The 144,179-nt window shown below is 43.0% G+C and overlaps 1 protein-coding gene across 1 annotated transcript; it reads left to right on the top strand.

Annotated features, from left to right (window-relative positions):
- The first annotated feature begins 33,477 nt into the window (after positions 1-33,477).
- Positions 33,478-141,267, top strand: kif20bb (kinesin family member 20Bb). The gene is made up of 35 exons (XM_084322730.1): positions 33,478-33,526; positions 34,088-34,196; positions 34,766-34,855; positions 39,475-39,594; positions 46,829-46,967; positions 47,791-47,975; positions 50,289-50,349; positions 50,844-50,989; positions 52,961-53,033; positions 58,677-58,788; positions 59,184-59,264; positions 61,934-62,080; positions 62,936-63,098; positions 68,226-68,409; positions 75,374-75,486; positions 76,370-76,476; positions 78,261-78,375; positions 79,811-79,831; positions 84,598-84,718; positions 88,923-89,009; positions 89,352-89,539; positions 93,928-94,047; positions 94,585-94,741; positions 96,675-96,863; positions 97,985-98,136; positions 98,792-98,965; positions 99,307-99,467; positions 99,594-99,874; positions 100,083-100,178; positions 108,139-108,425; positions 124,487-124,657; positions 135,295-135,357; positions 138,091-138,199; positions 138,397-138,533; positions 138,800-141,267. The coding sequence occupies exons 2-35, from the start codon at positions 34,089-34,091 to the stop codon at positions 138,875-138,877; spliced, it is 4,536 nt and encodes a 1,511-aa protein (XP_084178856.1). The 5' UTR covers positions 33,478-33,526; position 34,088; the 3' UTR covers positions 138,878-141,267.
- Positions 141,268-144,179: the final 2,912 nt, after the last annotated feature.

The raw sequence follows: 144,179 nt of genomic DNA, 5'->3' as shown, positions 1-144,179 counted from the left end.
TATACTATTAGGTAGCCTATATGGATTACATATAATAGCAGCCATAGCCTACATTATGCAACAGTAGCTTGCGCATACCAGTGTATGCGACGGACCAGTGTATACCTTATATCATATCATATTCATATAATAGTTTACTCTATCAGCATACCAGCATGTAATATGTTCTTTGTTAGAACTCAACTCGTTATTATTTTGCACATAGATTGCAGAAATACGGGAACGTTTTGATTTACATTAAAAGGCTTTGACATTGTAAAACTAAATACGTGGAATTCTGTAAGCATAATACAAGTCATATCACCCACACGATATGCTCTGTGTCCAGAGCATGTATGCTTTTCATTCATTTAAGACACATTATTGCAAGGGTTTTGTAATACACATACACCCTGGTGTCATTGCAATGCGTTTTTTTATTCTTTCTTATACAGTAAAAAGGGGGAAGAACACTATATCGTGGGTGTTCATATGACTTGTATTCTGCTTACAGCTTCGAAATTCCACTTGTTTCGTTTAACGTAAAGCCTTTTAAATATAATCAAAACGTTCCCGTGTTTCTGCGGTCTGTGCGCAAAATAATAACGAGTTGAGCTACGCGGAGCGCAGTCAGTCAGTACACCCCGTATATTCCGATAACGCTATATAAACCATGCTGCATTCATTCTGAGAGAAAGATATATTATTCCAAATGCTATTTATAGGGTTTTGACCATAATTACACTACTGTTGCTATTTTACAATGAACTATAATGAATTACGGTTCATACAGAACATGCCAGTGTTGAAACTAATGCACAGAAGCTCATTTCCTTGTTGTAATAATATATTCTACCACTGGGCGTCAGCTAAGTGTGCTCCGAGCTGTGCGTAGACATAAGCACGGAGTCAAGTTCAAGTTGAAATTGATGAATCCCACTCTTTGCTTAGAAATGGTCGTACGCACAGGTTAAGCACAAATCTGTGCGTAAGACACGTTGATGAATGAGGGCCCAGATGTTCCTTATGTACAAATGGGGATGAGGGTACATTTATGCACATGTATTGGGATTGCCCACCAGTTAAGATATTCTGGAAAGAAGTGGCCCAGCAATTATCAAATTTCTTATTTCTGAACATACCTGTACACCCCTCTGTATTGCTGTTGAATGATGTTTTTCAGTTTGCAGCCCCTATACAGCTAAAGAGATTAGTTTTATCTGGTCTCACAGCGGCTAAAAAGCTGATAGCATCACGATGGTTTCAACCGGCAAAAATGTGTCGGAAGGTATGGGTTCTTACATATCTCGATGTGATCTATCTAGAAATATCTACAGCAAGAATTTTAGGTGTCAGTGAAGCCAAAATTGCAATCTGGTTAGAAGTGGTGGAGAGAATAAAAGCTAGCATATGAATTGTAGTGCCTGGTTAGGAACGAATGATAATGGATGGATTATCCAAGTGGGGGTCCGGGGGGGGTGAGCGAGCGAGAGCATATGTATGTAGGGTATTAGATAGCAAGTATTAGGTGTATATCTCGTATACTACATTTATTTAAATGGTGATTTCATTGGATGTTTACTGTTAATGCTTGTATGTCTAATTTTATGTTATGTTTAAAAAATAATAATACAAAAAAATACAAAAAAAATAAATTCATCTTTCAAAAGAGACCAGGCTCATGCATGTGGTATAAGTATAAAGTATAGTATTTTGGTTTGCAAAATAAGTATGCAGTCCTCAAAAACGAAAACTAAAATGGCCAATTTTCTACCCCAACAAATGTGTGTGTTAGTGTACGTGTACAAGTTATTATGCTATCTGCCTCATTAAGCAGTTTGTTTCAACCTAGTTGTCAATTGAACATTTGTACTGTATCTGACAGGTCTCTTACTATTTTAAACATTTACAACATTTACACACCGGTAGATGGCTTTAAGATGGTGTGTGCATCAGTGATGCCAGTAACCCGTTACTAAGTAACGCGTTATTGTAATCTGATTACTTTTCCCCGAAAATAGTAATCTAACGCGTTAATCTTTAAAAGCCAGTAATCTGATTGCAGTTACTTGTCCAAGTGGCTGTGCATTACTATTTCGTTACTATCTCATCATAAATTCATAATGCAGGCGGAATGCAGTATTTTATTTCGTTTTCGACAGTCAAAAATACATTTTGAGCTGTTTTTCTTTTGGGAGTGACGGGTTAAGTGAAAGGGTTAAATAAAAGAATGTGTCCCGCGGCGTGACTGGTCCCTCTGTCTCTGAGTGACTCTGCTTTGGTCCAATCACATTCCCCATCCACAGTCTGCGAATCAGAGGCAGAGTAGGGCGGGTCTTCACAGCACGTCATGTGACATATGCGCCAATCGTGTGACAGCAGGGCTCCGTCGTCGGAGAATTCCACCCCAAAACGCTTGGCAAAATTAAAAGTGAAACCGCAAGATGACTTTTGCGGTTTCTGTTCAGAATTCCACCCCAAAACGCTCGTCTAAACGTAGCCTCAGTCACTACTTCACGTTTATTCATATGCGGAGGAAACAAAATACTGTCTACCGCTAAAAACAGCACATCCAATTGCATTGAAAGCATCTGGAATCACAACACTAGCCGACGCTTCGACTAGGTACAGGAGGGTTGATGGTGGCAGAGCAAAAGCTCTTATTTGCCAGATTTACAGTTAATTTACATGTTAAAGAGAGACTGATTGTATGTTTATCGAGAGACATTTATAAAAACAATTTAATAGTTACAGTTGATATAATTGAATAGTTCAGCCTGCATTTGTTAGATGTGATACACTGGTTTTGTAAAACCACTGGCTGGCTGCTCTAATGCTGTGAGCATCATAGACTGTTGCTTTACCATACTTGATGGTACAGAAGCTGAAGCACTAGTTTAACAATTTACGTTATGTGCAGAGAAACAAGTTAAAAACAATTTATGCACTTTCAATAAAGCGTTTAAAAAAAACTGTTGGGGGAACGACGACGACTTCGTAACCTAGTTACTTTCAAAGTAATTAAGTTACTCTGATAATCAAGTAATCAGTAAAGTAACTTAGATTACTTTTTAAAGGAGTAATCAGTAATCAGATTACTTTTACAAGTAATCTGTGGCATCACTGGTGTGCATGAATGTGTGCGCGTGTATGTGTGCGCGTGTATGTGTGTGTGTGTACACACGGTGTTGACAGGTGGTTTTCCACAGACTTTACCCTTTATGATAAAGACGAGCACTCAATGAAGGAACCCAATGCTGTTGCCAAAAGAAAGTCTAACATACCTTTTTTTTTTTTTTTTTTTTTTTTTTTAAACACACATATAAACAAACATGACAACACACGATAAGATACACAAGCATTAATATACAGTGTATATCCAACGAAATTACCATTTATACCAATGTCTTATACAGGATATACCCCTAATACCTGTTATCTAAAAACCTACACACATATGCTCCAGCTCGAACCCCCCCTCCCGGACCCCTCTTTGGATAGTACCTCCATTATCCCTCGCTCCTAACCAGACACTACCATTATAAGCTAGCTTTTATTCTCTCCACCACTTCTAACCACATTGACATTTTGGATTCATTGAGACCCAGAATTCTTGCTGTAGATATTTCTTGATAAATCACATCGAGATATGTAAGAAACCAAACTTTCCGGCAAATTTTTTCCGGTTGAAACCAGCGTGATGCGATCAGCTTTTTAGCTACTGTGATACCCGATAAAACCAATCTCTTTAGCTGTGGATTTACTGCAAACTCAAAAACATCATTCAATAGTAATACAGAGGGGTGTACAGGTATATTCCAAGATACGAGTTTTGATAATTGTTGGGTCACATCTTTCCAGAATGTCTTAACTGGTGGGCAGTCCCAATACATGTGCATAAATGTCCCTTCGTCCCCGTTTGTACATTGGGAGCATTTGGAGTCTTGTTTAAGACCCATTCTGTTCAGTCTTATAGGAGTCAAGTATGTCCTGTGAATATAGTTAAGATTGATTTGTTGATGGTCCGGGTTCCTTGATGTAAGTCGGACATTTGCCCAGGCTCCTTGCCAATCAAAGTCACTTTCCAGGTCTGGTATATCCCTCCTCCAGACAGAGTCTAGTTGGAGGGTTTCATACGAGGACGTTAGTAATTGATGATAAAAATCTGAAACAAAACCTCTCGATGTCTCTCTTTCATAGAAGAATTTGTGGTATCTGTGGTGTTCAATTGGTATGTCTAATGGAACACTGTGAGACTTCAAACATAGCCGTAACTGTATGTAAAAAAGCAATGTGGACATGGTGAGATAAAAATGTTTGCATATTTCTCCATAACTACAAAAACCCTGTTTGTTAAAAACATCCCCTAATGAGTGTATGCCTTGCTCTTCCCATATAGGGAATCTTATAGGTCGGTTTTCAATTAAGAGTGCATTGTTATTGAATAAGGGAGTATGATTGTGCCATTTTTGTGGGTTAGGATATTTTTTTTGTGTTTCACGCCATATCCGGATCGCATGGGTAATTATGGGGCCAAATTTCCGTTCACAGTGCTTGATTGGTAGTTTAGTGTATGCTATGTCCTTCAGTCTATGTGGGGCTACTATGTTTTCTTCTAATTTTCTCCAGGATACTAATGCTTGGGGGTCAAACCATGTTGTCAATGGTCTTAATGTGTACGCCTTAAAATAGTGGAAAAAATCTGGAAATGCCATGCCACGTCTGCTTTATTTCTCTGTGCAGTGGATCTTTTTATACGTGGTGGTTTGTTATTCCAAATAAATTTGTATGTGGAGGAGTGTAATCTTTTCCAGTAACCCTCTGGAGGGGGTAACGGTAGCATTGAACTGAAGAAGTTGATTCTAGGTAGTACATCCATCTTAACTATTGATATCCGTGCCTGTACTGAGTTTTTAAGTTTTGCCCACCTATCAAGGTCGTCTTTGATTTTGTTTTGGATTTTTGTGTAATTGTGCTTCACCGTTTGTCTTATGGTGGGGAATATTTCCACTCCCAAGCATCTAAAATGTTTTACCATAGGTATCTCTCCTGGGAGGGTTATATCTTTTTTTGCAGGGGTGTTAAGTGGAAGGAAAGCTGACTTCGGCCAATTTATCTTAAATCCCGATAAATCACCAAAGTTCTCAATCAACTTGAGCAGATGAAGCAATGTGGTGTTGGGGTTTTGCATGAACAATATTACGTCGTCCGCATATAAACTAATTTTATGTTGTGTGCCCTTGATTACGATTGGTTCTATGGATTGGGATTGTCTTATATATTGTGCTAAAGGCTCTAATGATAGATCGAATAGTCCGGGACTAAGAGGGAAACCCTGTCTGGCTGAGCGTGATACCGGAAAGATTTTGGAGATGATTGTACCTGTTGTAATCATGGCCGATGGGTCTTTGTATAATACTTTAATCATATCAATGAATCCTTTTCCTAACCCCATCCTTTCTAATACTGCCCATAGATACGACCATTCCAGCCTGTCAAAGGCTTTCATAGCATCCAGGGACAGCATCGCCTTAGGTATGGTGTCGTCCTTGTCGGCATCTAGTATGTGCAGTATTCGTCTTATGTTATCAGTGATCAGGCGGCCTCTTATGAAGCCAGTTTGGTCCGGATGAACTAAAGACGTCATATGCTTTTTTAATCTGATGGCTAATACCTTAGAGTACAGTTTGATATCGGTTCCGAGGAGGCTTAAGGGTCTGTAACTACCGCACTCGGTGGGGTCTTTGTCTTTTTTGAGAAGGACTGTTATGAGTGCAATATTGTCGTTTTTATGGAAGTTCCCCTCCTTGACTGAGTATAAGATCATATTTAGTAATAAGGGTCCAATTATGTCTCAACAAGAAAGGTACATTTCTGGTGGGATACCGTCTCTTCCAGGAGCCTTACCACTTTGCATTTCGGATATGGCCTTCTTGAGTTCCTCTAGTGTGATCGGTGTTTCTAACTGTTTAGCGTCATCCTCTGAAAGTTTAGGGAGAATAATTTGATTAAGATATGTGTCGATTTTGTTTTGATCGAAGGTCGTTTCTGATTTATATAAGTCGGAGTAGAATTCTTTGAATGTATCGTTTATTTTTTCAGGGTCTGTTTCAAGTACTTGTTGTGCTCTAATGGTAGTTATATCTGCAAATTTTGCATTCATTCTTAATCGCATGGCTAATAGGTGACTAGGTTTAGAACCTTGGGAGTACTGCTGTTGTCTTGTGCTGCGTATTTGTATTTCCGATTGTTGTCTGTATATGGCATTGATCTCTATTTTTTGTATGTTAACTTGATTTTCTAGTCGAGTTGAGTTGTTGTATTTTAGAGAATTAAATAACGTTGAGTAAAGCGTTTCCAGTTCAGACAGTTTTGTGCATTGATTCTTGCGCATTTTGGAGGAAAAGCTATCAGTGAAATCCTTGATCATTCCCTTTACTGACATCCATATTATTCCTGGGTCTTGCACCGAGTTTGCATTCTCCCGTAGGAATACTATAAGAGCTTCTTTGAGTTGTGTAATGAATTCCTTGTTATTAAGCAGCATCGATTTAAATCGGCTCGGGCTCGGGAAGATAGTATGCCAAATGTTCCTTTTAGGAGTAAATAACAGTGATCTGATAGTGCATTGGGTATCATTTCCACTTCATATTTATCAAATAGTCTCGGGGATGCAAAGACATAATCTATTCTGGATAATGTGTTATGTCTCGCAGATCGACAAGAGTACTTTCGGGTCGTGGGATTAAGTGATCGCCATAAGTCATTTACACCTGTAATCTTCGACCAATCCTTTAATGCTTTAGATGAATTCTTTTGTTCGCTGGAAAAGGCGAGGTAAGATTTGTCCATCCTTGGATTCCAAATGGCATTAAAATCTGCACCTATTATAAATGAGTAATCGGGAAGGTCTAACATTGCATTGGTTAGTGTAGAGAAGAAACCCTCTTCGTACAAATTTGGGGCATATACCGCTGCCAACGCTATTTTTCTGTTATTGTGTACAATCATAGCTATAGTTATACGACCATCTGCATCCGACCATACTCCCTTTAATTCAATATTTAACTTACGTCTAACGACTATGGCTACACCTCGAGTTCTCGTACCAAAAGAAGAGTGACTAATATTATGATATGTGTAGTCCGCTAACGTATCTATGTCTTCCTCTAAAATGTGCGTTTCGCTTAGTAGAGCCACGTCCACATGTTCCTTTTTCATCAGTGTGAGCACGCTTTTGCGTTTGTGTTGTTTATTTATCCCACCAGTGTTCCATATCATTATATTCAAACTAGCCATAATCTATACATGTTGTAGTGTAGTTTTTGGTAATGCTTCTGGAGTGCGAAGCTACAATAGATGTACATCCAATTATTGAGGTCCCGTTGAGAGCCGAGCTTAAAAACATATATATATACAAATAAAAATCCCCTTTTTCCCCCTCTCCCAGAGAGTCGTACAGGCCTGTGTTCCTTAGACACATCCTCCGCGTATGACTCCCTCCCTTAGGCCACCGGATTGCCCAAACTGAGCTTTGTAATCCTACTCGTCCTATGCTAATTGCCATAGGATCTAACATTTTCATTCTAATTCAATAGAATGTCGCTTTTGGTCTTGCGCCTTCCCTTAATGTAGTAAAATATTATGAAAAATGAAAAAAAAGAATACCTTCATTGATATATTCATTTGAACCTTCTACTAACTTATGTAGGAAACATCAGAAAAAGGAAAAGATTGTAGACAAACACTAACACCTTAAAATGAAGAAAAATAGAAAAGAACAATGTAAGATCAAAAAAAAAGGGAGTGAGAGCTAAAATAAAACTCAACGTGGAGAAACCACTAGAATAAAATTGAATACATAGATAAAAGAGAAAAACAGAGACTTTTAGAGCTACATTGTGCCAATCTCTAAATCAGTGGAGTGATTATTTAAATTATTAGAATAACCTTGTTGTGCTCATACATTTAGATGTGGCTGATTTTTTTTAAAGCCTTATCAAGGCCTGATTAAACTTCAGTCAATTGATCATATGCTTATACACACCGGATGTTAATGTTAAAGTTGCAGGCCTTCGTTGTAATGGTGCATTATATTCTAGAAGGTTGTAGAATACCCTAGTATATACAAACAGACTGCTGTTATGTTCCAGAATGATCTTCCTACCTAGGGTTCTTGACTACTTGTATTTTCGGGATATTCCTTAGTGTCCCAGAGCAGTCGAGCGATGAGCCCAGAATATTCCAGATTGTTCACAGTGTCAATGATATATTCTTGTCTCCACGGAGACCAGAAGTCTGTAATGCATTACGAACCATATTATAAGCCTTGTGCCTTGGTGTTGCCGGCATGCATATCATCTGCTACTTTTGTCGAGTCGTGGTAAAGTCATTCTAATACTGAAATACAAAGAGAAAGAGAGAGATGAGTAGGCTTATCTGGTGCGAGACAGTGTTGCGTTCTGCCCTGGGGGACCTGCTCCATGTAGATTCAAGTATTCCTCTGCGTCTTTAGGCGTGCGTAATCCTTCCCTCCGGCCGTCTTTTCCCACGATCGATAATAGTGCCGGGTATATTAGCCTTGGTCTGAGGCCACACTTGAACAATTTCTGCATCACCTCCTTGTAGGGGAAACGCTGAGCGATGGCCTCTTTGCATAGATCTTCGTAGATGAATATTGAATTTTCACCATATTTCTGTTTACCCCTTTGGTTGCGTGCAACTCTGATGATGTCATCTCTTATTGCCGTCTTGCGCAGAGTAACAATGATGACTCTTGGACCATTGCCTCTTTGTTCTCGAGTACCGATTCTGTAACATTGGTCCACTATCGGCTCTGTGGTTAGAATGTTGTTACCCAAAATCTCTGCTAACACTGTTGGGAACTTGTCGTCTGTGCAATTGACTGATTCATCAAGTCCCACAATGCGGATATTATTTCGCCTGTAGTAACGTTGGGTCTCGAGCAGCCTCTCCATCGCTTCATCTTTGACTTCTTGTATTTTTATCCGACATGCTTCTTCCACCTTTTTTATCTCCTTCGTTAACTCTGTCAATCCATCGTTGACGTTATTCTCGTTCTCTTTGACTACCCGTGTAATTTCTGTCACCGTATTCTCCACTGTCGTGATTCGCACGGACTGTACAGCGACCGCTTTCATAACTTCTTCGAATTTAGCATCGATGTGTTCGAATTTAGTATCGATGTGTGCGACGTGTAATTTGAAAGCGACCATCTGTTCTTTCATCAGGATAGTCAGAGAGTTGAAGTCGGGTTGAGTAATTGCACTGCCTGTGTCAGTTGATATTGTAGGTGCAGTGATGGGAGCGATGGATTTGTTGGCTATTATCTTCTCAAAATCCTCTGCTTTGTCCCTCACGGTACTTTTTCCTGTCGTTCCCGTTATGTTGTCCTCTATTGTCTCCCTCTCGGAGCCAGTCGTCGATGGTCCCGGTATATTCTCATCGGGGGTTGTCAACAACGGATCTGCCGCCGCGTCGCCTGTTGTTTTTCTTGAACGTGTCTCAATCGTCGCCGTTGGATTTGCTGCTTCGTGTTTCTTTCCAACCTTTTTCTTATCCTTACCATCCATGTTGAGTCTTTATGTCTTTTGATATAGTTAGTAGAAGTTCCTATTAATACATACGATGTGGTTTAATCTCATTGGTATTTGTTAAAATAATGTTTTTGAACGAAATTAACGTTGACGGGAGCGGAGCTGTTACCAAACGCGTGCGCTACATATTGTAGCTAAACCGGAAGTCTCACATACCTATAGATACTTATACTATGGAACTACACACTATGAATGTATTACATGGCCCATAACGGCCCACAAACAGCATTGCCAAGTTCAACGGACCTGTGCCCCTTTGATGTGATCTTAGGTATTGACAATGCCGATGTTACATACGTATTCATTCAACCTTTATTTAAATTGAAGGACACTGAGGTTTCCCTCATTTACAGCAACGTCAAGTATATAAGATGAGATGTTCCTTTATTGATCTCCATGGGTAAATGCAGGTGTTTGTTTATTTGTTTGTTTGTTTATTTATGGATCCCCATTAGTCTACACCCATGGGTGAAAGACTATTCTTCCTTCCTAACACACAACCTACAACATTACAGTACATTACATTACAGTAACAAAAAACAATAAAAACATAAGAAACACCTTAGCCTAAGCACATTCTCAACATCTTCCAAATCTCACAAAAAAACACACAAAGGCTCCAACCACAAATACAATACTAACTAAACTAACTAACTAAACTAACAATACTAACTAAATAAATCAGTAACTCAACTGTATTTCACCATTCATAACAGCATCCTTCAACTTTTTCTTAAAAGTAAATTTGTTGCTGATCATCTTTATCTTCACACTTCACAGGTATACAATTCCAGTATTCAGCAGCTCTATACATTACGGTTCTCTTAAGTGCATTTGTACTTGGTAAAGGTAGAGTAAAATGAAGACCCACGGCATGTCTGGTGTAACCCCATCCTTTCTAATACTGCCCATAGATACGACCATTCCAACCTGTCAAAAGCTTTCATTGCATCCAGGGACAGCATCACCTTAGGTGTGGTGTCTTCCTTGTTAGCATCTAGTACGTGTAGTAATCGTCTTATGTTATCAGTGATCAAGCGGCCTCTTATGAAGCCAGTTTGGTCCGGATGAATTAAAGACGTCATATGCTTTTGTAGTCTGATGGCTAATACCTTAGAGCAGTGGTTCCCAACCTTTTTCCCCCCAGGGACCCCCAAACATCTCTGATGAAATTCGCGGACCCCCTCCTAATAAGATACCATAAAATACTTTTTTTTTTTCATTTTAATAACAAACTGCTTATACACAGGCATATGCATCACAATTAGATCCACTATGCTTCTTTGACTTGTGCCTTCAATCAACAAATCTCATCTTGCACCATATGCATTTCAAAATGTTTGGCCAATATTCAAATGCTGTATTCATCCTCTCAAATCAGGCCCTAATGGTGAACGGTTTGCATTTATGGAACAAATCAATGCAACAAATTAAACTAAATATGAGACAGGAAATTCCAATCAGTAGCAGAGAGAATCTGTCCTAGCTGGGTTTAATACCTTTTTTTTGTCATTTTAATAACAAACTGCTTATACACAGGCATATGCATCACAATTAGACCCACTATGCTTCTTTAACTTGTGCCTTCAATCAACAAATCTCATCTTGCACCATATGCATTTCAAAATGTTTGGCCAATATTCAAATCCTGTATTCATCCTCTCAAATCAGTCCCTAATGGTGAACGGTTTGCATTTATGGAACAAATCAATGCAACAAATTAAACTAAATATGAGACAGGAAATTCCAATCAGTAGCAGAGAGAATCTGTCCTAGCTGGGTTTAATACCTTTTTTTTGTCATTTTAATAACAAACTGCTTATACACAGGCATATGCATCATAATTAGACCCACTATGCTTCTTTGACTTGTGCCTTCAATCAACAAATCTAATCTTGCACCTTATGTATTTCAAAATTTTGGCCAATATTCAAATCCTGTATTCATCCTCTCAAATCAGGCCCTAATGGTGAACGGTTTGCATTTATGTTGAATGAAGTAAGAATCCACTGCAGTAAAAATATCCTCACCTCGAGTGGTGGTAGTAAGGTTGACTGACATGAGAATGTCCTGCTTCAGATCCTCATTTTCAATATATTGCACATAAACGATGAGCACAGCCTCGTCTGCGACAGTTGTAGTTTCATCAAGTTGTATGGCAAATGGACCCTTTCTAAGCTTTTCTGACAGCTGCTGCTCGCAATCACTTGACATCTTATCAATTCGGTATTTCACTACATTGTTCGAGAGTGGTACTGATTTTAGTTTATCCGCCACCTGTGGGCCGCACAGTTTCTAAACCATTTTGATGCAGGCTGGTTTGATGAGCTGCTCGCCAATATTGTGCGGTTTCTTTGCTTTTGCAATTAAAAGCGAACACTCAAAGGAGGCTTCGGTAGCCTTCTGTAAATCACTGCCACCCCTGCTCCACGCTACTCTAACATCAACAGGCTTGTTCGCCTTGAGAGACTGTTCTTTCCTCCAAAAAAAGTCTGGATCCTTCCCAACGGTTTCTGGGTGCTTAGACGCCTGATGTCTCTTCAGCTTGCTGGGCTTCAGGCTCGAGTTTGCCAACTTTTCTCCACAAATCACACACTCAGGTCGTTTGTCTGGTCCCTCAGTGAAGCCCATGGTGATGTAATTTTCGCGATTGCTGTAGGTCCTAACTTTTTTTGCAGATGAGCTGCCGTCATCTCCTTTTCGTTTGTCACACATTTTCGCCTCTGGCGGCTGACTGCAGACAAGCCGAGAAAGTTAACTAGCGTGCTAGGCTAGCTACAGAAAGTGATACAGTCAACTGATTCGCGTTTTAGCGGCTACCCGGTAGCCTACTGTTAACATTCAAAAATCATGTCTAGATGTTTATTTATTTATCTTTATTTTTTTATTGTAGTGGAGAGACTATTCATGCTTCTGATGATAAAAAAAAATTAAAAAGATAAAAATAAATAATAAAAAAAAAAAAAAAATTTTAAAAAAAATTAAAAAAAAAGACCTCAAATCATCTGTGGTCTGGCGGACCCCCTGCGCCCCCTGGCGGACCCCCAGGGGTCCGCGGACCCCAGGTTGGGAATCACTGCCTTAGAGTACAGTTTGATATCGGTTCCGAGGAGGCTTAAAGGTCTATAACTACCGCACTCGGTGGGGTCTTTGTCTTTTTTAAGGAGGACTGTTATGAGTGCAATATTGTCGTGTTTATGGAAGTTCCCCTCATTGACTGAGTATAAAATCATATTTAGTAATAAGGGTCCAATTATGTCCCAACAAGAGAGGTACATTTCTGGTGGGATACCGTCTCTTCCAGGAGCCCTACCACTTTGCATTTCAGATATGGCCTCCCTAAGTTCATCTAGTGTGATCAGTGTTTCTAACTGTTTAGCGTCATCCTCTGAAAGTTTAGGGAGGTTAATTTCCACTTTGGCTGCCAGGAAACGCTTAAAAGCGTCATTCCCGGCCATGCTCAAGTTGCCGGAGGACGCTTTACAGCGTCCTTATATCAATATTTCAAAAATCTGCGATCGGATTCATAGGTCCCCTCCGCTGGCCTGAGATCCACCAGGAGGACCCACTGAGCTCTCTGGCGGTTCAGGAGCGCCATCTGGTGGCCGATCGGCACAATCGCTTAACAGGAAGTGGCATAGAGGTTGTGCTGGACGGCCGTATTACTTCCGGGCACTCGCTATAGGTCCCGGCATTCTAGCTCGTCACAATACACAGCGATCGATTGCCAATAACTCGATAAACAACATGATTTGGACGTATATACCATTATACAAGCTGGAGATGGACCGGGTAAATCTACATCCCATAATGATAAAATTTCTACTCTACGATGATCGCCCAACGGCGCGCGGAGACTGGGGTGAGTTTTAGCGTGTAACGTTACCGTCTTCGATACTAACTGCTATTATCAACATTTGACCCACATTAGATGATTGGTATAACGCTGCCCACGGAATTATAAACGCCCCCTAGCCCATCCGGTCAACATCAGATGACGTGTAGTAACTTCTAGAAGTACGTCTAGTTGGAATTTTTTATATCGCGCTGATTGCCATAAAACTGTATTGCATCATCAATATAATGTATTTGGGGCTATAGATCACTTTCTGGAGAAAGCTGCAGAAAGAGATGAAAACATACTTATACATTAGACCATACTTTACTATGAATATGTGAATGAAAAAGTTTAACGTTGCTACACAATGAACAATACATATAGGACTTTGAATGGGCCCTAATAATGGCAATGTAGCAATAGAATTTAAAAAGTTATAGCCATGCAAAGAAGGGGTACTTCTCCATAGACAAATAGAGCCGGCAACCTATGGTATATCATGAATTTAACCCATGGCAACCGATATGTGTCCATTTTGTTTTGATCGAAGGTCGTTTCTGATTTGTATAAGTTGGAGTAGAATTCTTTGAATGTCGCGTTTATTTCTTTGGGTTCTGTAACAAGTCCTTGTTGTGCTCTAATGGTAGTTATATCTGCAAATTTTGCGTTAACTCTTAATCGCATAGCTAATAGGTGACTTGGTTTGGAACCTTGGGAGTACTGCTGTTGTCTTGTGCTACGTATTTGCATTTCAGATTGTTGTCTGTATATGGCGTTAATCTCTTTTTTTAGTATATTGACTTGATTTTCCAGTCGAACCGAGTTGTTGTATTGTAAAGAATTAAATAACGTTGAATAAAGCGTTTCCAGTTCAGCCAGTTTTGAGCATTGATTCTTGCGTATTTTGGAGGAAGAGCTATCAGTGAAATCCTTGATCATTCCCTTTATCGACATCCATAATATTCTGGGGTCCTGCACCGAATTCGCATTAATCCGTAGGAATACCGTAAGACAGGGAGGGGCAACTGGCGGCCCTCACCGACGTTCCATGCGGCCCCAGGCCAATATAAAAAAAGAAAAAAAAAATTATAATATTTTTTTATTTTTTTTATTTTTTTTATTTTTTTGTATTGTATTCGACTAAGAAGAGTTGGCAGTCGACTATGGCTCCTTTCGATCGATTAGTCGACTATTTGACTAATAGGGGTCAGCCCTAGTGTGGACATATGAAACGCTGTTGAAAGTGCCGTGCAGCAATATGGGGGTTTTGATAAACTGTCGGCTGTTGTTACCGATGGAGCACCGGCAATGAAAGGAAAACACACAGGATTCGCCGGGCTTCTATGGCAGAGTGGCGTTGAGTGTCCAATGCTGCACTGCATTATACATCAGGTAAGTTCGCTAACATAATTTCCATCTATTGTGGGTCACTATAATGACCAATGCGAGTCGAGTGTAGTCAAATTATATGCGAGAGTCGTTAAATCGTTTTTCTTTTTTTTCATCTGATATAGGAGGCTCTCTGTGCCAAGAAGCTTGACTACTACAGCCATGTTATGGATTTGGTTACCAAGGTTACCAATCTAATTTGTGGAGGCAACAGGTCACTAAACCATAGAAAGTTTGTCTCCTTTTTGGAAGAGATGGACACTGATTATGGCGACTTGCAGCTACACACAGAAATCCAATGGCTGAGCCGTCGGAAAGTACAAGAGCGACATTGAAACACTGCAAATGCAATTCAATGATCGGTTTGAAGATTTCAACGGCATGCAGTCACGGATAGCGCTGTTTGCCGGCCCCCTCACCGCTACGGTGTCAGAGCAGCCCCCACCGTTGCAGCTTGAACTGTGCGAGCTACAGTCAGATCCTTTTTTTCAAGCAAAGATAAATGAGAGGGGAATTTCGTTTTGGAAACTGCTACCTGAGCCCCGCTTCCCACTCCTCAGGGACTTTGCCCTCTCTATGGCCAGTATGTTTGGGAGCACATACATATGTGAGAGCAATTTCTCAAACATGAAGCACATCAAGTCAAAGTAGAGAAACAGGCTGTCGGATGAAACATTATTTCATCTGATGCAGATTGCATGCACAAACATTGAAGTTGACATTCCTGCTATTGTGCGCCAAATGGAGAGACCACAAGTGTCTCATTAAAGACAGGGGGGGAGGAGATGATGAAGAGGTGTAGAGGGGGGGAAGGAGATGATGAAGAGGTGTAGAGAGGGGGGAAGAGATGATGAAGAGATGTAGAGAGGGGGGGAGATGATGGAGAGGTGTAGAGAGGGGACCATTATTATTATTATTATTATTATTATTATTATTATTATTATTATTATTATTATTATTATTATTATTATTATTATTATTATTATTATTATTATTATTATTATTATTATAACCATTATTGACCCACTGTGGGGCGAGGGTGAATGTCATGCCAGTTTGATAAAGGGTCAATGGGAGGCATGTAGTATTGCACTTTACTTTACTTGCACTTTACTTGTTTACTTTTGTAGTGTTCAGATAACACTAATAACACAAACACAAAGCAGCATTCCTGCTGCATTTCACTACAACAGTAAATCAAAAGTGCAATAATAAATGATTTTGTTAAATGTATACACTTTTATCCTGCTACTAAACAAAACATTCCTGAGTGCTTCATATCCATAACATGCATTTCAGTGTTATAATGTTTTGTTTAGTAGCAGGATAAAAGTTTATACATTTAACAAAATCATTTATTATTGCACTTTTGATTTACTGTTGTAGTGAAATGCAGCAGGAATGCTGCTTTGTGTTTGTTGAGCAGTGGGCTTTAAGTTCATACATTTATTTTATTAGAAGCCTTAATTATAATTGATATTTTTTGTATATATATGGGGTTACACAGCAATACTTTTAAATTCAGCTGTTTATAAATTCATAAAGTTGAAATTGCATTACTAAATGCATTTGAAATGGAATAAAAACAAAGTTACAACAAATTATAATTGTTTATATACCTTGTGACTATTAGGGCTATTTGAGTGATGGGGTACTACTGGCGGGACTGCCGATAAACAATGCGGCCCCCCAGATTGATTGTGGACATTTTGTGGCCCTCACCATATACAAAGTTGCCCACCCCTGCCGTAAGAGCTTCTTTGATTTGTGTAATGAATTCCTTGTTATTAAGCAGCATCGAGTTAAATCGCCATCTTCGGGCTCGGGATGATAGTATACCAAATGTTCCTTTTAGGAGTAAATAATAGTGATCTGATAATGCATTGGGTATCATTTCCACATCGTAGTTATCAAATAGTCTCGGGGATGCAAAAACATAATCTATTCTGGATAATGTGTTATGTCTCGCAGATCGACAAGAGTACTTCCGGGTCGTGGGGTTGAGTGATCGCCATAAGTCATGATAAGACACATTCTAAACCAAAAAACACTGTGGGGTAATACCTACAAAAGCACTCTATAGCCAATATGCACCATGCAAAAAAATCAATAAGAATAGTCAACAATGTAGGATATTACGAACACACCAATGACTTATTTCTAAAGTTACAAACATTGAAATTGTGAGGTTTGGTCCGCTCCCCGCCACACGCTCCGTTCCTTTAAGGCAGTCGTTCTCAACTGGTCTAGCCTCGGGACCCAACATTTTCCTTAGTCATTAAGTCGCGACCCAACATTTTTAACCACTATGATTTATGTAAAAAAAAATATTTGCAGTAATACGCAATCTTTCAAAACATGAAATAAACACAAAAAAGTGCAACAAAAGTGCAACTATTGCTAAAAACCCAATGAAATAAAAGAATAATAAATAATATATGCTTCTTAGCAGATTTCTTAGCTTAACATAACAGACCTAAATTTGGGGGAACTAATGGGATAACTGAGTTTGCAACAAAAGTGCAACTAGGGCTAAAACCCAATGAAATAAAATAATAATAAATAATATGCTTCTTAGCAGATTTCTTAGCTTAACATAACAGACCTAAGTTTGGGGGAACTAATGGGATAACTGAGTTTGCAACAAAAGTGCAACTAGGGCTAAAACCCAATGAAATAAAATAATAATAAATAATATGCTTCTTAGCAGATTTCTTAGCTTAACATAACAGACCTAAGTTTGGGGGAACTAATGGGATAACTGGGGTTGCAACAAAAGTGCAACTAGGGCTAAAAACCCAATGAAATTAAATAATAATAATAAATAATTATGCTTCTTAGCAGATTTCTTAGCTTAACATAACAGACCTACGTTTGGGGGAACTAATGGGATAACTGGGGTTGCAACAAAAGTGCAACTAAGGGCTAAAAACACAATGAAATAAAATAATAATAATAATAAATAATATATACTTCTTAGCAGACTTCTTAGCTTAACATGCAGGGAACTAATGGGATAACTGGGGATGATGTTTGCTCCTGACAAGAGTCTCAAAGTCTGGGGTGATGGTAGACAAAGCAACTCTGAGGTCATGCTCAATGTCCAATCTGTTCCTCCGCTTTGTCTTCAGCTGGACCAGAGCTGAGAAGCCACTTTCACAAAGATAGGTAGTGGGAAAAAAAAGTTAAAAAAAAAAAAAAAAAAAAAAAAACGTTTTTTTTTTTTTTTTTTTTTTACACACACATCCGCGACCCACTCAAAATGGCCCCGCGACCCACTTTTGGGTCGCGACCCACCAGTTGAGAAACACTGCTTTAAGGTACTATGTTGATTAATGCATTCCCCGCCACGCGCTCCGTTCCTTTAAGGTGCCGTGTTGATTGGTGCTTTCCCCGCCACACGCTTTTGGAGCAAGGATCAATCTCATCCCGCAGCTGTCACAGCTTGTAATTAGCGCCCCTGAAGGCTTTATATACACAGACCTCCTTACTATCGATGTTGGGTCGTTCTGAAATACACCTGCATATACCTGCTTTCCCCGTCGCTGTTCCTGTTTTTTGCTCTCCAGGACCTTTTGTGGAGAACCGCTGTGGAGAACCTGGTTCCCCGTTCGGAGCTGCGCCTCGTTATCTGCCCGCTTTATGCGTTGCGCTCTGGTGAGTTTTTGGAAACAGTCTTTTTTGGATTATCAGTTTTTTGTGTGTTTGGTGAACACCGAAGATATCCCGTTTTGTTTGTACTGGACTCACCTAATTTTTGTGTTAGGATATCACTGAAGAATTCCTTTTTGTTTCGCACTGGACTCAGCTATTTTGTGTGTTAGATTAACACTGAAGATTACCGTGTTGTTTTTCACTGGACTCAGCTAACTTGTGTGTGGTACACCGAAGATCAAGTCACTTGGGATTAATACTGGACTCAGTCACCTCTCTGCCTCTGTGTGTTCGTTGGGCTAACTCTGATTTCTCTCTCTCTCCGTTTCCACCGGGAGTGAAAGCTGGGAGTATCTGCAGAGCCGCTACACATGCCAATTCCTCACCACTATCTACTGGGAGTATCTGCAGAGCCGCTACATCGTCACATGCCAGATCCCCGTTTGTTTTGATTGCTGTACTTCATCCATCTTGTGACTCTGTAAATAAATACGCCCTAGCTTTTGGCTAACTCTGAACTTCCTCTCTGTGCCGTTGCGTTTGAGGTCGGTTACAAACCATAACATTATGACCCAACCGACACAGAGAGGGTCAGAACAGCGTTGGCGGTCCAGGTTGAGTTAACCAACGACCACAGCCTACAGCTAGGTGCGGCTGCGGCTGCGGCTGCTGTACAGGAGCTCCGAGACCAGGTCCAGCCTATTCAGGGGTCCCTTGGCGCTCTGGCTAGCCAGCAGGCTATTATTCTCCACCAATTACAAGCGCTGAGTGAAACCGTTAACACCTTGCTTGTAACCCCACTTACTTCAGGAGCCTCGGCCGGAGCATCACCCGCAGCCCTGGCAGGCCCCGCGCCTCCCGATCCCGCACCTCGGGAGCCCCGTCTCTCCGAACCACGGTTGTTCGATGGTAACTTCGAGGATTGCGCCACATTCATCATGCAATGTGAGTTGGTTTTTCGTCATCAACCCAGCCGATTCACTTCAAGGGGAGCCCAAGTGGCTTACATGACTAACTTACTCTCAGGCCGGGCAGCCCAGTGGGTCACTGCCTCCTGGGCAATGGGGGCTGATTTCTGTTTTTCCTACCCAGACTTTGTGGCTGAGCTCCGCAGGGTTTTCCACCACCCAGCCCGTGGCCAGGACCCTGGAGCCCGGTTGGGCACCTTCCGGCAGGGCAGTGGCGGGGTCACCGACTACGTGCTGGAGTTCAGACTGGCGGCAACGGAGAGCGGTTGGAACGATCAAGCGCTTCGTCTCACCTTCATGAGGGGGCTCAACGACGCTGTCAGGGACCAGCTCGCGACCCGTGAGGAACCTGAGTCCCTCGAGGACCTATTCAGCCTTGCCATTCGCATCGACGGACGCCTCCAGGAGAGAAGACGTGAGAGAACCCGACAGGGACCTCCAGAGGTTCTCCAGACCCCCCGTACTCGTGACGGTACTGCGGTCCGCCCTGCTCCCAACACGACTGGTGGCCCTTTCCCCTCCCGTTCGGTGCCCGGGGAGGAACCCATGCAGCTGGGACGTTCACATCTTAGCCAAGCTGAATGGGAGGCGAGGTTCAGGTCCGGCCTTTGCCTCTACTGGGATGGACACCGTATCGCCAACTGCCCCACCCGGCCAAAAGACCAGGCTCGCCGGGACCCCGGGAGATCCTGGTGAGCCGTTTTTCTTGTTCCCAGAGCCGTGCACCGCCTAGCCGTCTGATGAGCGTCACCCTGGCCTGGGCGGACCAACGGGCCACGGTGGAGGCACTCATTGACTCGGGGGCTGACGAGAGTTTCCTAGACTTCGAGTTTGCTACCAGGGCCAACATTCCACTTGAGGACCTAGTGAGGCCATTGGAGGTATTCGCATTGGACCAACACCGCCTGGCTGACATCACTCAACGCACCTGCCCTGTCCTGCTCACCATTGCTGGTAACCACGTTGAGAGACTCCAGTTTTTTATCACCAGATCCCCTTTTGTCCCAGTAGTCCTGGGCCGGCCCTGGCTCGCACTGCACGAGCCCCACATCGCCTGGTCCTCCGGTACCATCAGGGGGTGGAGCTCCTCCTGTCATGCCCAGTGTCTTCAGGCGGCGTCCTGTCCCTCGCCCCGGAGATCCGTTTGTGAGCCGCCTCCGGACCTCTCGACCATACCCCCCGAGTACCACGACCTCATGGAGGTCTTCAGTAAGTCCAGGGCTCAGGCCCTTCCGCCTCACCGGCCTTACGACTGTGCCATCGACCTCCGCTCAGGGGCTCCCCTTCCCGGCAGCCGCCTCTACAGTCTGACCGTCCCTGAGAAGGCAGCGATGGATCAATACATCTCTGAGTCCTTGGAAGCAGGACTCATTCGGCCTTCCTCCTCTCCTGTGGCGGCCGGCTTCTTCTTTGTTGGGAAGAAGGACGGAGACCTTCGACCCTGGATCGACTATCGCCAGCTCAACGAGATCACCATTAAGAACAAGTACCCTCTTCCTCTCATGAACTCCACCTTCGAGCCGCTCACCCAGGCTACCGTCTTTACCAAGCTGGACCTCCGGAGTGCCTACCATCTAGTCCGTATCCGAGAGGGCGATGAGTGGAAGACCGCCTTCAAGACTCCCAGGGGCCACTAAGAGTACCTGGTTATGCCGTTCGGCCTCACCAACGCTCCGGCGGTATTCCAGGCGCTCATGAACGACGTCCTTCGTGACATGCTGGAGGAGTTTGTGGTAGTATACCTAGACGACATCCTCATCTTCTCCAAGACCCTCGAGGAACACATCCAGCATGTCCGCCGTGTGCTGGAGCGCCTCCTCCACAATCGGCTCTTCGTCAAGGCGGAGAAGTGCCGATTCCACTCCGACTCCGTCGATTACCTGGGCTTCATCGTGGAGAGAGGCTTGACCCGAGCTGATCCTCGCAAGATCCGGGCCGTGGAGGAGTGGCCGGAACCCACCTCTCGGAAGGAGTTACAGAGCTTCCTCGGGTTCGCCAACTTCTACCGAAGATTCATCCGGAACTACAGTCAAGTGGCGGAACCGCTTACTAGGCTGACCTCTCCCGCCCTGCCGTTCGACTGGTCCCCAGCGGCGTGTGCTGCGTTCCGCTCCCTCAAGAAGAGGTTCACTTCCACCCCGATCTTGCTCCATCCAGACCCCAAGAGACAGTTCATCGTAGAGGTGGACGCCTCGGATACTGGACTGGGAGCTATCTTATCCCAGCGGTCGGCAACAGACCAGAAGGTACATCCGTGCGCCTTCTACTCGCGTCGTTTCCTCCCTGCCGGCAATCGGGAGCTGCTGGCGGTTGTGGCTGCCTTGGAGGAGTGGCGTCATTGGCTAGAGGGGGCCGAGGAGCCATTTACCATTTGGACGGACCACAAGAACCTGACGTACATCCGTGCTTCCAAGCGCCTCAATGGCCGGCAGGCAAGATGGGCCAGCTTCCTCAGTCGGTTCGACTTCTCGCTGACGTTTCGCCCTGGTTCCCGCAACACGAAGGCCGACTCCCTGTCCCGGTTACACTCCAAGGGGGCTCCAACCACTGAGGACCCGACTCCCATCCTCCCAGAGGCCAGGGTGGTAGGAGTAGTCACCTTGGGCATCGAGGGGGTGGTAAGGCGTGCCCTACGCTTCCATCGCGCTCCAGGCAATGTACCGGTTCATCGTCTCTTCGTCCCCGACTCGGTCCGGTCCCGGGTCCTCCAGTGGGGCCATACCAGCCGGTTCGCCTGCCACCCGGGCGTTCATTGCACGTTCTCCTTCCTGGCTCGTCGATTCTGGTGGCCCACCATGAGGAACGACGTCAAGGAGTTCGTACTGGCCTGCGCAGTCTGCGCCCGCAGCAAGGCCTCCCACCAGGCTGACCGGCGCCGGGTTCCTGCGCCGACTTACCACCCTGGGCAGAGGGTGTGGCTTTCCGCAAGGGACCTTCCACTTCGGTCCTCGGCCAAGAAGCTTAACCCCCGGTTCGTCGGTCCTTTTGAGGTTCTGAAGGTACTCAGTCCGGCGGCGGTAAGTCTTAAACTTCCTGCGTCCATGCACATTCACCCCGTTTTCCATGTGTCCCGGGTTAAGCCTGTCTCTCTCAGTCCCCTGATGCCTCCTGCTCCGGAACCACCTCCTCCCGAGATGGTGGACGGTCACCCCCAGTGGCAGGTCCGCCGGTTGATGGGCGTTCGACGGCGGGGTCGGGGGTTCCAGTACCTGGTGGACTGGGAGGGGTACGGTCCGGAAGAACAGAGCTGGGTCTCCCGCCAGCTCATCGTGGATCCCGGCCTGATCACCGACTTCCATCGTGCCCATCCGGGCGAGCCGGGTCGGGCTGGTCGCTGGGTGGCTCCCGTGGAGGGGGGGGTACTGTGAGGTTTGGTCCGCTCCCCGCCACACGCTCCGTTCCTTTAAGGTAGTATGTTGATTAATGCATTCCCCGCCACGCGCTCCGTTCCTTTAAGGTGCCGTGTTGATTGGTGCTTTCCCCGCCACACGCTTTTGGAGCAAGGATCAATCTCATCCCGCAGCTGTCACAGCTTGTAATTAGCGCCCCTGAAGGCTTTATATACACAGACCTCCTTACTATCAATGTTGGGTCGTTCTGAAATACACCTGCATATACCTGCTTTCCCCGTCGCTGTTCCTGTTTTTTGCTCTCCAGGACCTTTGTGGAGAACCGCTGTGGAGAACCTGGTTCCCCGTTCGGAGCTGCGCCTCGTTATCTGCCCGCTTTACGCGTTGCGCTCTGGTGAGTTTTTGGAAACAGTCTTTTTTGGATTATCAGTTTTTTGTGTGTTTGGTGAACACCGAAGATATCCCGTTTTGTTTGTACTGGACTCACCTAATTTTTGTGTTAGGATATCACTGAAGAATTCCTTTTTGTTTCGCACTGGACTCAGCTATTTTGTGTGTTAGATTAACACTGAAGATTACCGTGTTGTTTTTCACTGGACTCAGCTAACTTGTGTGTGGTACACCGAAGATCAAGTCACTTGGGATTAATACTGGACTCAGTCACCTCTCTGCCTCTGTGTGTTTGTTGGGCTAACTCTGATTTCTCTCTCTCTCCGTTTCCACCGGGAGTGAAAGCTGGGAGTATTTGCAGAGCCGCTACACATGCCAATTCCTCACCACTATCTACTGGGAGTATCTGCAGAGCCGCTACATCGTCACATGCCAGATCCCTGTTTGTTTTGATTGCTGTACTTCATCCATCTTGTGACTCTGTAAATAAATACGCCCTAGCTTTTGGCTAACTCTGAACTTCCTCTCTGTGCCATTGCGTTTGAGGTTGGTTACAAACCATAACAGAAATGTATGGACTTAGTTGATAATATATATAATTTCTTTTTTATTATGATTGTTCTGTTTGACGGAGCTTGATACTGTGATTTGTTTGGAGGAATGTGGAGAATACATGTATAAATAAACTTTTTCATTCATTCATTCATTCATTCTCCTCCACACTGAACTAGACGACACAATGAAAGAGCTCAATAAGACCATACTGAAAGGGTGGCCTGAGCAAAAGCGTGAATGCCCGAGTCAGATCCAAGATTACTGGGCATGCAGATCAGAGCTCTCAGTTGCTAATGACATTGTTTTCAAAGGAAGCAGGGTTGTCATCCCGGCATCCATGCACAAGGAAATGCTGCAGAAAGTGCATGAGGGACATTTGGGTGTAAACGTAGACCGCGTGAAGTAATGTACTGGCCAAGACTCAACCAAGACATCAGCCACACGCCACACCACAGCTGCATGTGAAATATGTCTCACCTACAGGTCCAAACAACAAGCAGAGCCGCTCATGCCCCACCCTGTACCTGATCGCTTGGATTGGACTGTGGACGTAGATAGATAGGGTAAAGAAAAGAGGACACTTGATGATGAAGGTTAAATAAAAAAGAAAATGTAAAAAATAAAAATGTCGGATTGTAAAGAAGGATTTGATACATATGCTTATTGTTTGAATGCATATGTTCATGTTTGAAATGAATGTTTATTATTGGAATGTACAGGTTTAAGAACAGTCGGAAACTAATGTTTTGTTATAGACGACTACAGGAAAAGAACAAGTTGTTTCTTTTTAAAAGAAGGGAAGATGTGTTGTTATTATAATACATAATATTGGTTCCGCCCTGTTGTTGTGGTACCCGGACCGAGGACCGGAGTAGGGAAAAAGTGCCTTGATGTACGGATGCGCAACGTGTGAATAAAAGCCAGTAAAGAAACCCTAGCCCATAGGCGGCGGGTGCGCCGAACATTAGGGTACACTGTAAAAAATAAATATTCTTTTCACAGGAAATAATTTTACAGATTACTTTTGTTTTTCTACTTTAAGTGTAAATGCCATAAAAATACACTAAATTACCTTTTATCAAAATATTAACCATTAAATAAAGGTTGTAATCTGTAAATGCATTTTGATTTTACTGTAATTTGACAGTAAGTATTTGGCAACCATTGATGCCAGACATTTACATTTTTTTTTCTTACAGTGGCTATAATTGGGAGTCACGCAAGGGATTCCCCCCCCCCCCCCCACACAATGGTGTAACAAAGAGTTATTTTGCATAATTTGATCAATTTATACACACCGCCACCACCAGGATGAAATTGTAACGACTGATCATGAAATATGAACTAACTATGCAATTGCAATAGTATTAGAAAGGATATATCATCATGTCATCATCATATATAATAACAACACAACAAGGTTTGTTTCAAATTCAAGGACATTAGAGAATCATTAGAATGATTAGAGAATCAAGAGCTTTATTTGTCACACATACCAGGGCATACAGTGAAATGCGGGTGGTCATGCCGCATCGATTGTGCAAAATACAATAATAAAATAGACAGGGGGAAAAAAACAGTATTAAAAGAAGACATAATGTGCATGATAAAAATAGACATGCTAAATTCCTGAGAAGGCACTGATTCCTATATACACTATACAATTTTATCTCCGTCATTATGCTATACTTATCTAAACTAAACTATACAAGAAGAACCACATCTGTTCCTTCCTTAACACTTTGAATGCCCAGCAGGGGGCGCACATTTAGTGCTTGAATGCCCACATCCACTTCAATGTTAGCATTAATATCGCCTAATCTATGTTTTAAATTATGTGTTTAATCTGCCCGTCGCATTATCAATGACCTATTTCCAGTCAACATTGTCGAAGCAGATTGTTTTTTTATCGGTTCATTTCCGTTTCATAGCATTTTGAAAAGCCCTCGTTTTCAAGGAAAATATAAATATTCCATGATAAAAGACGTTTACTGGAATATTCTAGAATACACAAAAACGTTCATTTTTCGGCCTATTTATGAATAGTTTTCAAATAAACGCTAGATTATCAATAGTATATGTGTACGTATGCACGCTATATAGGCGATCTGAAAAATCGATTCTCTTATTTCCTGATCGCTCGCACAGCCAAACAGCCACATCACACATAGGGGAAAAGCTTATATCTCCGTGAAAACAGGTCTGATTATCCTAAGACTGGTAAAAATAGATTCCTTACCTGAGATCAGATGTTATCCAAAAATATTATTCCAATTCCTGATCGCCATTCCAAATATCGATCGCTTTTATTGATCCAACGCTACATACTGTACATATCAAATCAAATCAAATTTATTTATAAGGCCCAACAACACACGTTAATGTCCCCATGGACCGTACAGGTCTTCTTTAAACAAGTCAAGAAGAAAACATAACAATAAGTCAAGAACAGAACAAGGACACCATAAGGTCCAACAAATTTAAAATAAATGCAAATAAATGAAAGAATGCAAGCACTCCCAGACATACCCCACGCGAAGGTAAGGAAAAACTCACTAAAACCTAACAATAGGTAAAAATGCTCCACAGGCAGTGTGGAGGAGAGAAACCTTAGAAGGGCCATTCAAGGGGGGATCTCCCTTCTTAGATGTCGGTGATAGTAGTGTTGCAGACGGACAGTTGGTAAGCATGCACTCAAGTGTGTAGTGAACAGGGCCGCCTCAGGGGGTGTGCGAGCAGTGCGGTCGCACAGGGCCTCGCGGGAAGGGGGGCCTCGCAAAAAAAAAAAAAAAAAAAAATTATTTTTTTCGAGGCCCCCCTTCCCGCGAGGCCCTTTTTCATCACAGACCTAAAATCTAGTTTTGCTTATATGCTTATATATTTCACATTAGACACGTTTGTAGAATGTGTCTGACTTGTTCCTGGCTCTGAGGCTCTGCAGGCAGCTCTGAGGCTCTGCAGGCAGCAGAATTGGTTTCAATGAGGGGAGGGGTTACAGGTAAGGTAGCGTCTGTTGAGTTCATTGTGTGTGTCTGTGTGCGTGCCGGGGGGGGGGGGGGGGGGGATGTCGGGGGGGGGATGTCGGCTAGTAGCTAGCTTAGCTAAAGGCTAACTAGCGTTAGCTAACCTAGAGACAGTGCGTGCAGCATTGTTATGCCAAGATGAAGAGGATGGTCGTTCGGCAGATGAACTTCGTCAACTCCACGCGGTTGTCTCCATCCTCTTGGACGTTTGGTGAGTTTTTATTGCACTCTATTCTATTCCCGCCGTGGATATCTCTCTCTCTCTCTCTCTCTCTCTCTCTCTCTCTCTCTCTCTCTCTCGGGAGCCAAACGGGCCGACTAGCTGTTGTAGTACTAGTAGCTAACGGTGTGTGGCCTGGTGCGAGGGAGGTGAGCTTGGTGTTTCATTATGAGAATATCTCCATGCTCAAGTCGGCTATAGTCCGCGAGGGACTTGTTGCCGGCACCGCTATGGTAAACACCACTCTGTAGTGGGACGTGTATTGCCTTCTTTTTCCCTTCTCTCTTCGTATGAGAAGAGGAAAACACAGCGGCTGTCTGAAGTGTTGGCCTGTATTGCTTTTCTCACGTTGTACAGTTTTTCAGTGGTAGCCACATAGCTTGCTTCTGCGTTAGCTAATGGTTAGCGATAGCCGGGTTGAGCTAACTGTTAGCCAGTTAGCTGTTTAGCTACGACGTTAGCTGCTGGCTGCGCTCGGCTGGGAACGTTAGTTTGATGCTATCAGTTAGCCTAGAGTTAGCTGTTAGCTTGTGCTACGACCATTGACATTAGCCGTGAGAATAGCAGGGGGCCCTGGCACTCTGACTACGACATCATCTTTGACAGAAGATGTAGTCGGGCCTGCACCATGACAAGGCCCCGGCCATAGCTTCTTTTTGTCCCGCCAGCGAGAGGCCTTTCGTCAACGTGGAGACCTGTGTTGCGGCCTTTCGCCCTGCGTTCCTTGGTGCAGGTAAGATGTCCATTGGACATTACCCCACTCTTCCTTCCTTCCCCTCCCGAATGTTTTGTTAATAACAATGTTTTTTTCCAGGCAAAACATATGTTACTTCACAACATTTGGAGATACGACATGTGCTGTGTGTGAATTGTCTTGGTCGTTTGTGTAGCTTGGGTAGCGTTGGCCAAAGCTGTGTGTGGCCTGGTGTCAGTACCTGGCTACTCTATTTGCAGTTAGCCTATTTAGCTGATGTCGGCCATTGGCTCCTTGCTACTTTGTTTTCTCTGGTATAGACCCTCTTCTCTTTGGATTTAAGTGTTGATCTTTGTCCTTTTGGATCTATGTATATTCATGTTGCCTTTGTGAAGTTATCTTTTCCTTCTGTTTTGTTCTTCCATTAAAAGTTGAATATCCTTTAGGGGCTCATCTTTGCTTATCTCTCTCTCATACATGCTCTCTCTCTAACACACACACACACGACACACAGACATGCTCTCTCTCTCTAACACACAAACACACATGCTCTCTCTCTCTCTCTCTCTCTCTCTCTCTCTCTCTCTTTCTAACACACACAGTCTGCCTATGGCGGCCTTTCTCGATGGCTAGGCTGTGCTCGCTGAGTCTGTACCTAGTCAAGGATCTTCAGTGACAGTGCTCATGTATTCTGCCACTGTGTACTCTCTGTTTAGGGCCAAATAGCATTTCAATTTCTTTCCAATGTGTCTCTCTCTCTCTCTCTCTCTCTGTACACTGTATATTGACTGTAGAACGGGAGCTCTCTCTCGCTCTCTCTCTTGCTATATGTTGACTGTATCATGCCCAGCCTCGGGCAGCGCTATTATTTAAGAATATGTTGACTGTATGAAAAAAAAAAAAAAAAAATTACCTTTGGGGGGGGGGGGCCTCGCGTTTAAATCTCGCACAGGGCCTCGCATTTCTCCCAGGCGGCCCTGGTAGTGAAACACAGATGAGTGCATGCAATAGCAACTGAAAATTTTGAAAGATTAAAGATAGAGTTGATAGCGATAGCAACTGAACATTTTGAAAGATTGAAGATAGAGCTGATAGCGAATCTATTTGAGGCACAGGGGCGGCGCAGAGAGGGTTGCGTCCTCCCCGTCTTAATCACGGGACATTCAACACTCCGGTCATTGCTCAGGGACAGCCGGAGACAGGGAGATAGGGGGCGGCGCAGAGAGGGTCGCGAACTCCCCGACATCATCGCGGGACGTCCGGCACTCCGGTCACCACTACGAGACCTCCGGAGACAGGGGGGCACGCAGAGGGGGTCGCAACCTCCCGGCCTTCATCATGGGACGTCCGACACTCCGGTCAGCACTCCAGGACGGCAACTCACAGGGGGACAGGGAGACGGGACAGGCGTTAGACAGCTCATGTGATTGTAGTGGGCGGACATAGCAATAGATACAAGTGGTAAGCATATATGTGAATGGAGTAGATATATGAAGTAAGCATATTATGTGAATAGAATAGAAATACTTAACCCAGCAATGAAACCGCGTTGACTGTTAATCTGTTAACAGTCTGTTAATACTGTTAATCAGTTGACAGGACCACGGACAGACAACGGTAGATAACTGATCCAAGGCCTCGGTGGTGCATGTAGAGCAGTCACCGCAATCTTGGCCAAGACCCCGAGGCATCCATCACCTTAGTCAGCGCTAGGAGACGGGCACTCAGAGAGATGGGGGAGGGAAGGGGGGGAGAAGGGGGAGGGAGGGGGGGAAGGAGGGGGGGGAAGGGGGGGGGGGGAGTTAGAGAGTTCCCATGTTTGTGGTGCTGCAAAAGAGCAGACATGTAGTACCCTGTAGTGCCATGTAGTACCATGTAGTACCCTGTAGTGCCATGTAGTACCCTGTAGTACCCTGTAGTGCCATGTAGTACCATGTAGTACCCTGTAGTGCCATGTAGTACCCTGTAGTGCCATGTAGTACCATGTAGTACCCTGTAGTGCCATGTAGTGCCCTGTAGTGCCCTGTAGTACCATGTAGTACCATGTAGTACCCTGTAGTGCCATGTAGTGCCATGTAGTACCCTGTAGTGCCATGTAGTACCATGTAGTACCCTGTAGTGCCATGTAGTACCATGTAGTACCCTGTAGTACCATGTGGTACCCTGTACCCTAACTAAACTAGACAGATTAATCTAAAGGTCACAGGCCATGTGAGCGGATCGGAGCGTGAGCGGCGCGGGGAGCGGAGCGGGCGGTTTTGACGTGAGCGAGGAGTGGGTTTTAAAATGGGTCAGCGCGACGTCCGGAGCGAGAGTTCTCCTCCGCTCCAATCCACTCCGGGACGCACAGTGGTTTAACACTGATGTAATAATATACATGTAGTACAATGCCAAAGCAACAGATGGCGATGTACAAACATGAAGGCCATTTTCAACCAATGAGAATTGAGAAGGGTGAACCTGTGATATCCTGTTCAGGCTTCACTCCTCCTCCTTCACTCACTCCTGTTAGAAAAGTATCGACGCCATTGTTGTTGTCGTTAGCTTACATGCTAACGTTAATGGCAGCGACCATAGCATTGTGGCTTGGCTAACTATCATCGCTTAATAGAGCTAGTGAATGGATAAACAACGTTATTTAACATTGCAGAATGGGTACAATTACAATGCTGCTCAATACAAACAATTGTTAAGGGGCCCAGGGGGTGTAGACTGTTGTAGTTTGAGCTAATTTACACCATGCTCCATTCAAGGTGAGCGGTGAGGGAGCGGAGAGCGACTTGGGGGCGGGGTCAACATGAGCGATTAGCGGAGCGGACCAAGCTTTAAAGAGCGAAGAGCGGATTTCTCGGCCGCGCCGATCCGCTCACGTGGCCTGAAAGGTCAGTCCCCGACCAGGTGAGATCAGGGTAGGTTGAAGGAGAGAGAGAAAAGATGAGTCTTAAGCAGGGATTTAAAACTTCGACAGAGCAGGCGCCCCTGATGACGGCAGGTAATTTGTTCCACAGGTAGGGAGCGCGGTAGACAAAGGCTCTGTGGCCGGCGGATTTCTTTTTAACCCTAGGGATCGATAGAAGCCCCGCATTTTGTGAGCGCAGAGCACGAGCGGGCGAGTATCGGGAGATGAGATCGGATAGATAGAGCGGTGCAAGCCCATTTAAAATTTTGTAGGTGAGGAGCAGCACTTTAAAGTCAGATTGGGCTTGGATAGGAAGCCAGTGTAGGGCGGACAAAACTGGTGTGATGTGATCAAATTTTCTAGTTCTAGTTAGTATCCGTGCAGCCGCATTTTGCACGAGTTGAAGATTTTTGATGCTTGAATTAGGTAGGCCTGAAAAAAGTGCATTACAGTAGTCCAGACGTGATGAGACAAAAGCATGAATCAGGGTTTCAGCATCAGCCAGCGTTAAAATGGGGCGAATTTTTGCGATATTACGAAGATGGAAGAATGCAATTTTGTATGTATTCCACGCTGTTCTGAGGGTCCACAATGAATCCGATCGGCTCGGGTTACATGCCCGAGAAGTAAAATGTGGATTCCGGATTTTTCTTTTCTCATCCATTTTCATTGAGTCCATTCCAAAAGGGTGCATTACCATCTGGGAGACGATAGGGGGTGGTTTTTTCACATCAGAGCTCCTACAGGGGCTGCATACCAACGGGAGACTCGGTTGATGAAATATGAATTCAGATCGCTAATAAAAAAATAAACCGCTAATACATGTCTTGGGCATTCAGGCATTGGGCTGATAAAATGTGTTATGACGTTTTGGGCATTGAAAGAGTTAAACGGCCACCACACCTACCCATTGACACCTTGGTCGGCCGACCCTTGCGTATTGTCACCACCGGGCTGCAGCAGCCCACACACACACAATCCTTAGCCTAGGCTGCCTATAATAATGCGCCGACTGGGGCTGCCCATTTGGGTAGGCATAGCCTCACCTTATATACCCGCCGCCTATGCCCTAGCCCAGTGGTTCTCAAACTGTGGTACGCGTACCACTAGTGGTACTTGGTGGTACTGCTGGTGGTACTTGAAAACATAAAAAATAAAAATAAAAAATATTATTATTATTTTATTTTTATAATTTTTTTGTAGTCAGGCCACTGAACTTAGAAGCAGGCCAAGGCCAGTGTTTCTAGTTGCGGTGGCGCGATAGTTAGATAACCTAAATGGGGAAGAACCAGGAGGTCACTGTGACAAAGTCTAAACAGTCATAAATCTTTAATTCAACTTCAGCCCTGATCATAACCATTTATTTTTTTTAGATTTTTTGTAATGAAATGAAATACTCCCACTTTTCTGAAAAGAGTTGGTGTTAAATCTGACATTACAAAAAATCCATCAAAATCTGTGTTGTTGCTAATCATTCAGAAAAGATATAACGCACATCCTCCGTTTGTTGGTGCTGAGCCAAACTGTAAAAACAGTGGTACATAAGAACAAAGCGGGGCTCGCAACTCACTTGTAGTTCCAGGTGATTTTAATAAACAAAACAGGCAGTAGATGCAACGTTTCGACCTTACCGGTGTCGTGCCAAAATCCTACCCCTTGCCACAATCTTACCCCACCCACTAAAACTGTCGGTCTTCCTCAAGCATGATACATACAACACAAAATGACATATTTTGTATACAGGAAGTGAAAAATCAGGCCCACCTGGTGATCAGGGGCGGTCCCAAAAACTTGCATGGTTGATACATTTACATGAGACATAATTTACAGATAGGCAACAGGCAGTAGCAGTAGTGTATAAGGTACAAATCCTAGCCACTGAAAACAAAAACAAAAATGAAAAAATGAAAAACAAAGTATATTGACTGTCTCCCTCTATAGGTTAAATTTATAAATAAGGTCTAATGTCAAAATCTTCATTGAGTCCTGTTGGTGCCATAATTTTAAGATAATGGATCCACCATACTTCTCTCCTGTAGGAGATTATCTATATCTCCTCCTCGTCTTGGAAGATGCACTCTCTCTATTCCAAGGTATTTTAGTGATGAGACATTGTGGTGTGCCTTTTTAAAATGTAAAGCCACTGGGCTTTTTTCATCCTCATTCCGTATCGTACTCCTGTGTTCGGCAATAGTGTTTTTAAAGCATGTGTTGTCTTACCGACATATGCCTTACCACATGGGCACTTAAGCATATAGATTACATTGGTAGTTGTACATGTTATTTTGCCTCTTATTTTTATCTCTTTCCTAGTTGTTGGGTGATAGAAAACAGTGCATTTTTCTGTAAAGTGACATTGAGCACACAAACCACAACATCTGTTGCCATCTGGCAGGTCATCTAAAAAAGTGTGTGTTTTTTTAGGAGGCAGGTCTGATTTAACCATAATCATTGACACATGCTATATAGCCTGTAATAATCCCCCCCAGAAAAATGTACTTTGCATTTGATATATTGAAAATATTTTACTTTTTGTGTTTTTTTTAACAATAATTAATTTAACAAACCACTGCCCTAGCCTGTTTATTCCTACTGGAAACAACAAACATAACACTGATGTAAACAAGACGAAATTCTTTCTCTGGTCTGCATCCCCTTAACAATTGTGTGTATTGAGCCGTACTGTATTAATTTGTACCCATTCTGCAATCTTCAATCTACATTTTTCAATCAATCACTCAATCACCCTTTTGAGTTGAAAGGTTTTCCCCGGTGGGAACACAACCACTAGGGGCGGAGGTTGTCACTGGATGCAAACCACTGTAGAAGAAGAAGAAAGAAGCTATACACGTTGATTGGTTCGCTGACGCCAGTTTAAAAAATACACCGCGCAGACGAAGTCCTGTTGCGGATGTTTTGTTTATGTTTTTGTGAATAAAACGCCTTCAAAGTAAGTAAATATGAACGTTAAATACAATCGTACTATATCAAAATAATACGCGTCAACGCAATGTTAAGGTTAACGTTACATAAAACTAATTGGATAACTGTTTTGCTGTTAACGTTGAATGCGCCAATAAGCATACCAGCTAATGTTAGCTATGGCATAGCGTCATACTAACACTAGCCTTTATTTACCAATGTTACCTAACGTTAACGCTTCGTTAAAACATGTTTCAAGAAGCCCCAATATATACACACAACACTGGTGGTGTTTAAAGGTGTCTTACAAGCGTTCACGATCTAACTTATGTTTGCAAGTGTTATCGATGGTGTGTTTTTTTGTTTGGAAGTTGATCTCCGTGCACGAAGCGTGTCCATGATGGATACGGCTGGTCCTCTTTCGTTTATCACCAGTCCATTAATGCAACGAGTTTGCTAGTGTTACTTACAGCTCTCAGGCCCACGAAGAAGACTGTCCAAATGATGGCTTCAGTTGAAACATCTTGTTCTTATACAATATGCTGTCAAATATACTCTGTGGGCGTTTGTGTACGTGTGTGTGCGTTAGTATGGAGTCATGCATGGCTGGTGAGCCCAGCAGAGTGGGACCAGTGGAAGTGAACGATATCAGGAGAGACCTGAGCCATGACTTCTCTCCTATCCCCATGGCAACACAGGTATCATTTCCTCCACCCATCTCTCTCTCTCCCTCCCTCTTTTCTGGTTTCCCTCACTGTCTTTCGCTCTCATTGATTGATTGAAAACTTTATTAACAGATTGCAGAATGGGTACAATACAGTTAGGCTCAATACAAACAACTCCTAAGAGGATGCAGACCAGAAAAGAGTCATACTACTTAGTTGTCTGCCTCTCATACTACTTAGTTGTCTGCCTCTCTTGCCGTTACTCTCCCTACCTGTCACTTACTTTTATGGTGGATCAGAGCAATTTATGTGATCATGTATGTAAATGGCGGCATAACCTTGTATATAGACCAAGTTTATAAACAGCTTGGGCCCAAGTTGATTTCCTGTCAACTGTTGATATATTGAAACACTGCAACAGGAGATAAACTTGGGCCCATTTAGAATGTTTATGTTGTCATGTTTTGAGAAATATGGTGGTTAATGTCTGTTAATGTGATGGTTTTTAAAAGGGGTAAACAATCATGTAACGTTATATTCAATATTCTTGTATGTTAATGTTGTGCTTTTTTTTAATAATCTTATATGGCATTGCCACACAGGGTTGTGTTGAACTCGAGAAGGAGAATCTGCGGGTGTACCTGAGGATACGTCCTTTCACATCCAGTGAGAGTGACGATGGAGAGTCACAGGTAACACACACATACGGTTTGTTTGTATCTTTGTTGTTTTACTACATTGAATCATGGAATCCCGGTGCTACTTTGCCAAACAACACCAAGGCGCTCGGATGGTTAGGTAGGTAGAAATACTGAAAAGAGGGTGCTCCAGTAGCACACCATGTTACCGCGCTCGCGCGGGACTCCGTGCTGCGTCACGGATCTGGTTGACTCCGAGTTCGATTCCCGGACTCGCCGTCATTTGCCGAATGTCTCCCCCTGCTCTCTCTCCCGTTTCACCCTGCAACTGTCGGTCATGCTTGACCAGGAAAGCGATAAACGCTAAAAAATAAAGTTTTAAAAAAGAAATACTGAAAAGAAAAGGGATATCAGGGACACGTAGTAGAAAAGATGCATATTTATTGATAAAGTACATGAGGGCACCTCATCGTAACATACAGGTTTTTGATTGTATTTGCACACATACAAATGCATAATACAGGGCTGCACGATTTTGGGGAATAATCTAATTGCGATTTTTCTGACATATTGCGATAAAATTTGCGATTATAATAAAATTAAAGCAGCCGCACAGAGGTTTATTGTAAAATGCGGCTTGCATCTGGCCTACGCGGTGGGTCTTTTCGGGACACAGAGCCTGAAAATGTTTCTTTTTACCTGGGAATCGATACCGGTACCCAACAGTACCTTTTTTCTGTACTTTACTCTCCCTCTCTGAAGTCTAAACTTCACAACACACAATCTAAAACCACTTACCTCCCTCTCCCAAACCGATCTTGTATCTCAATGGGACTTCCTAGTTAAATAAATAAAAAAAAATTGCGATTTTTTTTTTTTTTTTTGCGATTTGATAATTGCATCATTCCAACTCGCGATTTCGATTTAAAATCGATTAATCGTTCAGCCCTAATACAAATACAATACAATATTTAGAAAGTGGATGTACAGGTGCGGTAAGAAACTTGTCAGGGCTTCTTAAAACCTCACCAGAACTTAAACATTTTAATCATAAGAAAGGGGGGGGGGGGTATTAAAAATAAAACAAATAAATAATCTAAGTAAAGTAAAAAACACACTTACAATAATCAAACAAAAATAAACGGGAATACAACACAATATGACGTGGACAAAAAAGCACGGATTTAAATGAACCAATCTGCCAGAAATACAAAAGTAAATAATGTGGGAAAAAATGTGTCTACCCTGTTTCCTATATGGGTGGTTCTTAAAGCCTCTTTTAGTTTTCTAATAAAAACAGAGCATTCATTCCAGATTCATTGTTAAGATATACCTATATTTGCTCCATCGTGTCTGGTGAATTTCTAACTCAAGTTGAAATTTTTTACGTCCCCTAGAGCGAAGCTGCATCTGTTCGCCTCTGCGCGTGTCTTTCCATTGACGTTTTATGCATTTTGCACCGCCTCTAATTTAGTTTTGCGTTGTATTTACTATAAGACTATGTGACCATTGATGCTTCCTAATTATACAGTCTTAACTCACTCACCATTAAACACTATCAGTTAGGGCTGGGCGATATAACTATAACGATAAATATCGCGATATATTTTAATAATCCATATCGGATTTTTTTTCTTTTTCTTTTTCTTTTTTGTGACCTGCAACAGGGCAGTTTTAAAACCAGAGACAGTCGACAGACTTGTCTTTCTTGCCTGCAACTTAAAGTAATGGCTTTGCTTGTCCAAATGACAATACTTACCAATTTTTTTTTTTTCTCTTGTCCATTTATTTTGTTTGCTTTCTAATTTAAAATACAGTTTGAAACCATCTGTACACAGTAGGCTATGTGTGCTAGCAGAGCTAGACTCTAGTCACGGTGCACATGTGCGGTGGTTTGTCCACCAAAAAAGCGCCAAAAGATAGAAAAGAAACTAGCAGAGCCAGAACTGTTCAACTCTCCTGGAGCCACAGCCAGCAGAGAAGCCTGTTTACTTTAGCTTTTAAACCAGCTGCAGCCTGAGAACTGGAGTGTGAGGGGATGTAACACTAAAGATGGCGGCAACGACAAAGAATTGCTGCAAAATAAACATACATCTGTTGTATCCCCGGCCGCGTCCTAAAAGTCTGTTCCGACCAACTGGCCCCGGTATTCACTGACATCTTTAACCTGTCCTTAGAACAGGCTGTCATCCCCACCTGTCTGAAGAAGTCCACCATCATCCCTGTACCCAAAAAATCTACGCGCGCTTGCCTCATCGACTACCGCCCTGTAGCTCTCACCTCCATAGCCATGAAGTGCTTTGAGAAGCTAGTGAAGGGCTACATCTGTTCCTCCCTCCCCATCAACCTGGACCCCCTGCAATTTGCATACCGCCCTAACAGGTCCACGGAGGACGCCATAGCCCATGTGCTTCACACAGCAGCATCACACCTGGACAAGAGGCAGGGGAACTATGTGAGAATGCTGTTCATCGACTACAGCTCAGCATTCAATACCATAGTCCCCTCCAAACTCATAGCCAAGCTCAGGGACCTGGGCTTGAACTATGACCTCTGCCAGTGGGTCTTGGACTTCCTGACGGGCAGACCCCAGGTGGTAAGAGCAGGCAACTGCACCTCCTCATCCATCACGCTCAACATAGGGGCCCCCCAGGGCTGTGTTCTGAGCCCCCTCCTCTACTCCCTGTACACATGACTGCGTGGCACAGCGGAACAACAACACAATCATCAAATTTGCTGATGACACAGTAGTGGTGGGCCTGATCTCTGCCAACGACGAGAGGGCCTACCTGGAAGAGGTAGAGAATCTGTCACAGTGGTGTCAGGAGAACTGCCTCTCCCTGAACGTCAGCAAAACAAAAGCGATGATTGTGGACTTCAGGAGGTCGGGGGTCAAGGACTACAGCCCCCTCAGCATCGACGGGGCACCGGTTGAGAGAGTGAACAGTTTCAAGTACCTCGGAGCCCACATATCCGAGGACTTGACATGGACCACACACATTGACAGTGTTGTGAAGAAGGCACGACAACGCCTCTACTTCCTCAGGCGCCTAAGGAAGTTCCAAGTCAGTCAGAAGATCCATAAGAACTTCTACTCATGTACAATAGAGAGCATCCTGACTGGCAACATCACCTCCTGGTTTGGGAATAGCACTGCACAAGACCGTAGCAGACTACAAAGAGTGACACGTTCAGCCGAACGCACAATTGGAGGGGGGCTTCCCACCCTCCAGAACATTTACAGCAAGCGGTGCAGGGGTAAGGCTAAGAGAATCATCAAGGACTCCAGCCACCCGAACAACTGCCTCTTTGAACTGCTGTGGTCAGGCAAGCGATACCGGAGTCTTAAGGCGAGCACAGAAAGACTCAGAAGAAGCTTCTATCCCCAGGCCATCAGGCTGCTCAACGAACAATAAACACTATGTAACAACCATCAAATGCACACAGCACACACACACGCACACACTCACTTAAACAAACAACACACTGCAGCACCCACTCTCCACACTTTAGATCACCTAAACACACTTTACACTTTATATTTATTGGTAAAGGATTTGCACTACAACTCGTACACCTTACTGTAAATTGTACCTAAATTGTACCTCATCCCATTTCTGCTTTGCACTATATAGTATTGTATATTAGTACATTGCATTGTATATTGTATGGTAACTCAGTTACTTCTATTCTGTATCGAACATTGTACATATGTCTATACTGAACACTGTGACCTATTTTTACTTCTATTTTACATGCTATATTTTATTTCATACTTATCTTGTCTAGCACAGTCTCTGGAGCGTAACAGTAAGAAGCATTTTGTATAAAAGTATTCTGTACTTCTGTATGACAACTATTAAAGAAACTTGAAACTTGAAATCGATAATTATCGATGTCGAATGATATGATAACATTATCATATCGTTATCGCGATATGATTCTTTGCCATATCGCCCAGCCCTACTATCAGTGCATATACATGCACCAAGGAACTTGGTTGATGGGTTCCTCTATTCCAGCGGTTCTCAAACTACGGGTCGTGATAGTGGGGCATTGACAAGTAATTTTCTTTCTGTTGTGTGAATATGTTGCCAGAATGTTCTGGCAACATATTTTGGCTAAATATGCCTAGTTTTCTAAATGTGTATTGATAATACTGCTGTAATAAAATGTTCTAATAAATATGCATGATCAAGTTCAACAACGTGTGTTTTACTGACTGCATGTGTAGTGGTCTCATGAGGCTAAGTTTTGACCAAGCAGGTATATTTCATATACAATTGTAGAGCATGTCTGTTGTCAATTTATCTTCCATTTTTGCGAGAATGAAAAGACATCATTCTAACCATTTTGGTTATGGCTGGTGGAAGACGGAAAGCACAGGAATGTGATTGACTGTTGATGAACGATGACTATCAAATGTCAACTTTTTGATACAATTTATTGTTTAGTTGCACATTAGGGATGTGCATAACCAGATATCCTTGCACATCCCTAATGCACATATTAATCGATAAAATAATCATTGGATGAATCGATTACTTAAATAATTGTTAGTAGCAGCTCTAAACCACGGTAATTTCTGCAGAACTAACTAACTCTTTATCCCTCTTATCTATCTTCTATCTATCTATCACGCTCTCTCTGACATTGTGTTCTCTCCTCACCAGGACTGCGTAACAATAGAGGGGTCTGACACTGCCGTACTGAAGGCTCCCAGATACAGTCTGTCCAGCAGAGTCAGTGAGAGGCCCCAGACACACACCGCACAGAGGTTCACCTTCACACAGGTAAGGCCTCACCCACTGTATCCAAGTCAATACTGTTGGGACTTCAGTAGGGCTGACCCTGAGCCGAATGCTTCAAAGCTTCAATCGCTGCCATGGTAATCAATGTCAAAATTACTATTCGAATGTTTGTTTGCTTTTATTTAAAAAAAATTACCCCTCCAAAAAATATAGATCTTTGCCTACATCAGCATAAGAAACTTCTACAAATAATAATCCAACATTCATTGTAAGAATCAGTTCTCAGACAATAACATCATGTGAATTCTCATAAAGCATGTCTACCCGGGGCGGCTGGGTGGCGCAGCGGTCTAAGCGCTCGTCACCAACGCGAGAGACACCGGTATCGAATCCGGCTGTCAGCGTTGCCTCCGGCTTGGGCCGGCCGTCATACTGACTCAATTGGCAGAGTCAGCGGGAGGGAAGTCGATGGGTGGTAAATAATGTGGTCGTTGTAAACAGCGACTCCTACAGGTCGGTCAGGGCGCCTGCACAGCAAGGACAGGAGATGGCGAGGGTAGTGTGAGCCTCCCACACGTTACACCTCGCCAATGAGAGTCCGCGCTGGCAGGTGAAAAGATGTGGCTGGCTGACTCTGCATGTATCGGAGTGGACATGCGATAGATTCTTCAACCCTCCCTACGACTGACCAGTGGGGGGCACATGCGAGCAACGATCAAGACAGGGGAGGGGGGAATTGGCACGACTAAATTGGGATGGGAGAAAAAACTGAAAAAGGAGAAAAAGTGGATTAAAAAAATAAAGCATGTCTACCCAACAGCTCTAATTTACCCACTGCATTGAAACTCGCAAGATGTGTGCAAGAAGTTCAAGTTTCAAGTTTCTTTATTACATTTAGTCATTTAGCTGACGCTTTTATCCAAAGCGACTTACAAGTTCTGTACGACAGGTCATCAGGAAGGGTACAACTCTATCAGCTGAGTAACAATGTTCATCAAAGTGTTGCGTGTTACAGTGTAGGTTAGTTTATTAGGACATGTGCATGACAGTAAGGTTAGTTGGGGTTAGATATTTATTTATTTATTTAAAAAAAAAGTTATAAATTATTTCAGATAATGGTTGAAGAAGTGCGTCTTTAGTCGACGGCGAAAGATTGGACGGGATTCGGCTGTCCTAACTGGGGTGGGTAGTTCATTCCAAGGACTGAGAATAGGCTGCTTCTTTTTGATGACCCTCCCGGAGCTTGGATAGGAGTAGGTCTGAGGCGGCCAGAAGATGCAGAGCGTAGGGGTCTTGAGGGTGTGTAGTTAGAGACCATTGACCGGAGGTAGGCGGGAGCGGTTCCCTTTGCCGCACGGTATGCTAGGTCGAGGGCCTTCGGTAGGTTTGAGATCAGGAGGGCCGCTGCGTTTTGAATGAGTTGAAGAGGCTTTGTTATTAGTTATTAGTTGTCATACAGAAGTACAGAATACTTTTATATAAAATGCTTCTTTCTGTTTTGCTCCAGAGATTGTGCTAGATAAAAATAGATAAGTATAAAAAGTATAGTAAGTATAAAATAGAAGTCAAGTACGTAGACAAAAAGTATTCAATATACATGTGTACAATGCAGAGTAGAAAAGTAACTGAGTTACAATACAATATACTATATAGTACAATGCAGAAATGGGATGAGGTACAATTTAGGTACAATTTACAGTAAGGTGTAATGACTAATGAGGTATGGGTTGTAGTGCAAATTCTTTGCCAATAAATATGAAGTGTGTTTAGGTGTTCTAAAGTGGGTGCAGCAGTGAGTTGTTTGTTTAAAGTGAGTGTGTGCGTGTGGATGTGTGCTGTGAGTGCATTTGATGGTTGTTACGATTGTTCATTGTTCAACCTTTGTTCATTGAGCAATCATTGTTCATTGTGCATCCTGATGGCCTGGGGATAGAAGCTCCTTCTGAGTCTCTCTGTGCTTGCCATGAGACTCCGGTATCGCTTGCCTGACCGCAGCAGTTGTTTGGGTGGCTGGAGTCTTTGATTATTCTCTTCGCCTTGCCCATGCACCGCTTGTTGTAAATGTCTTGGAGGGTGGGAAGCCCCCCTCCAATTGTGCGTTCGGCTGAACGGGCCACTCTCTGTAGTCTGCTGCGGTCTTGTGCAGTGCTATTCCCAAACCAGGAGGTGATATTGCCAGTCAGGATGCTCTCTATTGTGCATGAGTAGAAGTTCTTGAGGATCTTCTGACTCACGTTGAACTTCCTTAAGCGCCTAAGGAAGTAGAGGTGTTGTCGTGCCTTCTTGATAACACTGTCATTCCTGCACCATGTGTGTGGTCCATGTCAAGTCCTCGGATATGTGGACTCCGAGGTACTTAAAACTGTTCACTCTCTCAAACCGGTGCCCCATCGATGCTGAGGGGGCTGTAGTCCCTGACCCCCAACCTCCTAAAGTCCATAATCATCTCCTTTGTTTTGCTGACGTTCAGGGAGAGGCAGTTCTCTTGACACCATCCCGCTAGAACCTTAACCTCCTCCAGGTAGGCCCTCTCGTCGTTTGCAGAGATCAGGCCCACCACTACTGTGTCGTCAGCAAATTTGATGATTGTGTTGTTCCGCTGTGCCACGCAGTCATGTGTGTACTGTACAGGGAGTAGAGGAGGGGACTCGGGACACAGCCCTGGGGGGCCCCTATGTTGAGAGTGATGGATGAGGAGGTGCAGTTGCCTGCTCTCACCACCTGGGGTCTGCCCGTCAGGAAGTCCAAGACCCACTGGCAGAGGTCATAGTTCAAGCCCAGGTCCCTGAGCTTGGCTATAAGTTTGGAGGGGACTATGATATTGAATGCTGAGCTGTAGTCGATGAATAGCATTCTCACATAGTTCCCCTGCCTCTTGTCCAGGTGTGATGCTGTTGTGTGCAGCACACCTGTTGAGGCGGTATGCAAATTGCAGGGGGTCCAGGTTGATGGGGAGGGAGGAGCAGATGTAGCCCTTCACTAGCTTCTCAAAGCACTTCATGGCTATGGAGGTGAGAGCTACAGGGCGGTAGTCGTTGAGGCAAGCAGGCTTGGATTTCTTGGGTACAGGGATAATGGTGGACTTCTTCAGACAGGTGGGGATGACAGCCTGTTCTAAGGACAGGTTAAATATGTCAGTGAATACCGGGGCCAGTTGGTCGGCACAGACTTTTAGGACGCGGCCGGGGATGCCGTCCGGTCCTGCTGCCTTCCTGATATTCACTTTCTTAAAGGTCCTCACCTGGCGCGACTAGAGCTGCCGCGGTATTGATGTTTTCCTTACCGCACACATTTGCAAAATATTTCCTACCGCCGCGGTATTACCGCACACACACACAAAAAAAAAAGTTTGAATGCATTTCTTTTGTAGTCTACTCTTTATATACCATATAGCCTGCCTCTAGTCTAAATGTCTATCTTTAGAGGATGACTTTGCAGCATGAATATTGTTTGGGATTCGGCATGCACGCATTCGTTATTAAAAGTGAAACACGGATTCGAAGTCTCCCCTTGGTGTCGCGCCCGCCGGTTACCCCCCCGACCCTTTCTTCTTCTTATTATTATAACGTTACTACTTATGATTACAAAGGCATTCGATTTGTGGCATTAACGTTAGTATAGTTACACGTTCGTATTTACCGGACCACATAGCAAGGCAAGCGTTACTCAATTAATATCTAAGTTCCTTTCTTTGCTCAGAGCGTGCCGAGTTGTACCCATTCTGCGGTCTGTTAATAAAGTTTTCAATCAGACAAGTGTATAGAACGAAGGGCTTTTATTATAACATTTCGTTGCAGTAAAATCATTATGCCTCGTTCCCTGAGGAGCGACGGCGTCGGTAATCCACTCCGGTCTCCGGTGGGAGCTAACGTACTATTAGCCGTGTTGTGATCATGGCTGAGATTCAGGAAGTAAACGCACTGCAAGATGCTCCAAGCATGTGACGCGTATCTCTTCTGACCAATCAGTGGTCTGCAGTGTTTCATGTGACTTTTCTGGTACCCAATAGGGTTGCTTGGAATCTCGACAGAGAAGTAGGGTATATCTGCAGAGCCGCAAGCCCAACGAGAGCGTAATAATAATAATAATATAATAAAAAACAGCGGTGATGCCGGTATTCAGCCCAACGCTGCGGTGGGCATGATGTAACAGCGATACCGCGGTAATACCGATACCGCGGCAGCTCTAGGCGCGACGACACTTTGTTGTTGTTGCAGCCGACTATCGCATATGGTGTCTCAGGCTTTCTGTAGTCGACATGTGTCAACAAATGTACATGTCTGTTTGAATTTATGTTGTGCCGTTGTTACTGTAAAAATGTAATGATTGTGATATGATTGTGTTAATGAGACGATGAGCTGTATGTGTGTGTCACTGGAATTTCCCCAAGGGGATCAATAAAGGAATATCTTATCTTACCTCATGTTCTGTTATCCTGAACACTGAATCTCCATCAGCAGCGCCCCCCCCCCCCCCCTCTATTGCAGTGGTATGTAGGCTGGTGCTGTTATTCCCAGCCTCAAACCTCGCATAGTAGGTATTGAGATCATTTGCTAAGGAGATGTCACTGTTCAGTTTGAGGGAGGTGCCTTTGTAATCTGTCATCGTTCTGAGGCCCTGCCACATAGCTCTAGAGTCAGCCTGTTCATATTGAAGTTCAATTTGATCCCTGTAGCACCCTTTTGCTTCTATTACTGCCCTCCTAACGTTGTATCTCGCCACCTTGTGGTCATTCATGTTGCCTGCCACAAGCCCGGCGTTGTAGGCTGAGGTGCGTGCCTTCAGAGCTTCGCGGACGGATTTGTCTACCCAAGGCTTTTGGTTTGGGTAAACTCTAATTGTGGTAGTGGGGATTGTTTATTCCACCAAAGTACAAACAAAGTCCAGCACTGTCTCCGTGTAGTCATTAATGTTATCTGTGTTATCGCCTGGAAGAAGAATGGAACATTGATTATTTGATGATAACTAGTTCAGTGCCTGTTCGGGGCACCTCATTGAACAGAGTCAATGTCCTCACCATGTCATTCACCTCATTGACCAGAGGCGATGTCCTCACTGAATATCAACACCACGTCATTCACCTCATTGACCACAAAGCGATGTCCTCACTGAATATCAACACCACGTCATTCACCTCATTGACCACAAAGCGATGTCCTCACTGAATATCAACACCACGTCATTCACCTCTGTCACATAGGTTGATACTTATCATATAGATATATCACACATGTACAGATTTACATGTACATCTGAAAGGGTTGTTGTGAACCCCAACCCATTCAGGCTGTGTGCTTCAGCACAAGTCCCAGCAGGACGAAAGAGTAACTCAAAACGTTTTCACAAGCAAATCATATTTATTTAAATAAAAGGGGAATGGAACCCATAAACACATAACTTGGCATAATGGAAGGGAGAACAAACAGGAATATGCAATAAGACAAACAACACAAGGCAAAGGGTGAACACTAAAATACAAATACAAGTAACCCAGGTGTCACAGGAGACAATCAAACTTACATGGTAAATTAACCAGCAAGATACAATAAGGCTGAGAATAGAAGTGTCACAAGACACATACATGGTAAATACTAGGGCTGTCTTAAATACTTCGAAGCTTCGTTCGATGGGCATGGGATTCGAATATGAAAAAAAATAGATTTTTTTTTTTATTTATTTTTTGCAAAATCAACTCTGCCTCTCTTTGTTAATTACAACCAGCAATGCTGTTTGTTATTTAAGATGAGGTCGGACTCGGCACTGACAGATTTGTGTTCATTGTGCTGCTTTTATAAAGCCTCAAATGACTGCTTACAATATTTCATGGAAGCAAAGTGTTTAGTTTGTCTAAGATTTAAAAAGGTTTAAACTTTACAGCACTGACAAAGTTGAACAAAGTGCTTTGTAGTATATTTTTTTTAAATAGAAAAACATTTATTTATAATTTTATTTTATTATTTTTTTTAGCTTCGAATTAAAATCGAATCTCTGCCCCGAAGCTTCGAATTCCTAGTAAATACACCAGTAAGAACACAATAAAGCAACCGAACACACAGTCCCACAACAGTGGCATAAAAGCAATGAATGTGTGTGGGATCTCAGGTTTTATCCACCTGCCCCATAATGAGTAATTGCCCTCAGCTGTAGTCATCACCGGGCATTCAGGAGACTCTACAGGAAGGGGCGGGCGGTACCTGAGAAGGGGAAACAGAAAGAAGGATTACCAAAAAGAACACGGCACCATACTATACAGAAATACTTACCTATACTAACTAGGGATGGGTACCGAATTCGGTACTTTTGAGGTACCGAACCGAAACACGTCGGTACTACCGAGTATCGAATCAAGTGAGAAACCGAAAAAAAAATTTAAAAATTTTTTATTTTTTTTTTTTATTTTTTTTTTTTTTTCTCTTTATTTTATTTTTTTTCCTTTTTTCTTTTCATGTCAACGTTCACACGCACAATATATATATAGACAGTTTTCGGCTTGTCATTGCTCCGACTGCTTTGTTGTTGAATCAAGTCAAATCCTAGGTAAGCATATATTGTGCGTGTGAACGTTGACATGAAAAAAAAAAAAAGCAAAAAAAAAAAAAAAAAATCATAATTTTTTTTTTTTTTTTTTTTTTAAGTACCAAAAAAAGGTACCGTTGGGTACCGGTATCGATTCACAGGTACCGGTACCGGTATCGGTTCAAATGTGAAAGGTACCCATCCCTAATACTAACCTGATGTTCAACATGTTGTTATAAATACAATAATAATGATGGCCAACCAACCTACATAACCTCATTGACCAGAGGCGATGTCCTCACCATGTCATTCACTTCATTGACCAGAGGCGATGTCCTCACCATGTCATTCACTTCATTGACCAGAGGCTATGTCCTCCTCACTGAAAATCAACACATCATTGACAAAACTGTGCACTCTTCAATCAACTGCTTAAATATCAGGGATGTCAATTTCAAAATTGTAAATAAATATACTTTCTCAATTTGATGTCAAAACCAGCCAAATTGCTAGTCCTGCTTACTGTCTTTATTTGTACATCGTCAACAAAAAGTGAAATACGTCATCAATATGCACCCAAAATATATAACAAAAATCCCCTTTAAAAAAATTTTGTTTGTCTTATTTCACCTCGGGTGTATGTCCCAGAGACCACCCGAAGACAGACATTTAAGGGGATGGTTAGATGGTTGTTGGACTAGTTAGCAATGACTAATTCCGTAATTTCTTAAATTCTTTATTTGTCTTCTTTCACCTCTAGGTGTATGGTCAAGAGACCAGCCAAAGACAGATGTTTGAGGGGACAGTTCGTCGGCTGGTGAGAGAGGTTCTGGAAGGAGGGAATTCACTAGTCTTCACCTACGGAGTCACCAACGCAGGAAAGACATTCACCTTCCTAGGTTAGAAACATCTGCTCCTCACCCATTCTTACTTTTACCTACCCGGTAGGGGTGTAACGATACATACGTTTTCAGGTTCAATACCAATTTTGATTTTGTGTTCGATATTCGATTCTTTGTGATCAAATGTATTCATACTACAGAGGTTAATTATAGATTATATAGACACAGTATATACTACAAAGCTTGGTGAACAATAGTATCCAACAATGAAAATGAAACATTATGCTAATAGCAGTAGCCATACCTGTTAAACTGGGAACAGACCAGGAGGCAGCCATTTTGTTGCACACGGTCTACCTCCATGACATAACTACTGATATATAATCTACCTATCACATCGCTGATATTCTCATATGAACCAGCTACTGATAGGTAGATTATATATCACATCTCTCATATTCTCTAGGCTTGAATAATTTCCTTCAAGTCCTAACCCTGACCCAATTGAATGGCACTCTAGTTTAACATGTAAAATAAATTGCAATGAGAGGCACCTGTGGATATCCCTGATTCTGACGGTTCTATCCAACCCTGGTGCGTGTTCTGTCTCTGTTCCTCTCTCTGTCCCTCCGTCTCTGTCTCTGTTCCTCTGTCTCTGTTCCTCTGTTCCCCTGTCTGTTCCTCTGTTTCTCTGTTCCTCTGTTCCCCTGTCTGTTCCTCTGTCTCTGTTTCTCTGTTCCTCTGTCTCTGTCTCTGTTCCTCTGTCTCTGTTCCTCTGTTTCTCTGTTCCTCTGTCGCTGTTCCTCTGTCTCTGTTCCTCTCTCTGTCCCTCTGTCTCTGTCCCCCTGTCTCTGTTCCTCTGCCTCCGTCTCTTCACCAGGTCCAGAGAGTGACGGTGGTTTGCTGCCCAGGTCTCTGGCCGTGATATTTAACAGCATCGAGGGGCGGGTTTACAGCCAGAACAACCTGAAACCCAACCGCTGCCAACACTTCACCAAACTCACCAATCAACAGCAAGAAGAGGAGAACACCAGCAAGAGGAACCTGCTCAGGCTCATCAAAGAGGTGAAGGGATGGATGGATTGAGGGAGGGAGGTAGGGGGAGCCGGAGAGGGATGGATGGAGGGATATGTAGAATGGGAATTGCTAGGTAGGGAGATGGGTAAAAGAAAAGGTCTTCAAAGGTCTTGAAGGCTGGTAGCTGATACATCTCACAAGACGGAGATATGAGGAAGCAGCTATTCTTCAAAATTTGAATGGAATGTTAGTCACCATCTCTACATGGGTTTGCGTTCTTTTTGTAATTTTACACTACGTAAATATTACTCAGTCACACCCCACTATGTGTAAAGTGTAGAGTACAATTAAAGGTAAATGCCTTAAAGAATATTGAGGTAAAGACCTTGGGCAATTTGACCCATTGCTCTCATCTAAGTTGACAACATAAACATTAACATACTAAATGAGCCTCAGTCTATTTCCTGTTGCAGTGTTTGCTAATACAATGGCTAGATCCCACGGCCCAAAATGTCTTTTTTACATTTGTTTTTTAATTTGTGGGAGTGTTTAAGGTTAGTGTTAAGATAAGGGATAGGTTTATAAACCATCGTGAAAGTTATGAGGACTAGTGGCTTTGCAGCTTGGCCAAATGCGACAACCCCCGGTAAGACGCCCACGACCCTGTGTGATCTAGCAGTATACCTAATACAATAGCTGACAGGAAATAAACTGGGGCCAAAGTTGTTCCCTTAGCAACGGAATTATTCTGAAAATGTCTATACTGACATACCATGCTTGGCACATGACGAGAGGGCCTACCTGGAGGAGGTCAAGGTTCTAGCGGGATGGTGCCAAGAGAACAGCCTCTCCCTGAACGTCAGCAAAACAAAGGAGATGATTGTGGACTTTAGGAGGTCGGGGGTCAGGGACGCGTCTATGCTTTTACCAAACGGTTCGTGTTTCCGCGTTCCCGTTTTGCGCTCTGATTGGCCACGCACGTTTCTGGTCATGTGACATGTGCGCCCAATCGCATGACGAGCAGTGTCTTAGCCCATTTCCGCGTCGAACGACCTAACGCCTAGTTTATCACTGGTTAAGGTTAGAGTTTGGAATCAGGGCTGGCGTTCTATTGCCATGCTCTAAGACAAACTCTAACCTTAACCAACTTCGAAAGAGCGCCTAAGCTTAACCGTCCAAAGAACTTGCCGTCACACGATTGGGCGCACATGTCACATGACCAGAAACATCAGTGGCCAATCAGATTAGCAAAACGCACAAACCGCTTTGTAAAAGTAATGAGGCGTCAGGGACTACAGCCCCCTCAGCAACGATGGGGCACCGGTTGAGAAAGTGAACAGTTTTAAGTACCTCGGAGCCCACATATCCGAGGACTTGACATGGACCTCACACATTGACAGTGTTGTGAAGAAGGCACGGCAACGCCTCTACTTCCTCAGACGCCTAAGGAAGTTCCAAGTCAGTCAGAAGATCCTTAAGAACTTCTACTCATGCACAATAGAGAGCATACTGACTGGCAATATCACCTCCTGGTTTGGGAATAGCACCGCACAAGACCGTAGCAGACTACAGAGAGTGGCCCGCTCAGCCGAACGCACAATTGGAGGGGGGCTTCCCACTCTCCAGGGCATTTACAACAAGCGGTGCATGGGCAAGGCTAAGAGAATTTTCAAAGACTCCAGCCACCCAAACAACTGCCTCTTTGAACTGCTGCGGTCAGGCAAGCGATACAGGAGTCTCATGGCAAGCACAGAAAGACTCAGAAGAAGCTTCTATCCCCAGGCCATCAGGATGCTCAACGAACAATAACACTATGTAACAACCTTCAAATGCACTCGCAGCACACACATCCACACGCACACACTCACTTTAAACATACAACTCACTGCAGCACCCACTTTAACCACTTTAGTACACCTAAGCACACTTTATATTTATCGGTAAAGAATTTGCACTACAACCCATACCTCATTACACCTTACTGTAAATTATATTTTACCTAAATTGTACCTCATCCCACTTCTGCTTTGCACTGTATAGTATATTGTATGGTAACTCAGTTACTTCTACTCTACATAGAGCATTGTATATATGTATATACTGAAAATTTTTGTCTACGTACTTGACTTCTATTTTATACTTGCTATACTTATTTTATTATTTATTTTTGCCTAGCACAGTCTCTGGAGCTAAACAGAAAGAAGCATTTTGTATAAAAGTATTCTGTACTTCTGTATGACAACTAATAAAGAAACTTGAAACTTGAACATGATTGGAAATGAAATGATTATTTTCCTCCCTTTCTTTATCTCTTTCTAACTATCTTATTTATATTTCTCTCTCTCTCCTTCTCTGCTTCAGAGTGACTGTCAGAGAAGCACCTCCAGTCAAAGTGCCACCGGCAGATCTACCTTTCTGGAAGGTTGGCATTCATCAACTTGCTTTTTTTCTTCCTCTGTATTTGTCTATCAAGTACTCATCCGTGTTTTCAGAGGACATTCTAAATGTAAATTAATTGAATGCATGTTTTATTAATTTGGCTTCTCTAACAATGGTGATATTGCTCCTTACTTTGGTGGCAGCGGCCGTCTACTGCTGAATGAATGTAGAGAAAACATTGCAGAATGTTGCTTTATTTCTACTTCTTACAGTTACAAATAGCATCCCTGTGTGTGTGTTCTTGTATATATAAACAAAGATTGTTTCTGTCCTTGTGTGGACATTGGTCTGCACCCATAAGGACATGGGGCTATAAAAACATGTGTTTTTAAGTTAGGGTAAGGGGGTTGGGGAATGAATGTAGCCTAGAGCTGGAAATTAGCGATTGGATCATCCAAGACACATGTTAATGCCAGGTCTGAACAGGGCTATGGAATGTCCCCACAAGGCATGAAACGTGTGTGTGTGTGTTACCAGGTTCCTCTCTCAGCAGTGACAGCAGTGTTAACAGTGGTTCTGAGGGAGACAGTTTCTCTCTGGACGTCGACTCCGTCACCAAGTTCTCCGTCTGGGTCTCGTTCTGTGAGATCTACAACGAGAACATCCACGACCTGCTGGAACAGGTAACCCTGGTTTGAAATCACTAAGCAGGCACGGCTGGCTATCGAATCGTTCGAATTGAACAGTAGAATCCATAGAACAGTGTATCGAAAGGTGACATAATTGTTAGACTAGAAGTCTTTATTTGTCATGCAGTTTTTTTTAACACACACGCGAGATCGGCGACCCACAGGAACACACACACACATGCACTGAGTCGCAGATGAAATGTCTCTCTGCACTTTTCCCATCCCGTTGTCCTTTCCCCCCCATGGGCAGCCGGGAGCAGATAGGGCGTCAACGTGAGCCGCGCCCCGGGGACCAATCCAAGTGCTCTGTCCGTCTTTGTCAAGGACGCCACAGCGTTAGCGATCTGTTGTGCATGTTTTTCCATTGGGTTTATCTTATCGGGGGGGAAACCCTTGCGAGCATGGTGAGAACATGCAAACTCCACACAGAAAGGCCCGGGAGATACCCCACCTGAGTACCTGCCATCATGGAAACCTGGTCCCCAAGCGGGAATCGAACCCTGGACCTTCTTGCTCAGCGTTTCCGTTAGCCGGTAATTACCGGTATTTGACCGGCAAAATCTGTTGAAGTCCGACGTATTTAATCTCTCCGGTCTTAATGTCCGATGAAAATAATTCCCTGAGTCTAAGCACAATTTGATTATTTTAATTGTATTAAAATAGGCTAAAATTAAATAGCCTATTGCGATGAACGAAACAATCATTACATTTGTTTCATCGTTGCTTCTAATAATGACAACGACGTTGTCAGCGAGAGCTTAGTGCTGGGTGTGCGAACTTTTGTGAAGCTGCAGAGCCGGAGCAGCAGCAGCACAATGCAGTACTCCAGCAGTACTCCAATTCAGCCATTTTCAATTCAATGTTGGGTGGGGGGCGCTGCTGTGCGGTCCCCAGAAAAGAGCCAATAACAGCTGAATCTGCTGCTCTGCATCGACATACTCTCGCAAATAAGTCATTGGGAGGTGGAGAGAGAGAGAGTCGTCACGCAAACCCACGATAATGTTGCCGTCTCTCTGCCAAATTTCTCAGTTCTTCGCTTGATATAATTAATACAAATGTCCAATATAACGGAATTCGTTAGCTCATAAAAATGTGATTATAACAGACTGTTGTTTATTAATGTCAGGCAACTGCCCACAGACACCTATTTGATTTAAAGTCGGCAGCAGCACGAGTCTCGGGACTTATTTTATTTGGAATATAATGACTTTATACGCTAAAGTAGCCTAGTTTTAAGTAAAAAATATTATAAATCTACATGCCTTGATGATGTCATTCTTTTGTTTTGTTGTCATTCTTTTGCCTATCAATTGTTTTTAAGCTCAATAAACTCTGACCTGAATTTCTCTCATTTGACCGGTAGATTGAAATCTACCGGACACTGAGGCCGGCAACAATTTTTTCTAACTGAAACCCTGTGTGAGGCGACAGTGTTAACCACTACACCACCGTGACCTCCTTTCTTCTGCTGACCTGCCAAGTGTTCTCCATGTCCTATTTTTGTTATTCTGGCTATTTTCTTTTGCTATTCTGAAAATGCAAATGTTTATATTGATAAAAACACATGCACATAATTTTGGTATCTGTATTGAATCTTTGAAAACATTATTGACTTGGCTCCCCTGGGCGCATATGCATATTGTACATTGTTTCTATATTCGGCGTGAACAACTGATTCGAGAAGACCACCATCTTCTTTATAAGAATCGGGAAGGTTCTTCATTTGGTTCGTTCTCAGTGTCTAACCCTAACTAACCTTACTGTCATGCACTTGTCCTAATATACTAACCTACACTGTAGCAGTGTAGCACTCAACACTTTGATGAACATTGTTACTCAGCTGATAGAGTTGTGCCCTTCCTGATGACTTGTCATACAGAACTTGTAAGTTGCTTTGGATAAAAGCGTCAGCTAAATGACTAAATGTAAATGTCTGAATGTTCTCCATGTGCTCTGTTGGAACAGCTTCCTGGTGGAACACACAGGAGAACCGTTCTACGACTGTCCCAGGATATCAAGGGAAACTCTTTTGTCAAAGGTAGGATAGGCTGTTTGTGAGGGGACCGGGGTGTCATCTTTGTGTGAGATGGCTTGAATAAAGTTATATTATCGTACTTAGCCATCGCGTCCCGCTCTTAAGCCTATCGAGATATACCTCATCTCATGTACCTACTGTACTCCATCAACGAAAACAAAAATACGCCCATCACCTGCCGGGCCCCGCCCCAATAGAGGCGTACTCTATAAGATACTCGGCATGGTCACCAAACACTCTTCCTCTATTTTCGTTTCCATCATAACGGTCGCAAGACGCCTTATGTAACTAGTGCTATGAAAAGATTAGAGAAATTGCGTAATGTTGAAAGTTTACCGGAGGTTTGCTTACCCCTGGAATCTTCGGGGCATGTTTCAGCGACATGTCGGGCCTATTCTGATGTTTCCTCGTCTGGTGGCAGCAGGACAAGGAGCAGCGTGCAAGGTTTGGCTATCGAGCCGGCTTGTACACAGGTAGGCCCTGTGTCATCAGGCATTGATGTTGGTGTTAGTAATGCTGTGGAGTGTGTTTCGGCGCCAGGGGCGGGGTGGCTTGGTGAACGTTCCACTGCAGTGGACGATTTCCTGGCTATCCTGGAGCATGCTGCTTACACTAATGCTACTAATGCTACTGCTAATGTTGATGCTGAAATGGGTCGTTGTTCTAATATTCCCCGCCGTGGGACGTTGCCGCTTTTCCCTCCTCTTGCCCGGTTCATTGATGGTCAGTCGGTTGCTAATGTGGGGGGTTTCGCTGAGTCTTATTTACCTTTTGTTCGTGGTGTTATATAGATCTTGACTCAGTCGCAAGCTATAACTGCGGGGAGGATTAGGATGCTATCAACGTTGTTATTAGGCATGTCTGGTTGGGGCACTCTCCTCTTGGGGAAGAGGATAGGTTTTCTCTCCTCACGACTCCTTTTTCCACGGAAGGACTTTTTGGTCGTTCTGTGGAGGCGCAGGCGGTTGTTGATCTGGGTCCCACACCGCCTCACGCTGTGCAGCCAGAGGTTGGAGCACGGCCTCGTCAACGACTGGCGAGGCCATCGACAGGCGGCCATGTTTCCCCCGCCAGTGGTACCCTGGGCGGAGAGTCAACAGGGATCCACAAGGCCGACAGCCTTTGCGGCCGAGGGATCGGCCATTTTGGGTGTATTCGGCTTGGATAAAACAAGTCGTCGTCATTCTGCCGCAAGCAGCCCGCTCCCTGTTCAATCCTCTCTCCGTTACCCACGGAAGCGGGGCTCTGATCGTTTTCCTTTGGCTGCGGGCCGCGAACCTTCTTTGAAGCGCATGCGGCCCCACTTTTCACTTCTCATGGGGACAGGGGCTGACACCCAGTTGATGGCTGAGCCTGGGTCTGTCCGTGAGAATGTTGTGCTATCGCGTGGCTTCTGCACCACACGTTGTGTGATGGGTGAGCCTGGTGTTACGGCTGCCACTAGCTACAGTGGTCAGCAGGGGGACTCGAGGCCTCTTCTGTTGAATGCACAGCAAGGGTTACCCCGTACTCTCCTTCGCCAGGCGGGGTGTCACGCTGACGCCTCCCACTCCCGTGGTCTGCAAAGAAGAGGCGAGCGTGATTTGGGTGATAGCAATATCACTGCAGGGCTACGGCGTGTAGGAGCCCATGGGGTCCTCATGCCTTGCGTGTCTAGCTGTAGAACAACTTCTCAGCATGCGCTAGAGGGGTGTTCAGGGGGGGGGGTGTGTGTCAACCAGTTTGATGACAGCTTCTCCCGTATCAAACCGGCCCTTTCTGTCGGGGTCCCCCCTTGGGTGCGTCGCACAGCGGGAGGGACCGGGCCAACTATCTACTGTTCCTTGCGGCCCAGCGTCAGTTGACGGCGGGTGCACTGTGGGATTATTTTCACATATGGCGATAAGAATGCCGTTTGAAGGGGTGGATAGAGAGAACGTTGAGGGAGGGGCTTGTTTTGCAGTTCGCACAACCCCACCCTCCGTTCTCTGGTTTGGTGCCGACCCTATTGTCAGGGTCAGAAGCAGTGACAGCCCTGGCCGACGAGATCCAATCTCTGTTGGCGAAGCAGGCCGTAGTCGTGGTCCCGAGAGAGGACGCGATGTCAGGCGTCTACTCCCGTTATTTTCTGGTGCCCAAGAAAAAGGGGGGTGTCAGACCTATACTGGATCTGTCCGCGTTCAATCGGTTGATTGTAGCGAGACCATTCAGGATGTTGACCGTCAAACTCCTTCTGCTTGCTGTCAGAAGGGGAGACTGGTTCACCTCCATAGACCTGAAGGATGCGTATTTTCACATCCCGATTTTCCCTCCTCACAGGAAGTTCCTGCGGTTCCTGTTTCAGGGCGTAGCGTACGAGTACCAGAGGTTGCCGTTCGGCTATTCTCTGGCTCCCCGCACATTCACCAGGTGCGTAGCGACTGCGCTAGAGCCTCTACGTCGTCGGGGAATACGGGTTCTATTCTATCTCGACGACATTCTACTCCTCAGTCGTTCGGAGGAGGTTGCCAGGTCTCATACCAGGCTGGTGGTGGAATTCCTCACCAGGCTGGGTTTTGCTGTGAACTGGAAGAAGAGTACGCCTCTTCCCAGTCAACAGGTGGAGTACTTGTGCTTGACGCTGAGGTCAAGGCCCATGGTTGTAACCCTCTCGGAGCAGCGGCGGGTGTCTATCCTTCATGTGCTCGGGGGTTTCCGTCTGGGAGGGACGGTCACAGCGCTGCAAGTGATGCGCCTGCTCGGTATGATGGCGTCTGCTCACACGGTGGTTCCTCTTGGCCTCCTCTTCATGAGGAGGATACAGAGGTGGTTTTTCTCTATGGGAATAGATCCGGTGAGGGACAAATAAAAACGGTTGACTGTTCCTTTGTCGATATGGGGAGATCTCGCCCATTGGAGGAGGCTGGGTATCCTCACCATTGGGGTCCCCATGGGCAGCAGGCGCTCACACGTCACGGTCTTCACCGACGCCTCTCTCACGGGTTGGGGAGGGACGTGTCGGACCAACGCAGTGGGGGGCAGCTGGACGAAGGTCCATGCTGGCCCCTCTACCCCGCACATCAATGTGTTGGAATTGAAGGCGGTCCTCCTGGTCCTCAAACGGTTCGACCACCTGGTGGTAGGTGAGCATGTTCTGGTCAGAACGGACAGTATCACTGCAGCGGCGTATATCAACAGGCAGGGTGGGACTCGTTCCATCCGCCTGCACCGGGCGGCGGTCGAACTTTGGCTATGGGCATCTCGCAGGCTGCGCAGTCTGAGGGTGCTCCACATCCCTGGTGCAGAGAATGTGGGCGCGGATATGATGTCTCAGGGCGGTCCTCGTTACGACGAGTGGGAACTCTGCCCCGACATAGTCAGGCAGATCTGGGATCGCTTCGAAGTGCCCCTTGTGGTTCTTGGTCAGTCGAGCAGATCATCCCCCCTTGGGGGTGGATGCCTTCTCGATCTTTCCATGGCCGCCCGGTCTTCTGTACGCCTTTCCTCCTGTACAGCTGTTGGGTCAGCTGTTGGATCGGATACGGAGGGAGCGCAGGACGGTGATCCTGGTCGCGCCGGACCGGGGCACGGCAGTGTGGTTCCCGGTCTTGATCCAGCTACTGGTCGCTCCGCCTTGGGTTATTCCTTGGTCGGCGATGGCCCTCTCGGCAACACGGGTCGCTGTTCCAGTACCCGGTGTTGAGCCAACGCCTGTTGGTGTGGCTGGTGGGAGGGTAAGTGTGGAGAGGATGGACCCTTCTGTGGTTAATACCATCCGGAATGCGCATGCTCCCTCCACTGTCGCGCTTTACGCGGGCAGATGGCGTATATGTTCCAAGAGTGGTGTAAGGCGGGGGGCCGGGACCCAGTCTCCTGCCCCCTGGATGCTGTCCTTGGTTACCTCCAGTCTCTCCTTGGTAGACTGTCTGCTTCGACGGTGAGGGTATATGCAGCAGCTATATCCTCCTATCATGAGGGATTTGAGGGGGATGTCTTGTTCAGCCACCCTCTTGTGAAGCGTTTCCTGCTTGGCGCTCGACGCGCTAAGCCGGTGCAACGCTCTTTGGCTCCGAGTTGGGATCTTCAATTGGTCCTCGTCGGTTGTCCTTGGCCCTGTTTGAGCCGCTTGAGCAAGCGCCGTTGGGACGCTTTCAAGACCGCTAAACGCGTGGGTGAGCTCTGTGCTCTTTTGGTACATCCAGAGTGCCTGTCTTTTCGTTCCGATTGCGGTGCCACTCTGCGGCCTAATCCTGCTTTCGTGCCTAAAAATATCCGGAGTTCCTTCCGCTCCAGGGATATTGTGGTTCAGGCGTTTCATCCGCCTCCTCACGCTAGTGAGTTAGATGCAGGCCTTCACCTGTCATGTCCGGTCCGTGCTTTGGGAATTTACCTCAGCCGTACTCAGGACCTCAGGGTTACCGATCAGCTTTTTGTCTGTCACGGTGGTTCTCGTGCCGGTAAGGCACTATCGAAACAGCGCCTGTCCCATTGGTTGTGCGAGGGCATTGCCCTCTGCTACACGTTGGCCGGGCTGGATCCCCCTGGGGGCGTCAGGGCGCACTCCACTCGTGGGGTGGCTGCCTCAGCCGCTCTGCTGGGTGGGGCCTCGTGGAGGACATCTGTGCTGCAGCTTCATGGTCCTCCCCGGGCCCCTTTGTAAGGTTTTACCTCATGGACATGACCGGGGATTCTGTCTCCCAGGCGGTTCTGGGGTCTGTGGCCTTTCCTGCTTCCCGTCCTTTGGTAGGGTAGCAGGAGTGTGTGGGTATGGGCCACAGTGTGTTGGGTCACACGTGGTTCCGCCTGTGCTGTGTGTTCAAGGGGTTCTAGTTCCCTCTTGCTCGCACTCGGGTGGAGTTGACTGCGCCCCCCCTTCATTAGGAAGGATGGGGTGACTGGACTCCCCAACCCCTTGATGTGGGCTTACGGGTCCTCAGGGGGTACATCTGTCCGGCCTCACGTCCGCTCTACCCCATATCTCGATAGGCTTAAGAGCGGGACGCGATGGCCAAGTACGATAATATAAGGGGTTAAACATGCTAACTAATAAAAATTACAGCAGGTTAACGCATGTAATACAGAATGTAACACACGGAAAAATACTACTATTAAAATAAGACTAAGACGTTACTAAGATTAACGATTAATGTTAACCTAGTTATATGAGTACTGGCTAAGCGTCCCGCTCTTAAGCGGCCCTGAGTTCCCTTGGGAAATCTTTTCCTGGAAACGGGTTTTTTGCGAGGAAGAGTGTTTGGTGACCATGCCGAGTATCTTATAGAGTACGCCTCTATAGGGGCGGGGCCCTTTTCATTGATGGAGTACAGTAGGTACATGAGATGAGGTATATCTCGATAGGCTTAAGAGCGGGACGCTTAGCCAGTACTCATATAACTAGGTTAACATTAATCGTTAATCTTAGTAACGTCTTAGTCTTATTTTAATAGTAGTATTTTTCCGTGTGTTACATTCTGTATTACATGCGTTAACCTGCTGTAATTTTTATTAGTTAGCATGTTTAACCCTTTCAGGTATATTATCTCAAATGTGAGATTAGTATGTTTATTTCCCGTCAGCTATTGATATTAGCAAACACAATTTTTTTTGAATGTTCATGTTGAAACCGTTTATAGAGCTCTTTTCTAGAAACTGTTAATAAAGCCTGTTGAATAAACCTGTCTCTTCCAGACCTGCGTTGGGTGCAGGTCAACAGCTCTGAGGAAGCCTACAAGATCATGAAGATTGGTAAAAAGAACCAAAGCTTCTCCGCCACTCGACTCAACCAGCTGTCCAGCAGGAGGTAACAGCCAATCACCATATAGTAGGAAGTGAGATGGTCAATTGTTATCAAACAAACACTGCCCTCTTTTCTTGATCCTCCATTCACAGCTGTTGCTTCACAAATCACAATCGCGTAGTTTGTCCGAGGGATCGGGTCAAGAAAGGAGGGTGGGGTTTGAGATTGGGTGGGATGCCAAAACATTCAAACATTATGCCTTTGTTGTTTTCTGCATCATTTCAAGCTTGGTTTGCCATGGTAATTTTCAAAACATTCTGTTGAAGCAACAGCTGTGATTGCCGTTTGAGATGGGTGCATAGCAGAATCTCTCTTGTATTGTTTGGATTCATCCCAGTCAGGATTAGGGTTGGGAGATGGGAACGGTATTTGACATAATGTGACTTGATTTTCTGCAGCCACAGCATATTCTCCATCAGAATCCTGAGGATTGAAGATGCCGGAGTCCCCAGACTGCCCAGAGTACACACCATCAGCGAGTGAGTGGCGGTTTCTGAACAGTCCTCAGTTCCTTCCTACCACAATCAGACAGAAGCTACTAACCCTACTGCCCACACTCTGTACATTGATCGTACATTGATTGTGTCTGTCCTTCTATGTAATAATAATACATTTTATTTGTAACAAATCTCAAAGTGCTACATGAAAGGAGATAAAGATAATAAAATAAAAATGAATAAAACAACCAATGAAATGAAAGAAACATTCAGATCAAAGTCAGCTCTAGACAGCTAAAAAAGAAAATATCACGTTTTTAAAAACACACAAGGCATCAGTAGGTCCATTTAGGCAAATGCCTTGTTAAAAATAAATGTTTTATTCTCCTTTTTCTCTGTTTTTAATTAATTTTCAATTAAGAGTATCCATTGTTGGACAGGGTTGAGGGTGAACCTCTGGAACTGACTGATACGTTACCATCCGCAAAGCTGTCGTTACTACAAAGGCACGATTACGTTAGATTCCAATTTTAAAATAAACCAACAGACGTTATATATACCTTCCATCAAATGTCTATACGTCCATTGACGGATCAGAGTAGCTGTAACTGAGGGGTACAATTCCCTGACTGTATTGAATAAGTATGGTATCATTAAACCACTACTGAGTTATGTACATTACTACTGGCCATACAGTACACAGGTATATGTGATGAACACCCACACAATAACACGGCTTAACAAGGAAAGTACTGTTTGTAATATTTATTAGAAGAGCACCAAGATTATCTTACATTTATTAAGAATTAGAGTTGCGCTTGTAAGGGCGAAGAATAGGTCAAGAGCGTAAGTCCATGAGCATATTACGAAGGGGATAATTAATACCACCTGTAGCATAAGAATTATATAAGGCACACTCGTAGGTCAGCTGGAGATACTAAGGGGGTTCCCTCCGGTTGTAAGCCAGCAGGGGAGAGGAATGTTCGGGAGCAAAAGTCTGGATCAACGAGGAATCAATAAGCTCCAGCTACGGGAGTCGGTACATATACTCCCCTCAATCGGCAGACAAAGCAGCAGCTATAATCCAAGTATGCGCGACAGCATAGGTGAAAGCCAGCCAGCCTCTTCCTAGAGACGGGCTCGAGTGATGCTCCTCACGGGTAGATCCCACACAGCAGCGGGTAGACGGTTCTCTGCTCCAGCAGCCACAGTACCAAAGCAATAATAATCCAGCCGGAAAAGGCTCTGCATTCACCGGTGTAGATTCTCCGGTGCACGGTACTTCACATTAACTAGGTCGAACTTGACGTTATTTCACTAAGCTCTGACACTTTTACTATCCTATTCGCACGCGGTTCTAAGTGCTCTATTTAGACGCAAGGTTGCTCACTTCACTTGGTCGTTGACTCGTGATGAAGGCTTTACTAGTAAGGAACGAACGATACGTTGAACGAACGTTTTAGGATAAGACAAGACTACTGCTGTATCCACCTGCGACGTATTTATACGTAAGGTGAATAATCTAGTGCCAACCTCAGTTCTGTCTCGTATTACTGCGCAAACCTAGGCATGTTGAGACATGTCTTAGCGGTGGCTTTGAACTAGACATTGGGGGGTATGGCCGTGGCGCCTAGGGGGTCGCTGTCCAATAGGAGAACGAATATTATGGTCTGGCTTGTACCTAGGTAAAGGGATATTCCGTGTATATGTACAAAGAATATACAAGGGATATCAGACGATATACAAATATTATACATGGGATCTCAAGCAATAAATATATATATTCGGTTTAATCTGACCCTTTGTAACAGTAGCTGCAGCCTTAACAGTAGCAATAATCTGCATCTAACTTGGTTGGGCGTTTAATCATTTGTGATGGAACAGAGAGCGGCTGTATGAAAAGCTAAATCTAATTTCTATCATTACCTAAAGTATTAACGCTGCAGGTGTCATTTTTATATTGGATATTGTGGTGGAAAGTAGCCGGAGCTGAATAACTTACTCAGTCAGAAGAGACCCGGTTAATACAATGTATTAACTCAGTCAAAGTATCAGAGAATGGCTGGATGACTCCCAACGAGGTGACTAGCTCGGAATGAGAGAACCCCCACTGAGTGAGGAACACCTTTATACCTATAAAACTGAGAGGGGTGGGGGCCATAGAGGTATAAGGGTGTCATGACATTTTGTGGAAAGGTACGGGAGGGTTTATTGGGGTTAAGAATGGGGTAGGAAGGGAAGATGGGTGAGGGAGATAAAAAGATGTGGGGGAAGACCACAATATTCTTTCAAATGATCGTATGATGGAATCTAGGATAAAGTCAAAGAACATGTTGTTAAATGAGGCTCGGTCTGCTGGATAACCTTTACCTGTAAGAATCCTGATTTTAAACCTGACTGAGTCCTAACCTGACTCCTATCATATGTCCTGACTCCAGGACATGTGATAATTTCACCTAAAACTTACAGATGTGTTCTGACATGGATAGGATTCTATCTCTCTCTATATATATATATAGAGAGCGAAACCTACGGTCCAATAAAATATAGTTACAGTGCAGAAACTTTTAGTAAAAATTTTTAACAAAAGGCAAAGATCCCTATGTGCACCGATACGGTCAGGGACATTACCAATAGCCCTAGAGACCGGCAACAGTATCTATATATGTATTAGTATTATATATGTCCATATAATTTGGTGTGTTTTCCAGGTTGTCTCTGTGTGATCTAGCTGGCTCTGAGCGCTGTGCTAAGACCCAGAACAGAGGAGATCGTCTGAAAGAGGCAGGGAACATCAACACCTCTCTACTGACCCTGGGGAAATGTATGAACGCACTACGACTCAACCAACATGCCAAGTGAGTACTGGTGTAGTGAATACTGGTTGTAGTGAGTGGGTGTGTACAACACCGTGTTCTGTGCCGGTAAATGGACTGCATGTATTTTAGGAGTGTAATGATGGACAAATCTTTAGATCCAATATGAATTTGGATTTAGAGGTCATAATTCGATTAGATTTTCAGATGTTTTTATGCTTTAAAATGTGTTCATACTACAGAGCTCTTACCATATACAGTACTACAAAAGCTTGTTTAAAAAATATATTATTATAATAATAGTGTGTGCATAACATACCCTTCTCCCCCCTCCCATTCTATGCTGACATGATGCCTAGTTTAGACGACAAATGGGGGGAAATTAGAGACCTAGGAACGAGAATGAGAGGAGAATCGTTGATGGTTTTCAATAAAAAAAAAAAAATGTCTGTATGGAGATTGTTACTTCCCTAATTCATATATCTAGTCATCCGACCACTCAAAGCACCTTACAACTTATGCCACTTACATGATCACCCATTCACACACACACACTGCGGAGGCAGCCATGCAAGGCGCCAACCTGCTCGTTGGGAGTAGTTAGGGGTTCAGTGTAGAGCTGCGACTAATGATTATTTAAGTAATAGATTCATGTGATTACTTTATCGAAGTGCATCTAAAATTATCACAGACTATAGATGTTTTGGAACATTTAACTGCCACCAATGAAATGTTTTGAAGCATCGATGTAACAACGAGTAATTATTATTATAACAACTCTCTTTCTCCTTCCCTCTTTCTGTATTGCTCTACCCCCTCTCTCTCTCTCCCTCAATCTCATTCTCTCTCACCTCCACATGGTGTCTCTCTCTCTCTCTCTCTCTCTCTCTCGTCTAGGTTTAAGCAGCATGTACCGTTCAGAGAGTCCAAGCTGACCCACTACCTGCAGGGCTTCTTCTGTGGTCGAGGTAAAGCCTGCATGATAGTGAACATCAGTCAGTGTGCCTCCATGTACGACGAGACTCTCAACGTGCTCAAGTTCTCTGCTCTCGCCCAGAAGGTGTGCCATGAAACACACGCATATATACACACACACACACACACACTGTTAGTGCCGTATTTTATTGCATTTATCTTAGTGAGTTTGGTTATTGAATATACTATTACTATCTATTGATGAAATCAATTATCAGTGTATGCTATGGCTCAGGGGTAGAGCGGGGCGTCCAATGATCGAAGGGTTGGTGGTTCGAATCCCGCTCAAGCCCATGTCCATCCCATTGCCGTTGTGTCCTTGGGCAAGACACTTAACCTACTTGCCTCATATGAATGTGTATGCATGTGAATGAATGTTGGTGGTGGTCAGAGGGGCCGTAGGCGATGATTATTCGCCACGCTTCCGTGAGTCTTCCTCAGGGCAGCTCTGGCTGCAATAGTACCGTAGCTTACCACCACCGGTATGACTGTGTATGAACGAATAATGGACTCTGTGAAGCGCTCTGAGTCAGAGAAGAGCGCTATATAAATCCAATCCATCATCATCATCAATAATATGTTTTCAAATTAGGCCTGCACTAGGGGTGGACGGTATAAACGGTATACGGTATAAACGGTATGAATTTGCTCTACGGTATGGATTTTGACTATACCGTGTAACCGGTAGAGCAGCTCTAAAATAGCAATGACGTCATTTAACCACAGCGCGACTATTTCACTCGCATTTGCCCCTAAAAATAGATAGAATTAGTCATAGATAATAGATATGTGCAAACTGGAAAAGGTTATTTAGGAGGCTTCGCGCAGTGTCCGTGTCAACACGCAATTGTCATTTCATAATAAACACATATCACCGCGGCGCACAGCAAGTTTCAATTTCAGTTCCTGGCATTTTTAACCAGTGGAGAAAGGTAGGAGATTTCCCTATCGTTTTTCTTATATGAATTATTCTACGTTAATAAAACATACCTGGTGATCAACTACAGTTTGCTGTAAACATTATGATATGTGTGTAGTGTTATGATAACGACGGCTGCAGCGGGAGGACGGCTGCAGCAGTGGATTTGCGAATAGCATGCAGCTGCAGAGCCGCAGAGCCAGGGGCGCTTTCAGGTCCGGTCACAGGCCCGCTCAACAGCGCCCCCCACCCAACGGCTGAATTGCCAATGGCTCAATTGGAGTATTGCACAGTGCAATACTCCAATTCAGCCATTGGCAATTCAGCCGTTGGGTGGGGGGCGCTGTTGAGCAGGCCTGTGACCGGACCTGAAAGCTCCCCTACTCTGTGGCTCTGCAGCTGCATATGCTTCTAGCAAAATCCAGCATCCAGCCCCGCTGTTGGCAATGGGAGCAGCACGGAGTCTCGACTCGGGACTTATTTTATTTGGAATATAATGTCTGTATACGCAAAAGTAGCCTAGTTTTAAGTTAAAATATTATAAATCTACATGCCTTGAGGATGTCATTCTTTATATAGCCTGCCTATCAGGCAAAAAAAATTATTCTAACGGAAACACTGATACCGTGATATATACCAAGTCAAGTCAAGTCAGTCAAGAGTTTTATTTGTCACGGCATACAAGTATACAATGAAATGCGGGTGGTCTTGCCCGCAACGATGTGCAATACAGTGGTACAACATATAATAGAATCCAATAAAAACAACATTGTGCAATAAACAGGTAACAGGTAACATGGTGTGACATCTCGGTATCTGTACATAGTTATTTACAGAGCATATAGGACATGTTAGGTAGCTTTGGTAGTGCAATACACTGTTACTGTTGTTATACTAATTTAAAGTGGCCTTTCCTTTGGCTGGAACAGGCTGTTATTGGGGTGGTGGGGGTCTTTCATTATTCTGCAGGCTTTGGACCGTTACCGTCTATGCTTCAAATTATACCGTGACAGGGCTGTACGCTAAGCTTTTTCATTAGGGGCACACTTGCCCCTAAATGAGAAATTTAGGGGCAAAAAATATTTTTTAGGGGCACATTTTTAAATAACAATTTTACCATTATTTATATCGATTGTTTTTGATTTAAAAGAAAAAAAGAAAAAAATTATTTTATATAATTTTTTTTTAATAAAATATATATATTATATAATCATACTTGTAGTTGTATTATCTGCGAGACATCGCCACCACGCAACAAGTCAAAATGCTCGCTATATGCAACCAGCTCCACTGTCTGTGTGTACTCGAGTAGCCTCCAGCTACGGCCAGGATTCTCCGGAGCTGCAGCTGGACCCTATACTGTAGCCTCCAGCTACGGCCAGGATTCTCCGGCGCTGCAGCTGGACCCTATTGACTATATTCAGCGTGCCCTCAGCTCGAATACGCATCGACTCAGTGTTATAAGACATTGATATCAGGAGCTATCTGTAGCTATTTAGTTTAATGGGACGTTTCGTTTTGAACAGTGAGCTAACGTGAGCTATCATGCACTACTAGACTTGCTGTAGCATTTGTTGATATCAGTAGCTAGCCGGCTGGCAGGCTCACCGAGGTCCCAGTGTCCCACTAGAGACTAGTGTTTACAACTGCCACGGGTGCGGGAGGGAGGAGGAGCAGCAGACGCCGCAGCTCTCTCCGTGTGTCTGAGTTCAGTTCAGTTCGGCTCACTATAGGAGGTCGAACGCGTCGAAAATATGAATCAATACTAACTTTACTTTTCTTCATAGCTAAATGAATCAGCCAGTCTATTAGAGTGAGTGCTCAGTCGATTGTTCCCGCTGATCATACCTGCTGAGTGCTCACTGCTCAGCTCGCGTGAGTGACGTCATCGCGTCATCACACGCCTTGGATAATTTAGGAGTGAAATGCGAATGCAAGGCTTGAAAGCACTACTCGCAAGCCCGCCCCCAGATAATATTTACCAATCGCAACGGCCAATTAAAGGGGCAATTTGCGACCATCTCGTTGCAGTGTACAGCCCTGCGTGATATAAATTTTAGACCATACCGTCCACCCCTAGCCTGCACATCATATTACCAGTAAAGTTAAAGGGGACATGGATTATAAATGGCTTTTTTCAGTGTTTAGCATTGTTATATAGTAATAGGAGTTAGTATCAATGGGTCTGTGTCTCTAAATACCATATTGGCGGATTGCTCTCATTCAGTTGCGACAATTTCCTCCTCCATTTAATTTGGTCATTCTGATTTGACTCGCAAGGTGACGTAACGAGGCGCTGGTGGAGCTGATTGTGATCCGATTGGCTCTGTGGTTGGAGCCAATGCCCGCCCACAATTTTCATTTTCATTGTAACCCGACACTTCCTCAAACAGGGTTTGACAGGCAGAGAACAGCGAGAGGGAGAGAGAGAGAGAGGGGGACGGCGGGAGGGACTGCAGAAGTGTGTGTAAATGTGTGTGCGCCATCTCTCCCTCGTCGGACACACACACACACAAACTTGACTGCGTGTGTGTCGGGGACGTAGGCATAGTGTAACCCGACACTTCCTCAAACGGGGTTTGACAGGCGAGCAAGGAGAGAGAGAGGGACGGCGGGAGGGACTGCAGAAGTGTGTGTGCGCCATCTCTCCCTTGTCGGGGACACGCATACATAGAGCCATATGAAATCCGTTTTATTATTTTCCAAATTCCATTTTATTTTTTCCCAAATTCCATTTTTTCCATTTTAATATTTCAGAATTCTGTATTTTGCCTTTTATGCTCATTTTACCATCAGAAATAGTGTCTAATAAGTGGGAATGAATAAATGTCCACAATTGAATAAGATATAACAGTCCATTTAATGTTTTTAAGTGCTGCAACTCAGAAATACAGTTCAATTTTACACAATATTTTTCAATTAATATTGTGACAAAATAAAAATACATATTTCAAGTGTAAACAATAGATACAGCTAGCTACTACTGACATTATCACAATGACAATGTCAGTAACCTAGCTATATCTATTATATTGTGATGAAATATAGTAATGCATAATTTAGGCACCTTTAGTTTAGTTTATTTCGTTTATAAAGGACCGTGTATAATGGCAATCGTTTGCATTAAACAAATGGATGGGTGCACTAGATTTAGCAAGAAGCTATCATTTCCATCTATAGTCCTATGTACTGTAACGTTTCATAGCTATTTAAGTTTATTTAGATTATAAAGGGCAGTGTATAATGACAATCGTTTGCATTAAACAAATGGATGGGTGCACCAGATTTAGCTAGAACTTCTAGAAGCTATCATTTCCATAGATAGTCCTATAACGTTACATAGCTATTTAAGTGTATTTAGATTATAAAGGGCAGTGTATAATGACAATCGTTTGCATTAAACAAATGGATGGGTGCACTAGATTTAGCTAGAAGCTAAACGTCCTAACGTTATAGCTATTTAATCACAATAGTGTCGCAAGTGTTTTTGCGGGTCCAGTCCACGGAACGTTGACAGAATTAGCAAAACACCTTATCACCGGAGGCATAAAAGTCATTAGGATACTGTTCTGCTCTGAATTGAGGGCTTATTGTGGAATAGTTTAGCTTCTTGACGATGTTAACACTGAAGCAGCCAGACGCTTGAGCACCGCGGCTGTGTTGTGTGTAACACGCTGTAGAGTCCCCGCCTCCCCGGTCGTGTGTGCACCAAACGTTCCACCCAAAAACGAAATTTCAGTCCAGATTAGGCCAAATTCTGCAATATTCCACGTTTTGCAGTTGATTCCATTTTTATTGGTTAATTCCGCGATTCCGTCCGCGATTCCGTGAACGCGGATTTCATATGGCTCTACACATACACAAACTTGACTGCGTGTGTGTCGGGGACATCTCTCTCTCTCTCTCTCTCTCTCTCTCTCTCGTATGTATCACGCTGTGTGGGTGACTCACTGAAAGCGCTTATGGGTGGAGCCCATCCAATAACAGGCTGAAATCCTGAGGCTGGAAAATTATGCTTTTGAGTACTCCATTAGAAATATAAAACAATGATTTTTTTATTTTATTTTTTTAAATAAACCTTACAGATGTCGTCCATAGACTCACAGGAATTGTGTAAAGTTGCCCAAATAGTGCAAGGAATAGCAATGCATGTCCCCTTTAACATGCAACAAAAAAAATATATATACGGTATATATTATTTTTTAATAATAATGACATTTTCAAGTGAGCCTGCGCCTTGCCTCCTACTACAGCTGTGGTTCTTGCTGCTGCTCTTAACTCTGCACTCTGTAGGTAGTGGTGGTCAACCCCAAGCCAGTTCTGCCCCGCGTCTCCTCCCAGAGGTCAGCCATGGACGTCTCTATGATCCTCAACGCCGCTGATCACAGCCAGTGGGGGCGTGGCCGAAAGAGTTCCCTGGTCGCCTGGGAGACCAGTCTGGAGGACGTGCAGGAGGACGATGACTGCGAAGAGCAAGGTGATTACGATCAATTAACTTGTTATAGAAAATCTTGACAGGGTACATCTCACAGCAAGTGTAGTTCCCTACAACTGACCAACCCACCTCTCTATGGGAACTACTAATTAATAACTCGACTTTTTGAAGAAGTCTTTAATCACCATGCAGTAGGGCTGTCTTAAATACTTCGAAGCTTTGTTCGATGGGCATGGGATTCGAATATGAAAAAAATATATATATTAAAAAAAAGTTGGTGTGCAAAATCAACTCTGCCTCTCTTTGTTAACTACAACAAGCAATGCTGTTTGTTATTTAAGATGAGGTCGGACTCGGCACTGACAGATTTGTGTTCATTGTGCTGCTTTTATAAAGCCTCAAATGACGGCTTACAATATTTCATGAAAGCAAAGTGTTTCGTTTGTCTAAGATTTAAAAAGGTTTAAACTTTACAGCACTGACAAAGTTGAACAAAGTGCTGTACAAGTCCCACAACATAAAAAACAAATATATATTTATTTATTATTATTTATTTATTTTTTATCTCGAAGCTTCGAATTCAAATCGAATCTCTGCCCCGAAGCTTCGAATTCCAAAAATAATTTGAAGGTCAGCCCTACCATGCAGTGACACACATGCGATGGGCGGCACACATGAACACACAACATGCAATTTTTCTTTGGGTCGCCAATGTCTCTGCGCTTGACCCACCCCCGTCGTCCTCCCCCCCCCCAAGGGCAGCCTGGAGCAGATGGGGGCTTCGGCGTGGGGCCGCTGGAGGGGCCATTGGGTTTATCTTATCGGGAGGGGAAACCCTTGCGAGCACGGGGAGAACATGCAAACTCCACACAGAAAGGCCTGGGAGATACCCCACCTGGGTACCTGGCAACGTGGAAACCTGGTCCCCAAGCGCGAATCGAACCCTGGTCCTTCTAGCTGTGAGGCAACAGTGTTAACCACTACACCACTGTGCCGCTTGTAGCAGTACTACCAGAGACACTCAGGTTAGGAGTGAGAAGAATAGGTGTTCCTCTACTGTCCTGGTCTATTTTTCTTTCCTTTGTGTCCCCTTTTGTCTAAAAACTGGTTCTCATTGAAGATAAATACCTGGGCTAGGCGACTGATTGATAAATGTGTGGGCATGAGTAGGCATGTGTGTTCGCTGGAAGCAGTAACTGCTCACCAATAGAGGTCAGCTGGTGTTTGAGACGGAAGCCGCTTGTGAAACACTGACAGGCTCACAGGGAGCAGCAACACATTGTGGAGAACCCTTAACTCTTGTTTGATCTGAAAACCAGTAGTGTAGTTGTCACTGGACCAACAACATTTTGAGAAAGAAATAAAACTACACCTACTATCTAGGGGTGCACCGATGTATCGGTCGGGTATCGGTATCGGCCGATAAGTGCCTTGTTGACTGCAATCGGCCGATAAGCTCGAATGTGCCGATGGCAGTAGCCGATAAATATTCATCAATTTGTGTAGCATCAAGACAAAAAAAAGTTCACTCGCGACCTACCTGCACAACGCCGCCTCCGGCCCACACACACAAGCTACTGCATCAAAGTTACTACTTATGATTAACAAGGCGTTCGTTTTGTGGCATTAACATTATATAGTTAGTGTTACACGTTCATAACATCAGCATATTATTTACCCGAACGTAGCAAGCGTTCATACTAGCTCAGTTCCTTCCGTTGCTCACAGAGCCCTGAGTTTTACCCATTCTGCAATCTGTTAATAACGTTTTCAATCAGACACATGTATAGAAAGGCTTTGTTTTATTATAACATGGCAGTAGCCGATAAATATCCATCAATTTGTGTAGCGTCAAGACCAAAAAAAGTTCACTCGCGAGTCGCGACCTACCTGCACAACGCCGCCCCCGGCCCACACACACACACACACACACACACAAGCTACTGCATCAAAGTTACTACTTATAATTAACAAGGCATTCGTTTTGTGGCATTAACATTATATAGTTAGTGTTACACGTTCATAACATCAGCATATTATTTACCCGAACGTAGCAAGCGTTCATACTAGCTCAGTTCCTTCCGTTGCTCACAGAGCCCTGAGTTTTACCCATTCTGCAATCTGTTAATAACGTTTTCAATCAGACACATGTATAGAAAGGCTTTGTTTTATTATAACATTAGTTGCAGTAAAATCATTATGCCTCATTTAAGTCATCCTGCGGAGCTAAAAGCTAAACGTCGGCCGCGCCGTGTTGTTGTTCTAGAAAACCTCTGTCGTCAAAATCAATGGCGGACAAAAGCAGGAGTAAAAAATGCAACACGCTTGCCGATTGGTGGTAACAGCAGAGGCGGGTGCAAGCGGTGTGTGACGTGATTGGCAGAATCGACTGTCAAACAAAATGTCATTGGTTGAGACAATAGTATCTCGCTGCAGCCCAGCAGGTAGACCATGCTGGGAGAACTAGTATCTAGCTGCAGCCCTGCAGAACATACTGGGAGAGAGATAGTGCTATTTCTTGATGTTTCCTTTTTTTAAGTAAGTAAAGAGGCCTATGTTCATATCGGTGAGCACAATTTGTAAGACAAATATACAGTAGTTTAAAAAAAAAAAAAAAAATATATTACAAAAAAAATTAATATTTAAAAAAATATTTAAAAAAAATATTTTGCCACAAATATCGGTATCGGCCGATTGTGTTAGTTGAACAATCGGTATCGGTGGCAAATTTTCATATCTGTGCATCCCTACTACTATCATATCAACCGCAGAGGCGGTTGTGCCGCCCCGGGACGGCCCAGAGACTGACGGAGATCCTGTGGGCAGATTCTAGTAAAATAATATTTTTTTTTTTTTTTTTTTAAACAAACACATAAACAAACATGACAACACACAATAGGATATACAAATACACATATGCTCCAGCTCGTACCCCCCTCTCCCGGACCCCCCATTGGATAATCCAACTATTATAATTTGTTCCTAACCAGACACTACCATTATATGCTGGCTTTTATTCTCTCCACCACTTCTAACCACATTGCCATTTTGGATTCATTGAGACCCAAAATTCTAGCTGTTGATATTTCTTGATAAATCACATCGAGATATGTAAGAATCCAGACCTTACGGCACGTTTTTTCCGGTTGAAACCATCGTGATGCTATCAGCTTTTTAGCCACTGTGATACCGGATAAAACCAATCTCTTTAGCTGTGGAGGTACTGCATGCTCAAAGACATCATTCAGCAGTAATACAGAGGGGTGTACAGGTATATCCAGAGTTAAGAGATTTGACAATTGCTGGGTCACTTCTTTCCAAAATATCTTAACTGGTGGGCAGTCCCAGTACATGTGCATAAATGTCCCTTCGTCCCCATTTGTACATAAGGAGCATTTGGAGTCTTGTTTAAGACCCATTTTGTTCAGTCTTATAGGAGTTAAGTATGTCCTGTGAATATAGTTAAGATTGATTTGTTGATGGTCCGGGTTCCTTGATGCAAGGCGTACATTTGCCCAGGCTTCTTGCCAGTCAAAGTCTATCTCCAGGTCTGGTATATCCCTCCTCCAGACTGAGTCTAGATGTAGGGTTTCATACGAGGCCGTTAGTAATTGATGATACAAATCTGAAACAAAACCTCTCGATGTCTCTCTTTCATAGAAGAATTTGTGGTATCTGTGGTGTACAATTGGTATGCTTAATGGAACACCGTGAGCCTTCAAACATGCCAATAACTGTGCGTAAAAATAATATGAGGACTTGGTGAGATAAAAAAATTTGCATATCTCATCAAAACTACAAAAACCCTGTTTGTTGAAAACGTCTCCTAATGTGTGTATGCCTTGCTTTTCCCATCTAGGGAATCTTATAGGTTGTTTTCCAATCAAGAGTGCATTGTTATTGAATAAGGGAGTATGATTATGCCATTTATGTGGGATAGTCTTTTTTTTGTGTTTCACGCCATATCCGGGTTGCATGAGTGATTATGGGGCCAAATTTCCGTTCGCATTGCTTAATTGATAATTTGGTGTACACTAGGCCTGTCACGATAACACATTTTGCTGGGCGATTAATTGTCCCAGAAATTATTGCGATAAGTGATATTATTGCGGTTTTGAGAGAGATTATTTTTTTGAGAAATGTATTTCCCAAAAGTTTTCAATCAACTTTTTTTTTTTACTAATATAATGATAATAGCATAATAATGCAAGGAAACCGTTTCAAAGTGCAATAAACCTTTATTTAACATTGGAAGACATTTTAAATATCCTAAATTACTACCTAACCAATCAGATATGAGGTAGCGTCAGAAGCAGAGTAACCTCGTTCCCAGTTTTATCTCCGTGAGAGCAATGATAAAAACGAGCAGAGCAATGTGTGTGGACAAGAGGCGGGTTGCTACGTTTACTGTAGGAAGGGGCTTTTAGACCCATGTTTTTATTTTTTGCTTCGAAAAGAGGGACATCCTCTCAATATGCGGGACGTGGGACATTAGGTAAAATGGCTGTGCAGTATACAACCAAAAGCGGGACACCTGGTCACCCTAACTGTGGCTCGCGTTTGTTTACTGTGGCTCGCGGATTATGTGATGGGCAAGCTACTTGGAAAATGTAGTAAGCTACACTACCAGTTACTCTCGATTAAAATATAGCTCAACAATAATCAAATAAACACAAATATATACTATCTCTATTGGAATGGAGACTTTTCAGCACAGGATAAACTAGGGATGGGCAAAAAAAACAGATCGATTGATCACATGATGTACTTGAGTACTCGTGGAGGAAAACGCTGTACAAAATAAACGTCTTTTCCGGTGTTTTAGACTTTGCTCTTTTATTTTGAAACCCACCGACCGGAAGTATTGTTGTTATTATCCTAGCAGAACCTATGAGCGGACAACTTGTGTCGTCCGGTTCTGTGTTTTTGAGCTAATGATAAAACAAATGTTGAGATTGTTGGTGAACAACTAACTTTAGGTTAGTTTTAACGTTAGCTACTAACGTTAGATGCAGCTACTACAGGCAATCAACGATGAGGAGGAAGCGTCATAGCATCAACACTAGATCTTTAATCTTTATTTAGCAGTCCAGTTTCTCCGGGCAGTAGCGTATAGCGTTTGTTCACGCTACATCACTACTTGGGTCTAAAAATAGCTACACTACAAAGAACGCTACTTGGTTCAAAAGGAGCAACGCTACCATCACGCTACTGAGAAATGTAGTTAAGCTATGTAGCGTTGCTACTGCCCAACATACGCATGGTGCTCACAGGAGCTCCCGTGCTGTACTCTGTAGTAACGGCAGCGGCCCGCCTCCCCACACGGAGAGGTACTGGTTCCCGCCTCATTAAAACAAACACGCAAATAGCAATTAATTGCGCCCATCAAAATCATTGCATTCATTTTCATTATTGCGCGATAAATTGATTTATTGCTTATTGCAACAGGCCTAGTGTACACTATGTCCTTCAGCCTATGTGGAGCTACTATATTTTCTTCTAAATTTCTCCAGGATACTGATGCTTGGGGATCAAACCATGTTGTCAGTGGTCTTAAAGTGTATGCCTTAAAATAGTGGTGGAAATCTGGAAATGCCATACCACCGTCTGCTTTGTTTCTCTGTGCGGTGGATCTTTTTATACGTGGTGGTTTGTTATTCCAAATAAATTTGTATGTGGAGGAGTGTAATTCTTTCCAGTAACCCTTTGGAGGGGGTAACGGTAGCATTGAGCTGAAGAAGTTGATTCTAGGTAGGACGTCCATCTTAATTATTGATATCCGTGCTTGTACTGAGTTTTTAAGTTTTGACCACCTGACAAGGTCGTATTTGATTTTGTTTTGGATTTTTATGTAATTGTGCTTCACCGTTTGGCTTATGGTAGGGAATATTTCAACTCCCAAACATCTAAAGTGTTTTACCATCGGTATCTCTTCTGGGAGGGTTATATTTCTTTTTGCAGGGGCGTTAAGTGGGAGGAAGGCCGACTTCGGCCAATTTATCCTAAATCCCGATAAATCTCCAAAGTCCTCAATCAACTTGAGAAGATGAGGCAATGCGGTGTTGGGGTTTTGCATGAACAGTATTACGTCGTCCGCATATAAACAAATTTTGTGTTGTGTGCCCTTGATTACGATTGGTTCTATGGATTGGGATTGTCTTATATATTGTGCTAAAGGCTCTAATGATAGATCGAATAGTCCGGGACTAAGGGGGCAACCCTGTCTGGAAGACCGTGATACTGGAAAGATTTCGGAGGTGATTGTACCTGTTGTAATCATGGCCGATGGGTCTTTGTATAATACTTTAATCATATCAATGAATCCTTTTCCTAACCCCATCCTTTCTAACACTGCCCATAGATACGACCATTCCAACCTGTCAAAAGCTTTCATTGCATCCAGGGACAGCATCGCCTTAGGTGTGTTGTCTTCCTTGTTAGCATCTAGTACGTGTAGTAATCGTCTTATGTTATCAGTGATCAGGCGGCCTCTTATGAAGCCTGTTTGGTCCGGATGAATTAAAGACGTCATATGCTTTTGTAGTCTGATGGCTAATACCTTAGAGTACAGTTTGATATCGGTTCCGAGGAGGCTTAAAGGTCTGTAACTACCGCACTCGGTGGGGTCTTTGTCTTTTTTGAGGAGGACTGTTATGAGTGCAATATTGTCATTCTTATGGAAGTTCCCCTCCTTGACTGAGTATAAAATCATATTTAGTAATAAGGGTCCAATTATGTCCCTGAGATTTCCCCAGGGATGTAGTAAAATAATCTGTGGTTGTTTCCCTGTTCATTGAAAACCCTCCCTCTTTCTCGCCCTTTCTTCACTACTACATTTCAATGCTACGATTGGAGCTTGGATTGCTCACCTGAACACCTGGCTCTTTGTCGTAACACTGGGAGATGGTGCACTCTGGTTTGGAATGTAGAGATTTGTTCTAAGGAACATTCTAAAAGGTTCTTTCTTGTGATGTTTATTGACCAGCTTCTTTTCATCTACTCCCAGATGATGATAATGATGAGGAGGAGGAGGAGGGGAGCGAAGAGGAGGATAGCATGATGGAGGGGACGGTCCTAGAGGCGGGAGAGACGACTGAGATGGAGGAAGACGTGGAACAGGTAACAGGGCGGGGGCGATGCAGCAGAGATCTCTAGACACATTGATACGTTTTATGTCCGATTATCACATGTCCTCACAACATAATCACAGGATTCATGTCAAATATCAGCTAAATGCCCATTTTTAACCTCTTAACAGTCCTGTAAATTTAGCATAAAACGCCTGTCGATTGCATACTGAAAGTAAATCGGATACTATTCTGGAACCATTTGTAGCAGTCTGACCTCTTTTGAAAGGAGACACTCTGAATTTTCTTCCACAGCAGGAATAATCACTCTGAGTGCTATTGTCATAGAGTTACAGAGGTTTGAACACACTGAAATACGTTTTCTTTTCATTTTCGCCTGAATTATTTTGCAAACCGATGCCTGCAGATCCATCTACTCTATAGTTATTGGCTGAAAACACTGCTGGGGGGGGCCATAGCCTGAAGTCTTACCTAGAACATGTCCAAAGTCGATAACAATATATATATTAAAAAATAGTGTTTTACACATCTTTATGTGTATACCGGTAGGTGCTTTTTTTTTAAAAAAGGAGTGAGAGGAGTCAACACTACCTCAGTCCCCTTTCCACCTCCACCACTAATCTCTCTTGTCACATACACCACCCCTCCCCTTCCCTACACATACACAAACAAATCATCAACCCCCAGAGGAGCGACAACAATAGATCAGCGCAATTTGCGCTCCGGAGAGACGTTAAGGTGGTTGTTGGGAGAAAGGAGGAGGACTTATGTCATTTTAGTTCTTTAATTTTTCAAATAACATCATGGAATAGTGTCTCATAAGCTTTACTGGCCAATCTCCACCGATCATCAGCAAATACAAACTCATTGAGAGACACTCGGTTATGTTATTGGTGTGTCTGTGTGTTTTACAGAAGTCTGTGAGAGAGGCAGAGGAGAGGCTGGCCCTAGAGACTCGTATCAGAGAGGAGGTGACCTCTGAGGTCATGGAGCTCGTCACGCAAATGAAGAATGACTATGAGTATGTTCCTTCTTCAGGCTTATCTATGTACCTTCGTCAGGTTTATCTATGTACCTTCTTCAGGTTTATCTATGTACCTTCGTCAGGTTTATCTATGCACCTTCTTCAGGTTTATCTATGTACCTTCTTCAGGCTTATCTATGTACACATTCAGGTTTATCTATGTACCTTCTTCAGGCTTATCTATGTACCTTCTTCAGGTTTATCTATGTACCTTCGTCAGGTTTATCTATGCACCTTCTTCAGGTTTATCTATGTACCTTCGTCAGGTTTATCTATGTACCTTCGTCAGGTTTATCTATGTACCTTCGTCAGGTTTATCTATGTACCTTCTTCAGGTTTATCTATGCACCTTCTTCAGGTTTATCTATGTACCTTCTTCAGGTTTATCTATGTACCTTCGTCAGGTTTATCTATGCACCTTCTTCAGGTTTATCTATGTACCTTCGTCAGGTTTATCTATGTACCTTCTTCAGGTTTATCTATGTACCTTCGTCAGGTTTATCTATGCACCTTCTTCAGGTTTATCTATGTACCTTCGTCAGGTTTATCTATGTACCTTCGTCAGGTTTATCCATGTACCTTCTTCAGGTTTATCTATGTACCTTCGTCAGGTTTATCTATGCACCTTCTTCAGGTTTATCTATGTACCTTCGTCAGGTTTATCTATGCACCTTCTTCAGGTTTATCTATGTACCTTCGTCAGGTTTATCTATGCACCTTCTTCAGGTTTATCTATGTACCTTCGTCGGGTTTATCTATGCACCTTCTTCAGGTTTATCTATGTACCTTCTTCAGGCTTATCTATGTACACATTCAGGTTTATCTATGTACCTTCTTCAGGCTTATCTATGTACATTATTCAGGTTTATCTTTATCTACTGTATGTACCTTCTTCAGGTTTATTTATGAACTAACGATTCATTTAGTTGGACAGTTATTGAGAGTTAATGAGTTGGAATAATGTCCTCAAGTGATGTCATCAGAAGACACTGAATCCTTGAGTTATGTGAATTGACCTATCTCAAACCCAGCCCTCTTTTCTTGATCCTCCAATCGCAACTGTTGCTTCCCTCTGACAAACAAAAGCAACAGTTGGGATTGGAGGACCAAGAAAAAGGGCTGGGTTTAGGTCAATTACAGCTCAATGAGATTATGCAACTCAATAACTGTCGATCTAAATTAATGTGTGCAAAATAGTTTAGAGCTGTTGGATATGTGTATTAGAATAGAATAGAAATACTTTATTCATCCCAAGGGAGATTTGGCACTACAAATCGCTCACAGTAAACATTTAGGGAGACAAAACAAGTCACGAATGATGAATAAATAAAAAGAAGCCTAAAAAAATAAAATAAAAAACTAGCTCCGGGATATACATTTCCTATGTTATGTTTATACATTCTAATATAAAATATACAGTAAAATCTACAGTAAGTGTAATATTGAACAGTGTTATGTATACACATTCTAATATAAAATATACAGAAGTCTACAGTAAGTGTAATATTGAACAGTGTTGTTTTAAAAGTAAAAAAAATGATGTGCAAAATAAACCATTAAAACCAATGTTTTGTCCCTTCAAGCTTGAGACTTCCAAATATTCATTATTTCACTTGGGTAAATCATCTATATGAAAGATTATAAATATGAGAACATATTTATGTACCTTTTTCACAAGCCTCCCAAAATAATTGTGCGGGCTGCCTGGGTGATCCAGACCCCCAGCTTGAGAGCTTGCTAAGGGTAAAAGGCTTGAATTGTGTGTTGCTCTGTGTCCCCAGTGAGCGTCTGGCGAAGGAGAGGGAGATCATCGAGGAGCGAGCAGAGGAGCGACTGGAGCTTCTGAAGAATCTGGTCGGCAGCCTCAGAGGGAGCGGCTCTGACCAAGACGCCGAGGTGAACACACTGCGTGTACTGGGGCCGCTCTGCAGGGGGCGACCGGTGCCAACATGCATCAATGTTACTGTACATCACTAAACATGCATTTTCATGTAAATATGTCAAGTCTGTTGGGAGCTAGTGGTCAGTATGTTTTCATCAGTCTGTTGGGAGCTAGTGTTCAGTGTTTTCATCAGTCTGTTGGGAGCTAGTGTTCAGTGTTTTTATCAGTCTGTTGGGAGCTAGTTGTCAGTGTTTTCATCAGTCTGTTGGGAGCTAGTGTTCAGTATGTTTTCATCAGTCTGTTGGGAGCTAGTGTTCAGTATGTTTTCATCAGTCTGTTGGAAGCTAGTGGTCAGTGTTTTCATCAGTCTGTTGGGAGCTAGTGTTCAGTATGTTTTCATCAGTCTGTTGGGAGCTAGTGTTCAGTGTTTTTATCAGTCTGTTGAGAGCTAGTGGTCAGTATGTTTTCATCAGTCTGTTGGGAGCTAGTGTTCAGTGTTTTTATCAGTCAGTCTGTTGGGAGCTAGTGTTCAGTGTTTTTATCAGTCTGTTGTAGGGGTGTAACGGTACGTGTATTCATCCCGCAACTTCACGGTACGGACGTTACGGTTTGGTACATCCAGCCGGACGAATACGTCTCATACGACACTAGGTGAAACTAGGGTTGCTGCACATTTTACAAATGTATGCTCAATATCTTTATCTTTACTTTACACTGGCTTACTAACATTCTTAACACAGAAGGTCATTCATTTAACGTTGAATATCAAGCTTGTATTGCCACATTTAGATTATGAAGCTTTGAAGCTTGTAAAGGCATGATGACAAGCCGACGGGACAAATTAACGCGCCCTCTGCACTGGGCTGTTTCTCTCCGCCTCCTCTCCCCCTTACTACAGGTGTCACTGAAACAAAAGCATGAATAAATTATATGTTTGTAACACACACAGCAGGGTCATTACAATAGGCTGAACATTTTATCGTTTTCTTGTTCGCCTAATAATGTTAATGGAAGACACACGCACACCAACTTTCTTCCACGCTACTTTCCCCTCACAGCTGATCAAAAAAAAACGCAAACATACTTTTGCTGATCTGGACTGGTCCTCTGAGCTCCCCTCCAGCCGAGCTGCTGCGGTGTTTAAATCTAGAATATTGATATATCCTCTGCCATTGTTGTGTAGCATGGCATCTCTTCTCTAGAGTCTTCTTTCTCTGCTTCACGTGAAGTTAAATCTACTCTAGAAGTGAAACTGAAACTTAAAAAGTATACACCGGTGGGGGAAGTAGGCAATTAATTTACTCAAGTGGATTCCTAAACACAGAATGACACCGTTATCACTGACTGACTACCGCAGCAAGCCTAGGTGGAACTAAGTATAACTTAATAAAAAAAAGTATTATTATTATAAATATAATTATTATAAATATTTCTTTTCCTGTTTTACAGAACCGTGACCCCAAAACCGAGGTACGTACCGAACCGTGGCTTATGTGTACCGTTACACTCAAGTCTGTTGGGAGCTAGTGTTCAGTATGTTTTTACCAGTGTGTTGGGAGCTAGTGTTCAGTATGTTTTATTGTTACAACCAAGCCTGTGTAGGAGTGCAGAACAAACAGACTGCCAGACGGTTGTTAGATGCAATACACGTGAAGTGCCATGTTTACTTCCCACTTCCTTAATACAATCTAATACGTCATCACGTCAACCCGTGTGACTACATAACGTCAATGCCCTCTAACCACACCCTGTGCATAACATTGAACATGGATGTGACAGAATATGAATGTGAATTCTATTGTCCCCCACATGCGCCCCCCCCAGAATTCACAAGAACTGGCAGCATGAGCCGTTGAGGACCCCGTAAAATCCTGCCGAAGCGGTTTTGATGGCCGGAGGGCAGCCGCGCGGCGGCGGCTGAGTTACAGGAACCGGACGGTCCAGGTCCACATGAGATGGTTTCAGACGGTCCACTGAAATGTGGTCCGGTTTCCCTCCTATCTCGACTACAAATGACTTGTCCCCTGTTTCCAGAACACGAAAAGGCCCCTCATATGGTGGCCGTAGTGGCGACCGATGGGCATCATGGCGGACAAGACGTACTTTGCTGTATGGAGATCAGGTGGAATATAAGCCTGGGGCACAATGTGCTGTGACGTAGGCACCGGCCTAAATACCTTGGCATTGTCCAGAAAAACAGACCGTTGCTGGCCAGCAGACCAAGGTGTTGTGGTGTTGGGTATGAAATCCCTGGGGACTCGCAATGGCTGCCCATAAACCAGTTCGGCTGAGGAGGACTGAAGATCTTCCTTAGGGGCTGATCGGAGGCCCAGCATGACCCACGGAAGTCTGTCAACCCACCCATTGTCCCGGAGACTGGCCCTGAATGCGGCCTTCATTGACCTATGAAACCTCTCGCACAGTCCATTGGCTTGAGGGTGATAAGCCGTTGTACGGTGCAGCTTTACCCTGAGACCCTGGGCCACAGCATTCCAGAGCTCCAATGTGAACTGAGGCCCCCGGTCGGAGGTTATGTCCGATGGAGCACCAAAACGGGCAACCCAGGTGCCGATGAATGCTCGTGCAATGTCGGCAGATGTAGTTGAAGACAGCGGAACGGCCTCTGGCCAACGAGTTGTCCTGTCAATCATGGTAAGGAGGTGGGTGCAACCGTGTGATGGCGGCAGTGGCCCAACCAAGATCAAACCACCTTTCGGGCACATTGAAAGGGGTTAGTGGGGCCTTGGTGTGGCGGTGTACCTTGGCCCGTTGACACTCCAGACAAGCATTAGCCCAATCTCGAACATCCTTTTTAAGACCGTGCCAGACGAACTTGGCTGCCACCAACTGCTGAGATGGTTTCCTGCCCGGGTGAGAAAGGCAGTGAAGGGTGTCGAAAACCCGCCTCCTCCAAGCGGCAGGAACAACAGGGCGAGGCTGCCCAAGTGAGATGTCACACAGGAGCGTAGAACCAGTGTCATTAAAAGAGATGTCCACCAACGGAAGACCTGTATCGGTGGTCCTACATGCCTGGACGTCCTTGTCGGAAAGCTGATCGGCTGCCATCTGTGCATAATCAAATCTGAGGTGGACCGTACTGACGATAGCACGAGAGAGGCAGTCGGCGACAGGGTTGTTCTTCCCGGCAACATGTTGGATGTCCGTTGTAAACTCCGAGATGGAGGACAACTGGCGTTGCTGGCGAGCGGACCATGGCTCTGAGACCTTGGCCATAGCAAAGGTCAACGGTTTGTGATCGACAAATGCTGTGAATGGTCTGCCCTCCACAGGAAACGGAAATGCTGTACCGCAAGATAGAGGCTGAGGAGCTCCTGGTCGAAGGTTCTGTAATTGCGCTCTATGGCTCTGAGCTGCCGACTAAAAAAGGCGAGGGGTTGCCAGTGACCATCGACTAGCTGCTCATACACTGCCCCAACAGCATAATCCGATGCGTCGGTTGTGAGAGCGATCGGCGCCTCAGGTAATGGGTGCGCCAACATGGCCGCCCTAGCCAGGGCTTGCTTGGTGTTTTTAAAAGCTCCATCCATCTCCTCTGTCCAAGTGAGAGTGAGCTTAGCAGGTTTGCCCTTGAGTGCCTCGTAGAGGGGCTGCATGAGCTGGGCTGCGCCAGGCACAAAGCGATGATAAAAATTCACCATACCCAAAAATTCCTGTAGTGCCCGGACGGTGGGGGGCTGCGGAAACTCGCTCACAGCCTGCACTTTCGATGGCAGAGGCACTGCCCTATCCTTTGTGATGCGGTGCCCCAGGAAATCAATTATTCGTAGTTCAAACTGGCACTTGGCTGGGTTAATAATCAAGCCATGCTGACTCAGGCGCTCAAAAAGTGTGCGGAGGTGAACCATGTGTTCAGGCCTGGAGGAGCTGGCGATGAGGATGTCATCTAAGTAAGTGAACAGGAAAGGCAGGTCCCTTAACACACTGTCCATGAGGCGCTGAAATGCTTGGGCAGCGTTCTTGAGACCAAAAGGCATGCGGCGGAACTCAAAGAGCCCAAAAGGGGTGATTACCGCGGTCTTGGAAATGTCCTGTGACTGCACCGGCACCTGGTTATAACCATGAACCAGGTCAACCTTAGAAAATATGACTTTCCCCGCCAGGCGAGATGAAAAGTCCTGAATGTGTGGTATAGGATAGCGGTCAGGGGTCGTAGCATTATTCAGGCACGATAATCACCACACGGGCCCAACCTCCGGCGGGCTTTGGCACCATATGGAGTGGTGAGGCCCAGGGGCTATTGGACCGGCGCACAATGCCGAGGCACTCCATCGCCTCAAACTCAGCCTTAGCAATAGCCAGTTTACCTGGATCCAGGCGCCGTGCACGGGCATATACTGGCGGGCTTGTAGTCTGTATATAATGTTCCACACCGTGCTTAGCTGTAGCTGCTGAAAAGGTTGGCATGGTAAGAACTGGGAACTCAGAGGCAGTGAAGGTACTGGACAGCCTTGAGGTGCTAGAACCACTGAGTTCACATGGGAATGAGCTAAAAGTCTCTGTGCTGACCAAGCGCCGGTTTTTAATGTCCACCAGCAGCCCATGGGCACACAAAAAATCTGCACCTAACAATCGGTTAGACACCTCAGCGGTAACAAATGTCCATGAGAAATGCTGTCCCTCCAAACACAATGTCACATGTCGTTCACCATAGGTCCGTATGGGACTGCCGTTGGCCGCCTCTAGTGGTGAACCGCGTACCCCGGCTTGTATATCCAAAACAGATGCGGGTAAAACGCTCACAGTGGCCCCAGTGTTGCACAAAAAACGCCGCCCAGAAAGTGTGTCTCTAATAAATAATAAACTGCCTTCATGGCCAACACTCATGGCAGCTAGCGGGTGCTGGCCCTCTCGTTTCCCGACACCTTGGCATGGGGGTAGGCATCTTCTAGCTTTAGAGCCAAACTGCATGGTAGAAACACATACCTGTGGGCTTTTGTCTCTGGGCACGGGCGGGGGCTCTGGACAGGGCAGCAGCAACAGCAGGGGGCGGAGAGTCATCCACCTGGTACACAATATTATTAGCCACCTGACACTGTTGTGTAGCCTCTTTAGCCAATGCACGATAGTCTGTAATGGGAGAGTTGGCCAAAGCCGACCGCACTTGCCATGGTAGCTGCTGTAGGAATAGCTCCTTAAAGATAAAACAAGGCTTGTGGTTGCCTGGTAGTAGAGCCAACATTCGATCCATTAGCTCCGATGGTTTAGCATCGCCCAGGCCCGGCAAAGACAGTAGCTGACGTGCACGCTCAGACTCCGTCTGACAAAGTTTCTAGCAGAACGTCTTTCAGTGTGTCGTACTTACTTCCATCCTCTGGAGGATTCCAGAGCAGATGTGCTACTCTGGATGCGGTAGCACCGCCGAGCGCCGATACCGCGTAATAGTACTTTGTATCATCCTCCGTGATCCTCCGTATAGCGAACTGCGCCTCCGTTTGCGTGAACCAAACAGCAGCCTGCTGCTCCCAGAACTCCGGTAGCTTCATTGCTACAGCGTTAACACTCATGTTTGCTTGTTCAAAAATGTAATCCAGTCTTTGGAAGCGTCCAAAAACGATAGTCAGAGTCACTAATGTAAGAGTGCAGAACAAACGGACTGCCAGACGGTTGTTAGATGCAATACACGTGAAGTGCCATGTTTACTTCCCACTTCCTTAATACAATCTAGTACGTCATCACGTCAACCCGTGTGACTACATAACGTCAATGCCCTCTAACCACACCCTGTGCATAACATTGAACATGGATGTGACAGAATGTGAATGTGAATTCTATTGTCCATTATTGTCCCCCACACCTGGATGTTTTGCCCTAAGGCCTCCACAGTCAAGCTAAGATGGCTCGTTTCCCCCCTAGGCCTTGGTTGCAACGTGGTGGACACATGGAGTCGGACACGTTTTTAGCAAAAATAACTTTATTTCCTATGTTTAAGTCCCAAAAGGTGGATAGCTGGCTGCACTGCACCAGCCTCCTTGGTTCAGGACATGAAAATACAATGGACAAAAACATGAATGGTGAGAGACACAGTGCCGATGCTCCCAGTCTGTGTATATAGGGCATCGTCACCACACCTGTGTCTGATTACAAAGAAAACGGTCAATTACAACTCACCAATTAGTGACGCCACACTCGCACCACAATGTGAATGTAACACAAAAGACAGTAAGTATACCCTCCACCATGTGAAAGTACACATAACAGTCATGTTTGTGTTGCAGGAAGTCCTGGAAGGCATCATCACTACGGTCCGTGATGACTTGCTGAGAATCAGAAAGGATGCTGAAGCTGCTCAGAACTGCCTGACTGAGCTACCTGAAGAGACACACACACAGTCTACAGGTAGACGCACACACACACACACACACACACCCTGGTACTAGTAGTCATCACAATACTTCACTGGTACCCTGGTGCTAGTAGTCAGTCATTGTAGTACTTCACTGGTACCCTGGTTAGTAGTCATTGTGGTACTTCACTGGTACCCTGGTACTAGTAGTCATTCTAGTATTTCACTGGTACCCTGGTTAGTAGTCATTGTGGTACTTCACTGGTACCCTGGTACTAGTAGTCATTGTGGTACTTCACTGGTACCCTGGTACTAGTAGTCATTGTGGTACTTCACTCTGACCCTGGTACTAGTAGTCATTGTATAACTTCACTGACCCCACACTAAACACCACGGTATCAAGCCAATGCTCTCAGAGTACAAAGTACTAGGGCTGACCTTCAAAGCTTTTTGTGGCCGGCGAAGCTTCGCGATAAAAAACAAAAATAAAATGTATATCTTATGTTGTGGGACTTGTACAGCACTTTGGTCAACTTTGTTGTTTTTAATGTGCTCTATAAATGAAGTCGATTGGATTCATTAATTAAATTAATAATGAGTCGGGAGCTGTGCTGCCTGGGCGGCTGCTCTCCGTTACACAGCCAACAACATTACATTACATAATTATGTTGCAACCTTCGTCTATAAAGCAAACAATTATATAAATATTTATATGTAGTTAATATCCCGTACCTACTCTTACTAGTTACTATATCTGTACATATCCCTTACCTACTCTTACTAGTTACTATATCTATATCTGTACATATCCCTTACCTACTCTTACTAGTTACTATATCTATATCTGTACATATCCCTAGCCTAGGCTAACATGATAATGCCCAAGACATCACATGCATCACAGCTACTCTTACTAGTTACTATACTACTATATCTATATCTGTACATATCCCTTACCTACTCTTACTAGTTACTATATCTGTACATATCCCTTACCTACTCTTACTAGTTACTATATCTATATCTGTACATATCCCTTACCTAGGCTAACATGATAATGCCCAAGACATCACATGCATCACAGCTACTCTTACTAGTTACTATACTACTATATCTATATCTGTACATATCCCTTACCTACTCTTACTAGTTACTATATCTGTACATATCCCTTACTAGTAGTTACTATATCTATATCTGTACATATCCCTTACCTACTCTTACTAGTTACTATATCTGTACATATCCCTTACTAGTAGTTACTATATCTATATCTGTACATAGCCCTAGCCTACTCTTACTAGTTTATATATCTGTACATATCCCTTACCTGAAATACTGGCTGGTGATTTGATTAAACAGCTTTGTGATAGAAAAAATAATTCCTCTATCTATAATTCCTCTATCTTTTACTATAGTAAGACACTAGGCCTCTATATTTTCATATCATTACTATAGTAAGACACTAGACCTCTATCGTTTCATATCATTACTATAGTAAGACACTAGACCTCTATCTTTTCATATCATTACTATAATAAGAGACACTAGGCCTCTATATTTTCATATCATTACTATGATAATACACTATGCCTCTATTTGCATATCATTACTATAGTAAGAGACACTAGGCCTCTATCTTTTCATATCATTACTATAGTATGACACTAGGTCTCTACTACACTAGGATCTAAGATTTTGGTTAGAGTGTTACCAGAATGTTTCATAGGACATTGATTGAAAAGTATCCGCTATATTTTTACAAGTTATGGCTTATTTTGAAGGTATAAACCTGTAGTTTCATATTATGTAAATAAATAAATTGAAAATCCCCAGAAAGGGGGGGGGGGGGAATCGCCCAGACTCCTAAGGGCTAGAACTGATGTGTTTAGATATAGCAAGTATAGCATGAGGATATAGAGTAAAAACTGTATATTGTATAGGAGCAGGGTACAAAATAGTTACACGCCCAGTGCCACTGGCTTGTAGATTTATTCTTTGGCGATTAGAATTTAAGGTCTGCCCGCCACCTGGCGGCTAACAAAATACACTGCATCTACCGCTTCTCCTCCGCTCCAATCCACTCCCTCCAGGCCGCTCACAGTGGTTTAACACTGATGTAATATACATGTAGTACAATGCCAAAGCAACAGATGGCGATGTACAAACATGAAGGCCATTTTCAACCAATGAGAAGGGTGAACCTGTGATATCCTGTTCAGGCTTTGTCACTCACATCCTGTTTTGACGCCATTGTTGTTGTCGTTAGCTTACATGCTAACGTTAATGGCAGCGACCATAGCATTGTGGCTAGGCTAGCTATCATCGCTTAATAGAGCTAGTGAATGGATAAACAACGTTATTTAACATTGCAGAATGGGTACAATTACAATGCGGCTCAATACAAACAATTGTTAAGGGGCCCAGGGGGTGTAGACTGTTGTAGTTTGAGCTAATTTACACCATGCTCCAAAAAAATAAAAAAACGACTTGGGGGCGGGGTCAACATGAGCGATTAGCGGGGCAATTCGTTTCCTTATATCGCTTCCTCCAGGGTTCCAACTTGTGTTGACAAAATGCAACCCTGTTCAGCTACGGGGAATCAGCGCTCTCTCTCTAGACTAGAAATGTGCACTCAGTAGAGCACAGATGTCCACCAGGGCGGCAGCCACACATAATAATAATAATAATAATAATAGATTGGATTTGTAATGCACTTTTTGTTCACTGGGATCCCAAAGTGCTACACTACATGGTTAAAACAGTTAAAAAAAATAGAAATAAAATGTGTGTCCCGACCCCACTTCTATGTTTCAATAAATTATTTGCATTTAAAACTATTAACACTGACTCATTCCTTCAGTCCACTCAAAATTATGCTAATATTCCTTATGTTGTTTATGATATTAATTGAAAATAGCATATGAGAGTATTATATGTAATAATAACACATGGCGATATACTAAAAAGTAGGGATGTCCCGATCGCCTTTTTTTGCCCCCGATCCGATCCCGATCATGTGATTTTAAATATCTACCGATTCCGATCGTTCCCGATCCGATCTTTCACATTAGTAATCAATTTTGACGCATTTGTGTCAGAAACTGGCGGAGCAAGAAGCCCCTCTGTTGCCTATAGTCCGGGGCGCGAGCGCGGCGGCTCTTGTTATTTACATTCATATGTGCTTCATATGAGAAATATTAAAAGTTTCAATATATGTTTGCACATTAGTATACATTCAGTGTTCGACTTACGTAATGATTAGCTCCATTCTGGTCTGAAACGCCGACGATAATCCTCAGTCACACAGCAAATAATTGCCGTTATCTGAAAAGTTAGTCTGAAAACTCCGCCTCCTGCTGCTTCATGAGTTTTTCCTCCACGCGAAATGTCCTCCTTGCAAACATTGCAATTGCTGTTGGACTGGCTTGACTTTCTATTTTAAAATGCTTAGTTACAAACCTCTAGCAGCTGCTCAAGTCAGTGGATAACGTTTCGGGGAGCAACGTGTTGTTGTGATGTGAGCGTCTAAAATTTAAGGGAAAGTGTTTGTTGCAACGGTGTAAATTAAAGGGGATGTGTTTGTTGTGGACAATTATTCTGCTCTGTGTGACAATAAATACATTAATGATATATTATATGTAATTTAAAACCAAAACTAAGGCCTCCGTATGAGTTTAAGACGTGAACATGGTCATGTTTGTTGAAAAACTGCCGGTTTTTATTAAAAAAGATTCCCGATCCTCTGAAAAGCACGTGATCGGCCCCGATCCCGATCATGTGATCGGATCGGGACATCCCTACTAAAAAGCTATTTATCATTTTTGGCTAGTAAAAAATCTGCCCGGCTGGTACTTTTAAAAATCGACCAGCCAAATGGCTGGTAAGTCAAAAAGTTAAGTTTGTTCCCTGTATAGGAGTGTACATAGGACCCAGTGCTCACTGTATGCCCTGGTATGTATGTGACGAATAAAACTCTTGAATCTTGAGAGCCTGCGAGTGCTCAAAACTTTGTATTTCTTTATGTAAGAAATATATCTTTCCGTCTTTCTGAATTGCATGTAACCAGACAGACGGATCACTGTGGTCGTTTTGAATGGGGAAATCCGTAACACTAAAGATGACGGCAACAAAATAAACATATTCATAACTTGGAACTAGTCCTGAGATGCAGAGTGAAGCTCAGTGAAATGATTTATCTTTAGACTGACTCTGATGTAGCTGTTTTCCCTGCCTGGTTCTTCTCTTTCTCTCTAGCTGAGCTGAGGGAGCGAACGACCCAGATGGAGAAGCTATCTGAACAACTGTTAACCTCCCAGCAACACACACAGACACTGAGCAACGGTGGGTATCACACACACAGCATAACCTCCCAGCAACACACACAGACACTGAGCAACGGTGGGTATCACACACAGCATAACCTCCCAGCAACACACACAGACACTGAGCAACGGTGGGTATCACACACAGCATAGCCTCCCAGCAACACACAGACACTGAGCAACGGTGGGTATCACACACAGCATAACCTCACAGCAACTGGTAGGCAGCATATAAATGCACATGCGCAATGGTAGGTAAGATACCACCATATAGTATACAAACTGTAGACATACACACAGACATGCTCATGTTTAGGTGTACCTTACTTTAACCCTACCATTGTATCCTTTATGTTTCCAGAGCTGGAGGCCATGCGATTGGCGAAGCAGCAGTCGCATGATGAGCTGGAGGCCATGCGATTGGCAAAGCAGCGGTCACATGATGAGCTGGAGGCCATGCGATTGGCAAAGCAGTGGTCACATGATGAGCTGGAGGCCATGCAGTTGACCAAGCATCAGTCATATGATCAGCTGGAGGAAACTAAACGGGTAACTTATTGTACTGTTTATGTTTATTAGGATCCCCATTAGTCATCATCAAGGTGTTGACTATTCTTCCTGGGGTCCTCACAGATATACACATACAAATATGAAACATTCAGTGTAAATCAGTCATATATCACATCCATAATCAATAGAAAATCAAACAAAAGGTCATAGCAGGGTTCCCACGGTACCTGGAAAACATGGAATTCATTTTTTCATCTTCCAGGTATGGAAAAGTCATGGAAACTGAGCAAAAGTGAACACTTACATGGAAATAGAAACAGTTGTCCTGGAAAATTGTATTGGATGATGTGTAAAATAGTAATAAAATGAAACTATTGAGCACAAAATTAAGATGAGTTTATAAAAACCCTTTACATGTGAACAGCTTTTATAGAAATGGATGATCCCATGTTGTAGAGCATGCTCTTGGCATCCTATATAGGATGTTGGAATTTGATGCAGGCAACTTGGTGATATGGACTTTAAAAGTATACAGTAGTTTCGGATTGGTGGACTTCAGGAATAATAACGTTACTGGCGATCTCAATAGAAGGGTCAAATACATGCATTTCCCAGCCAACACAGGAGCCTTGACATCTACAGTGAAACTTATTATGCAAGTTTATCCTCAAATGTAAGTACTGTAGCTGTGTTTTAACTGTGTGGTAAACCTGGGTTTATCAACGTTAGTTAGTAAGCAGTGCAATCTTGCTAACTAGCTAGCAACTTGAGTTTGAGTTTGTTTTGAATTTGGATGTTGTTAATGATGCAAGCACATGGAGTGCAATCTTGCTAGCCAACATTCAGTTTGCTAACTAATAGAGATGCTCGATATTGGCTTTTTTACCGATACCGATATACCGATATTGTCCAACTCTTAATTTCCGATACCGATATCAACCGATACCGATATATGCAGGGTTCCCCCCCCCCCCCAAAAAACTGAATAATTTCAGGTAATTAACATTACATGTCTCTTGTTGTGGAATTAACACAACGTTATGCATACTTTTGACAATAAATAAAATCAGAATTGGTTCTTACTTGCTTGCCTGGGTAAATAAAGGTTCTAGAAATGTAAAAAGAAAAAAAAAAAAAGTTGAAGAAGAAAAAACTGAAAACCGATATTTTCCGATATCGCATTTTTATGCCGATATCGGCCGATAATATCGGTAGGCCGATAATATCGGACATCCCTACTAACTAACTAGCTACTAGCTAGTGTTGGCTAGCTTGCATTGCTAGCTAACTACCAATACATTTTCACATTAGGCTGTGACATTACTTCTATAATAGTTGACATGAATAGTCTAGTCTTGATACATTTTGTAACATTCATTCTTATATCTACTTTTAGCTATTTTGTGATTTTTTGTTTTTTTCTTAAAATAAATTATACTACTAAATAGGAACATTTGGGGTGAGACATTTTTGAAAAATCATTGATCATGCCTAGACTGATTCTATACATCTATACTGTTAAGCTAAGCTTACTGGGGTTGCTGTACTGAGGAACCACAGGGGAACCAGCCTTATGTTTTCCCTTTTAGGTTCATTAGTTTGATTTACAAAAGATTTTACAGAGTAAGAGTAGGCATACTACCCCTTCTACGTAAGACTCATAATCTAATAAGACCAATAATAAAGGAAAGAGGGAGGAGGAAGAGAAGAGGGGCGAAGATGAAAGAGGAGGAGAAGAAGAGGATAAGAGAGTAGAGGATGACAGAGGAAAAGGGAGAAGAGTGGAGAGGAGTTGAGAAGAGTAGGAAGAGAAGACGGGAGCGGACACAAGAGGGGAGGTGTGCTAGAGATAGGGATGGGTACCTTTCACATTTGAACCGATACGGTACCGGTACCTGTGAATCGATACCGGTACCCAACGGTACCTTTTTTCGGTACTTTAGTCTCAACATTTTTTATTTACCTACCTCAGTCGTGAAAAAAATAATCCAAACTTCAAATAACTACAATTTCGACCGTTTTCGGCTTGCCATTGCTCCGACTGCTTTGTTGTTGAATCAAGTCAAATCCTAGGTAAGCATATATTGTGCGTGTAAACGTTGACATGAAGAAAAAAAAGCAACAAAAAAAAAGTTAATTATTATTTTATATATTTTTTTTGTATCTCACTTGAATCGATACTCGGTAGTACCGACGTGTTTTGGTTCGGTACCTCAAAAGTACTGAATTCGGTACCCATCCCTAGCTAGAGAAGAGGACAGGATGAGATAGGAGACGAGTGGAAGAGAGAACATATATTAATCCCAGTGCTCATGTGTTTCAAAGTTCCAGTTCAATAAATTGTTGTTCATCTACAGCTTGTTGCATTATTTCATGCATTGATATTATGAATAAGACGTAATCTCTAAGCATTTACAATGTAGACTTGACTGGCACATCTTTTAAATCAAGTAAGTAGTCAGGTGTCCTAGGGGGTTGTGTGTGTGAGGGGAGGGGGGCGTAGATGGGGGCGGAAAGCTTCAGGGGCCTAGAGATCATGACTTAATATGGTACCTGGAAAATCAGGAGGTAGCATGGAAAAAAATGTCAAGGCAAGCGTGGGAACCCTGCATAGGTGAATCCATTTCACCATACCTTAAAAAAAAATTTAACAAGAAGTTTGGATAACATGGCTGCAGCATGACATATATTGATTTCCTTCCGGATTATGGCTCCTTTAAGTTTATTTTTTAAACTGTCCTTGTTTTCCATCCGTATGATATGTAATGGGATCCTATTCCAATTATGTTATGGCTCTATACATTGCAGTTTTCTTTAGAGCATCAAACTGCATGCTAGTCTCTCGTCCACCCTCATCCACGACAGTCTAGCATGCATTCCCTCCACACTATTCCTTAAAGAGCAGTGAAGAGTGAGTCGGGCAGCTCTATTTTGAGTGAGCTGGAGTTTACTAAGCTCTTGCTTTGACGCGCTAGACCAAATTTCTGGGTAGTAGTCAAGATGGGACAAGACTAAAGATTGTACTACCATTTTAATTGTTGTATTCGTTAGGAGGCAAGCATTTCTTCTAATTATGGAGATGTTTCTACTCATCCTGGTAACCATGTTATTAATCTGAGTAGACCATAATAGCGCCTCGTCAATAGTTACACCAAACTATTTGGCCTTTTTCACTTGTTCAATATCAGCGTCTTGGGCCATGCAAAATAAATTGCTTGCTTCCGGTTGCCGACAGGCCCTGCCGATTTTATGTGCGACCCAAATTTATTTTATGAGTTAAAAAAAATATATTTAGTTTTTCAATAAAGTTTAATTAAATCTTAGTAAAAAGTGCAGTCCATGTCAATAATAAGAATATATAAAAAGCAAGTATTTCACAATATTTGCACAGCTCTCTGATGTCAGGATATTTAGTGAGTAGTATTTAGGGGTAGCATTTTTAATACTAGTACATTTTGTACATTGTACTTTTGTAGTACAGTGTCTTTGTATTTTAACATTTAGTATTAAAATTCCCTATCCATAGTCGCCGTGGGCATTTTTTTTATAAATTCCCTACCTACCCATGGCCTTAACTGACAACCAACAGGAACCAAACAATTTATTTTGTTAGGCCTTGTAATGAGAGACTCAGTCTATGATCCGGCCTTAAGGCATATTTAGAGCCGAGTATAAGACATTTTGTTTTTGCTACATTTAATTTTAGTCTTTTCAGTTCGAAATCATAAATAATTCACTCTGAAGTATCTTATTCACTTGTTCTGTGCTCTCAGCGGATGCATATATAGTTGTATCGTCAGCATAAATCGCCATACCTGCACTTTTCAATACATAAGGCATATCGTTTACAAATATAGAGTAAAGGAGGGGTCCAAGACAACTTCCTTGGGGAATACCAAACTGTAACATGCTATTGTTTTGTTTGCTAGCTCATTGTACTGTAACATGCTATTGTTTTGTTTGCTAGCTCATTGTACTGTAACATGCTATTGTTTTGTTTGCTAGCTCATTGTACTGTAACATGCTATTGTTTTGTTTGCTAGCTCATTGTACTGTAACATGCTATTGTTTTGTTTGCTAGCTCATTGTACTGTAACATGCTATTGTTTTGTTTGCTAGCTTATTGTACTGTAACATGCTATTGTTTTGTTTGCTAGCTCATTGTACTGTAACATGCTATTGTTTTGTTTGCTAGCTCATTGTACTGTAACATGATATTGCTTTTGTTTGCTAGCTTATTGTACTGTAACATGCTATTGCTTTTGTTTGCTAGCTTATTGTACTGTAACATGCTATTGTTTTGTTTGCTAGCTCATTGTACTGTAACATGCTATTGCTTTTGTTTGCAAGCTCATTTTAATGTAACATGCTATTGTTTTGTTTGGTTGCTTATTGTACTGCAACATGCTATTGTCTTTTTGACATAGAGTCTGGAGCAGCAAAGAGGCAAGTTCTCCGAGCTCTTGGAGATGTGCCAGCAGAAGGAGGAGATGATCTCCAAGCTAGAGACGGCCATGGACAGCACTGTAGAGAACGCTACCAGAGACGTGAGTACATTTTACATGTCTCTACAGTTTTATCACAAACACCCTCCCTCCTCACATTCTTGTGCACACGTAGCAACTTCTCCCCCTGCGTATTAGGGGTGGACACGAGTAATGTTTTCTCAGACCGAGTACTCCAGTGAATGAATTACTCGAGTAGTGCTCCAGTAATTGTTTAGAGAAATCTATTTTTAGAATGCATCTTAAAGAGCATGGCAGCAGCAAGATAAGAACACGGAGTCATACACACGCTATCAATTTTATTATGTCTCAATCTGTGGACATAACCGTGCAGAGCAAAATATCGATGCTTAATGTGTATCGTCAGTCAAAATAGTCAGTTACATTTGTAATAATTACATTACCTTCACTGTCTTGTCTGTCTCTCTGTTTGTGTCTCTGTCTGTCTGTGTGTGTGTCTCTCCGTCTGTCTCTCTTTCTCCCTCTACTGTCTCTTTCTCGCTCCCTCTTCTGTCTCTCTCTCTGTCTCTCATCTCCCTCTTCTGTCTCTCCCACTCTCTGTCTCTGTCTCTCTCTCAGAGGGATCTAGTAGAGGGCATCAAACAGGAGTTGTTGGACCTCAGGCAGAACTGTCACTGTCTCAGTAAAGCAGAGGAGAGAACAGAGAAGGAGGGGGGCAGGAAACGAGGGGCAGATGCTCTTGGCAGGTCTTCAGGAGAGCGAGCCACCAAGAGAAGTAAGGATGGTTAATGTGTGTTTGCTGCTGCAGTGTTTTAGATTCAGATGACTCTATTTAGTAAGGAGGGTTAATGTGTCTTTGCTGCTGCAGTGTTTTAGATTCAGATGACTATTTAGTAGGGGTGGGAATCACCAGTTTCATCATGATACGATACGATATCGATTCTTTGGACAACGATACGATATTTGCCGATATCACAAAGTCTCTCACGATACAATACGATACGATTAGATTCAGGTGCCTGCGATCGATATGAGATGATATCATATGCCCATTTAACACAATCAGTTATGAGACTCGCCACAGGATTTTCAAAATAAGAGTATCGATATGAATCGATCTTATTACATCGCATCGATCCGATTCGATCGTTGATAATTACATCGATGTATCGATCTGGATCGATGTATCGTCCCACCCCTACTATTTAGTAAGGAGGGTTAATGTGTGTTTGCTGCTGCACTGTTTTAGATTCAGATTACTCTATTTTGATTCTTTCAGTCAATATAGTTAGTTGAAATCTCAGTTGATATATACGTCAGGTTTAAACGCATTGGTGGTGTAAAAAGAGGCTTTTGAAAGCAAAATAAAAATAACGGGAGAGGAGCTGACTACCACAGCGACCTACTCCATTCTCGAGCTAAACCGGAAGACATCGAGAGGCTTCGTCTCTGACTTTTATCGTCACTTACTTACGTCCTCATATGATGTTCTTCCTCTAGACTTAATCTGGAGGAAGGATATACCAAACTTGGAAGTAGATTTTGATTGGGATGAAGTTTGGGCAAACGTACGGCTGTCATTGCGCAACCCGGATCATCAACAGATTAATCTTAATTTTATTCATAGGACTTACTTAACTCCTAGACGTTTGCACCTAATGGGGCTCAAACAAGACCCTTGATGCTCCTTATGTTTAAACGGTGATATGGGTACATTTATGCATATGTATTGGGAATGCCCTCCTGTTAAGATATTCTGGGAAGAAGTAACCACGCAATTATCAGAATTTTTATTTATGACCATACCTGTACTGCCTTCTGTATTGTTGTTGAATGATGTTTCTCAGTTAGCAGCCTCTATACAGGTAAAGAGACAAATTTTGTCCGGTCTTACGGCTGCTAAAAAGCTGATAGCATCACGCTGGATTCAACCGGATAAAATGTGCCAGAAGGTATGGGTTCTTACCTATCTCGATGTGATTTATCTAGAGATATCTACCGCACAAATTTTAGGTGTTAATGAAGCCAGCATAGCAACCTGGTTAGATGTGATGGAGAGGATAAAGGATAGAATTTTTTTTTTTTGTAATTCCTGGTGTTAAACGGAATAATGGATGGATTGTCCAAAAGGGGGTCCTGAGGGGGGGGGGGGGGGGAGAGCAAGCAATAGCATATGTATTGTATTGTATTTATTATGTGTATATCTTTTAATCTACATTTATTTTGATTTAAGTATTGGACTGTCATTATTGTTATTATTATGTCGGTCATAGTCCTGTGATTTACTGTGGATTTATACTGTTAATGTATTGTGTGTCTAGTTTTATGTTAAAAAAGGGAAAATAAAAAACATTTGTTAAAAAAAAAATTACTCTTTGTCCATTAGATTAGCATAAGATGAGACGGCACACACTATACACAACAATACACAATAGTTATACATTAACAGTCTGTTATGTCCATGGTCTAGGAAAGTTAAATCAGTAATTGTCAACATGAGCTACTTTCTCATAAATCCAGAAACCAGAGAAGTAAGAATTACACGTATGATGTCATCAGGTATAAAGTCTGGAGCTGCTCCATGGACAATGAATGGGAGGCTGATTTTGTGCACCCAAATGAGCTTCATTCTATATGATCTCTGTCCTTCCTCTCTTTCCTTTTCTCTCCCCCTTTCTCTGCTTCTGTCTGCCCCTTGCTCTGCCCAGTGCTTCTAGAAGAAGAGATGTGGAGACTCATGGAAGAAATCGACAAGAAAGAACAGACCATCTCCCAGCTCAGAGTGGTGGAGGAGGAGAAGAGGAGGCTGGGGGAGGAGCTGAGGAGGAGAGAGGAGGAGGTGGAGGAGTTGAGAAAGGAGCACACATTGTTAGGACAGACAGTGGAGACGTTAACCGGTAGGACAGAATCCAGACATTGCTGTCTGAATATGTAATGATCCACAAAGTTTCGATACAAATGTCTATTTCTAGGTCACATTTAAAGATCCAGTGCAATGATGTTTTAATTCGGTCATGAAAAGCTTATTGTGGAATTCTAATGTCATAAGTATAATTCTTTCAGCTTCAGGTGTATCATTTGTTTTTATATACCGTACTTTTCGGACTATAAGCCGCGGTTTTTCCACCCATTTTTCTACCCTGCGGCTTATATGTGGACAAAACCCGAAAATCGAAATATTGCTTTTTTTACTGCATTGAAATGTTATTTATCTGTTCCCTTATTTGCTAAACTTAATACAACTTGTAAATGAGTTAATTCTTGTTATTTGTCCGACAGTATTGTGTCCCAATGGGAGTCATTCTCTGTAGAGGTGGGAGTCATTCTCTGTAGAGGTGGGAACTTAAAGCTCAATATAAGAACGGCACCACAGAATCGAGAAAGAGCAATCAATCTGTCAATCCTTTCCGTGTCCGGGCCGGGTGAGGTTTCCCGTGTCGAGTCAAATTAAGCCGCAGGCTCCACTCCTTACATTATGGTAATTAAACATTAAAACACATGCGGCTTATAGTCCAGGCTAGATGTGACTGATGGGCCAATCAGAGTAAGCTGTGTGTATTATGTGATATTTCAGAGGAAGCAGATTGGATCTCTGAATTGGCTTGATTTGGTTTGAGGGGGATCAAACGGCTTTAGTCATAATTTTTTAACAGTTCTAACATCAACATACCTTCTGTTATAAAAAAAATAAATGCTATGAAATTGAAAAACAAGATTTTCATTGTACCGTATCTTTAAGTGTTTTGATTCTTTATGCCACCTTGTCATCATTACTTTATTACTGTGATTAGAACTTTACTGCATTTGTTAATATCTTTTCTCTCTTTCTCCATCCCTCTCTCACATCTGATGTATAAGAGTGTTCTACAGACTCACTCCCTCACACTATAAGAGCGTTCTACAGACTCACAGTCCCTAAGAGCGTTCTACATAGCCTTTTACATAGTTTATTCCTAATATTTATCCCACCCCCCTCTCTCTGTCGCCCCCTCTCTGTCTCTCTACCTGGATCTCCCAGCTGATTTAGAAGAGCAGTCTACAGACTACGACTCCCTCCTGTTGTCTTTGGAGGCGAAACAGAAGGAGACAGCCAGGCTGACTAAAGAGAACCAAGCTCTGGTCAACGGCATCTTCCAGCTCCAGTCCACCACACAGACGCAAGGCACCGAGGTGGGGGAATAACTCATGTATTTAGACCTACACTATGGAACTTTTTCATTACGAAATATTGCTGCTTTAGCAAACTAAATCACCTAGTTAGGCTGAACAAGGAAAAAACACTCGACTGGTGCAGTGAAATTCTTTACCAAGATTACAATCAGTTCAGAAAAATCCAGTGCCCAAAGTTACCTTGCTTGAATAAATTACATTTTTTGTTGCCATTCCTCTTATCCGCCATGTTTATATTCTTCCATAGTGCAGCTCTTTTTCTTTCCCCCTTCCTTTAATGTGTTGTATAGCTGGAGGTGCATGTAAAACATCTGCTACAAAGTCCACAGAAAAGAGTTATTCTCTCCTTTTCTTCTGTTACTTGTCTATGTCACTATGTAACACGTTTGCAAGAAATACAGTTATACATCGGACATATACCGGTAAGATGGCTACAAAATAAAATGTACCACTGTGAAATGTCCTCGAGTGACGATTAGTCTTTTGGTAGGCCAACATCTTTCAGTGGCCATGCAGTAGGCCAACATCTTTCAGCAGCCATTCAGTATTCATCCTGTTAAGTATTCAGTTGAATTGATTTGTAACAAGAGATATCGGAAATGAAAGCGAACCAATGAACAGTACTTGTGTTCAACACTAATATAATTTGTTTTAGGTCACCAGCCTACAGAGTCAGCTCAGGGAGCACACTGACAGGTCCAAGAGCCTATCGGAACAGCTTGATGCCACCGCGGCCCGCCTTCAGAGCCTGGAGAGCGAATCGGAGGCGAAGACAATGACCATCGAGAATCTGAACCAGGAGGTAGATGGTCTGACACAAGAAGTTAAGGTAATGGACCTATCTCAAGCCCCACCTTCTTTTCTTGATCCTCCAATCATAACTGTTGCATAACTGTGTCTATTTTTTATTTATTTAGATTTTTTTATGTTCAGTTGTAAACTATTAACTTACATGGAATATACATACATAAATAAGAAAATATGACAAGGAAATACATTTATTTTATTGATTGATTCATTGAACAATTAATTGTTTATTTGATTGGTTGGTTACTGGGATTGATTGATTGACTAATTGGTTTGATTGTTCGCTCAAAAGGTTGGGTAGTTGATTTATTGATTTAACTGCCGGAGTAATAATTATATGAATTAACTGGTTGGCTGATATAGGTTTCCTCCGAGGAGGTGAAGAGGAGCAGTACGTTCCGTGCGACGATAGAGGAGCTTCAGAAGGAGAGCCTGGGAGCACTGGAAAGATCAGCCCAGAAAAGCCAACAGATGGAAGAACTTCAGAGCCAGGTCACACAGCTTGAAGTACAACTCTCTCAGAGGTAGGTCATTCTGTTCACCTTTCTCAGTAACACAGAAAGCTACTACAGTACTTGTACAATTAGTTACTATTACTATCTATCTCACCTCCTCTCTTCTATCTCTCTTCCTCTCCTCCCCTCATAAAGTGAGAGTGTGTGTAACCAGCTGAAAGAAGAACTTGCCTCCCACAAAGAGGCATCTGTCAACCAGCTACAGCAGTGGCAGACTGAGATGGGCCTCCTGATGCAGCAAGCAGAGGGCCTCCAAGCGCAGCTGAGGGCCTATGAAGCGAGCTCCGCCAGGGGGACCGCGCTAGTTAAACAGCTGGCGGAGAGCGAGGCCCAGTGCGCAGCTCTGCGACAGAGACTAGGGGGCATGGATGGAGCAGAAGAGGAGAGGAAGAGAGAGGATGTAAAAGAGAAAGAAGGTTAGAAGAACTCCTTCTAAACTACATTAGAACTGTAATCAAATCAGAGTCCAGTATCTGTGATTGTATTTCTGTTGGTCATTATTTTGTTTGTTTTATAATTGTTAATTAGTACTGTTATTTTATATATATATATATATTTTTTTTTTATTTAAGAATATTTTAGTGGGCGATCTGAGACATTTTTCTGTGTTTGTGTGAATATCAGAGCTGCGCCTAGCTCTCTCACAGCAGGAGGGAAATCGTAGAGAACAGGAGAAACTTCTAGGAGACAGAATCACACAGATGGAGATTCTCACCCAAGGTAACTAATTACAGTAGAACCTTAACTACAGTAGAACATAAGCCGCTGCTGAAATACAGTATAAAATTACCCTTTTCTCTCAAGTCTCTTTTTAAGGGTAATCTTATACTGTATTTTAGCAGCAGCTTGTGTTTTCACCCCACCGGTCTTTGTTGAGACTCTTCTGAGCTTTCTGATCCCTTCGAAAACACAATGTGAACATAATTAGTTGGGACAACTTGTCAATAGAGCTACGCCAACCCCTACTGCCTAGTGCTTCCCGTCCTTGTGCAAAGCTAGGCTAGCATGCACTTGGTTAGCATTTTTAGCATAATGCAGTTTCCCTAATATAACTTGTTAACACATAAAAGGAATTTGATTTGGTCATTTGGTGCGACATTAACTCATTCTGCGCCATACCCGAGTATGGTCGGGTTTGTTTTTTTTTGTTGCAAGGACTCCTCCCCCTCAGGGGACAGAGCGACAGCGCGATCGCTCGGAGATTTGATCACCTGAAACCTATTACATATACACGAGTAATTGCGATGGCGATGGGATGAATGAATGAATGAATGAATGACCTTTATTTATATAGCACCCTTCACAGCACGAATGCACAGGGTGCTTTACACTACAGCTTAATATAAAAACACAATAAAAACAAAATCAGAAATAAATGACAACAGACAAACAGCAGTTAAAAACAGTGAAACCAGATAGAAAAAGTAGAATAAAAGAATTTGGATAAAATCATGAGTCACTAATTAAAACACTATAGAACAGTGAGGACAAGAAAAAGGGATCACTGGATTATTCTTTTTGGATTACCTTCTGGCTAAGGTAAGGTATATTCTATTAGTGTTGTCACGATACTGGAATTTCGACTTCGATACGATACCTTGAAAAGTATCGATACTTCGATATTATTTCTATATCAAAAAAATATATATATATTTTTTATTTTATTTTTTTTTTAAACAAATTTAGCTTCTCTCTGGTACTATAAGATAAGATAAATATAACAATTTTAAAACCCTTTGTTTATCTTTAGATCACACATTTAAAAATAACTGTTCATCTCACTTCAATCATTTTTATTGCAAATGCAGAACATGGTATTTTCTCAAGCAGACAGATGTAAACACTGTAATCTGTGTTGCATGTACCTGACAAACTGAACTGTTTGTATTACAGTTAGTAACAGTTTCGTTTTTATTTAAAGATAACGAGAGAGAGAGAGAGAGAGAGAGGGGCTATGCTCGGAGCATTTTAGTAACGTTACATTTTCAACAAGATTGCTGCTATTTAAACACTTGATGGAAACGGGGTAACGTTAACCTTAAGTCGACTGTAGTATTGTATGACCTCGACATAACGTTTAAACGTTAACGTTACTCCGTTTCCATGCAGTAGTTATAAAAGTGGCCAGCTAAGCTAACGGAGCTAACGGCTAGCAGTAGAGAGAGAGAGAGAGAGAGAGGCTATGTTCGGAGCATTTTTGTAACGTTACATTTTCAACAAGATCGCTGCTATTTAAACACTTGCTGGAAACGGGGTAACGTTAACTTTATGTCGACTGTAGTATTGTATGACCTCGACATAACGTTTAAACGTTAACGTTACTCCGTTTCCATGCAGTAATTATAAAAGTAGCCAGCTAAGCTAACGGAGCTAGCAGTAGCTAACGTTAGCTGGTAGCTGTAACGTTACAACGAATCAGCTGTTGATATTATGCGCCATCAGTAGACAATGTATCATGTATTAAACTAGAGTTAATGGTTTAATGCTTCAGTCACAGTGACGTTGAAAGAGCAGCTGTCACGAACCTCTTTCATTTCTTTATGGAGATCGGCGCTGGCACTGCTCTAACACCGCTTGCAAATAGCATTGGGGCATTTGTAGCTTGTCCTTCGTTGTTTACTTGAAACCCGAAGTACCTCCAAACAGCACTTCTGCTGTTTTCTTTATCCACAAGCACAAGTTGTGGAGGCTCTGCATTTACCATCTTCAGCTCAAATGTTTGTTTACTAACTGAAGAAGACTGCTCTCTGTGACTCTGTGAGAGGGAGGGCTGGACTCGGAGGAGCCGGGGGGGCAAGCGCGCTGAGCGCTCTGAACAGCGCGTCAACAACTTGCGGTAGAACACTCGCCAGCTGGTACCGATACTGCAGAAAGTATCGGTACTTCGGGAAATGAGTATCGAAGCCGTTTTAAATATTCAGTATCGATATGTATCGATACTTCGATATTTTTGACAACACTATATTCTATGTCTATTTTACCGAACCTGAAACATGTTCTTGTAACGATCAGTGTCATATTTTACCGGACCTAAAACTTGCTTTTGGTAACGATCACAGTTTTGAGTTAAAACGACAATATGTACATGGTATATACCTTTTTGATTTGGAAGTATTTGGGGTTTCAGGCGAGCACCAGAACGATTTGGCCATATTGCATATCTTCTTCTTTTTCTTTCGGCTTTTCCCGTCAGGGGTCGCCACAGCGGATCATCCGTTTCCATCTGTTTGTCATCTGTGTCGTCCTTTATCACTCCCGCTGCCCACATGTCCTCCTTCACTGTCTCCATAAACCTCCTCTTGGGCCTTCCCCTCCTCCTCCTCTTTCCTGGCAGCTCCATCTCCAGCGTCCTCCTCCCGATGTACCCCACCTCCCTCCTCCGCACACAAACCATCTCAGTCTTGCCTCTCTCGCTTTCTGCCCGAACTGCTCAACATGGGCCGTTCCTCTGATGTAGACATTTTCGATTTTGTCCAACCTTGTTACTCCCAGAGAGAACCATAGCATCTTCATCTCTGCCACCTCCAGCTCCGCCACCTGCTTGTTGGTCAGTGCCACCGTTTCTAGACCATACAGCATAGCTGGTCTCACTACCCTGCTGTAGACCTTTCCCTTAACTATTGCTGGTACCTTTCTATCGCAGATCACCCCTGTCATCCTTCTCCACCCGCACCACCCGGCCTGCACTCTCTTCTTCACCTCCCTACCACAGTCCCCATTACTTTGGACAGTTGATCCCAAGTACTTAAACTCATCCACTTTTGGTACTTCTACTCCTTGCATCATCACCACCCCTCCAGCCTCCACTATCCTTTCCCATAGCTTCATGCTGTGGCTGATCAGCTTTATTCCCCTGTAGTTGCTGCAACTTTGTGCGTCTCCCTTACCGGCACTAGCACACTTTGCCTCCACTCCTCTGGTATTTTCTCGTTTTTCAAGATATTGTTGAACAATCTTGTTAGAAAAACCACTGCCATCTCTCCTAGGCATCTCCAGGCCTCCGCTGGTATGTCATCTGGGCCAACCGCCTTCCCACTCTACATCCTCTTCAAAGCTGCCCTCACTTCCTCCTTACTGATCTGTTGCACTTCCTGGTTCACTGCCTCCACACTATCCAGTACTCCTTCCACCTTTTCACCACACTGTCCTCGCTGGTCAGCACCTTGCCCTCCTTATCCTTTATCACTCTGACCTGCTGTATATCCTTCCCTGGCTGGTTCCTCTGCCTAGCCAGCCTATATAGGTCCTTTTCTCCTTCCTTGGTGTCCAACCTCTCATACAGCTCGCTGAATGCCCTTTCCTTCGCCTTTGCCACCTCTCTCTTCGCCTCCTGCCGTCTCTCCATGTATGCCTGTCTACTCTCTTCATCCCTCAGTCTGTCCCACTGCTTCTTCGCCATCCTCTTCCTCTGTATACTTTCCTGCACTTCCTTACTCCACCACCAGGTCTCCTTATCTTCCTTCCTTCATCCTGAAGACACGCCAAATACCCTTTTAGCGGTCTCCCTCACCACATCTGCTGTGGTTGCCCAACCAACCGGCAGCTCTTCCCTACCACCCAGCGCCTGTCTTATCTTCTCCCTGAACTCCACACAACATTCCTTTCTCTTTAACTGCTACCATTTAATCTTTGGCTCTACCTTCTCTCCCTTGGCTTTCTTCCTCTTGGCCTCCACAGTCATCCTACAGGCCACCATGCGGTGCTGCCTAGCTACACTCTCACCTGCGATCACCTTGCAGTCCCAGACCTCTTTCAGATGACTCCTTCTGCATAGGACATAGTCCACCTGTGTGCACCTTCCCCCGCTTTTATATCTAATCCTGTGCTCCTCTCTCTTCCTGAAGTATGTGTTCACTACCGCCATACCCATCCTTTTTGCAAAGTCTACCACCATCTGACCTTCCGCATTTCTCTCTTTGGCGCCGTACCTGCCCATCACCTCCTCATCCCCTTTGTTTCCCTCCCCTACGTGCCCATTGAAGTCTGCTCCAATCACCACTCTCTCCCCCACAGGCACACTCTCCACCACTTCATCTAACATGCTCCAGAATTCTTCCTTCTCTTCCATCTCGCACCCCACCTGGGGGGCATAGGCGTTGATAACATTCAGCATTAGCCCTTCCCTCACTAGCTTCAGAGCCATCACGTTGTCTTGATACTCTCCTCACCTCTACCACGCTACCGGCATACTCCCCCTTTAGGATAACCCCTGTCCATTTCTTCTCCCATCCACCCCATAGTAGAGCAGTTTGTACCCTCTCCCCGTGCATCTGGCCTTATTCCCCTTCCACCTGGTCTCCTGCACACACAGTATATCTATTTTTCTTCTCTCAATCATATTAACTATCTCTCCCCCTTTGCCAGACATGGTGCCAATGTTCAAAGTTCCAACCCTCACCTCCACACTCCTCCCAGGGCTGTACAGTGCGACGAGGTTATCGCAAATTGCCCCTTAATATGGCCCGTACGAGTGGAAAATAATATTTGGGGGCAACCTTGCGAGTAATAATAATAATAATAATAATTCATTTAATTTTCTCAATAACCCGAAGTCGCTGACAATAGTCGGGAGCAAGAGTACAAACAAAGAAACAAAAGCAAAGAAACAAAAACAAAGAAACAACAAATAAACAAAACAAAAGGAAGATGAGACCATGGGGGGAACAGGGAAGACAGCATGATAGCACAAAAAAGACTGGAGACAGACATCAGGTTGGGGGGGGGGGGTTTATGGGTGGGGGGGTTGAAGGCAAGGGAGAACAGGTGGGTTTTGAGGCGAGCTTTGAAGGTGGAGAGTGTAGGGGAGTCTCTGATGGACTGGGGGAGGGAGTTCCAGAGTCGGGGTGCAGTACGAGAGAAGGCCCGATCTCCAAAGTTTTTAAGCTTGGATGTCGGGACAGTGAGGGAGACAGTGGAGGAGGACCGGAGGGAACTGGTGGGGCGGTAGAAAAGAAGGAGATCAGTCAGGTAGGGGGGGGCCAGGCTGTGGAGGGCTTTGAAGGTGAGGAGTAGTGTTTTAAAGTTTATGCTGTGTTTGATCGGGAGCCAGTGGAGGGAATGGAGGACAGGAGTGATGTGAACGCGGGACCGGGTGTTAGTGAGGAGGCGGGCGGCTGAATTTTGGACCATTTGCAGTTTATGGAGGGAGCGGGAGGTGATACCAGTGAGGAGGGAGTTGCAGTAGTCCAGGCGGGAGGAGATGAAGGCGTGAATGAGGGATTCAGCAGCAGGGGGGGAGAGGCAGTGACGGATTTTTGCAATGTTGCGGAGGTGAAAGTAGGATATTTTTACGATGGAGCGGACGCGGGGGTCAAATGAGAGGGTGGAGTAGTGATTTCAACCCTTCATTCGCATTTCACTCCTAAATTAATCCATACAAATTGGATAAAAAAATTGTAAAACATTAGCCTACAACCAGGGCTGTACAGTGCGACATAATGTCGCGGTGCTATGAAAGAATCTGTCGGCGATGAATGAATTTACTGCGTAGTCCGATAGCCTGTGTGTGAAAAAGAAATTGTGTGTGAAGTGAATCTGGGCCACGCTATTCTACTTGGTAGTTGTAGTCTATTGTGCGATTAAATACCATGTCTGCGTAGAGTCCACAATCCAACACCAAATCCCATAATTCCTAGCGAACAATCGAAACGAAACTGAATGTGGCCCATTGCATCGCCAAAGAAGAAGTTTAAGCCGCTAATTTTGCTCTGCAAGAAGAACGGAGCGGATATCAGTCCATCTTATGACAACCACGTCCAATGTGGTGAGATGATAAGAGACCACATAGCCAATTAAATTAAGTCGGATCTGGCAGTGATGATTGACGGGGACACGGACACTTCTAACAAATATCAGCCATGCATTAGGTGAGTAGCCCACTATTAGGACGTTTTTCAATACTTAAATACTGTCTACTTAAATTTCCCTCCGGGGATCAATAAAGTATCAACATATCTATCTAATAATGAGACAATATGCAAATAAGATAATACTAATAATTGTCACGGTTCCCCGTATGAAAGTGGCTTGCAACTTACTGCTGGTAAAATCACTGTTTATTTCTTGTTTTGCATAGTATTACATTCCTCTTCTATACACAATCAAAGTCCTACCGTAAGAGCTTCATACGGGTCAATTAAACCTTTTTGATTAGAGTCGTTCCTTCGAGCTAAGTTGAACTCAACATTTCACTGTCAAAAGCGCAAGCGTAAACACGGTTGCGTCGCAACACTGTTTTCAAAATAAAGGTCACATATACAAATACCGTAGTAGGCCTCTCAATTCTTGTAAAAAAAAGTCCCGGATATACATAAACATTAATTGGCATATATCTCTATAAACGGCCCAACACATTGATCACTTTAGGCACACCCTGAATCCAGTAACATCACAAATATGAAGCAGGTAATTACCCATAAAAATAATAAATCTTTCATGGGGTTATTTACAATAATAATAATTCATTTTATTTATAAAGCACTTTTCATTGTGAAACAAAGGTATGCAGAGTTTCTTGTCCTCCTGATTAATGCAATGGTGTGTGTTGTGATGATCTCATTCAAGGAGCACTACAAGCGCGCGCACACACACAGTTTGTTGTTTTTGTTCTATTAGTGATTTACACACTTTCTCAGTTGGTTCATTATAAAAGATACAAACCTGAAAACAAAAGCACTTGCATGTTAAATAAAAGGACCACAGTAATGAGGCAGGAGGAACATCTTTTTTTGCACTATAATGGTAAAATTGTTATTAAAAATGTCCCCTAAAAAATATTCTGTGCCCCTAAATTTCTCATTTAGGGGCACCTGTGCCCCTAGTGAAAAAGCTTAGAGTACAGCCCTGCCTCCCCATCCTCTTCTGCCTCCTCCTCCGGACATGTTTCCCCCCTCTTCTCTTTCTACCACCACTAGCCCAATTTCCCCCGGCACCCTGCTGGTCAGCAGTGCCAGGGGCGGTCGTTGGTGACCCGGGCCTCGACCGATCCGGTATGGAAATCAGATTTTTGATCCGCATAATCATTTTGGCAGTTTGGTTTTACGCCGGATGCCCTTCCTGACGCAACCCTCCCCATTTTTCCCGGGCTTGGGACCAGCACTCGAAAGTGGCTGGCGCTATTGAGTAAAGATGGGAAAAGGGCGTGGCGCTCAATGAGTTAACGCACAGAAAATTACGGTAGAATGAAATAAAAGGTGGAATAAGATAAAATGGAATATAAACTAAATTATATAATCGATTAATAATAATATACTTGTTGGCATTATTAGCATGAAGCAGTTTCCCTAATATAACATGTTAGCATAAAGCAGTTTCCCTTATATTACATGTTAGCATTATTGGCATAGACCAGTTTCCCTAATATAACATGTTATGATAAAGCAGTTTCCCCAAAATAACATGTTAGCATAAAGCAGTTTCCCTAATATTACATGTTGGCATTATTAGCATAATGCAGTTTCCCTAATATCCCATGTTGGCATTATTAGCATAATGCAGTTTCCCTAATATTACAAGTTAGCATTATTAGCATAATGCAGTTTCACTAATATTACATGTTGGTAGTATTAGCATAATGCAGTTTCCCTAATATTACATGTTGGCATTATTAGCATAATGCTGTTTCCCTAATATTACATGTGGGCATTATTAGCATTCATGGTTATTTCATTAATTCTTTCAGAATTGGCGAGCTTAAAGGACAACGACCTTCAGCGGAGGAGTCGGGAGGAGAGGAGGAGCATGGAGGAGGAGAAAAGAGTCACTCTAGTGGAGGAGCTGAAAGCAGAGATTCAGAAATTGCAGGAGAGGAAGGAACGAGAGGGGAGAGAAAAGGAGGAGGAGAAGAGGGGTCGGGAGTTTGAGTCAGAGTCTGTGAAGAGCGAGATCGAGAGGCTACAGGAGCTGAACAGCGAGAAGGAGGAACAAGTGAGAGAACTGCAGGAACAGCTCTCCATGCACACAACAGAGGTCAGTGCAGAGCTTTGTGTGTTTGTGTGTCCAATCCACTTTATTTATAGAGCATGTTTAAAAACAACAAAGTTGACCAAATGCTGTACAAGTTGAACAACAAATATCGCACAGAGATCAAAAGCACACAGTAAAAGCATATACAGTATGTCACAGAAAAACGCATGTCTCTCAAGCTGTGTCAAACCAAAGAAAAAGAAAAGAAAATAAAGTGTTTTGAGGCGTGATTTAAACACCTGCAGAGTGGGGGCCTGCCTAACATGCAGAGGCAGCTCGTTCCAGAGCTTTGGGGCTGCCACTGAGAAAGCGAGGTCCGCCCCTAAGCTTCAGCCTGGACTTGGGAACAAACATAAGGTTCCAGCAGGTCCGAGAGGTAGCACGGTGCCATGCTGTTCAGGCACTTAAAAGCAAACAGCAATATCTTTAAAAATCTATTCTACATTTACATTTACATTTAGTCATTTAGCTGACGCTTTTATCCAAAGCGACTTACAAGTTCTGTACGACAAGTCATCAGGAAGCGCACAACTCTATCAGCTGAGCAACAATGTTCATCAAAGTGTTGAGTGCTACAGTGTAGGTTAGTTTATTAGGACAAGTGCATGACAGTAAGGTTAGTTAGGGTTAGATATATATATATATATATATTTTTTTTTCTTTTTTTTTATTCCGATAATGGTTGAAGAAGTGCGTCTTTAGTCGACGGCGAAAGATTGGACAGGTTTCGGCTGTCCTAACTGGGGTGGCTAGTTCATTCCACCATTGTGGGGCAAGGACTGAGAATAGGCGACTTCTCTTTGATGACCCTCCCGGAGCTTGGATAGGAGTAGGTCTGAGGCGGCCAGAAGATGCAGAGCGTAGGGGTCTTGAGGGTGTGTAGTTAGAGACCATTGACCGGAAGAAGTCCACTATTATCCCTGTACCCAAAAAATCCAAGCCTGCTTGCCTCAACGACTACCGCCCTGTAGCTCTCACCTCCATAGCCATGAAGTGCTTTGAGAAGCTAGTAAAGGGCTACATCTGCTCCTCCCTCCCCATCAACATGGACCCCCTGCAATTTGCATACCGCCCCAACAGGTCCACGGAGGACGCCATATCCCATGTGCTGCACACAGCAGCATCACACCTGGACAAGAGGCAGGGGAACTATGTGAGAATGCTATTCATCGACTACAGCTCGGCATTCAATACCATAGTCCCCTCCATACTCATAGCCAAGCTCAGGGACCTGGGCTTGGGCTATGACCTCTGCCAGTGGGTCTTGGACTTCCTGACTGGCAGACCCCAGGTGGTGAGAGCAGGCAACTGCACCTCCTCATCCATCACCCTCAACATAGGGGCCCCCCAGGGCTGTGTTCTGAGTCCCCTCCTCTACTCCCTGTACACACACGACTGTGTGGCTCAGCGGAGTAGCAATACAATCGTCAAATTTGCTGACGACACAGTGGTGGTGGGCCTGATCTCTGCCAACGACGAGAGGGCCTACCTGGAAGAGGTCAAGGTCCTGGCGGGATGGTGCCAGGAAAACAGCCTCTCCCTGAACGTCAGCAAAACAAAGGAGATGATTGTGGACTTCAGGAGGTCGGGGGTCAAGGACTACAGCCCCCTCAGCATCGACGGGGCACCGGTTGAGAGAGTCAACAGCTTCAAGTACCTCGGAGCCCACATATCCGAGGACTTGAAATGGACCATACACATTAACAGTGTGGTGAAGAAGGCACAACAACGCCTCTACTTCCTCAGGCGCCTAAGGAAGTTCCAAGTCAGCCAGAAGATCCTTAAGAACTTCTACTCATGTACAATAGAGAGCATCTTGACCGGCAACATCACCTCCTGGTTTGGGAATAGCACTGCAAAAGACCAAAGCAGACTACAAAGAGTGACACGTTCAGCCGAACGCACAATTGGAGGGGGGCTCCCCACTCTCCAGAACATTTACAACAAGCGTTGCAAGGGGAAGGCTAAGAGAATTATTAAGGACTCGAGCCACCCGAACAACTGCCTCTTTGAACTGCTGCCGTCAGGCAAGCGACACAGGAGTCTCAAGGCGAGCACAGAAAGACTCAGAAGTAGCTTCTATCCCCAGGCCATCAGGCTGCTAAACGAACAATGAATGAACACTACACAACAACAACCACCAAACACACATAGCACACACATCCACACGCACACACTCACTTTAAACAAACACACTGTAGCACCCACTACACACACTTTATAGCACACACCCACTTTAAACAAACACACTGTAGCACCCACTCCCCACACTTTATATTTATGGATGAAGGATTGCACTACAACTCGTACACCTTACTGTAAATTGTACCTAAAATTGTACCTCATCCCATTTCTGCTTTGCACTAGATAGTACTGTACATTAGTACACTGCATAGTATTGTGTATTGTATATTATATGGTAACTCAGAACATTGTACATATGTCTATACCGAACAACTGTGACCTCATTCTTCTTCTAAATTCATGCTATATTATGTTATTATGTTATTTGATACTATCTTGTCTAGCACAGTCTCTGGAGCGTAACAGTAAGAAGCATTTTGTATGAAAGTATTCTGTACTTCTGTATGACAACTATTAAAGAACTTGAGGTAGGCGGGAGCGGTTCCCTTTGCCGCACGGTATGCTAGGTCGAGGGCCTTGAAGCGGATTCGTGCAGCAATGGGGAGCCAGTGCAGGTCCCTAAGAAGTGGGGTGACATGGGCCGACTTCGGTAGGTTTGAGATCAGGCGGGCCGCTGCGTTCTGAATGAGTTGAAGAGGCTTAGTGGCAGTGGCCGGGAGGCCAGCGAGCAGTGCGTTGCAGTAGTCGAGGCGGGAGATGACTGTTGATTGGACGAGGAGTTGGGTGGCTTCTTTTGTCAGGAAGGGGCGGATCCTTCTGACGTTCTAAAACGCACAGGAAGCCAGTGGAGGGAAGCCAGTACAGGGGAAATGTGCTCTAGCCTCTCGCTTACGTGTACCAGTTAGCAGATGAGCAGCACTGTTCTGGACTAACTGCAAGCGAGAGAGGGGGGCCTGACTGACGCCAACATACAAGGCATTACAATAGTCAAGACGAGAGGTCATAAAAGCATTTATAACATTTCCAAAAACACAAGATAAAACGGTTTGACCTTGGGACAACCTCCTAAGCTGGGAAAAGCTCTTTCCCACTACAACATTTATCCGTTTGTCCAGCTTAAGGTCACAGTCGATCTTCACCCCTAGATTAGTGATAGTTTGCTTCACAAAAAGTCCAAGGGGGACCAAATCACCAGGAGGAGACACATAAGCATTGCTGGGACCAAACACCATAACTTCAGTTTTACTGTCATTAAAATGTAAAAGGTTTATGGCCCACCATGCTTTGACATCTTCAAGGCATGCTAACAAAGGTTTTAAAGAGTTAGGATTATTTTGTTTCAACAGCAGGTAGATTTGACTGTCATCCGCACAACAGTGGAAGGAGACGCCATGTTTTCTATGTATAGATCCTAGGGGGAGCAAATACTTAATAATAAAATTGGCCCAAGAATTTAGCCCTGGGGCAATACGTTTTAGCTCGTAGTGAAAGGACCTCTAGTTTATGACAAATCAGATATGCTTGTGTGTAGGGCTGCAACGATTGTCGATTATGAAAAATCGTCGACGAGATATTGTTGCGTCGATTAGTCATTAATCTTTTTTTTTTTTTTTTTTTTTTTTTGCACTACCTATCTTTGTGAAAGTGGCTTCTCAGCTCTGGTCCAGCCAGCTGAAGACTTCTTAGCTTAACATAACAGACCGACAGTAAGTTTGGGGGAACTAATGGGATAACTGGGGATGTTGTTTGGTCCTGACAAGAGTCTCAAAGCAACTCTGAGGTCATGCTCAATGTCCAATCTGTTCCTCTGCTCCGTCTTCAGCTGGACCAGAGCTGAGAAGCCACTTTCACAAAGATAGGTAGTGGAAAAAAAATTATATCTATTTTTTTTTTTTTTTTTTTTTTTAATATAATTGTTTTTCGATTAGTCGACTAATCGAAAAAATAATCGACAGATTAGTCGACTACCAAAATAGTCATTAGTTGCAGCCCTACTTGTGTGTGAGAGAGAAAGCGATAGTCCACGTTTTTAAGAAGCATATCTGACTTGTCATAAACTAGAGGTCCTTTCACTACACACTAAAAGTTATTGCACCAGTGTTTTGGTTCTTAACACTTTGAATGCCCAAAATGACATAACACGTGTTAGCAGCCCGCCCCCTGAATGCCCACCACGACAATTAGCGTGAATCTTTTTTTATTAGCGATCTGAATTCATATTTCATCAACCGAGTCTACCGTTGGGAAACCCCCTATCGTCTCCCAGATGGTAATGCACCCTTTTGGAATGGACTCAATGAAAATGGATGAGAAAAAATAACTCCGGAATCCACATTTTACTTCTCACGCATGTACCCCGAGACGCTCTGAGTCATTGTGGACCATCAGAACAGCGTGTAATATGTCTTTACAGTGCGTAGCATTGGATCAATAAAAGGATCGATTTTTGGAATGGCAATCAGGAATTGGAATAATCTGTTTGGATACCATCTGATCTCGGGTAATGAATCTATTTTACCAGTCTTAGGATAATCAGACCTGTTTTCACGGAGATATGTGACCCGCCGTGACCAAACCCGATTTGATCCGCAAAGGGGGAGGTGCTCTGAAATGAAGAAAATGTCTTGCTGTTCAGAAAATCCTAAAAATCGAAATCTTGATTTTTTTTTTACATATTTGAATTGTCATTAATGTGTTCCCTTATTTGCCCTTAGTTGCAAACTTAAATACAACTTGTAAATGAGGTAATTATTGTTATAATAGTTCCACAAATTTTCTTCCAAGTGAGGAGAAAAACTACACGCGCGGGCTGTGGGCCTGTCCACAGGGGGCTTAATAGGTGTACTTAATAGGTGTTAACACACAGACGTCATTAGCTCTCCTTTCTCAGAGAGAGAATAACACACTATTAATACACTATCTTAATGTTATAAGTTATAAGCAACGTAACGCAGTGTCTAAAAAAAAGATTAAAAAAAAAGAGGCCTTGACGGCCGTTATAAAACGCGTGTTTTAACTTAATTAAAAACCATTAAAACACAGTTCGAATTTTATGAGCGAACGAATTTCGGTAGGGTGCATTTTTTCCAACCTAATGGCTAAAAGTAAATTAATTTAATACGGAAACGGAGTGATAAAAAATTGCTTTTTCATCGGAGCGAGAGATTCTTATTATTGTGGGGGCCCTGATGTAAACTGCGCTGGGGCGCGATGAGGCGCGCGTTAACCCTTTCACTGCCACACTACAGAAGCGCTTAGTAATGCTTCGCCTCAACTCCGTTTCTGGTAGAACTAGTGAGCGAATCTTTAATATTTTTTTTGATTCATATTCAGAGGTAATTCGTTGAGATATTTCTAATTGGTATTTATCAAAAATAAATATTAGAAATATGGTAAAAAAAACTATTTATCCGTTTTTTTATCCGTCACTACCACACTACAGAAGGTTACCCTTTCACTGCCACACTACAGAAGCGCTTAGTAATGCTTCGCCTCAACTCCGTTTCTGGTAGAACTAGTGAGCGAATCTTTAATATTTTTTTTGATTCATATTCAGAGGTAATTCGTCGAGATATTTCTAATTGGTATTTATCAAAAATAAATATTAGAAATATGGTAAAAAAAACTATTTATCCGTTTTTTTATCCGTCACTACCACACTACAGAAGGTTACCCTTTCACTGCCACACTACAGAAGCGCTTAGTAATGCTTCGCCTCAACTCCGTTTCTGGTAGAACTAGTGAGCGAATCTTTAATATTTTTTTTGATTCATATTCAGAGGTAATTCGTCGAGATATTTCTAATTGGTATTTATCAAAAATAAATATTAGAAATATGGTAAAAAAAACTATTTATCTGTTTTTTTATCCGTCACTACCACACTACAGAAGGTTAACCTTTCACTACCACACTACAGAAGGTTAACCTAGTTGTTGTGTCTTTCACTACCACACTACATGTATTTACATCTAAATGCTTCTGGAGAGGCCATCAGAACATTGACTTTAGCATGTCTATTTTTATCTCGTGTTATTTTAAATGCTAATAAAATCTTGAAACTTGATTTTGTCTCTTGTTTATTATCAGGGTCCCTTTCACTACCACACTACAGAAGGTTAACCCTTTCACTACCACACTACAGAAGGTTAACCTTTCACTACCACACTACAGAAGGTTAACCTTTCACTACCACACTACAGAAGGTTAACCTTTCACTACCACACTACAGAAGGTTAACCTTTCACTACCACACTACAGAAGGTTAACCCTTTCACTACCACACTACAGAAGGTTAACCTTTCACTACCAGACTACAGAAGGTTAACCTAGTTGTTGTGTCTTTCACTACCACACTACATGTATTTACATCTAAATGCTTCTGGAGAGGCCATCAGAACATTGAACATTGACTTTAGCATGTCTATTTTTATCTCGTGTTATTTTAAATGCTAATAAAATCTTGAAACTTGATTAAGTTTCTTGTTTATTATCAGGGTCCCTTTCACTACCACTACCAGTCACCAGACTCATTGTAATAACAAAGAGCCTCAGACTGGAAAGCTGCCAGGTGTTAATTGCCCTAGAGAGAGGGGGGCCATGGATTACAATGACTTCTGGGTAGTGTTGTAGTTGTTTCACTATTGTTACTGAATAGCCTGCTCGTCTCTTGAAGGCTATTATCTCTGAATACGTTTTGTGATAATCACCATGAATCATAGGAAGTAGCTTGCAAAGTATCCCACCAAAATGTTCAAGTGATGGCTTATTTTGAAGGTATGAATCTGTACTTTCATAAAAAAAAAAAAATGAAGATCCCTCAACATGACCCTGAAGTCCATACCTGGTCACATATAAGCTTTTCCCCTATGTGTGATATGGCTGTTTGGCTGTGCGAGCGATCAGGAACTAAGGGAATCAATTTTCAGCTCGCAGCACCAGCGTGCATACGTACACATATACTATCGATAATCTAGCGTTTATTTGAAAACGATTCATAAATGGGCCGAAAAATTACAACGTTCTAGAATATTCCAGTACAGGGCGTTTATCACAGATTATTTATATTTTCCGTGAAAACGAGGGCTTTTCAAAATGCTATAAAACTGAAATGAACCGATAAAAAAACAATCCGCTTCGACAATGTTGACTGGAAAATGAGTCATTGATAAGCGACGGGCAGATTAGACGCATAATTTAAAACATAGATTAGGCGATATTAACGCTAGCATTGAAGTGGTTGATGGGCATTCAAGGGGGTAAAAAGGAAAACACGGCCGGCTCTGAAAGTGTTAAATGATATACAACAGTTGGTTCTGATTAAACCGAGAGCCTTGTAGTGTTGTCACAATACTGGAATTTCGAACTTCGATACGATATATTCGATACCATTTTCGATACCACGGGGGAAAAGGTTCAATCTTAAAATAAAAAAATACTTTTTTTCCTTTTTTTTTATACATTTTGCTTTTGTTGCTGGTTGATTCTCCTCAGCTTCTCTGTGGTACTATAAGATAAGATAAATATAACACTTTTAAAACTCTTTGTTTATCTTTAGATCACACATTTAAAAATAACTGTTCATCTCACTTCAATAATTTTTATTGCAGAACATGGTATTTTCTCAAGCAGACGGATGTAAACACTGTAATCTGTGTTGCATGTACCTGACAAACTGAACTGTTTGTATTAGTCATAGAATACACATGCGTGTGTGTGTGGACTACTGTACTATTACAGGTATTGAAATGAACAATGCAACTTGATATTTTTGACAACACTAGAGCCTTGTGTTATTTGCTATGACATCACACATAGGAGTTGATTTCCTGTACTGCCTTAAGAGTCTTAAGATTTCTTTATTAAGGACAATGCAAATTAATGAACATCATTTACATGTGTATGCATAACATCACAGCATGATAAGGACGTAAATATGCCGGGAATAGCACAGGGCTAATTTCCACCCGTAGTCCTAACATAAAACAAACCCAAAACGGACCATACAACGTTCATTCATAAAAACTGACATCACTGACTTGACCACACTAACATGACATGCGACCGCAATCTGACTCCCTCTCATGTGATTTTGGTTAAGCATCATGTTAAACATGCCAGTGGAAATGGAGGGCATGACACTTTTAAACTCTGTTGCCAAGTAATTTTCATACTTCATTCTGTAGCATATTTTACAGGCTTGCCATGGTAGTCTGTTACTCTGTTCAGGCATCCACAAAGAACATGACTTGCCCACCACCCCCCACTGGTGTATGCTTTTAGTGCTTTTATTATTTATATAAATAATAGGGCTGGGACTTTATCGCATTAATTTCGATTAATTAACTACAGAAAGAATGAAAAGCAAAAGAAATTATGCATTTAATCGCATGATGATTTTTCTTGTGTAAGAATGTTACCTTTCAAAGGAGACCAGACTCATGCATGTGCTATAAGTATAAAGTATAATAAATCGCAAATAACTTTTTTTCTTAGTCTGGTTTGTTCATAAAAAAAATGTATAAGAGAAATTGAGATCAATCAAGAGTATTTTTTTTTCAACTGTTCTGGAATGTACTGCGTTTTACTTTTAGCTCGAAAGTGCTTGAGTTTACAAAAGGTCCTTTGCGCTATATATTATTCCTAAAATTGCTGCACTTTGTTAAAAATTGCATTGATCTGTTGGTCTGTGTAGTAGCTAATACAGGATTTTGCTGCTTAAACGTATGTAATATATATTCATTGATTCACTCGTATACCAAAATTTATTTGAATTGAAAATGTTTGCTTTGCATCAAATATTGATATGCGATTAAAATGTGATTAATTAACTAAAGTCTTGAATTAATTTGAGTCCCACCACTAATAAATAAGAATAAACCCATTTGTTTAATTTTCACATATCGTGCCCACATTCATCAAATAAAAAAACTCTTAATTTGTAAAATACTAAGCATGTTATTAACACATTCGGGGCCATTGGGATTAGACAGGCCCACTCTAGGAGGCCAGCTTTTCATTACAACGTTTCACTGTGCGTGAGGTTGTTTGTAGAGCTAAATCTATATTTTATATTATTGCTATGTGTCCAATCCATTGTCATTGTCAGTATAAACCTTCCCTTCAATATGCCATAAAGAAAAAAGATTCATCAATACGTTCCCGTTTTATAGCGTCGTGAATAGGTCGCGTCTCTCTCTCTAAATTCAATGATTTAAAGTAGCCAAACGTTACAGTATAAATACTAACTGGATAGTTGATGATATAAACATTTACTTTCATTATCTGAAATATTCTAAAATCATTAAGTCTGCTATAAGCCATTATCCCTTTGTGCGTGATTATTATTTTCTCACAGTAGTGTGTATATATATACATATATATGTGTGTATGTGTGTTTGGCTAAAGTGGATAGAAAACACAGTACTGTGCAAAAGTCTTAGGCACCCAAGAGTTTTTATATAAATTTTCTTAGATGTAAATAAAAAAAATGTATTAGTGTGTCAGTAGACTACTCTTAGTACATTTTCATTTAATAATTTTTTAAAGCATCTTCATGGTTTAATAATGCAAACATATGTTGCAGGGACTATTATAATCATCATATTGGTGTGACTATGCATCAAAGGCAGGGTTCGAAATTAACGGGGGCTTGGGGCAAAAATGCCCTCGAAAATTGACCAAATGCCCTCGAAAATCAGTTAAGGGGGGCAAGAAAAGCCCCTGACAGTTTACTACTTATATATATAATAGGGATGCACCGAAAATTCGGCTACCGAAAATTATCGGCCGAAAATGGTTAAAACGGCTCTTTCGGCTTTCGGCCGAAAGGGTTTTAGCACCGAAAATATATGACCGAAAGTCAAATAACGTGTTGTTGTGATGACGTCATCAGAACGCGACTACTACAGACATACCGGTAGCATGCGCAACATGTAACGTGAGCAGCTTGGCAGCTCTTCCTGCATTCTACAGCCTGTGATAACTAACTCCTCTTGGGAGTAGGGATGCCCCCCGAAACCCGGTTCTAAACTAAATTATAAAAAAAACTGAGTATTGATCAGCTCCGACGTTAACGGTACTACTATCAGTAGTCTAGGAGCGGATTAACAGTGTACCATCCATCTGCGACGCAACGGTGGCAGCAACAGTGGACACTGAGTAATGTAAACGTTATGACGAGTTCATACTACACTACACGTATGAACTCGACATAACGTTAACGTTACTCCGTTTAAATGAAGTGTTTAATTAGCAGCAATCTGTTGTTGAAAATGTATCGCTAAACCGCAAATGGAAATGCGAGGACAGGAAGTCGTCATCAATCGTTGTAGTCTCTCGTAAGCTACGTCATCCCCCGCTAAGAGTCATGGGAGATGTAGTAAATGCAACAGTCCTGTGTGTGTGTCTTTATGCAATCGTTATGCAGTTTTAAAGCACCTTGGCTTTGTTCTGAATGCACTTTGTTGTAATTATCCTACAGAGAAAAGAAAATGCACTTGACTTTAATGCACATTTTGTTGTATGCAAAGAGAAAATGTTTAAATTGTACAATCTTTCAGCAGTCAGTCTGGAATTAATGTATGCATTCAAAAGTGCTGAATAAATGTTTTATGGGCCCATAATAGTGATTATTAATATTATTTAAGTTAAGTTTAGCCATAATCATGTATTTTGCCATAATCAGGTAGCTAAAAAAAAAAAAAAAAAAAACATATATATATATATATTTATATTAATCATTTTCGGCATTCGGTTTTCGGCCAACTGTTTCCTATTTTCGGTATCGGTTTCGGCCAAGAATTTCCCATTCGGTGCATCCCTAATATATAATTATGCTCTACAGTGCGAGCATTTCCCTCGTATTTGCCCCTAATAATATGCGTGTCGTGTGTGCGAACCGGAAAAATCATTTACTTGCAGTGTGCGAGACGACTGACTGAAGATTACAAAACAGCTCCGCTGTTAATAGTTCAGAAACTGGACTGAAATTCAGTTTTTGGGTGGAATGTTTGTTGCAAGGAGGGAGGGAGGCGGGGCCCGCTGCGTGTTACAGGGTACTTGAGAGGTGCGAACGCAGACAGACAGAGAGCTCTGCTTTCATCAAGCATGAAGTTACACTGCTATCTTAACGTTAGCAAGCTAAGCATCTGCATAGCGCGACCTGTGTAACGTTAAGTAACTTGTGTTCGGCGGGGAAAGACCGTTCTATTTGTAACACAACTTCAAAGAATAACATCCAAATCCGATCCCGATGCGCATTTCCTTCATTCCACAGCGCTGATCGTGCAACGTATTTCATTGATAGATCTGGCCAGAGCCTATACTCACAAACGTTCAAATGCTGTCTTCGGGATGATTTTAATCCAAACGTCCATTCAAAACTTGTATTATGAAATAATTCTGGGATCTCGGACTATTTCCCTATGCATTGGTGCGAGTTCAGCTGACAGTCCATAGAGTCCATGACATAAGTTCATTAGATGCTCTGTTCTTTTGTTGTGTTTGAGGTGGATGTTGTTGAGTGTGTGGGGTTTTTCATGTATCAATTTGAAACAAGCCTCTTGACTGTTGGAATTAGGGATGTTAAAAATAAAATAGCTAATAATATTATTCAATATTAGACATTCATTGATCCAGAGGCAACCGGCTATTCGTCTGCTATTTGTAGATATATCAAGACAACAACACAACTTGCCCTCAGGGACAATCATATTTAATCTATTTAGATAGAGTATGTATTATTTACATTATTGATTATTTGGTTGAAGAAAGTGCACTTTTAGGTTGAAAGAACGGCCCTAATGTCAACGTGTTTCAATATAAGCGTTATGTATGGTGATAACGAGTATATTGTTAACTTAGCACCGCTCCGCTAAGTTTGATTTATATTAATACATTTTTTCTTTTTAAATGTCTTTCTTTTTTTTCTTTTTTTATATACATATATATATATATATATATATATATATATATATATATATATATATATATATATATATATATATATATATATATATATATATATAGGGATGTATCAGTGGTATTGGCAGTGGTAGTAGTCGTAATAGTAATCCAGTCTATTTTTTGTTTCTTCTAAAAAATAAACTAGTTCAACACGGGTAACCACTTTTGCTTAATTTCTTTGATGGCTCAAATGTATGCTCTAGTGTCTAGTCGATTTTGTGTTTTGAGCACAAAGTTCATCATAGATCTAGCCTCTTAATTTTGCTCTCAAAGTGCACCAGATTGATGCATTTAACTTTAAAACTTAAAAAAAAAATGCGGTGGGGCATGCCCCCGGACCCCCCTAGAGGGGAAGAGGTTCACCCACCACCACAGTCTGACTAAATCCTGTGGGAAACACTGACTCACCTTTTTTTTTTTTACGGCTGTGGGTAGGGCGTTCCACATTGTTGTGGCATAATTGCGAAACGTGTTTAGTCCCTTGTTTGTATGATAACAAGCCTTTTATTCGTGGTTCAAAGTAATGGGAAAAGGGTGCTAGCTCGCCATCAATCAGAAGCTAGCCACAAGACTTGCATTCACGCTCTCCAGCACACAGCCTCCCTGCCTGGCACAACAACCACAACAGTAGGGTCTATAGTCACAGTCAGGACAGTATGCTCTACAAGTAGGCTCCCTTAAAACGCTAACGCTATTAAAAAAAAAGACAGTGGAGGTTAACCCTTTAATCGCCAAGGACGCCGTAACACGTCATTCCCCGCCATGCTTAATCTGCCAATGACGCCGTAACAATATTTCAAAAATCTGTGATGGCAATCATATTTCTCCTGCGGAGACTTGAGATCTACTGTTGATCCCCTCTCAACTCTCCAACGGTTCAAGAGCGCCATCTGGTAACCGATCGGCGGATCGCCCAAACCGCAAACCGGAAATGGAAACTGCTGCTCATCCAAATTCGGTCCGACCACTCGCTATAGCTGAACGCGTGAACACTTAAGGTAACCTACTTGCGTTCAGCGTTTCTCTGATTGGCCACGACGCCCATGTGACCGCGGCAGAGAGGCAGAGCGGCAGAGTGGAAATAGGCTCCGGCGAAAGAAAGACAGGCATTCTATTGCCATGCTCTGCAACAAACTCTAACCATAACCAACTCCGAAAGAATGCCTAAACTTAACCTTAACCAACTCCGAAAGAATGCCTAAACTTAACCTTAACCAACTCCGAAAGAATGCCTAAACTTAACCGGCGAAAGAAAGACAGACGCGCGTTACGTTTATATAGAGAGGCGATAAATTAATTAAACGTAAAAAAAAAAATTAAAAAAAATTGAAGTGATTCGAACTTGCCACCAACTGGACCGCAGGCCCCACAGCAAGCTGAGGAACGAGTTGAGCTAACGGTCGATGTTAAAACAGGGGGGATTGCGTATGCATAATGCCGCGGCAACCTGCGCGCCTCTTCCGCTCTGGCGTTGCCGCGGGGGCGTGCTAGGCGTGGTCACGTGGGACGCTGAACACAAGTAGGTTACCTTAAGTGTTCAGGGACTCGAGCTCGACACAATGGATAGCGATCCGTTACCAATAACTCGATAAACAACATGATTTGGACGTATATACTATTATACAACCTGGAGATGGATCGCATATTTCAACATCCCATAATAGCAATCTTTTTGCTCGCCCAACGGCCCGAGGAGACTGGGGTAAGTTTCAGTGTTTATTTTTACCGTGTTCGATACAAACTGATCTGATGATAATATCACCCACACTACATGAATCATCTAACGTTGGCCACGGAATTATAAACGACCCCCCCCCCCCATCCGGTCAACATCAGATGATGAGTAGTAACTTCTAGAAGCACGTCCATTTGAAATTTTTTATCTGGCGCCGATCGATATCAAACTGTATTTGATCATCAATATAATTCATTTAGGGCTATAAATCACGTTCTGCAGAATGCTGCAGAAAACGATAAAAACATATTTATACTTTAGACCAGGGGTCAGCAACCTTTTTGACATGGAGTGCCTGTTTGAAATATAGTTGTAACTAGTGTGCCTCAACAATATTCCATGCATCGTAATTTTTTTCTTCTCATAATCAGGTCTTTTTAATGATAATTTTTACATTATTACATCATTATTGTTATTGTTATTATTAACAATATTATTATGATGGTTGTATCAACCCTAAATCTGAGTTGGGGGGGGGGGGGGATGCAATGCAGACAAACAGCTGCATACAGTGCGACCATTTCACTCACATTTGCCCATTCATTTTTGGACACATCACACACCATCAGTGTGTGTACTGTACGTGTGCTGTCATAGCTCCACCTACAGGCCTAATGGAGAACACCAGGAGAACACCAGGATGTGAATGGAGGGTGAATGTGAGGTATATCGTGTAAATAAGTTTTGATTGATCGCAAGACTACACTGTAAAAAAAAAAATTATTAGTTACCAGAACTTAAAAATATTGAGTTCAGTTACTGTGCATTAAGGTTTTCAGTTTTCAATCCATAATAAGTTAACAGAAAAATAAGTACACAACCACATTATTTCAACCTAATAAAACTATGTTTATTGTCATTGTTTTAAGAACACAAGTTGACTTGGTAATACTCACATTTTGAGTAAAAAAATGGCTTTTAACATGTGCAATGTTCAATGAAATAGAAAAATAAATAATACAATTTGTTGATTAATCCCACTGGTCACAATGGTGACCGTAATAATGTTTTTGTTATAAGGCTCTGCAAATGTTACTGAATGATGTAGCAATGTATTTCCAGCTAAATTGAAATAATAAACAAATAAAGGGTCTCAATTAAATATGTGGAAGTAAAAAGAACCTGTGGGAGGATTTCAACAAGATAAATGCGACAACAGTGCAAAATAGTTCACTATAATATTTCAAAGCAAAAAAAAAAAAAAAAAAATTTTTTTTTTTTTCTTTTTTTGTGCTGCCCCCTGTGCCTATGCAAATGCCCCCGCGTGCCTAGGGTTGCCTACCCCTGCTTTAGACCGTATTTTAGTATGAATATGTGAATGAAAAAGTAGAACGTTGCTACATCCTAAACGATAGATAATTGACGTTGAATGGGCCATAGTAATGTCAATTTAGCAATACAATTTAAAAAGTTATAGCCCTGCAAAGAAGGGGAACTTCTCCATAGACAAATAGAGCTGGCAGAGGATGGTATAAGGATGTACATAAGCGTGGCAGAGAAAGGGTTATAATTAAGAATAGACTTGGCCTTCAGTCAGGAGATTTTTTTTGCTTTAATCCCTGGGTGCTAAAGCCACAAATGGAATTGGACATTTTTGGTACACCTGGCTTTTTAAAATAAAGCATTTAGTGTGTGTGTGTGTGTGTGTGTGTGTGTGTGTGTGTGTGTGTGTGTGTGTGTGTGTGTGTGTGTGTGTGTGTGTGTGTGTGTGTGTGTGTGTGTGTGTGTGTGTGTGTGTGTGTGTGTGTGTGTGTGTGTGTGTGTGTGTGTGTGTGTGTGTGTGTGTGTGTGTGTGTGTGTGTGTGTGTGTGTGTGTGTGTGTGTGTGTGTGTGTGTGTGTGTGTGTGTGTGTGTGTGTGTGTGTGTGTGTGTGTGTGTGTGTGTGTGTGTGTGTGTGTGTGTGTGTGTGTGTGTGTGTGTGTGTGTGTGTGTGTGTGTGTGTGTGTGTGTGTGTGTGTGTGTGTGTGTGTGTGTGTGTGTGTGTGTGTGTGTGTGTGTGTGTGTGTGTGTGTGTGTGTGTGTGTGTGTGTGTGTGTGTGTGTGTGTGTGTGTGTGTGTGTGTGTGTGTGTGTGTGTGTGTGTGTGTGTGTGTGTGTGTGTGTGTGTGTGTGTGTGTGTGTGTGTGTGTGTGTGTGTGTGTGTGTGTGTGTGTGTGTGTGTGTGTGTGTGTGTGTGTGTGTGTGTGTGTGTGTGTGTGTGTGTGTGTGTGTGTGTGTGTGTGTGTGTGTGTGTGTGTGTGTGTGTGTGTGTGTGTGTGTGTGTGTGTGCGTGCGTGTGTAGGTCCTGGACATGTCTGAGGGCCGGTTCCCACTTCCGGAGGTGGAGATCCAGTTTTCTTCCCTGCAGCCAAACACTCTGAACCTGAGGAGACAAGGAGATACTGACAGTGTTACACTGAAGATAACCAGCGGCAGGACCAACCGTAAGAAGAGGAAAAGCACTGAGATGGAGGTATGTAGCAACATGGTGTTGTTTTCCTACCACTTTGTGGAGGTTACGATGAATACATGTACTCAGAGTGAATGTGCATTACTAAATGTATATATATATGCAGTACTCATTTATACCACTGGGAAGCGCCGAAGCGCTATACTGAAAGGATGCACGTATGACGTCATCGTATCACATATATATGACCGCGTGAGCGGAGGTGTGTTCTCTCTTTCTATCAAGGTGTGTGTGCAGGTACATGCCTCCACAAGTTCTATACCTGTCTCACCATGTGAAGCGGTGAGACTGTGCTACCAATAAATAAGCTACAGGTAAAGATATCTCCTTGGACAACATGTCTTTTCTTCTATACGCAACGCAAGGGAACCTGCAAAGCGCAACAGGTTATGGGCCCAGGAGTCGTCGGAAGAAAAGAACAGTTGCTCCACCGTGTAGTAGGGCTGGGCGATATGGCCTCTAAATGATATCGTGATATTTTTTGGCCATATCACGATACACGATATATATCGCGATATTTTGACATTTCCTCTAAAGCACTTAAAAATGCTTGATTTAACCCTTTGATGCATACAGTCACGCCAATATGATGATTATAATAAGTCCCTGCAAAATATGTTTGCATTATTAAACCATAGTCACGCCAATATGATGATTATAATAAGTCCCTGCAAAATATGTTTGCATTATTAAACCATGAAGATGCTTTAAAAAATTATTAAATGAAAATGTACTAAGAGTAGTCTACTGACACACAAATTATTTACATCTAAGACAATTTATATAAAAACTATTGGGTGCCTAAGACTTTTGCACAGTACTGTGTTTTCTATCCACTTTAGCCAAACACACACACACATATCTATATATATATATATATATATATATATATATATATATATATATAGCATCCCCTTAACAATTGTGTGTATTGAGCTGTACTGTATTGTACCCATTCTGCAATCTGTTAATAAAGTTTTCAATCAATCAATCAATTATATCATCAACTATCCAGTTAGTATTTATACTGTAACATTTGGCTACTTTAAATCATTGAATAGAGAGAGAGAGAGTTTGCGCTTTGAGCGTATAAGCTGCCGTAGGCGATGATGTCACACTCGAATGTAAACACAGGAAGTTGAACACACGGAGATTGAAACTGGATGCAAGAAACGAATAACCAATAAATATGAAGTTATCTTTAAACCTCTGTTGTTAAGCGTCGTCAATATAACCCACCCCCTTTTCTCATGAATGGAACTAGTGTGTAGTGTCGTGGAGTCCGCTTTGAGTGCTTCCAGGGTTAGCAGCTAGTTTCAAGTTTCAAGTTTCTTTAATAGTTGTCATACAGAAGTACAGAATACTTTTGTACAAAATGCTTCTTACTGTTGCGCTCCAGAGACTGTGCATGACAAGATAAGTATGAAATAAAAACATAGTAAAAATTAGAAGAAAAAAAAGAGGTCACAGTGTTCAGTTTAGACATATGTACAATGTTCGTAGACGTAGTTACCATACAATATACAATACTGTGCAGTGTACTAATATACAATACTATATAGTGCAAGGCATAAATGGACAAGGTGCAGTTTAGGTACAATTCACAGTAGGTGTACGAGTTGTAGTGCAAATCCTTTATCAATAAATATAAAGTGTAAGTGTGTTTGTGTGATCTAAAGTGTGGAGAGTGGGTGCTGCAGTGTGTTGTTTGTTTGAGTGAGTGTGTGTGTGCGTGTGGGTGTGTGTGCTGTGTGCATTTGATGGTTGTTGCATAGTGATTATTGTTCGTTTAGCGATTATTGTTCGTTTAGCAGCCTGATGGCCTGGGGATAGAAGCTCCTTCTGAGTCTTTCTGTGCTCGCCATAAGACTCCGGTATCGCTTGCCTGACGGCAGCAGTTCAAAGAGGCAGTTGTTCGGGTGGCTCGAGTCCTTAATAATTCTCTTAGCCTTCCCCTTGCACCGCTTGTTGTAAATGTTCTGGAGGGTGGGAAGCCCCCCTCTAATTGTGCGTTCGGCTGAACGTGTCACTCTTTGTAGTCTGCTACGGTCTTGTGCAGTGCTATTCCCAAACCAGGAGGTGATGTTGCCGGTCAGGATGCTCTCTATTGTACATGAGTAGAAGTTCCTAAGGATCTTCTGACTGACTTGGAACTTCCTTAGGCGCCTGAGGAAGTAGAGGCGTTGTCGTGCCTTCTTCACAACACTGTCAATGTGTGTGGTCCATGTCAAGTCCTCGGATATGTGGGCTCCGAGGTACTTGAAACTGTTCACTCTCTCAACTGGTGCCCCGTCGATGCTGAGGGGGCTGTAGTCCTTGACCCCCGACCTCCTGAAGTCCACAATCATCTCTTTTGTTTTGCTGACGTTCAGGGAGAGGCAGTTCTCCTGCTAAGAGCTAACGCTAGTTAGCTTAGCCTATTTATGGTTTAACTTAGCAGCTAACGTTAGCCCATTGCTCGCGTTGATGGTCCGCGCTGGTCTGTGTAATGAAATTACAATTGCATGTCATTTAAGGTCCGCGCTGGTCTGTCTATAATGAAATGAGAGGAACGCTCTGCACTAAAGCAAGTCTCATATCAGCGTGACAACATATACTCGATGTTCACGATATAGTAATTTACTACATCTCACATAGAACAGGCCGCGATACATTGAGTATACTCGATATATCGCCCAGCCCTACCGTGTAGAAAGTCGCAACGGACCGCGTGCTGACCATCGAGGAACAAGCAGGTTGCCTCGACTGTTATTCGACGGAGATGAGACCAAATATGAACTTTGGGAGACTAAAATGTTGGGACAGTTCCATTTACTAGGACTAAAAGCCACAGTCCTGGGAGAACCGAGGTCTCAAGCTGAGGTTGATGCCGACGCAAAGAAAAATGCTGATGCATATGCAGAACTGATTCTTCGTTTGGACAATAAAAGCCTCTGGTTAATAATGAGGGATGCGTCTGAAAATGGAAGAAGAGCCCTGAAAATATTGAGAGACTATTATGCCGGGAAGGGGAAGCCCCGTATAATTAACCTGTACACCCAGCTAACGTCGCTTCAGAAGGCAAGCGGGGAAAACATAATTGAATACATAATCCGAGCAGAGACCGCCATTACAGCACTGCGCAACGCAGGCGAGACACTGGGAGATGGATTACTCGTGGCGATGATCTTGAAGGGACTGCCTGAGGGGTTTAAGCCATTCGCCATACACGTGGCACATACGGAGGAAAACATCACATTTGCCGATTTCAAGACTAGGCTGAGAAGTTTTGAAGAAACTGAGAAGATAAACTCAGCTGAGTCGAGCGACAGTGTGATGAAAACCCAAGGAAAATTCGGACGACGGCCCACCAAGACAAACGCACGTGGTGACTGTTGTGACCGGAAAGAGGACAGAGATATGGTGTGCTTCAAGTGTGGTACCAAAGGCCACAGAGCGAGAGCATGTCGACAGAAGACATGGTGCGGTCATTGCAGGAGTGACTCGCACAAAGACGCCACGTGCAGGCGCAAGGACAAAGATGGCGCGAGTGAAGTCTCAGAATATGGCGGCGCTTACTACGCGTTCAAGCTGAGGGACGTCAGCTTGAGACGGGACTGATGGTGGACACTGGGGCCACCTCCCATATCATCACGGACATGAATATGTTTAAAGACTTTGACAGCGCGTTCAGGCCAGGAGCGCACAGTGTCGGGTTGGCGGACGGCACCCGGTGCAGCGGAGTCACACAGCGGAGGGGGACTGCAGAGGTATCCCTGATGGACAGCGGAGTACAGTGGCGTACAGCGACACTGAGAGACGCTTTGTTCATTCCTTCATATCCGCAGAACATTTTCTCCATGAAAGCAGCAACGACCAGTGGGGCCACGGTCGTGTTCAAGGAAAAGAAAGATGCTCTGGTAACCAGAGATGGTACAACATTTCACATTCATGTTTACGGTAAATTGTATTACTTGCATACTCTAGGTGAGTCTAATGATAAGTGTAATACATGTCACACCATACAGACATGGCATGAGAGGGCCACTGTAACTATGACGATGTGTTGAGTTGAAGCTGCAGAATGTAGTAGAGGGTATGGAGTTCAAGGGCAAGAGCAAGAGTGCGAGGTGTGTATACAGGGAAAGTTTGCACAAACCAGAAACCGAGAGCAGAGGCTCCATTACAGATGATGCACACAGACCTAGCAGGTCCTGTATCAACAGAGTCAATCGATGGTTACAAATATGTACAGTCGTTCACTGATGACTACTCGAGCGCAGTGTTTGTATATTTTCTTAAAAAGAAAAGCGACACAATACAGGCTATGGAAAAGTTCCTAGCAGATACATCTCCATACGGGACAGTAAAGTGCATCAGGTCCAACAACGGAACAGAATTCACTAGTGGTGATTTTCAGACGCTGATGTAGGGCTGGGCGATATGGCCAAAAACGTTATCGTGATAAAATTATAAAATTATTTTCATATCACTCGATATCGATAATTATCGTCGATATAATTTCTGTCAAGTTTAATTAACTTCTTATGCCCGGCGCCAGTGCATCTTGTGCCCGGCGCCAGTGCATATATTATTATATTCCACCAGGGGGCAACCTACCGCCACTGGATCATATGCATTATAAGAATGGAACTAACAGTTAGCCAGAGCAAGCGGTGTATCCCACGACAATGTACTAACTATCACCCTAAAATACTCCGTTCCGCCCCAATACATTGCAACGACGTCCACCGCATACCCCACACTACTCTAACCGTTACCATCAAAATTCACGCCACACACCCACTCCGCACGTAAACTATAAAATAGCGGCGTGCAAGCTAATGATCCTAGCCAGCCTTGTTTCCAATGTACTAACTATCACCCTAAAATACTCCGTTCCGCCCCAATACATTGCAACAACGTCCACCGCGGCGCAGCATACCCCACACTACTCTAACCGTTACCCTCAGAATTCACGCCACACACCCACTCCGCACGTAAACTATAAAATAGCGGCGTGCAAGCTAATGATCCTAGCCAGCCTTGTTTACTACCCAGAGGTGCACCGCGGGTCTCCTTCGCTGTCACCATCTCCTTCACTGATTGGTTGTTAGTGCGTGTGCGCTGATATCCAAGCTTGGAAAATCGATATATCCAAACTTTGCGACCACGTTTCATGTTTATTTTGAGGAAATAATTTATCGCGATAGTTATCGTTATCGTTTTATCGCCCAGCCCTACGCTGATGTGGAAAAATAAAATCAGACATCAAGCGTCCGCTCCATACTCTCCGTTTCAAAACGGAACCGCGGAGCGAAATTGGCGATCACTTTTTGAGATGGGTTCCGTAGATGCATGATAGCTGAGAGCACGCTACCAAAACAGTTATGGCACTATGCAGTACAAACAGCAGCTATGGTACGAAACAGATGTTTTAGCAGGCGCACAGGGAAGACCCCTTACCAGATGCTGACAGGCAAAAAGCCAAATGTAGCCAAAATGCAGACGTTTGGCTCTGTATGTTACTCGTACAAACAGGACAAGGGTAAACTTGACTCCAGGTGTAACAAGGGACGTTTTGTAGGCTACGATAAAAACAGCCCGGTGTATTTGGTTTACAACCCAGATACAAACAGGATACTCAAACACAGATTAGTGAAGTTTGTGTAAGGCAGCTGTGGAGAAACGGACACAAACAGGTGAGCCAGACCCAAACGATAGCTATGGCAGTGTGAGACAGCCTAGGACCAGTGAGGATACACAGGAGGCCAATCAGAGCACAGAGGATGCTCAAGGACCAAGTGTACAGAGTGACAGTCAAAGGGCAGTGACAAGGTCTAGAGACCAAAACCCAACACAAAGTGTGACAGATGAGAAACCCGAGTATAGGAGGTATTCAAACGGAGACAGGAAGAAACCTAGTAGTTTAGAGGACTTCATAGTAACGGAGACAGTGATAGTGATGGGGCTCATGCCACCATAGACTATTGCTACAGAGCAGTATGTGGCGTACCACAGACGTTTGAGGAAGCTATGGGATCAGTTAGGGGTGGGCGATATCATATCACTCGATATCGATAATTATCGAAATTGTTATAAGTAAAAATAATTTACGGTTTTTCTTTTTAACAACAGATGTTTATTTTGCAGCAATTCTTTGTCATTGCCGCCATCTTCAGTGTTACATCCCCTCACACTCCAGTTCTCAGGCTGCAGCTGGTTTAAAAGCGAAAGTAAACCGGCTTCTCTGCTGGCTGTGGCGCCAGGGGAGTTGAACAGTTCTGGCTCTGCTAGTTTCTTTTCTATCTTTTGGCGCTTTTTTGGTGGACAAACCACCGCACATGTGCACCGTGACTCGTGACTGGAGTCTAGCTCTGCTAGCACACATAGCCTACTGTGTACAGACGGTTTCAAACTGTATTTTAAATTAGAAAGCAAACAAAATAAATGGACAAGAGAAAAAGAAATCTCAATTTGGTCAGTATTGTCATTTGGACAAGCAAAGCCATTACTTTAAGTTGCAGGCAAGAAAGACAAGTCTGACCACTGTCTCTGGTTTTAAAACTGCCCTGTTGCAGGTCACAAAAAATTGTTTTTTCCCCCCAATATCGATTATTAAAAATTATATTTATCGTTATATCGCCCAGCCCTAGGATCAGTTAACTCAGGCGAGTGGGTAAAAGCCATGGATGAGGAGATCCACTCGTTAAACGAGAATAAAACGTTTACATTGACAACCCTGCCAAAAGACAAAAAGGTAGTGGGGGGGTAAATGGGTCTACGCCATCAAGAGTGATGTAAATGGAAGCGACAAATACAAAGCACGTTTTGTGGCTAAGGGTTACAGCCAGAAAATAGGAATAGATTACGGGGAAACGTTTTCACCCACGGCAAACTTGACAAGAGTAGTGCTTCAGAAAGCGGCAAGGGAGGACTTAGTCCTCCACCAGATGGACGTGAAAACGGCATATTTACACGCCCCCATATACTATGAAATATACATCAATCCACCAGAGGGTTATGAAGAGAAAGATGAAGGTCTAGTGTATAAAATAGAGAAATCACTCTATGGTCTTAAACAGTCTGGGCGGAACTGGAATAGGATTCTACATGACTGTCTAACTGAGAGTGGATTCACACAGAACCCAGTCGACCATTGTGTTTATTCCCTAGAGACAAAAGAAGGGAAAGTGATCATAATCATATGGGTCGATGACTTGATTATTGCAGCCAGCAATGATGAGAGATTGAGAGAGGTGAAAGAGATGCTGTTAGAAAAGTTTAAAATTAAAGATCTTGGAAGACTCAAACATTTTCTGGGTATTGATTTCAAGCAATCCGAGGGATGTGTAACTATGTCACAGGAAAAGTACACAAACAAGATACTAGAGCATTTTGATGCAGAACTGTAGAATCAGAGAAACGCCCTGTGAACAAAAGTTAGAATACACCGAGGATGCAGTCAGGATGGAGGACGTCAGGCTATACAGAGAGGCGGTAGGAAGCCTCATATACCTGACTACTTGTACTAGACCAGATCTAAGTTTTGTGGTGAGTAGATTATCACAGTATTTCGCAGAGCCAACAGAGGAGCAGTGGGTTACTGTGAAACATGTACTAAGATATCTCAAAGGCACTGCAGACAAGGGGTTATGTTTCAGACAAAACAGCAGTGAGGTGTTAGGCATACAAGCCTACAGTGATGCAGACTGGGCGGCTGATACCAGCGACAGGCGCAGTACCACAGGATACTGTGTAAGTCTGAGCAAGAACAGCTCTCTAGTTTCCTGGAAAACTAAGAAGCAACCCACGGTTGCACTTTCCACTTGTGAGGCTACAACCATAGCAGAAGTTATATACCTAGAACAGCTTTTGAAAGGTATTGATGATTACAAGTACACACAGGCAGTGGTACATGAGGACAACCAGGGAACAATTGCTCTTGCCAGAAACCCTGTACACAGACAGAGGTGCAAGCATGTGGATATTAAATACCATTTTATCAGGTCTACGGTGAATGAGGGGAGAGTAACTCTGATATATTGTCCTACTGACGAAATGGTTGCTGATATTTTTACAAAACCTGTAACGAAGATGAAACTGGAGAAGTTTGGAAAGATCATTTTTGGAACTTGAAATGTGTTTAGACAGAGGTCCACATTTATTTTATTTTATGTCTTTATTTTGCTTAAGATTGTAGCATCCTGAGTTCAAGTGGGGGTGTTACCAGATATGAATACATGTACTCCGAGTGAATGTGCATTACTAAATATATATATATGCAGTACTCCTTTATACCACTGGGAAGCGCTATACTGAAAGGATGCACGTATGATGTCATCGTATCACATATATATGACTTCGTAAACTGGGAAGCGTTGCAGACATAATCTGTGGTAAACCAGAAAAAGTTGAGAAACAAGAGTGGATGACGAAAGACATTCTGGATGAGATGAAAAAGAGAGCAGACATGAAGAATGCAGACAGAAAAACTGAATACAACAGAGCAAAACGAAAAGTACAGAAGATGTGTAGAGATGCAAAAGAGAAGTATTACAAAGAAAAATGCAAGGAAATTGAAGATCTAGACAAGAAGCACAACCCTCATGTACAACAAGATCCAACAACTAACAAGGAAGAGGAAAAAAACAACCCAAGGTGTCAGAGACAAAGAAGGAAAACTGCTCCTTGACGAGAAGGAAATAATCAATAGATGGGCAGAGTATGTGGAAACACTATACAAAGACCAGAACAGAACATCAGACACAGGAATTAGTCTAGAAGAGATAGAAAAAGTCCAGATCACGAAAAAAGAAGTTGAAGAGGCTGTGAAGTCACTGGCCACGGACAGATCGCCCGGCGAGGATGAGATCCCTGCTGAACTGATTAAGAACTCTGGTGACCGATGCATCGAGCTCCTTGTGAAACTGGTAAACAACATCTATAACTCAGGAAATATTCCAAATGATTTCCTAAAATCAATGTTCATTCCGATCCCAAAGACCGGAAGAGCCACAGAATGCAACAATTACAGGACTATCAGTTTGATATCTCATGCATCAAAAGTACTCCTGAAAATCATCAAGAACAGAATAGAACCCATAATTGAACATCAGCTCTCGGATAGCCAAATGGGTTTTCGCAAAGGAAAAGGAACAAGAGATGCAATCTGCCAACTCAGAATCATTGGTGAAAAATCGATAGACCAACAGAGGAAGCTGTATATTTGCTTCATCGATTTCACGAAGGCCTTCGACAGAGTTGAACATACAACATTGATGAGAACAATGGAAGAATTCAAAATACCAGTTTCTGACCGAAGAATAATTGCCAACTTATACTGGAGGCAGAAGGCTAATGTTAGAATAGGAAAGGAGAAATCAAGAGACTTCCCGGTGGAGAAGGGTGTAAGACAAGGATGCATCTTGTCCCCTGTACTCTTTAATATGTACAGTGAATCACTGATGAAAAAAGGTCTGAGAGGAGGGAAAGGAGTAAAACTTGGCGAAGAGAACATCACCAATATAAGATACGCGGATGACACTGCTATAGTCTGTAACTGTCAAGAAGATCTACAGGACATGATGAATAAGCTGAATGTCGAATGCAAAAACTATGGAATGTCACTAAACACAAAGAAAACTAAAGTAATGATCATTGAAAAAACACCAGGAACTGTTTGTAAAATACAGGTGGATGGAGAAAAACTTGAACAAGTGAAGGAGTACATGTACCTTGGAAGCTGGATCAGTGAAGGTGGAAGAGCTAACATGGACATTAAGAGAAGAACCGGAATTGCAAAGGGCGCATTCTGGAACCATAAAGAATTATTGAGAAGAAACATAAGTTGGAAAACGAAGACCAGGATTTTGGAAACGTATGTTATGTCAGTCTTTTCATACGGAGCAGAAGCATGGACGCTGAATGAAGAGGCAAAGAGGATGATAGACTCTTTTGAAATGTGGACACTGAGGAAGATGCTGAAGATAACATGGAAGGATAAGATCAAGAATGAGGAGGTACTGAGAAGAGCGGATATGCAAGGAGGACAGCTGCTGGAGAGGTTGAAAAAGAGAAAGATGGAGTTGTGCGGGCATGTTCTGAGAGGATCCAGCGGGGAGATGTTCAAGAAGGTGGTGATGGGGAAGGTGGATGGAAAGAGAGGAAGTGGAAGACCAAGAAGAGGCTGGGTAGACGATGTCTGTGATTGGAGTGGAGTGAGAGGCGGAGTCACGGAGTTGGAGAGAAGAAGTGGGGACAGAATGGGTTGGAGAGTGATAGGCAACCTTCGGAACGAAGAAGCCACCTAATGATGATGAGCGGAGGTGTGTTCTCTCTTTCTATCAAGGTGTGTGTGCAGGTACATGCCTCCACAAGTTCTATACCTGTCTCACCATGTGAAGCGGTGAGACTGTGCTACCAATAAATAAGCTGCAGGTAAAGATATCTCCTTGGACAACGTGTCTTTTCTTCTATACGCAACGCAAGGGAACCTGCAAAGCTCAACAGTCCCCAAGACCAAATGTCCCCAAATGCCAAGATAAAAATGTTTTATGGTTAGGTTATAGTTATTGTTGTAGTTATTTAAGGTAATGTTATGTTAGAGTTAGGTATCCTGGGAGTACACTTGAACAGTAGACTGTGTGTGTGTTTCTCAGGACCCAGTGCAGAGTGAGAACAAGAGGAACAGGCTGAGACGAAACTCCAGGGCCATTTCACAGGTAAGTCATTAACACTTTCAGCGCCACGCTTAATCCCCATCTCTGCCGCTAGAAGGCCAGCTTAAAATAGTAATTTCCACTGTGTTTCACGATGTTTGCAGAGCTGTATGTGTGTTCTGTATTATAGCTGTGGAGACAATGGTGTGGCTAATTTGACAGACACTACTTGTAGTCCAACATGGAAAAAAGAGTTTGTTTCTACACACTGTAGTTTGTAGTTTATTACACGCTAAACATCGCACATTTCCAAGATAATCCAGTCTTTTTTCATAGATCGCGAGATAAAACGCGTTATGTGCAATAAGCCTGAATCGTTCTGGTTGATTCCCTGAACCCCCAAATACTCCCAAATCAAAGGTATATAACATGTACATATGTACCTTCACAAAATCATCAATCATCTTACCCCGAAAATCCGATCGTTAGAAAAAGCCTCGTTTATGACCGGTAAAGTAAGCCACCGTGATCGTTACATAAACATGTTTCACGTTCTGTAAAATAGACATAGGGGGTCCTTACCTTAGCCAGAAGGTAATCCAAAAAGAATAATTCCAATGATCCCATCGGCGATCGCGATTACTCGTTTATATGTAATTACGCGTGTTTACGGGACACTATAGGTTTTGAGGCGATCAGATCTACTAGCGATTGCTTTGGAAAAGCTCCTCCCCCACAGAGCGAGCCTCGATAGTCCGGTGCATTCATTGACTATCCTGTTGCCTTTCTATCAGAGTTCAAAAGGTAGGCGATACTGCCACCTAGTGATATTACTAGTGATAGGCAATGCAATTCCAACGTATACAAACGACCCAGGGACTGCTAGAATGACCCAGATGATGATTTAGAACGGGGATCAGAGGAAAAATATCAAAGGATCTAAAAACGTAATATTATGTGTTTGGCGCTCAACCACTGGCGAGCAAACGCATAATATTATGTGGTTGGCGCAGAATGAGTTAAGAAACAAATTCTTATTTACAATGGCTCCCTGACCAGCGACAAGGACCACTTGAGGGAAGGAGAGGTGAGCTAGAAGATAAAAACATGTTAAAAGCACAAAATACATCAATAGTGGAACCGATTTAATAGCTGATGCCAATATCTAGAGAGTAGGGCGGCCGGTGGCCCATTTATGATGCAGTTTATTTGTTTGCAACTGATGAAAACAAAACTATTTTCATAATACACAATACAATGTTTGTATTTAACACTAATGTCATTGTCTGTTTGCTTAATAGATCTGCACTCTGCAGTTCACTTATTTTAAATATTTCACTCTCACTGCACAGCCTGCTCATATCATCTACCAAGTGACTAATGTTAGAGAAAACACAGTGATGGAGCTCATCATCTACCAAGTGACTAACATTAGAGCAGGCAACAAGGTGATGGAGCAGATATTCTGTCCCACAAATCCACTACTATCTCTCTTTAAACACTGCCTGCCAAGTTAGCTTGGTTTATTGAAAGTCAGACAAACACACAAAGAACACAGGCAGAGAAAAGCAAGCACACTAAGTGCAAGATGTGTCTGCAGAAATTTTTGCTTATCGGGCGATGCTGATGATCTCAAAATGTAAAATGTCGTCCCAATTAACACAATGGAGGCCAAACCCGAGATAAGTCGGGTTAACCCGCCAGCAGTTGGGCGCCAGACACAATATTTCTTGCGTTTTGGTCGTTATTTCTTTTATTCGATATTCCCATTTATAATCCATCGAGGGAGCCTGTGGGAATTGCTGTGTGTCCGGGCAAAGTTTTCCTTGTCGGGCAGGACAAGCGTTTATAACGCATGGATTGAGGAGAATCAAGCACTCCCGGTTCATGTTCTTTGGTGGATTATGTTGGCAACACGATCGACATCAATACTTGGAATGGTGATCAGATAATTGGAATGTTCTTTTTGTAGTACACCCTAGTCAAGGTAAGGGCTATATGGTATTAATCTATCGATCCGAGTGTATGTGTGTAATGTGTGTGTGTAACGTATACCGTTGGTGACGATCAAAGCATCCAGTTTTAGGGTTTATTGCTGAGCATTCCAGTCGCAGGCAGCAGCTGATTAAAATAATGCAATACAGAGGGAGGTGTTTGTTTTGACATGGAGTGAGGACCGGGTGTTGTGTGTGACAGACGCACTATAACAAGACAAAGCTTGATTGAGTGTAGAGTAAACCCCTGCATTATTTTGGGGGAAACACAGACACTGTTCCAATTTGGCCTGTATAAAAACTGTTGGCAGAACACTTCCATTGTTTGAAACGTTTGTTTTGTTTGTATCATCTTAAATCAAGCAATTACTTTCCAACACTGGCCACCATTGAGTGTTCATGACATTGTGAAAAGTTATCATACAGCCCTGCTCTGTGTGATATCTGATGCAGTGTACTTGCATATTGGCATACTGGTTGTACTGGGCAGCTCCCAGGTGGAACTATGTGAGGGTGTTTCTGAAAAGGGCATTATGTGTCCAGCTAATATTTCCAGGTAAAATAATCTTTCTCTGTCATTCATTTCTTTCTCTGTCTGCATGTCTCTTTCTGTCTCTCTATGTATGTATTTTTCTCTTGCACTCTCTCTCCCTCTCTTCTCTCTGTCTGTCTCTCTCTCTCTCTCTCTCTCTCTCTCTCTCTCTCTCTCTCTCTCTCTCTCTCTCTCTCTCTCTCTCTCTCTCTCTCTCTCTCTCTCTCTCTCTCTCTCTCTCTCTCTCTCTCTCTCTATATATATATATAGACTCCATCTGTGGAGTCCACTCCTGTCAGTGTTAAAGGAAAAAAGGATGGAACTCTCCAGAAGCTTGGGGCTCTGATCCACAGCTCCCCCTCCATATTGGGCAGCAAAGGTTGGTAGTGTGTGTGGGAGAGAGTTCAACTCAATATATCTCAGGTTCTAATGGTAGTGTGTTTGGGAGAGGGTTCAACTCAATATCTCTCAGGTTTTTAATACATCTTTCAAGTTGTACAATTGATACAATAAGCCTACTATATTTGGTATAGGCTCAAAGTATTCTCTCTCTCTCTCTCTCTTTCTCTCTCTCAGCTAAGACCATCATGGGTCTGGTGAGCGGTCATTCGGTAGAGAAGGAGCTGCTTGTCGTGGTTAAACCCAGACGGACCAAGAGGAAACTGTACAAGAAGGATATCTCCTCTCCTATGCTACACATGTCGCCACAGCCGGTCAGTGTGTGTAGAACTTTGTACACTCTGGTAGGGTTGGCTAATATGGAGGGGGGGGAATTATATTCAGAAGGTATTATTTCGATAGATGTATATCTCGTATGGACAAGTCATCTTAACCCTTTCACTACCACACTACAAAGGGTTAACGCTTTTATTACCACACTACAGAGGGGGGGCGGGGTGTCAGCTGGACTTCATTCATCCATATGGGCTGTAAGTTGAACCTGTTTGTGTTTTTGTTCTTTCTCTCTGGTCTTTAAAAGATGATTGAGGACGAGGAGAAGGAGAGCGATCACCTCATCATAAAGAGACAACTGCGCTCCAAGACCTCCAGGAAATGACATCATCAAGAGACAGCTCTGCCATAATACTGCATCAAAGATGCTCCAGTAAAGGACCATGACACGTTAAAAGCTTGGCCAATGGGGTGAATGTAACAGTTCCTCTCTCCTGGGTGGGGCTTTTACACAGGTACTTTGTGAGATCACGGGACACGTCTCAAAACTTGTTTTCGCTGGATCAACAGGTCAGAGACGCATCATCTTACAGTCTCTGGCTGCGTTCACGTCATGTGAGAGAGATGGTCGCTATGAGCTTAACACATGTAAAAAGCAGTCACGTCAGCTTTCATTGTTGTAACTGCCTGGGAAACTGATGCTAATAATGCAGAAATACCAACAAACAACACGCTGTTGGGGTCCTTTTGCAAGAAGTAAAACATTTATTTTAAATTAAATGGATATTTCACTTGTCAAGTTCCAGCAGTCCTACCTCTATCTAAGAACATCTACAAGTAAGCTAGCGACCACTGCTACCCCTGTTGTTTTCTGTCAACTCCACCATTCCCCCAGGTGTCTCATTCACTTCCATTCATTTTGAGGACCATGTCTAAATATCATACTTCTGAAGTATAAACAACAACTACTGCTGTGTATATTTCAATAAAACTGACAATTCTCAGTCAAAGGTATGCGATTGTTCTGGCATTTGGTTAATTTGTTGCCTTGCATGGAATGTTCAGGGAGTGGTTACCCATGGTTACATGCTGCCTTGCTGTAAGGATTCTAAACATTCTGTCGAACTACACCTCAAGTGAGAAATACCGGTAGTTATTTTACTGATCATTTGAAATTGGCAACATTAGCTAAAATAAAAACAAGTCCATTTGATACTGAAAATATTACACAGAATAATATTGCTGTATAGTTTGTTGTTTATATTTTCTAAGTATGATATTTAGACATGATCCTCAGAATGAATGGAAGTGTATGATATTTAGACATGATCCTCAGAATGAATGGAAGTGAATGAGGAGCCTGACACCTCGGAGGAATGCTAGTGGTGACAGTGGATGACTAGTTGACTGGTTGCTAGCTTACTTGTACATGACCTCAGTCTGTAAGACTGCAGAATTTTGACAGGTTCTACTAAAGTGAAATATCACTTTTAAACATAACGTATGTTTTTATAAGTACAAAATACCACTATGTCATAACAAGACTATTTGCAGATTTCTTTAATTTGTGCTTGACATATCAACGTCAGCCATAAAGCATAGTCTGGAAGACTGATGATAGTAGTATGAAGTCTGGGAGACAGTTTTTTGGGTTCATACTAATTAAAACATGTGAACAATTCCAACTCAGTCATTCAGACCATTATTACTATTATGACCTGAATGCAACATAAGACACTAGGATGTCATTAGCTAAATCGTTTTATCACCTAGTTTACCCTCGTCTGTAAATTATCAAAAAAGCTTAAAGGCCTTTTAAAAAAGATCTGCCGAATGATATTCAGAGTTTATGTACATGTAATGTTTCTAAGACCCTAAACACAAAAGACAAAAAAAGATGTTGCTTAACCAAAAGGAACACGCCAACTTTTTGGGAAATTTGCTTATTTGCCATCTACCCTGGAGTTAGACAAGCAGATACATACCCGTTTCTTCTCTGTGCATGCATTAGCAAATAAGATAGTTTCCCAAAAAGTTGGCGTGTTCCTTTAACCAAATACGCCTCTACTTTTACTGGTATAAGCAATTTTAAGTCTCATTCCATTTCATTTCATATAGTGCCAGGTCTGCTTATTTTCCCAGAGCTGGTGACCAAGGTAGCTAGAGTTTCTCATCTCGGTTCCTCCTCATCTCTGTCATGATGGCTCTGACTCACAGGTTGTGCACCAGGGGATGAAGTTTTTTTGCCACCGTTCGTCTGATTCATATGGACCACTGCAGATGCTGATATTAATTTTTTTTTATACCAGTATTATAGGTCCCTTTACATTGCAGATGGCATTTGTTACGTTGAAATAGTTAACAAACTGCAATGACCATGCAATTGGCTGATGTTTTTGGCTTCATTGATCGGTTTTCACAATCGGCGTCTAGAAAGCGCCAAAGGATTTCCCTGTTCTCATATTTATACTAGGGCTGTCAAAATTAAGGCTTTAACTCTGGAGATGAATTAGTAAAAAAAAAAATTATCTATTGACGGCACTAATTTATACTGAATATCTGCAGATCGATTGCGACGTCTGTTGAGTACCAGATTATTAGACTCATTGAAATTATCATCCTCTTGTTTAATGTGCACCAATAATGGTTTCAACATGCCCACATCACACTCAACACACACACTGGCAGGGAAAGAAGAATCTACTGTATTCTTGTGTGTTTTGTACCTCATTTCTTTATCTGAAGATGATATCCATTTTGTGAGCGAGACTGAAGCTGCAGCTATGTAAATATGTATAATTATGTTTTATCAGATGTTTTTCTTAAAGATTAGATAAAAAATTCCTGTCTCACTGCTCTTCTACCTGCTTTTCTTTGTGTTGTCCTGATCGCATCTGTGTAAACATGTGTGAAGAAGAGACGTTTGTCACATTGGAGGCTTTGAAAATGCAATGTGCAACAGTGTCCATAGTGCGAGCTAGCAGGAAGGCTACACAGCATCTGTCCATAGTGCGAGCTAGCAGGAAGGCTACACAGCATCTGTCCATAGTGCGAGCTAGCAGGAAGGCTACACAGCATCTGTCCATAGTGTGAGCTAGCAGGAAGGCTACACAGCATCTGTCCATAGTGCGAGCTAGCAGGAAGGCTACACGGCATCTGTCCATAGTGCGAGCTAGCAGGAAGGCTACACGGCATCTGTCCATAGTGTGAGCTAGCAGGAAGGCTACACAGCATCTGTCCATAGTGCGAGCTAGCAGGAAAGCTACACAGCGTCTGTCTGTATAGAAAACTCTGGAAAAACACAGCAGGACCAGGTTCAGTTTCAAACGTCATGCGTTGAGCTGCACACTGCAACACTCCCAAAGACGCACATAATGGAGGCCTTGCACAGAATGTTTGTATAGTTCTCTTCCAGTATGGCTGCCTGTAAACGCTGGTAACTATTTTCAAGAAGAAGAAAATGCCTAGTTTCTGTGCAGTGGTAGAGTAGGTAAAACTCAATGTTCAATCAAAAAAGTGTTGCTTCTCATCTCAGGCCAAACAAACTGAAACTGGTTTCTATTTTTGTGTGTCCCAGTCGGACAGGAAAAGCATATTGCATTGTGAGCTCTGACAGAAAAGTGTAATGAAGTGGAAATGTTGAAGTAGGGCTGCGTTGATACCCATACTGGAATTGGTGCGATACCTAATCTAATCTAATACCAAGAGAGGCCTAAAAAAATATTTGGTTCCTGTTGGTTGTCAGTTAAGGCCATGGGTAGGTAGGGAATTTATTTTATTTTTTCCCACGGCGACTGGATGGGGAATTTCTTTATTTAATTAAAATGTTCACGACAACATTTACATTTTACATTTAGTCATTTAGCTGACACTTTTATCCAAAGCGACTTACAAGTTCTGTACGACAGGTCATCAGGAAGGGTGCAACTCTATCAGCTGAGCAGGCACGTGCACACATAGAGGCCAAGGGGTGCTTGAGCACCTGCCTTTTTGAGCCTCGTCAAAAAAGTGCCCTTTTTGAAAAAAATATATATACCGTACTTTTCGCACTATAAGCCGCACCTGACTATAAGCCGCAGCAGCTAAATTGAATGATGTGTACATATATACAGTAAGCCGCAGGTGTTTTTTTTTTTTTTTTTTTTTTTGGTCTTTTTTCCCCCTCCATTTTCCTCCGATTTTCTCCCATCCCAATGTTAGTCGTATGCCAATTCCCAGTCCCTTCCTGGTCGCTGCGCTTTACCCCCCACAGTCAGATCATTTTGGGAGAGTGGAGGCTACCACGTGCTTCCTCCGACACACGTCCAGCCAATCACCGCTTCTTTTCACCTGGCAGCGCGGATTCTCATTGAGAGGGCGTAGCGTGTGGGAGGACCACACTATCCCCCTCACGTCCAATCCGCGCTTAGCAGGCGCCCCGACCGAACTGTAGGAGTCGCTGTTTACAACGACCCGGACCCACCCCGCCAGCTTCTCCCACCCTCTGATACAGCCAATTGTATCAGTGCAGACGGCCAGCCAAGCTGGTGACAACCCCGGAGCTGTGAGCTGGATTCGAACAGGCGAACCAAGCTCACAGCTCCGGGGCTGGTGACGAACGCAATCTCCGCTCGACCACCTAACCGCCCAAGCCGCAGGTGTTTTAATGTTTAATTACCATATGTAATTACCATTGGGACACAATACTGTCGGACAAATAACAAGAATTAACTCATTTACAAGTTGTATTAAGTTTAGCAAATAAGGGAACAGATAAATAACATTTCAATGCAGTCAAAAAAGCAATATTTTGATTTTAACATTTTCGGGTTTGGTCACGTCGAGTCAAATATAAGCCGCACCGTTATATAAGCCGCAGGGTCGAAAAATGGGGGAAAAAGCCGCGGCTTATAGTCCGAAAAGTACGGTATTCTTTTTTTTCGTTACGCATATAGACTGCCCTTCCAACTGAAAAATGTCAGGATAGAATCAAAATATTAGGTAAAGAGAGAGAGATGCCCCATATTCCATTGCAGTTTGCACGGCCTCCTCAGCGGACCTATATTTTATGCATAGCGTGGGTGGTGATGATGATGATGATAGAAACCGCTGTGGCGCATACAGTTGAATGCTGGTATTACACTCATTGAGGGACACGAAGAAGTCAAGTCCGATGGGATTTGGGAATCTCAAATACAAATCGGGATTGGAATAAAAAATGCATTTATATTAAACAATACAGAATATACAGCACTTCTTGGGGTCTGTAGGGTAAGCACTTATTCCCTCACCCCTGAACATTTATGGAGATGTATGGGCCTTTTAAGTCAGTGATAAAAGTGTCTTTCAAGGATAAGTGAGCTCCTGCAATGATTATTATAGTTCAATATTTGATCACCAAAACCCCCCAAAAAGCATAAAAAGGGGGCCCCCCGCCCGAAAAGGGCCCTTAAAAATCGCGCTACGCGCGCTCTGTTAATATATACACACAAGTGTAGTGCCCTTTTCAGCCTTTGAGCACCTGCCCCTCTAAAGTCCTGTGCACGTCCCTGCAGCTGAGTAACAATGTTCATCAAAGTGTTGCGTGTACTCTGCCAGCATGTTTAATATCCATAATACTAAAGGTTTGAGTTGACTAAGATTTTTATGAAACTTTATTGTGCAATGAAAGCAATGTGTGTGATGTCGCAAATCTGGAGATCCATTCC

The sequence above is a fragment of the Notolepis coatsorum genome, assembly GCF_963971535.1.
Source record: "Notolepis coatsorum genome assembly, chromosome: 10".
In the NCBI taxonomy this organism is placed as follows: Eukaryota; Metazoa; Chordata; class Actinopteri; order Aulopiformes; family Paralepididae; genus Notolepis; species Notolepis coatsorum.
Note: the sequence above shows the minus strand (reverse complement) of the source record. Positions and strands in the feature narration are given on the sequence as shown.

Bases quoted from the DNA above. Each gene is read 5' to 3' on its own strand.
- kif20bb (XM_084322730.1), top strand. From the start codon at position 34,089: ATGGAGTCATGCATGGCTGGTGAGCCCAGCAGAGTGGGACCAGTGGAA. The intron at 58,789-59,183 runs GTAACAGCCAAT...GATTTTCTGCAG, and splicing joins AACCAGCTGTCCAGCAGGAG to CCACAGCATATTCTCCATCA. The intron at 138,200-138,396 runs GTTGGTAGTGTG...TCTCTCTCTCAG, and splicing joins CTCCATATTGGGCAGCAAAG to CTAAGACCATCATGGGTCTG.